Here is a 144,179-nt window from a genome sequence, read left to right as displayed (position 1 = left end):
CAAAACTACTCTGGCACCTCTCCCCAGTGACTCCATTACATTGACCACTGCACTGGTGCTGTGTCCTGCACGTGTGTAAAACTCACTAATTTCATCAGCTTCGCTATTAACTTCCACCCTGCTCTCAAATTCACTTAGACCATTTCCAAAATCTCTCTCTGCTTTCTTGATCTTTCTGTCTCCATCTCAGGAGACAAACTATCCCCACTGTTATTTACTACAAACTCACTGACTCCCACAGCTACCTAGACTATGTCTCCACTCACACAGTCTCTAGTAAGGATGCCATTCCTTCCTCTCAGTCTCTCCGTCTCTGCTGTATTTGTTCTCAAGTTGAATCTTTGAACTCCAGGACATCTGAGGTATCCTCCTTTTTCAGGAAACATGGCTTCCCCCACTGCTTGATGGAGCCCTCACTCCACATGTCCTCCATTTCCCACACTTCTGCTCTCTTCCCACAGGTTATCCTCTGGTATTCCGACCAATATTTATCCCACAGTCCACACTGTGAAAGCAGATTATCTGGTCATTATCACATTGCAGTTTATGTGAGCCTGGGCTGCCCTGAAGTAACTATTATACTTCTGCCCAGTCCAGATGAAGCGTCATGACCTAAAACATCAACTGTCCATTTCCCTCCATAGATGCCACCTGCCCTGCTGCGTTCCTCCAGCATCTTGTGTATTGACCTGAAGTAATGGAAGGTGCTTCAAAAGTCTCAGAGACATAAAAGACTGCAGATGCCAGAATCTGTAGCAAAAAACAAACTGCAGGAGGAACTTGGTAGGTTTATTTTTTGCTGTAAAAGTCTCTCTATTTATCCAAGATAATCAACAAATCAAGGATGACATTCACTTTCACCAACGTTTATATTGTGGAATTGTTATTGCTATTACTTGTTAAAGTATTACGCTCCATCCTAATGATACAGTGCTTGTTCTACCACAACTGATATTTGGATACTTCTCCCTTAACTTCTGAAGGATATTCGAACAGAAAATATTGGAAATATTCCATGTCATTGGTGATAAATTGCCTGTGCATTGTACTTTGACCAAGCCAATCAGATCCCTGGGCATGAATTCACTCTTTAATGTCAATAAACAAATTGAATTTGATGTTAGCCAAGAAGTAGTAGGTTAGAATATACCTCAGTAACATTAAACAGTTTAAAATGATGTTTCCGAAAAATCTTCAGATTGTTAAACTGAGCACCTAGAATGATTATTGCTTTGCTTTGTGGTGTATAGTTGTCAGAAACCAAAGTCATATGATTTCTTCAGTTGGACTCCCATCATTTATCAGGAGTTGATGCAACTAATTTAGCCCGCAATTTATACCTGGAGGAGTGAATTGTTTTGTATCAGCAAAAGCTACCTGATAAATCTAGCCAGTTAAGTTTGAGATTGGAATGCAACAATATATCTCAGACAAGTAAAGGCAAGCACTTGGATCAAGGAACACAATGCAATGCAGTGTTCACCAATTAAACAGTTTTCTGCATTGACATGATGATAAAAGGAATTTAGCAGATTTAAATGAATATTCTGAGGTCTGAATTTACTGCACTGATTTTATATCATTAGTGCCTGATATCATGACAATGTGACGTGCTTGGCTAATTCTCTCTGATTACTTGAGTTCTATAACAATTACATGACACTTCCTTAAGTTGTGAAAACATAATGGCCTATCCATTAGCTATCAATGTTGTCAGCTATTATTGCATCATCAATATTTCATTGTGACAGTAACAATGTCGGATAATGTCTCTGGTATCCTTTATACATTACTGTGGATAGGATGATCCAAGCTACAGTCATCTTGCATGAGTGATAATATGGCTCACAAATTATAGTCTCAAGTTCTTGACATTCTTTAGTGAATGAGAGCACTGATTCACTGCCAATGATGGTTGCAAGGTGACGTTTACTATTGGTTAAATTATCCTTGGCTGTCCAAAGCTTTTGAACTTGAGCCTGAGAATCAATCATCTTTCACTTTGATGGGCCACACACCAGTGATTCGCATTCACAGAATTCATTTCTAGCAAAAAGGATCCAAATTTATCTCAGTGCAGAGAACAAATATTTAATGAAGCATTACAAATCAAATAGCAGCATTAGCTGAGGTCAGTTTGCCTTCAGGATAAAACCTGGATGTGGAAAAGAAATTGCGGATTGGTTATGGAGCAACATAGGTTATTGAAGCACTTAAGGTGGATTCAAGAGTGAACACCCTGCTATTTACAAGTTAAATTAACATCTTTGTATCAACAACTCAAAGCAAAATGGATACATCCATGGAACAGCTGCAAATTAAGAGACTCAGTTGAATCCAAGGAAGAGGAACAAATGACGCAAAGTGGTTGGAGCTTTCCAGCATCCAGAATTATGGGCAGGTGAGCATAGAAGCAGTAAGTACTGCCCATGGAGGAATTTGGAGCATAGAGTTATACAGCACAGAAGGTCCAGCAGCCCACTGTGTTATGTTGGTTATATGGAAAAGGTATCCAGTTAGTGATCTTTTTCCACATTTCTTTGACAAGTACACACCTAATTCTCTGAATAATATCACTGCATCTGCTAATGCTGTTCTTTCAGATCATAACAACTAACAGTCAAACAAAATTCTCCTCAATTTCTACCCATCATCCCCCTTCTTCTACAATACCCACCCTCCAATCCAACCCTCCACTTCAAAATCCTTGCCCTCTGTTTACTGAAGCTTCTGCTGCCGGAAATAGTTCATAGAATTGTTCCCTCCCCAAATGTCAAGCACAATTTGCAGATATGTACTCTGAGGTTGTTATCTGAGGTCCAATAGCCCCACAAAAATAATTTAAAATGACTTGCATTTATATAGCAGCTTTCACAACCTCAGGAGATGCTAATATGCTTTACAACAAAATGCTTCTTGAAGTATGGTCACTGCTCTGTTCAAGAAAACAAACATTACAACAGTGAGTACACCAAAAATATACTTCATTGGTGGTAAAGTGATTTGAGATGTCCTGAAGTAGTTGTGACTTATATGGAAATTCAGGCCTTTCATTCTCAGGTGGAATATTGGATATATAGCATAAATAGTGGAGCAAAATTAAATGGAAGTCTGCTATTGTTGCGGAGTGCTCTGAGAGAAGCTATGAATACTGTGTCCACTCAGAATCAGAATTTATTTCCTGGAGGCAGTGCAGAACACACTGCTGCAGGGTTGATCCTTTGCCTCAGAGCATTGTTAAAAAGGAAATTGGAAGCCTTTTTTTCAAAGCAATTTAGGAAGGAAAGATAAATCTGAAATAATATCTCAGAAAATACAATGAATAAGATGACAGAATTTTGTCCTGGGTGAACTGCCAAAGTATTAAAATAACATTCTATCTCCTACTATAAATAGGGGTGGAAAGGCTAAGACCCTGGAAAATGTGGAAGACTTATCTTGAGAGTGAGCTTTTGGTGTAGGCAGATGTTCATAGAATCATAGAAACGTACAGCACAGAAACAGGCCCTTACAGCCCACCTCGTCCGTGCCAACCATGGTGCCTGGCCGTGCAAATCCCATTTGCCACATTAGTCCCACATCCCTCTCCTCCTTTCCTTTCCAAGCACCTGTCCAAATGCTCTTTAAATTATGTAATTGTATTTGCCTCCACTACCTACTCTGGCAGCTCGTTCCATATAACCACCACACTCTGTGTGAAAAACTTATCCCTCAGATCTCCTTTAAATTTCTCCCCTCTCATCTTAAACCTGTGCCCTCTGGTTCTAGAATCCCCTGCCCTGGGAAAGATTCTGGCTATCTATCCCATCTATGCCCATCATTATTTTGTAAACCTCGATAAGGTCACCACCCCTCAGCCTCCTACGTTCCAGTGAGAATAAATCCAACCTATCCAATCTCTCCCAGAAACTACAGCCCTCCATTCCAGGCAATGTCCTGATGAATCTCTACTGCACTCTTTCTAATGCTACCACAGCCTTCCTGTGGTGTGGCGACAGAACTGTACATAATACTCCAAGCATGGCCGAGTCGGAGTTTTGTATGACTGCAACGTGACATTCTAAATCTTATACTCAATGCCTTGTCCTAAGAAGGTAAGTATAGCACATATCTTTTCTATTACCCTATTGACCTGTGTCACCACTTTCAAGGAGCAATGGACTTGCACCCCAAGGTCTTGCACCAACACTCCTAAGATCCCTGTCATCTATATACCCTCCCAGAAGTTGACTCCCCAAAGCACATAACCTTGCACTTGTCTGGATTAAGCTCCATCTGCCACCACTCTGCCCATCTTTCCAGGTGATCTATGTCCTGCTGTAACTATAAACAACATTCTTCACTATCTGCGACTCCACCAATTTTCGTGTTATCTGCAAACTTGCTAATTATACCCCCTACGTTCTCATCCAAGTCAATTATATATATTACAAAGGCCCTAGCACTGATCCCTGTGGTACACCACATTGCAGATATCCAGTCAGATGTTGACAATGAATTTCACGATTTCCTACCGTGTGCCAATACAGCCTTTGGTTAACTGAGGAAAAGGGTGTTTGAAGTTCAAGACCTCAGACCCTGACACAAAAGCCCAGCAGAAAGAGTACACCACCAACTCACCCAAAAGCACAACAGAAGGAGTACATCACCTCACAAACTATCCACCCACCCCATCAGTTACCTCCTGCCCCATCAGTGGATGAGTCTACTTCACAGACTGACCTCGTCTGTCATCTCAAAGCCCACAGAACTGCAGTGGCAGCGAGTCATCCTCAATCCTACAGGGCTATCTAAGGAGAAGGAGGGTACTCCAGCAAGCATTTTATTCCACTTAACCCCTCATCTAAGTTTGACACCATTCTCCTGAAAAGGCAGGGGAGTAAACTTCCAGTTGAGGTGAGCAAAGCAAAGACGTACCTGAGCACTAGTTGAGATATCCCATAACTGTAAAATCCAGTGGTGAACTAAACAACAAACAAGTCAAGCCGGGTTTGAGGAAGTGCATGTTTATCTTAAGGCTCGACATTCCACAGTCATGACTCAGGCTTTAATGATGTAGAAGCAAACCCAAAGATGTTGGGAATTTTCTTCCACAGTCAAACAACATGCAAAAGATTCACTGATTGCACCTATTTTGAGTCTATAATTCAGAGTAGTCTGTGTTGAGTTAGATAATGCCAGCCAGGCCGGGAGAAGGCTGGACAGAGAGATGCTGAACTGAAAAAATGAGATCGATGTTCTTGTCTGGATCCAGTGAGAAAGGAACATGCATGGATGTTCATTGGGGAGATTCTCAAGCCAGCCCCAAAGCAGGGGCAAGAACACTGTTTATCAGTTTACTGGATTAAAGTTTGAGAAGTAGTTACAAAGGAGCAGTGAAAAGTGAAAAAAACTGCTGATCTGAAACGTTGAATAAAAATAGAAAATATTGGAAGCACTCAGCAGATCAAGCAGCATCTGTGGAAGAAGAGACACTGAGATTTCCATTGTCCTATCCAGCCCTCCCAAATCTCTCTACAATTTAAAACTAACTTGTTTTCTCTCTTTCATGGTTCTGACAAAGAATCTTTGAAAAGTTAATTCTGTTTCTCTTTTTACAGATACTGCTTGACCTGCTGAATGTTTCCAGCACCTTCTGTTCAAAGAGTAGTGTTGTATTCCCTCAAATGTAGAGATGTGTCTGCTGAAAATTCTTCAGTTTATCAACCTTACAGTCTGGAATCCAGCAAAAGGGGACCCAGCATTTTACCATAGAACTATAGAACCACAGAACAATACAGCACAATACAGGCCCTTCGGCCCACCATGTTATGCCGACCTTCAAACCACACCTAAGACTATCTAACCCCTTCCTCCCACATATCCCTCTATCTTAAATTCCTCCATATGCTTATCTAACAATCTCTTGAACTTGACCAACGTATCAGTCTCCACCACCACCCCAGGCAGCGCATTCCATGCACCAACCACTCTCTGGGTAAAAAACCTCCCTCTGACATCTCCCTTGAACTTCCCACCCATTACTTTAAAGCCATGTCCTCTTGTTTTGAGCATTGGTGCCCTGGGAAAGAGGCACTGGCTGTCCACTCTATCTATTCCTCTCAATATCTTGCATACCTCTATCATGTCTCCCCTCATCCTCCTCCTCTCCAATGAGAACAGCCCTAGCTCCTTTAGTCTCTCCTCATAATCCATACTCTCTAATCCAGGCAGCATCCTGGTAAATCTCCTCTGCACCCTTTCCAACGCCTCCACATCCATCCTATAATGAGGCAAACAGAACTGGACACAGTACTCTAAGTGTGGCCTAACCAGAGTTTTGTAAAGCTGCATCTTTACTTCACGGCTCTTAAACTCGATCCCACGACTTATGAAAGCTAACATCCCATAAGCTTTTTTAACTACCCTATCTACCTGTGAGGCGACTTTCAGTGATCTGTGGATATGAACCCCCAGATCCCTCCGCTCCTCTACACTGCCCAAAATCCTGCCATTTACCTTGTACTCTGCCTTGGAGTTTTTCCTTCCAAAGTGTACCACCTCACACTTCTCTGGATTGAACTCCATCTGCCACTTCTCAGCCCAGCTCTGCATCCTATCACAAAAAGTAGAGGTCCCAGAACCGATCCCTGTGGGACACCACTAGTCACAGCCCTCCAATCCGAATACACTCCCTCCACCACAACCCTCTGCTTTCTACAGGCAAGCCAATTCTGAATCCACACTGCCAAGCCTCCCTGGATCCCTTGGCCTCTGACCTTCTGAAGAAGCCTACCATGCGGAACCTTGTCAAACGCCTTACTAAAATCCATGTAGACCACATCCACTGCACCACCCTCATCAATCTTCCTGGTCACCTCCTCAAAGAACCCTATCAGGCTTGTGAGGCAAGATCTTCCCTTCACAAAGCTATGCTGGCTATCCCCAATCAGTCCATGATTCTCTAAATGCTGATAGATCCTATCTCTTAGAATCCTTTCTAACAGCTTACCCACCACAGACGTAAGCCTCACCGGTCTGTAATTCCCTGGACTATCCCTACTACCTTTTTTGAATAAGGGGACAACATTCGCCACCCTCCAATCCTCTGATACCATCCCAGTGGCTAACGAGGACTCAAAGATCCTAACCAATGGTTCAGCAATCTCCTCCATTGCCTCATGAAGCAGCCTGAGGAATATTCCGTCAGGCCCCGGGGACTTATCTGTCTTAATATTTTCTAACAACTCCAATACATCCTCTCTCGATATCTGCATACTCTAGAACATTACCCTTACCAACACTGTCCTCAGCATCATCAAGACCCCTCTCCTTGGTGAATACATTGAGAACCTCACCCACTTCCACAGCTTCCAGGCACATCCTCCCACCTTTGTCTTTAGTCTAGCCATCCTTCTGCTCGTCACGTACGAGAAAAAAGCCTTGGGATTCTCCTTAACCCTATTCGCCAAAGCCTTTTCATGTCCCCTTCTCGCTCTCCTCAGCCCTTTCTTAAGTTCCTTCCTTGCTACTCTATCTTCCTCATGAGCCCTGTCTGATCCTTGCTGCTTACAACTTATGTATGCTGCCTTCTTCTTCCTAACTAGTTGTTCCACTTCTCTCATCACCCACGATTCCTTCACCCTGCCATTCCTTCTCTGCCTCACCGGGACAAATTTATCCCTAACATCCTGCAAAAGATCCCCGAACATCGACCACATCCCCATAGTACATTTCCCTTCAAAAATGTCATCCCAATTTACACTCCCAAGTTCTTGCCTTATAGCCTCATAATTTGCCTTTCCCCAATTAAATATCTTCCCGTCCTCTTTGCTCCTATCCCTGTCCATGACAATTCTAAAGGTTATGGAGAAATGGTCACTGTCCCCCAAATGCTCACCCACTGATAGATCTGTCACCTGTCCCGGTTCATTACCTAAAACTAGATCTAATATGGCATTCCCTCTAGTCGGCTTGTCAACATACTGTGTCAGGAATCCGTCCTGGACACACTTAACAAACTGCGCCCCGTCTAAACCTTTGGCACTAAGTAGGTGCCAATCAATATTTGGAAAGTTGAAGTCTCCCATTATAATAACCCAGTTATTTTCGCATCTTTCCATTTAGCCAAAGGAAGTGTGTGCAGCGACAGTGAGGCTGCAGGAGTCAAGGAATATTGATCAGGAATGAAAGTCCTGAATACATTATCATTCCTCCTAAGCCCCCCCCCCCCCAACACTTTGGCACAGACCTGGGTTTGAACCAAGGACCTTCTGATGTCTTCCAATCAGGGCCATTGGCACAGCAGTTGTCCTTTAGCAACAAAGTATTAACATTGCAACTGAGAACAGATGGATATCTCCATGACTCATTGATATCTGAAATCTTATTAAAGGAACATTTTTATTGAGTGTGGGCGACAGGGGCAAGGCCAGCATTTATTGCCAATCTGTTCTTGAACTGAGCAGCTTGCTGGAATGGTTAAGAGACATTAACTAACAATGTATGATTTTAAAGAAACATATTTGCCATATAAAGTATATGGCAAAGATGGCAATATTCCTTCCTGAAAAGAGATTTGCGAACCAGATGGGTTTTTACATATAATGGTGATACTACCATTTCATTCTGGATACACACACATGCACATATATTATACACACATATAAATGTAAATCCCTCTTGACATCTGATCATTAGCCCAGCTCTCTGCCCAATGCAGTAACATAATGTGCTCCTCTCCTACCTCCCTATTTCGTTTTCATTATGACTTCTCAGCACAAAACAGAATTCACATTCCAAGCAGCCCACATCCAGAAAGATGTTCTTTCTGTTTGTTCAAGATTTTCCCTTGAGTAATTCCAAACCTCTAATCAATTATAAAGCTGTTGAAGCTCCCAGTTTACGCTAACCAAACAATAGCAGCAAGTCACTTCAAACTAAGTTGAGTAAATCAGTGAAAAAACTACCTACTTGCATTTGTCTCCTCTATTTCATAAATCGGAAGCAATTTATCTTCCACAGGACTCCAGTTCCAAAATGAAAATATTTTCTCCTTCAGAATAAACTGTACATTTCTTTTGTAGACCTTCAAAGCAAAGGAATAATTTCACTGCCAGCACCGTGCCAGAGACATGTGTTCAGACAAGATTTAATTGTTAATGTGATTCAAAGTTATGTTGTAATATTTCAGTCTTCTACAAGATACATATAAAACTATTTCATACATTCCAAAGTAGATACAGTCAGGTGAACATAACCACATAGATTTCAAGCTGGAGGTGGAGTAATGTGAAATGTCCTTAAGTTGGGCATCTTTATTGTGGATTACAAGCTTTGCTTTTGATCAAGATCTGAAGCATTATTTTGATATCCTTGGAAAGAATGTGTTGACTGCATCAACTTATATTAAATGTCAAAACTGCCCTGTCATCACCACTGTCAGAACACAATTTTGACCCCTCTATTTTGCTAACCACTGCCTCCTTTCCGTCTCTTTCCTCTAAGAGTCTTGAACATATTGCTGCTTTGATTGTCTCTGCTCATTGCTTCCAACAATTCCTTTTGGATGCCTCCAAACAGGATCCTACTGCTGGTGCAGCATCAGAATGAGCATAACAGGAGTACAAGTGACATCCTCCATTATGGGAACCAACTGTGGTGCATTATCCCTCCATCACATAAATCTCAATGTCTCCTTTGATTGAGTATACCATCTGCCTCTAAAACCCTCCTCCAAACATACAACTATCCCCATTCTTTCTGTCCTTAGCTGGAACATATGTAGCAAAAGATCTTCTTCCCACCCTGTCCCACTGTCTCTGGAGTTACATGAGGATCTATTCCTGCCCATTTACAATATCATCCACAGACACTGGATTCCAAATATGCTTGATGGCCTGTAGGTGTCTGACCTCTTGTCCAACATGTGGAGGATATTGTATGATGCCATTGGTTGGAGAAAGTCAAGAAAAGCAACAGGAGAAAAATACCTAACAAACTAATGAATAAAATAAAACAAAATACTGCCCGTCTGATCTTTGGGCGTATGGCTGGATTTTCTGATCCTTGGCGGAGATTGATGCTGTCTCCTGCTGCCCCAATACTAGCAAATATGTCTTAAACAAACCTGTCAGTTTCTTTGGTACGATCCCAGAATTATTTCTACTACCAGTCATAAAACAATTTTGATGCAGCTCCTGACAATTGCAATTGCACTGGGCAGTGTAAATGTTAATACCACTGCCATAACTGTGTTTCTGATTGACAGATTTACTGAGGCACTAACACCATGGAGAGCTGAGTACCCAGTATTTGGATCTATTTGTAACTCCTGAGAAAATGAAACAAACAATGCCCGCTTGCAGCAAGAAATGGTCTACATTCTGGTTTAGCATAGTAAGCAGTGAGTGATCTTTGTGTCACACAGATGCCAGGAAATGAATATTTCCAACAAAAGAGAGTCTAACTACCAATCTTTGGCATTCAGTTGTATGACCGTCACCAAGGTCCGATCAACCTTCTGGGGACTAACCACTGATAAGAAATTCAACTGGATCATTCACATAAAAGCAGTAGCTACAAGAGCAAGTCAGAACCGGGTGAGTGAGTCAAATTCTATCCACATGGTACATGTCAGTACAAACACTCCTTTGCCTGGATGAGTCCAGTTCCTATTACACTCAAAAAGCTCAGCTCCTTCCACAACAAAGCAACACATCTGTAACTCCCAAATATTTATTGCCCCCACCAGCGCCACACCCTGTACATAATCATCAACAAGCTACTTCAACAGCATCTCCCCAAGCTACAACTTCCACTGTCTAGACGAATAAGGGCAGCAGGAACAAGGGAACACCACTGGCTGCAAGTTCCCCTCTGAATCACCAATCATAATTGTTTGGAAAAATACTAGCAATCCTATATCATCACTGGGTCAAAATCCAAGAACCCTCCACTTCACAATCCTTAAAGCCTCCACAAATTGGGGAAGATGTCAGATTGCCTTTGTTGGGAAGTCAAAAAGTGACTCACCTGATGGGATGGGATGATAGACTAAAGTGGGAGACAGCCAGTATGAATATAAATAAATTCACTGTGATTCTGTGCAATACATTCAGTATGCTTTTACAGCCCTCTGCTAGTTAACAGGTTTTATGTTGGAATAATCCTGTCTGTCCAACAAATCTTACCTGTTGTACATTTACTGAAGCCTTTTCATGCTTTCCAGCTATAATATCTCTTAGCGTATCTCATTCTCTCTTGTAAGCATAGTTACTGGAGAATACTTCAACCAGAATCAATGAATATGGCAAGTTTTGTATAGTTTGTGTCTCAATTCACTTCACTGAGTGAAAGAAAGTGAAATTCAGCCATACCAGACAATAATGCACCCAGTATCAGAAGGATTGTGTATTCTCTGGCTGGATGCAGTTAAAGTAGGTAGCTGATACATGTATGAATTACATCCGTATGTACAGGTTTGTTTTCACGAAATGGGTGATAACATTTAACTTGGGCAACTATAAATCACTATCAAAAACAAAATAGAAATTATCTTTATTAACCTTGTCAACTACTATTTTCTTTGTATTTGATACTTCGTCACTAAGATTCCCACATTAGTTAGAAAGAGATACTTTTGCACGTGTTTCTGCTGAACTCCTCTCGTTGCATCCTCATAAGGTGACTTGATTGGCTCTTCTAGTGAAGCTTGGCCACTGTTACTGATAGGTGGAAGGAGAGTATTTTTTTAGGGTGGTTGTTTTATTGGTGGGAAGCAAGTTTTCTATCTTGGGTTCAGATGAGAATTGAAAGCCTCTGCTACAAGCCCTGAGGCCCTGATTTCTACAGTCCACCATACCTGTGATATTTGGTTGAAGTGTTGCACCCTCAGAGATCTCCATATTGCACCTATAGTAAATGGACTGGAATGTGGAATGTTACATCCATTCTTGGTACAACTAATCTAGCACTTTATGGATTAACTCTCAGCATCGTAGATATTGATGAATTTTATCAGATATCTCTGGAAGAGAGCTGTTGCTACACCTGCATTCAGCTAAATATGGGAGGGAGCGTTAATGGTAACCTTTGGCTAATCAAGGGTTGACTGCCTTCCATAGTTTATGTGAGTTTTTTTCCCAAGCTGGTTAGAGAAGAGCACTTTCAGGCTTGGATTGTGAAAAAGACTCATCCATTTCCCTAAATATCCCCAAAATCGATATGTTATTATTTCTTTTCCAATCTAATCCCTTCAACTTGTTTGTTCTGCAAAAATTTACACCGCTCCTCTGCCCTCAACTACCCCTATCCCTTCCACTTCCCTCCACTCATTGTACCAACCCCCACTGGTGTCCTGAAACACCAGCAACTTCCAGTACACCCGTTCAGAGGCTGCTCTCCAATGTGAGCTCAGGTTGTCTGCATCAATAATCTAAATGACGTTGTATGGTTGGCTCCAAGAAAGCTTTCTGACTGCTTGCATAATCAGGGCCAAATCCAAACCTTATCCACCCTGTGGAATTTCCGGGAGGAGTCATTTAATAACAATGAGCCAGAGGAACATTTTTTGGTTTGCAGAATACGAAAGCTAATTGAAGCACTCCTATTAACATCCTGACAGTGATGTTGCATTCTTTGTCAATGAGTTATCAGAGGCTGATTTTCTTCTACCGTGCCTCTAAGCAATTATCTAAAACTGGGTACACAAGAAAAATAGATAGAAATTTACAATTATTCTGTTCCTGAATGACAATGTTATTAGACTTACTCCATATTGCTTTAAAAGGCCTTTCAAACCATCGATAAGTTTCTTCTGATCACTCACAGTGATCAGGCAAAATCTCTTGAAAACTGAAAGTAATTATTGACACCATTTCTCCAAAGTTGAGGAAGGAATAAAAAGGATAAATTATTTAAGTTCAAAATTATAAACCCAAATATTCAGATTACTGGTTTACCCAACAATATAAGCACCACTCATATTATGAACATACTAAACATACCCTAACACAATCTGTTGGAGTTGATGTCCGTAACATTATTATTACACACACTTCATAAAACTTCCTGACTGGTAACTTTATATGCTACAATAACCAGTACATCAATACAACAACCAATCTGCTGGATGAACTCAACAGATCGAGCAGCATCTGTGGGGGGAAGGAAATGTTGACGTTTTGGGTCAAAACCCTGCTTTGATCTACAGTATGGATAGATGCAACATGGCATGACCAAGGCAACCATTCATTATTCTGCTTTTATTTTCAGAATGGGGCTTCTTTGTGAATGTAAAAAAAAATTCCATGTGAATAATGATTCTTGTAAATAAATCAAACAATACAACACCCCACCCTCCAAAAAAATTCAGAACTTGCACCCCCCAAAAAATTATAAACAATAATTAACATGTACCAATGTTCATATATCATTGGAACATGTGGGTGATTATATTCATGATATTCCATATAACGTAATTATCTATCAGTGGATAATCTTTCTTTACTCTTCCTTTCTCAATAAAGCCATAAGGTTTGTGACTGAGCATTTGTATTTAGTTATACAGAGCAAAGTAATGAAGTTCGCCTCCATATCTCCCTTGCATTCTGGAAGGTGAAGTAAAACACAGGAATCAGCACCCAGATCTATTGACCGTGGAAGAGTGTGCAAGAGATGAAAGAAATTAGACACATTTCAGCTAAAATAAACCATGAAAATCTACCCACAGGAAAAACAGGGCTACAGAACAATTGGTATCAATATCTGCCATTTGTACCCTAAATATTCCCAGAGACAGTTATTGTTAAATCTTAATCCATTTCCTTCACGCTTAGACACTAATGAAGAAGCCTTGCCTGATACTGCCACTTATTTTCCATTTTAACATTTGCTCACGACTCTGGACAAACAAAAGTTGAGTCTGGTTGCCCAGCAAATGTTTGCTTACTGTTTGATTTCCTACTAAACTTAAGAAAAAAGCTATAATTCACTTGGAGTGGCAGTGATGATCTCCAGCTAGATGTAAAGTATATGAAGAGGTAGGAACCAAGTGTATTTACTTGCCTGTTGCCTCACTGCTGAAATCTAGATAGAATGCACAAGTTTCCATGGTAAGCTGTCTCACCCACATGAATCAGGCCAGGTGTGGAGAAGTAAATACCCATTGAAATAAATAGAGATTCCCACCATCGGTTTTAAGGATGATGTGGGACATTCTGCACAGCTTCACCAGTCCAAACAGCTCTGCAAAATCCTCCCCAGCAACATCTGGGGATGTGCCAAAGCTAACAGCTGTCCCATAGAACAGTCAAACAACAGTCATGACAATAGAATCTGTCCCAAGCTTGCCCATCACCATCTCTGGGTAAATCCTGCCCCACTGGCATTAGAAAGCTATCGGAGGTGACAGCACAGTGGTATACAGTCACAAGGAAGCAACACCACAAAACTGGCTCTAGATCCCATAAGACCTCAAACTTGGGGATGGAAACCATCTCTTGCCATCATCCCTCAGCTAATAGTTCTCTTCCATGTTAAAGAACAATTGGAGGAAGCACAGAGAGTATGAAGATGCAGAAACAATATCCATCACAGTGTGGCTTTGCAGCACTATCACCTATCAAGCTGGCCAAGGCTTGAAGGACATGGCTGTTGGACTGGGCTAGCAACAGATGGAAAGAGAAATGCTGGAAGAACTCAGCCAGGCAAGCAGCATTTGAAAGAGAAACCAGTTAATGTTTCAGGTTGATGGAAAGAAACCCAACACAAAGAGAAAATTTACTTGATCTCAGTCTAGTCAACTTATCCAACACAAGTTTATGTACGAAACAACAAAGGTGGAAGTGGCCACTGCACAATCCCTATCCTGTCTTTACCTTGGCCAACCTCTGCCAAAGGGATAGATTAGGAAGGCATCCAAATATACTGAAGGTCATTTACAGCAGCTGGACCGTGTTCTGGACCAGGCTGGGCCCTGTTGGACTGCCACACCCCTCACTCCTCCATCAGCATCAGACTGAACGACCAAGCAATGAAACATGTAAAACAACAGCTTGCATACCTGGTGCCAACCTGGTAAAGTTACAAATGGGGCTGGTCATATATATACTAAACAATGAAAGCAACATGGCAACGTATTAGGATGTGCGAATGTCAGTATGTTTTTGCTACTGTTCTCTGTATTCGATTTCCTGGTGGTTTTATAGAATTGAACCATTTAACCAACCCTGCTTTTATCTATAACACAATAGTGCCATCTTGTGATGAAGAAGATGACAGCAGGCATAATTACACCCCTCACTTTGCAAATGGGCAGGATTTTACAAATAAGAATAAAGGTGAGGCTGGCAATGCTCACTCATACACTGGAGAAGAATTGACAGCAAACTCACATGTACAGTTAAGTGTGGAACTGCAGAAGCTGCTGTCAGAGGTTCCCTCCTCCTCCTCCTCAGGATAGACTGCCACAGTCAGTGCAGGCAGATTTAGTTAAACTGGTTTAGTTAAACGGTATTTGCCCACTTGTTCCTGGGATGAAAAGGTTGTCTCATGGGGAAAGGTGGAATCTAATCTCTGCATGCCCTTTCAAACAGAGACAAGGAAGATCTTCTTTCCTTGAGAGTGTTTTGGATCTTTGGAATTCTCTACCCAAATGTCATTCAGTACGTTCAAGGCCGAGGTAGAAGGATTTTTGGGCAGTCAAGGGCTATGGAAACGGGCAGGAAAAGGGTGTTGATGCCAAGATCAGGTCAGCTAATCTCCAGGGCCTGACCAGGTATATCCAAGAACACTGTGGGAGGCTAGAGAAGAAATTGCAGGAGCCCTTGCTGAGATACTTGCATCATCATTAGCCACTGATGAGGTGCCGGTAGACTGGAGAGTAGCGAATGTCGTGCCTTTATTTAAGAAGGGCAGCAAAGAAAAATCTGGGAACTATAGACCAGTAAGTCTTAACATCTGTGGTAGGTAAGTTACTGGAGAGGATTCTGAGGGATAAGATATGCATACATCTGGAAAGATAAGGGTTGATTAGGGGTAGTCAGCATGGCTTTGTGCATGGAAGATAATGCCTTACCAGAATCAGAATCAGAATCAAGTTTATTATTACTGACATATGTTATGAAATTTGTTAATTTGCAGCAGCAGTACAGTGCAAGACATACAAATTACTATAAATTACAAAAACATATAAATAGTGCAAAAGAGAAATAACGACGTAGAGTTCATGGGTTTATGGACCATTCAGAAATCTGATGGTGGAGGGGAGGAAGCTGTTCCTGAATCATTGAGTGTGGTCTTCAGGTTCCTGCACCTCTTCCCAGATAGTAGTAATGTGAAGAGGGCATGTCCCAGATGGTGAGTGTCCTTAATGATGGATTCTACCTTCTTGAAGCACTATCTCCTGAAGATGTCCTCAATGGCGGGGAAGGTTGTGCCCGTGATGGAGCTGGCTGAGTCTACAACCCTTTGCAGCCTTCTTCGATCCTGTGCATTGGAGCCTCCATACCAGGCTATGATGCAACCAGTCAGAATGTTCACCACCGGACATCTGTAGAAATGGTGACATACTAAATCTCCTCAAACTCTTAATGAAGTAGAGCTACTGGCATGCCTTCTTCATGATTGCATCAATGAGTTGGGCCCAAGATAGATCCTCTGAGATGTTGACACCCAGGAACTTGAAGCTGCTCACCCTTTCCACCGCTGACCCCTCAATGAGGACTGGTGTGTGTTCTCCCGACTTCCGCTTCCTGAAGTCCACAATCAATTCCTTGATCTTGCTGATGTTGAGTGTGAGGTTGTTGTTACGACACCGCTCCACCAGCCAATCTATCTCACTTCTGTACGTCTCTTCATCGCCATCTGAGATTCTGCTAACAACAGTGGTGTCATTGGTGAATTTATAGATGGCGTTTGAGCTGTGCCTAGCCACACAGTCATGAGTGTAAAGATAGTAGAGCAGTGGGCTAAGCACACATCCTTGAGGTGCGCCTGTGTTGATTGTCAGCGAGGAGGAGATGTTACTACCTATCTGCACTGTCTACGCAGCTGTTTACGATCTATGTTGATGATTTAGATGAAGGCATTGTGAATAACATTAGCAAGTTTGCTGATGATACAAAGTTGGGTGGCAGTGCGACATGTGAAGAGGAAGTTAGGAGAATTCAAGGTGATTTGGATAGGTTGGGTAAGTGGGCAGATACTTGGCAGATGAGGTTTAATGTGGATAAGTGTGAGGTTATCCACTTTGGGAGCAGGAACAGGAAGGCGGATTATTATCTGAATGGTGTGGAGTTAGGTAAGGGGGAAATACGAAAGGATCTAGGAGTCCTTGTTCATCAGTCACTGAAAGTGAATGAGCAAGTGCAGCAGGCAGTGATGAAGGCTAATGGAATGTTGGTCTGTATTACAAGAGGAATTGAGTACAAAAGCAAAAAGATTCTTTTGCATTTGTACAGGGCCCTGGTGAGACCACTCCTGGAGTATTGTGTACAGTTTTGGTCTCCAGGATTAAGGAAGGATATCCTGGCTATAGAGGGCGTGCAGCGTAGGTTTACGAGGTTAATTCCGGGGATGTCGGGACTGTCTTATGCTGAGAGGTTGGAGAGACTGGGATTGTACATGCTGGAATTGAGAAGATTGAGAGGGGATCTGATTGAAACATACAGGATTATTAAAGGATTGGACAGGATAGAGACAGGAAATATGTTCCAGATGTTGGGGAAGTCCAGGACCAGGGGGCATGATTTAAGAATAAGGGCTAGGCCATTTAGGACAGAGGGGAGGAAAAACTTATTTTCCCAGGGGGTTGTGAATTTGTGGAATGCACTGCCTCAGAGGGCAGCAGAGGCCAATTCTCTGGGCACTTTCAAGAAGGAGCTAGATAGGTTTCTTATAGATAGGGGAATCAAGGGATATGGGGACAAGGCAGGAACAGGATATTGATTGTTGAGGATCAGCCATGATCTCAAAATGGCGGTGCAGACTCGAAGGGCCGAATGGTCTACTTCTGCTCCTATTGTCTATTGTCTATTGTCTATGGTCTCCTGATAAAGAAGTCGAGGATTCAGTTGCAGAGGGAGGTACAGAGGCCCAGGTTTTGAAGCTTGTTGATTAGTACTGAGGGGATGATGGTGTTGAACACCGAGCTGTAATCGATAAACAGCAGCCTGATGTACGTTTTGCTGTTGTCCAGGTGCTCCAAAGCCGAGTGGAGAGCCAATGAGATTGCTTGATTAAGTTTTTTGATGATGTGACCAAGAAAGTTGATGAGGACAGGGTGGTAGATGTGGTTTATATGGACTTCAGTAAGGCCTTTGATAAGGTTCCACATGGTAGGCTGCTCTGGAGGGTGAGATCGCATGGAATCCAGGGAGAGCTGGCTAATTGGAAACACAATTGGCTTGATGGTAGAAAGCAGAGGGTGATGGTGGAAGGTTGTTTCTCAGACTGGAGGCTGATGACTAGTGGTGTGCCTCAGTGGTCAGTGCTGGGCCATTGTTGTTTGTCATCTATATTAATGATTTGTATAAGAATGTGTACTGCATGTTTAGTAAATTTGCAGATGACACTAAAATAGGTGGTATAGTGAACAATGAAGAAGGTTATCAAAAATTGCAGGGGGATATGGATAGGCTGAGACAGTGGGTCGAGGAATGGTAAATGGAATTCAATTCGGATAAGTGTGAGGTGTTGGATTTTGGAAAGTCAAATCCAGGTAGGACTTTCAGGGTAAACGGCAGGGTGCTGGGGAGTGTTGTAGAACAGAAGGACATTAGAGTACGAGTACATGGTTCACTGAAAGTGGAGCTACAGGGGGGCAGGGTAGTGAAGAAGGCTTTTGGCAAGCTGGCCTTCATAAGTCAGGGCATTGAGTATAAAAGTGGGGAGGTCATGGTGTGGTTGTACAGGACTCCAGTAAGGCTGCACTTGGAGTATTGTGTTCAGTTCTGGTCACCCTGCTATAGTAAAAATGTTATTAAACTGGAAAGAGTGCAGAAAATATTTACAAGGATGCTGCCAGGACTTGAGGGACTAAGTTATAGGGAGAGATTAGACAGGCTAGGACTTTATTTCTTAGACTGTAGGAGACTGAGAGGTGATCTTATAGAGGTGTATAAAATCATGCAGGGCATACATAGGGTGAATGCACTCAGTCTTCTTCCCAGAGTTACGGAATCAAGAATTGGCGGGCATAGGTTTAAGGTGAGAGGGGAAGGATTTAAGAGGAAGTTAAGGGACAACATTTTTACACAAAGGGTGGTAGCTATGTGGAATCAGCTGCCAGAGGAAGTGGGGTTGATGCAGGTACAGTAACAACTTTTAAAAGACAGTTTGACAGATACATGGATTGGAAAGGTTTAGAAGGTTATGGGCCAAATGCTGGCAAATGGGACTAGCTTGGATGGGGCATCTTGGTTGCCATGGACCAGTTGGGCCAAAGAGCCTGTTTCTGTGCTGCATAACTCTATGAGCTATGATCTTACTGGATGGTTGACCAGGGAATAATCCTGCTCCAATCTCCATTGCTCTAGGATACAAATGACTTTTCAGTTTTTAACTGCATAAAAATTGCCTTTACAACTGAACAATCTCTTTATCCATGAAAAATTAATTTTACAAATATGCAGTCTCATTTTCTCAAAAGAAAACATGTCAGAAGTGTAAAAAGATATTGAAATATAGGTAATTGTTTTGACATTTCCCACATATCTCTTTAATCTTTCTTCCATGACTGTTTCTGTTTTTTTCCAATTTTTGATTTGTTTTTGAATACATCATTTCAATCTCATTGTTTTTACTTCCCTATATCCCTGATTCAGATCCGGGTTCAGTAAGGATATTCTTCACTCTAACAGGTCAAAGAGCCGTTCTCACAAGTGTCACATAGGCTCTGGATCTGCTGCAATGAGAGAAAAAAAAAGATGTTGGATTAAAAGAAGTCTCTGCTCCGAATTCTGCTGTAACTCAGAGGATAGATGTCGATGAAGTGAACAACAAGTGCCATTCCTTTTCTGCTGATTGCAAAACCTGGACCAAAATCTCAAAACATCTGAGTCAGCCTTCATTTCCCCGGTGACCTATTTTATAGTGCCTCACCTTGTCACATAGTCAAAGTCATAGTCATAGAGTCATACAGCACCTAAACAGGCCCTTCAGCCCAACTGGTCCATGCCAACCAAGATGCCCTTCCAAGCTCGTCTCATTTGCCCACATTTGGCCTGTATCCTCCTAAGCCTTTCCTACCCACATTCCTGTCTAACTGTCTTTTAAAAGTTGTCAAAGGTATTGTTCTGTGTTTGTCTATGGCAGTAGTCTTCCTCACTGCAGTGGGAATTAAAATGATTCTCCCAAAGGGATGTAGCAATGTACAGAGCAATTTATTCTTAACTAGCATCAATATTCATTGCTCAAGCTTTAATAATGACCTTTGTCAATTGTTATTGTGTATGATAGGTAATCAGATAAGTATACAGATGTTATTTAAAATGGTGCCCAGCCTGAACATTTCCCCACTTGGAGTGCTAGGAAGGATTGGTCATACTCAGTGAATGAGGTTAAAAGGCCTATTCCTTCACTTATCTATACAGACAAGAGGATTTGCAATCTGCCTCAACAGCAGTACTACCTGTGATGTGGTCCCAGAGTAGAAACTCAGATGTCTCAGTTATACAGCAGCTACCGAGCCAGTGCTAATGATGGTGGTTGCAGGAAGGTTCAGGGCCGGTCTTCAGGTTGTTGCAACAACCCCAGGAATTTTCACAAGGGCAGTCCTATCAGGCTTTGTTTTCACACAAGCAGCAATCATGGATCACAGTGTTGTGAAAGAATGGGCCAGATCATCTGACCCATGAACTGGCGGTTACAAGGGTAAGTGCCAGGACTGAGCTTGCTTCCTGCCGGAAGGTGGCCAGATTAGCAGAGTGACTTGCCAATTGCTGAGCTATCCACCTTCTGAGCAGCTGCTTTCCAGTGAGGCCAGCACCTCAATCCATTACTGGGAAGTGGAATCTCCAGCGGGCAGCCTTTGACAAAGACGATCCCGTTTTTATCGGTGCAAATGGACAATTGGACAGAGAGAAGCCTCTGGATGAGTGAGACTTTGTCCTTTCCCAAAATCTCTTGCTCATTCTGGGATGGAGGTGGAGCATCATGGATAGTGTGAGTGGGGGGGACAGAGTGAATTTGGCTAACGTTGCCCAAATAATTGCTTGCCCAAAATACCAGCCAACAAAGCAGTGACAATTAAGTGAAGATGGAAGCTGCCCTAACTTTCCTTTAAATTTTAAATATTTTAAAATCTTTCAAACTCCTGCTTCCTCCCAGATAATTAACATGGAAAGTCTGGTGACATTTCTCAGCTGTTTCATTTTTGGAGCTGGTGGAGCGGGAGTGAGGTCACCTCAATATAGGACACAACCGAGAGAGGTCACCGAGGGTTTGTATTGCCACTGACCTATGAAAGGAAGGAAGTAATGTCATCAGCCTGCACGTAAGTGCTGGTCATTTCACCTCTTCTGCACACCAGTGAATGCCAAGTGGAGTGTGCTATGGGATCACCCTGCTTCACTCAGTGGGGAGATTGGCAGAATCATCAAAGAACATCAAGCAACATGGCTATAAGTAACCAATTGGTGGTTGGCAGATGTGAGGCTAGACTGTCCATCCCCTTAACAGTAAGATTCCCCATTCCAGTGACCTCTGCTGGAAGAGGCATAGGTGTTACTGTCCAATGACGGGAGGATCAAGCTCACCCTTGCAGATCCAGTTCATCCAATAGTCCCCACAGCTCAAGTTCAAGTTTATTGTCATGGGCATACATACCCAGGGTATAAATCCCATGCAAGTTTGCTTTTTGCAGCAGCAGCGCAGTACATAAATTATATAAACTTAAATAAACATAAATTTTATGTAACTTATACAACAAAATAAACAAAAATAGACATAACGACATTAGTGCAAGTTGAGGGAAATATAACACAAAGTGGAATTGGGGTTTTTTCAGGTCAGTTCAAGAACCTGCTGGCAGTGGGGAAGAAGCTGTTGTTGAACCATGAGGTGTGAGTCTTCAGGCTCCTGTACCTCCTGCCTGATGGCAGCAACAAGAAGAGGTGCCGAGATGGTGGGGGTCCTTAATAAGTGATGTTGCCTTCCTGAGACATCGCCTCTTGTAGATGTCCTCAATAGTGGGGCAGCTGTACCCGTGATGGAAACGGCTGAGTCCACCATTCTCTGTCACCTCTCAGGGCAGACATGGTAGTGTAGCGGTTAGTGTAATGTTTTACAGTGCCAGCAACCCGGGTTCAAATTCAGCCACTGTCTGTAAGGAGTTTGTACGTTCTCCCTGTGCCTGCGTGGGTTTCCTCTGGGTGCTCCGGTTTCCTCCCACATTCCAAAGACATACAGGTTAGGAAGTTGTGGGCATGCTTCATTGGCGCCAGAAGCGTGGCGACACTTGCAGGCTGCCCCCCAGAACACTACGCAGAAAGATGTATTTCACTGTGTATTTTGATGTACATGTGTCTAATAAAGATATCTTAATCTTAATTTTGCAATCCTGTTCGTTGGAGCTTCCACACCAGGCCGTGATGTAATCAGTCAGAATGCTTTCCACTGTACATCTGCAGAAGTTTGTTAGAGTCTCCGATGACATGCTGAATCTCCTTCAACTTCTAAGAAAGTAGAGAAGCTGGCGTGCCTTCTTCATGGTTCTTCATGCTGATTGACTTCACAAGAAAGCTTGGGGTCAGAATTGAGAGGGTAGGATCTGAATGGTCCTGATTTTGACAGCATGAGGTGAAGGAGCTTTTAACTCTCAGATTTTATCTGCATGGGCTGGGCAGCTCTCTGCCTGGGTACTTGTGGGCAGCACCATGTTCAGGTGGCATGGCATCACTGCTTGGGAACACACAAACGGTGCCAGCACTCAGGTAAGTTGATGTTCCTCCTCCTGGTCCCACAAGAAAAGCTACAAAGAACATTTTGGCCCTCTCTGCCCCTGAGCCTGCTTCATGTGCAGTGGACCTAGCTAGAAAGCCTCAGCCATTTCTTACAGCTAAAATAGAAGGTGACTCATGATTATCTTATTGGTGTCCAGGCCTAAAGGTGCCCAGTGGGTGTCTCCCTTGCCTGCTTCCTGGAGAAGCCTATGGACTCACTCAGACTGGGAAGCTGGCATCACACCATTTCCACAGGTGAGTAGCCAGGATTAAAATTACCCATCAAATTACATCCAGGAGAATGCAAGTTCCCAGTCACCACATCCACACGTGAAATCTTTGCCTCTAGGAGAAGAGAACAAAGAGAAGATAATTAGGAAAAAGAATCCTGCTGTACTCCCACACCAACTGCACCAACCAGGGGCACATGGAGAATTTAAATTTGACCATTTTTGGAGGGCCAATTTAAACAGATTAGAAACAAATTCCAAAATACTAGTATCCTGAATTGAAGGGATCTCCTTGCTATCTTTCTATTCCATTCCCCATTTCCCACCCCTGCCACGCTCATTGTAGTCAGCTTCAGAAATGCCACAGCTTCTTCCCATTAAAAGTTCTGTTCTGTACAAACTGTGAAAATATTATTTATTTTGATATACTTTCATTCAATGTATAATGATAGCCAGCAACAAGTACAACACATGGGTGATTAGATAAGCAGCCCACCAACAGAAATTCGTGTTGCTACGTGACTTGGTACAACATCATGTTGTTGGATGATTCTGGCATAACACCTCCGAGTAGTTTTTGAGAAGCGTTATGTTAGTGACTAGTTGGCTTATTTACCCACAGTAATGTTAGAAACCAAAAGGAAAATGGTTCACCTGATGTGTCCTGATTCTCTGGAAATCCCACACCCTCCACCATGTTCCTTTAGATTTCAGCATCCGGAAAGATATGACCTTTAAGTAAATTATGTAACCATTATTTCAACACATCTTTTTAGACTTGGTTCATTTATTGAGTTTGGTTTTCAGAATGATTTTAACCTCTATTGCCAGAAGACCTCTTAACTTAAGACTACACTATCATTTGAGATTTACCTGCGCCGCCCCTAATATCATCTACTGCATTCGGTGCTCCAAGTGTGGCCTCCTCTATATTGGCGAAACCAAACGCAGACTAGGTGACAGTTTTGTAGAACACCTGCGCTCTGTCCATAACCACAATCTGCATCTTCCCGTTGCCAGTCGCTTCAACTGCCCCTCCCACTACATCACTGATAAGTCAGTCCTCGGCCTCCTCCACTGCCAGGAGAAGTCCAAACGCAAACTGGAGGAACAGCACCTCATTTTCCATCTTGGGACCTTACAGCCTAATGGCATGAACATTGATTTCTCCCACATTAAGTGACCCCCCCCACCCCACCACTGCTCTCTGGTGTATGTTTTCTGCTCTGTCAAGGACCTTGATTCATTTTCTACACTTAAGTTGTTAATTAATGTAAGTCATTAATGAGAATGTGCTCAGTGATAGATTTCAGTGGAAACGAGGCACCATGACCTAGTTGTTTGATAATGAGCGATTGTGACACACTTGTGCAGTAATGATGTCTCTGATAGTCTCTTTGGTAATGGTGATTGTGATGCAGTATTGATGTGTTGTACAAATCCCTGCCACTTCAATTCATCTGAATACTGATGGGGGAAGAACAGAAATAGCGTTCCTACCAATCCATGCCCTCAAACTCCAATCCATTTAGTAGCAATGGAAAATGGATGATGAAAAATGGTGGAGAATCTCTTTGCGCAGGAACCTGCTGGCTTGTTTTACCACCTGCATGATCCTGGGATGTAGTGGCTTGTTTTTCACTTTCCCGTAAGAAACTCTGAGATTGAATTATACCATGTGGGTAGAACTTATCCAAAAGTGGCTTGACAGCCTATTATAACTATGTTAACCAGGTGCATAAAATTTGAGTTTAAAAATATGTCAAGTTTGTAATCCATGGCGGTAGGGCAGCGTGCTGTCAAAGGCTGTCAGGGCAGTGCTGGGAACGGTCATCAAGTTCTGTGTTATAGAGGGCAGTCATGGAATTTTATGACATAGAAGGAAGTCATTGAGCCCATCACATTCATGTCAGACAAAAAGATTTATTGAGGATGATCCTGTTTCTCAGCTTCACGCATCACTGTTTAAGAAACTTTCCCAGTTCTTCTTGTGATAAGGTAATGTAGTCATGATTCAAAGTTCACAGTAAAATCCTTCTGGTGCAGTAAACCTGTGATTGACCCCTTTTGACTTCTCCATCATCTCCTTAAGCATCAGGGTCAAAATCTTCAAGCAGCTATTCTTAGGGCCGCATTGTACCTCACCAGCAAACTGTTGCTGGGTCACCTTTAACACAGAAGAAAACCTTTAGCATGAGAGGCAAACACAGAAAGGAAAGGAGAATGGTTGAAATGAAGTTGGGAAGTGGCTAGGATTATGGCTGAAAAGGGGACACGGGCTGACATAGTGAAGATTATTAGACCTTCTCTATTCTATAGTAGACCCTACCCTTTCTGTTTCTGCAATAGAAAGGACAGGATAGTCTTACTGATTGGGGACAATCAGTAAGGCTACCCTGTAGAACAAACAGTTTACTGTTTCCAGAATGCTTTCATTTTCCTGAACAAGGATTCTCCTCTGCCTCATTTGACAGGATGGTCCAGTTCCCTGCTTTTGTATACTAATTTTATTCATTCACTGGATATGGATGCCACTGGTAATGCCAGCATTTATTGCCCATCAGTAATTTTCCCCCAAACTGAACAAGCTGCTAGAGTCACTACGGTAGTGGGTTTAGGGTCACAATGGGTCAGATTGGATAAGGATGGAAGATTTCCTTCCTTGAAGGATATTAGTGAACCAGATGGGTTTTTATGAGAATCCAGTAGTTTCATGGTTCATGTTACTGAGACTAGGTTTAATTCTTGGTCTACTTACTTACTTGAATTTAAATTCCCCAGCTGCCATGGTGGGATTTGAACTCATGCTTCTGGGTCAATGGTCCAGAACTATGGTTGCTGGTGCAGTAATTTAACCACATTTTACCTCTTGCACTTTGCAATTTAGTAACTTAGTCTGAGATTTGGTTACTGTCAGAATCAGATTAAAATTTTGAAATTACAAGAGAGTGGAGAGTTTGAGTCATAATCTTTGCTGCCAGGACATTTAAGAACAGTGAAAAGGTCTTTGTGAGCTGTGTGCTGTCAAAGGCTATCAGGGCAGTGCTGGAAATGGGACATCAAGTTCTACTGCCTGAGGTCTGGTTGTCACTTCCATCTTGTGGAAGGGCCACAGAGCAGAGGCCCTCAGGGCAGCCCATCCCATAGGTGTTGCAGTGGGTAAGCAAGACCGCATGTTTGGCACGAGAGCAAGTGTGGGCAGTGGGTCAGATCAACTCAGGACATCTCCTTCTACTGAACAGTTTGGTTGCCCAAAGATTGAATCGATAAGACCCACTTTGTATCTAAAGTTCCCACAGAAGTCAACCCCTCAATGTACAGAAGGTGTGCAATCATATGCAGCAGAAATTCCCCAATATATAGTTGGAAGACATGATGCCTTCATTGTGGCAGGTAATGACTAGACCGTGCTTTGTCTGAGATGGTCATCTCCTCCCAATGTGTCCCTAACTGCAGCCATTGACACAGCCCCCTTCTTTCATCCCACAGTTCATAACAAGATTGTGTGGCCCTGTTCGCTATAGTTTCTTCCCTAAATGTCTCCAGAAGTACTTTTGCTTCTCAAAACTTTCTCAAACTTGATGTTTTTCAACAAGCTTTTGGTCATCCAGTGTGATTTTTTTTTGCCTGTATGGTTTCCATTTAAAGTGTGCACTTTGATTAAGTGCAGGAACTTTATAGATCAGAGATTTTTATTGGTCTCTGGCTACACTAACATTGCAATCCTGCTGTTCTCATCCACCTCTGGTCATCCTGACAAGGCAGTAATTGGCATTTTCTTTGCAGTTTGTGAGGTGATAATAATTCCCACTTTGGTGATGGGTCAATATTAATATACTAATCTGTTTTAAAGGAATTGTAATGGATGTCCAGATGGTGTACAAATGCCTGGAGCTAGAGGATGCTCAGGTTACAAATAATGAAAGCATCATGTGCAATTATAGCATGCCAGGCATTAACAGTTAGCATCCTCTACATGTGGGCACATACCATCTGTTCTTTTTCTTAGGCAGTCCCTCAGGATCAAGGATTACTTGCTTCTACTTTATGGACTCTGAGGTGACCTGAGGTCAATGTGGGAACCACAGACTCTTTCATGGATGGGAAAAGAGGTGCCTGATTGGGCAGGCAGATGGATAGTTTGTGAGTGGCGTGTTCCTTCCTTCACTTATATTAGGCTTCTGTGTAATCTCAGTGCACGGGCTCAAGGTTCTCAATACCGCCCCTGATGCTCCTTCTCTACTTTGTACAGTCATGGGTCAGAAGTTCCCAGAAGGTTGTTGCATTTCTTCAAGGAGGCTTTGAACACATCCTTGAACACAATCTGTCTGATTGATCATGTCTTCCCATGACAGAGCTTGGAATAGAGTGTCTGTTTCAGGACTCTGGTGTCAGGCATATGAATGATAATATACATTAAAGTGTTGAGATCTGGTTTTGTGGGTACTTTCAAAGCATCGGTCATTGAATATTGTGTGACTTGGAGATATCCTCATTTCATTATTGCTGATGACTTTCTTGACTGCAGAGGAGACAAGGGAGGGAGGTGCTGATGAATTAACCAGTGAGTTACAGCAGATACTTCATACTGCCGCTATAGTGCACCAGAAATAGATATGACTCCAGGCTAGGTTGTGAGTGATGTTATGCTTCTTGAGTAATGCTGTGACTCCTCTCATCCTTGTAAATGCTCAAAATTTCATCATGTTCCTAAATGCAGTGCTTTTGTTGGGATGGAGTTTGTATTCTGTCTGAGATCAAAAGTTAAGTATTTTAGAACAGGCACTATTTTGTGCCATACTATTTTAGTTATTAGTTGGTATGATTGGTCCAGTTAAACCAATGGTCAATTTTGATCCAGAGGGTGCTGATGGTGTGGATAAAGAGATCCAGTTGAGGATTAGTAGGAGATAATCATTTTAAACTAAAGAAGGTCCATTCATTATCTGGATCCTAATTATTATCATCATCACAAGTGAACACTGCTAGTAAATGGTCCTACTGCTGACTTTATGCTAGAGGGCAGGTCATTGTTGGAGAAGCTATAGCTATTTGGCCAAAGACACTTCATTGAGGGACCTCACAATATTGCCCTGACCATGAGGTGATTCGATTCTAATAAGTTGGAACATTCCCCTTTGTGTTAGGAATCACATCAACTGCCAGTAGGTTTTCCTATTAGCATCCCATTGACTTTAATCTTATGAGAGATCCTTGATGCATTACTTGGTCAAATGCTTCCTATATTGTCAAGAGTGACTCCTCTTTGAACTACTGTTCTACTCATACATCCATTGCTAATCAGTGTGACAAGACCAGAAGGAAATGGTTGTGACAGAACTCAAATTGAACTGGAAAGATCACCGGTGAACAGGTGTTGCTTGATGGTACCATCAATGGCTCTTTATATCCTTTCACTGGTAACTAAGAGGATGTAGTAATAATTCTTGAAGCTACACACTGTTGATACTACACTTGGTGACTTCTTACTTTAGATGAAGGGAACTGAATTTGTATCTCTCACATTGTTGAGCTTGGGGCGAGGCCAAGTGAGATCATCCACAACACCTGTCCAAAGATAATTGAACAGAAACCAAGTGGGAGAGAAAATGAGATTATGGGTGGAAGTTACAAGAAGAGAAAGATTGCTTAGTTTTTGAGTACTGCCAATGAAAATTATTTTTTCAATAAAACAGCAACATCGATCAGCAGATAACTGAATTGTTATTCAGACGTACATTGTACTTACACATTGTCTTTTCAACTACAGATTTTTAAGTGCATTTTTCTAATGATTGCATCTCTTGTAGCGTACCGGTTAGCATAACACTATTGCAGCGCCAGTGACGGGGGTTCAATTCCAGCTGCTGTCAGTAAGGAGTCTGTATGTTCTCCCCATGACTGCGTGGGTTTCCTCTGGGTGCCCCGGTTTCCTCCCACATTCCAAAGGCATACAGGTTAGGAAATTGTGGGCATGCTATGTTGGCACCGGAAGCATGGTGACACTTGCGGGCTGCCCCCAGAACACTCCACGCAAAAAGATGTATTTCACTGCGTGTTTTGATGTACATAAGATATAAGATATCTTTATTAGTCATATGTACATTGAAACACACAGTGAAATACATCTTTTTGCATAGTGTCCTGGGGGCAGCCCACAAGTGTCGCCACGCTTCCAGAGCCAACATAGCATGCCCACAAGTTCCTAACCTGTATATCTTTGGAATGTGGGAGGAAACCGGAGCACCCAGAGGAAACACACGCAGACATGGGGAGAACGTACAAACTCCTTACAGACAGTGGCATGATTTGTACTGGGTCGTTGGCGCTGTAAAGTGTTACACTAACCGCTACACTACCGTGCCTGTCCTATGACTATTAAAGATAGGACTAATAAAGATATCGTATCTTATCTTTTCCAGTTGTGCTTTCTTGGCGGCTAAAGTTTCCCTGCTGCTCCCAATCATGGCCGGAATCTTGTTCATATTTTGTTTTACAAGTTTCATTATCACCAGTTTCATGGATCCTGGAATCCTACAACAAGGTAACATATCTTTTCACAAACATGAATGAATCTCTCTAATCTTGCTCATTTGGAATGAGATTACTGTTGTAAATTTAAGTCATTAAAATAAATGGTCTCAAAACTGCTCCCATAGCCCATGTTTTTCAGGCACAACATGGCCACTCAAATATCCAAAATGCAAGGATCACAAGATAACACACTTCAACTGTAGGCAAAGCTTCAGTCGCCCTGTTACAGGAGGTAGTACATACCAGCAATATTCAATGTCAAAAATAATTTATTCAGATGTGGGGTGTCTGTTGTGTGCATCATATACTTTGGGAGGCCACATGTTGAACTTGCCCAGCACCAGATGACGTAAGCAAGAAAGACCTTTTTCCAGCAATATTTAAATGTCCTGAACGTAAAGATTAGTTTCTGATTCTAGTTGTAAATTCACTTATTTTTTATGGCTTTGGCCGTCAGTTGTCAGGCTCCTTTTTCTCAGCATAACGAGACGTGTGCCAGCCTCACTTTGCTCTCAGTGGTTGCCTGTTAGGTACATTGCCTGCAGAAATGGTGACATTTTAAGCTGTGTTGCATAAAGGCCTTATTGAGAGCACCAAGGCAGGCACCACCATGCACCATTTCATATTTCCTCATTTTAATTTCTCCTGTCTCAATCTCTGGGAGATCATTGTTAATTTTAGTTTTTACATGTCAATAGAAGCTCTAGCAATCTGTTTTTACTCTTCTATTCTACTTTTTCTTTCTTTATCAATGCATTAGTCTACCTTTGCTGAAGTTTGAAATCTTCCCAGTCCTCTAGCTTATTGTCTTTGGCAATGTTCTGAGCCTTTTGTTTTGATCTAATACTATCAAACTTCTCCCAATAACCATAAATGGACCAATTTTTCTAGTGCACTTTTTGCCGTTATCTATTAATTCTTTAGAAGTGCACCAGTGCTTGTTTGCTGGCATATCTTTTAATGCAGTTTCCCAGCTTACTATCAACACACAACTCATGCCTTTGTAGTTTCCTTTATGGTAGATTCAAGACCCTGGTTTTAGTTTCAACTAAAATCATTCGCCATCTTGTCATAATATTCTACCACTCTTCATTAAATTCCCCATAACTACCAAATCCTCAGTTATTCCTTTCTCATTGCACCATATTAGGTCTAAAATAGTCTGTTCCCTTGCTGGTTCCTCAATTTACTGATCTAGAGAACCCACCTCTTTAACACGTTAGTCCTCCACAATATTGCCGCTAATTTGACTTGCCCAGTTTTTATGCAGATTAAAGTCTCCATGATTCTTGTGTTACCCTTTTTACATACATGTATAATTTCCTGGTTTATTCAATTACCATTACCAATTGGAGAACCAACATACAGTTCCAAACAATGTTTCTACCCCTTGATGTTTCTTGGCTCTATCCAACTGATTCAATTTCTTGTTTTTCTGAGGTAAGATCCTTCTTCACTGCCCTTATCCCATTCTTTAAAATTAGGGCTACTCTTCCTCTTTTTCCATTTTATTTATGTCAAATGTCCTGAAATAATTAATTGCCTGCCGCATCTCTAACGTTCATTAGATCGTATCCATTTATTTATGTCTATTCCATTAATTCAGTTACCTTGTTATGAATGCTACATGCATTCAGATAAAGAGCCTTTAGTTTTGCCTTTCCACCAGTGATCCCCACTCTGACTGTAAGTGGGGGTGTACCAGTATGCATGCATGAACTGTCCCTTCCTGATAGTTTGTAGTCATCCTTCCCAATTTGCAACCCTGCGCTATCATTTTGTCCTTTCTCTTTGACTTTCTAATTTCTGCTCCTACTATTTAGTTTAAAACTTTACCTAGAGCTCTGATTATAAGGTTCACTGAAACCTGCCCTAAAAGAACAGTTCTCTCTTTCCCCAGAACTAGTGCCAGTGCTCTATGGATGGAAACCCATTTCTGCCACACCAATCTTAGATCCGTACATTCAATTCTCCAATCTTATTGACCCATCTCTACCTGCACATGGCTCGAGCAGTAATCCACAGATTATCACCTTTGGGGTTCTGCTTTTTAACTTGGACCCTAGTTACTCATATTCCTTCAGCAGAACTTTCTTATCTCCATCAATGATATTTTTCCAAAATGGACCACCTCAAGTGGATCATTCCCCTCCCACTGCCTCTCCACCTGCACAGAGAGATGTCCTTAACCCTGGACCTGGGCAGGCAACATAATCATCGGGACTCACATTCATCATTGCAGAGAACAGTATCTAGATCCCAAACTATGCTGTCCTTATTACCACTCTATTCTTTTTTGTTCTCCCAGTTTAAATGATCCCTTTACCATGGCACAATGGTCATTTTGTTCATCTTCTCTGCAGTCTGCTCTCATCCACACAGGAACCCACTACCTGTTGGACAAGGGGGTCCTGCAAAGCTGCCTTCTGGATCCATAACTGGGAATGTGATCACTCACAGTCACATTCTCTGTCCTTTTTAACTGATCAGTTCTACTGTACTTAATCCAAATGTTATAACTGCCTCCTGTATACAGGAAACTTTCCCTTCACTGATGCATTGCAGTGTCTGAATCCTGGTCATTAACTCTGAGCCAAAGTTCCTTGAGCTGCAGACACTTCCTGCAGATGTGGTTGTCATGGATAACAACGTTTTCTATCTTCTCCCATATACTGCAGCCACAACACTTCACCTTCTACACCATGCCTAAGTCAGAATATTTATTTAATTCAATCAATTTATTTAATTCTTTTACGCCTGCTCATGGAAGTCCAGACTCTATGGACACTGTGCTAAAAACATGCAGTGCTTTAGGTTGGGATAGTAATTTTATATTCCCAAATGCTAATTCCTTTATGTAACCTGACCTATTAACCATTTCCCTAGCTGGTTACTCAATTACCTGGGAGACTAAAACTACTCGTTTACCTCTTGTTTATCACTGCAATTTAGAACTACAAAGCTTAGGAGAACTTAACTGTAAATTTAAAGTGAACCAATCATTTTTTGAAGTGAAAACGTAATCATCCTCTTACTCAACAAAGAGCACAATGCTATAAACAGGGTTAAACCTCCCTCAAAGTGAATTGATTTGCAACCACAGGCAGTACATCATGCAGTCTTATGCCTGATGTCCCTGCAGCAGAGCTTTTCTGTATTGCCTTCTGTTGAATAGTTTAGCAATTGGTTGACAAAGGCTATACCTTTCAGAACTGTATCCTGACTTTGCACTGGCCAACAACAGAGGCACGGTTACATGAAGAAGCTCATGAAAGAAAGAACAAATGGGGTTCTCTGTCAGCAGTCCCTGTTCTAGCACTGTGTCAGAGGAAGTCTCTGGTTTGCACCAGGTGGCTATCTGCAACATCTTTTACAGCCCCGCCATCTTGAAGGAGCTGCCCTTTCCACAATGTCAACTTGTTTATTCAGGAAGGGGAGTGAGAAGAGTTGGAGGAGGGCAAGAAGAGGAGCAAGAGCAGGAGGCTAGGCCTGAACCAAAAGACCACTAATGAGACCTAATAGGTTGTAAGAAGGAGGCTCAATGAGGAGCCCTTCAGCCAGGTCAGATTTCATATTGCCCATTCACCAACAATGCAACAAATTGATTCTCTTTGCCTTCAATCATCATCATAATGCTGGCTGCTTTACCAAGGCAGTGACAAGTATAGACAGAGTCCATGGAGGGGAGGCTGGTTTCCGTGACATGCTCAGCTGTGTCCACAACTCTCTGTGGTTTCTTGCAGTCATGGGCAGAGTAGTTGCCATACCAAGCCGTGATACATCCATATAGGATGTTTTCTATGGTGCATTGACAAAAATTGGCGAGTGTCAAAGAAGACATGCCAAATTCCTTTAGTCTCCTGAGGAAGTAGAGGCACTGGTGAGCTTTCTTAGCCATGGTGGCTACGTGGTTGGAACAGGACAGACTATTGGTGATGCTCACTCCTTGGAACTTGAAGCACTCAACCATTTCGACCTCAGCACCGTTGATGTAGACAGGAGCATGTGCACTGTCTCCCTTCCTGATGTCAATGACCAGCTCTTGTGTTTTGCTGACATTGAGGGAAAGGTTGTTGACTCTCTATCTCCTTCCTGTACTTCCTGGACTTCCAGTACACTGAACATTTCCTGGATAACATCCATCACCTCCTTCAGTAGCATCCTAAAACGATGATTTTTTCTGAGTCCTCTAAAGTGTGCAATCTCGCTGGGTAATATGTTGGCACTGGTGGCATCCTATCCCCCTGCCCTCCTCCTGTATACTTGTGCCCGATGAGGTGCCACCTGCATCGAACCTCTCACGGCATGCTGTTGGATTTTGCACCTGTTGCCTGTGAGGTTAGAGTAACAGGATCATAGAGGGATACAGCACGGTAACAGGCCCTTTGGCCCACCAAGTCCATGCCAACCATCAACCACCCATTTGCAATAATCCTACATTAACCACAACTTTTAATTTTCCGCACAGTCTCTTCACTCTCCCTAGATTCTACCAGTCACCTATTCACCAGGGGAAATTTACAATGGCCAATTAACTCACCAGCCAGCATGTCTTTGGGATGAGGGAGGAACCTGGAGCACCCAAAGGAAACCCACGCAGTCACCGGGAGAACATGCTAACTCCTCGTTGAGAGCACCTGAGGTCAGGATTGAATCTAGGTCATTGATGTTGTGAGGCAGTGACTCCACTAGCTGGACAACTGTGCTGTCCCAAGTCAAGGTTAGATCAAGTCACAGTGCACTTTCATGGACACTTTCATCTCCTCCTCCATTGCCAATAAGATTTCACATTCTGAGGAGCTATGATGAAAAATTATTAGGCTGTGGTATGAGATGGATGTAGGTGGGAGCCCTGGTCAGTGAATCTGGTTATTGAGTTAAAAGCAGTTTGTTTCATCTCATTTAGTTTCTTGTCTCCCCAATGGAATTTACCTACCCAGGCACAACTCATATATGAACCTATGGGTCAGTCTGTGAATTTCACTGGGAGTCTCCCATTTTACGCCGCCTCTACCTATATCTTCTGAATGTTTGCTTGCTGTTCCAATTTCAAAACCAGTGTCATTCTAAACATTTGCTTTTTTTAATGGTAGGCTCAGATGTATCAATGCACTGGAATCTTGATCCGAAGGTTGTGAAGGTAAACGGCAAGGTATTTTATTTGAAATGGTGCCAAGTGTGTCAGTTCTACCGACCACCCCGCTGTACACACTGCAGATTCTGCAATGTTTGCATAGAGGTGAGTAACTGAAAAATAGATCAACTGTATGGGACAGACAGTTTGAAAATGAGCCCCGGAAAAACATGTTTTATTTGTTCTTTTGCTCAACTCCTTGTTACTCGTTTTTCAATTTTCCTTTCTTTTATTTAAAAAATATATTTTGTCCTTACTGAAAAATCAGCTGAAATTTTCACTTTATAGATATATAATCGTTCTTGACTATTCCAGATAAGAAACTGAACCTCGATTGAATGTCCTTGAGAGAGTCAATGGTTTCTGTGCTGTCACGGCAGGGAATGGACATAAAGACATAAGAGACCAGTCCGTCAGATCTGTTTGGCCACTCAATAAAATCATGGTGCTCTGACGGGTGACTTCAACTCTACTCTTCCACCTGATCCCCATCACTCTTGACTCCCTTGTAATCCGCAACCTGTCAGTATCAGCCTGAAGGTACTTAATGGCACAACATCTGAAGCTCCCTGAAGTTCACAACCTTCTGAGGGGAGAAAAATGCCCTTATCTCAGTCTTGAGTGAACATCCTTTTATGGTGAAACTATGTTCCCCACTAAGGCAAACCACGGCATTCCACCCTGTCAAACCCCTTTAGAATCATATATGTTTGATGAGGTTCATCCAAAGTCTAGAATATAGGCTCAATCTTTCTTCATCCCAGGGTTCTAATGAATGCCCTCTGCACTCCCTGCATGGCCAGTATATCCCTCCTTCAGTAAGGACACCTAAACTGTATGCAGTGCTCCAGATGTGGTCCCATCAAAGTCTTGCTAAGTTATATCAAGACTTCCTTACTTTGGTACTCCATGTCTCTGTACAAGACCTAGACAATATTCAGGCATGGGCTGTTAAGTGTCAAGTAACATACAGGCCACAAAAGTGTCATGCAGTGTCATTTCCAACAAAAGAGAGAATCTAGCCACATACCCTTGACAGTCAATGACATCATTGTTGCTGAGTTGTCCATCATCAATATCCTGAGGGGGGTCACCATTCACCAGAAACTCAGCTGGATCAGTCACATTGATACCGTGGCAACAGAGGTAGGTCAGAAGCTGGGCATCCTCCAGTGAGGGAATCACCTCTTGACACCCTAAGGCCTTTCGACAATTTGCAAGGCACAAGTCAGAAGCCTGATGGAATGCTCTCGACAACTCTCAAGAAACTCAACATCATTCAGGTCACCTGGCTAAACTAGCATCCCATCAACCGTCTAAACATTCATTCCCTCCATCACCAGTGCACAGAGGCTGCAGCGCGTACGATCAACAAAATACACATGCAGGCTCATCCATCAGCACCTCGCAAATCCACTACCATAATCACCAAGAAGGACGTGAGCAGCAAGTGCAAGGGAAAACCATCTGCCATTTTCCCTCCTACTTGCACACCATCCTGATTTGAAAATATATTCTCAGTCCCCATCTTCGCTGGCTGTAAATCCTGGAACTTGCTTCTCAACAGCATTATGCAAGCCCGTTCACCAGAAGAACTACAGCAGCTGAAGAAGATGGCTCACCACTACCTTCACAAGGGCCATTACGGATGGGCAATAAATGCTGGCCTTGCCAGTGGTATACAGATCCCCAAAATGAAAAGGGACCCACATTCCACTTGACTTCCTAAGTTCTTGTTGTGTGTGTGGCGATCTTACTATGTTTCCTGGAAAACTACGGATTTTTTGACTTATTCTTTCTCATCTTCCAGTGTAACTGCGAGTACAGCAGGTCATTGCCTGTGATAAACATTAATTGCAGTGTCCATGGGTGTCATGAATGATTGATGTATGTTGTTAAGTTTTTTCATCCTGTTGTTAGGGAGAAAAAAATTACAGCTGTTCCCACTGCTGGAAGCGGAAACTCTAAAATGTATGAGCAATTTAGCTGCTAAAAACAATGATGATAGTGATAATCATGGAGACTAATTCCAACCCCTGATTTTTCCCTGGTGACACCCTTACAGGTGTACAGGTGTAGGCATTGATCCATGCACAAATAGAGGCATGTGTGATAGCAGCTGTATGCCCAAGACTTACAAGCTACAATCCTTCTTAAAGTAATAGGACAACTATTCTGTATGTGATGTTATATTCTATAAACAACAGGGATAGATTGTTCAAACTCAATAGGACAATTAACTTAAGGAATCGGTAGACTGACCTTGTTACAGACTACCCAATTTTGCTTTTCGTTTAAAGAAAATAAAGGAATGAGCTGCATGAGGTGTAAACTTGTCAAACTAATTAACAGAGTAAACACCCAAGGAAAATGCCTCCCATGGCACAACTGTTCAAACATTGATTAATTGGAGCAGATGGGGTCTCAGCGATGATAGGGGTACAGGCAAAGTACATTAATTTGGCAGTTTTAAACCTCATGCAGCTCCTTTATTTTCTTTAACAAAAAACAAAATTGGGTGGTCTGTTACAAGGTCAGTCTATCCAATCCCCTAAGTTTATAGCCCAAGTGAGTTATAATAGTATAACACAGTTGTTTGTATTTATTAAAATTGACACCATGATCCAGAAGTGTTCACTTTTTGAGATATAGAAAGATTTAATATATGTGAAAAATCCAGTATTTAAACCTAGACGTTTTGGTCTAACTTCCTTATATTGGTTGGCAGAGTGGGGTGTATGGCAATGGACGTTTTTGCCTAGAAGTTAGAACAGGGAAAAGAAATGCACAACCTGACTCGATTTTGATTTTAGTCAAGTAAAATGATAGTAAGTAAATCCAGGAAAAATTGAGTCCATCGCGAAATTGGGCAGGAGTTCTTATGTTCATGGTCTATATCAGCACGTCTGACATTTTCCCAATGTCAGACAAACATCTAGGAATGTCAATTGTGCATCACACATTTCAGTCCCTGGTGACTCCCAAGTCCTGATGACAATGCTTGTTGAACAGTTGAAAAAAAACAAACAATACAATGGGCTTCTTCATTTTGTTGCCATTTACAAAGTAATTGTTGCCATTGGGCCACTTCATAAGGCAACCCCGTAACTCACTAAGACTGTTCACACACATTCCAATGTGCACAGTCAGCACCAAAATGAATTGCCCTTGGTGCGTAGGTGAGTGGTAGAATATCGGGGGAGTTGATGAGAATATGGGGAGAAAAAAATTGGGAATAACGTAGGATTAGTGTAAATGGGTGGTTGATGGTTGGTGTAGATTCAGTAGGCTGAAGGGCCTGTTTCCATGCTGTGTCTCTCTATAATTTTAAATACATATTTGGGAAGGCCCTCTCCCTTACAGGCTCCCTCTCCTTCAGGGCAGCTTGTGTTCTGCTGTTATCTGGCTGCCATGGGGATTGTGGCTTTAAGAGGTGATGATATTTTGCTGAGCACTGTACTGCAAAATTGCATCAGCTGTACTGAATTGAGCCTGGTTTCATCAAGAACCACACAGGTTGGACTTCAAACCATCCTTCTGGGTGTAAAACACCCGAAAGCTGTTGTACACTTTTCGGGATAGGATTTACACACATTTGGAAAAGCATGTACTTATTAGGGATAGTCAGCATACCTTTGTGTGGGGGAGTTCATGTCTTACAAAGGATGACTGAGTTTCGTGAGGAAGTGGTGAAGATGATTGATGAGGGTAGGACAATGGATGTTGTCTACATGAACTTCACTAAGACATTTGACAAAGTCCCTCATGGTAGGCTGAACAAGAAGATTAGGATGCAAGGGATCCATGGTGACTTGGTAGACCAGATTCAAAATTGGCTTGGCTATAGAAGACAGACGATAGTGGTGGAGGGTGGTTGTTCTGACAGGAGGTCTGTGACCAGTGGTGTTCCACAGGGGTCAGTGCTGGGACTTCTGTTGTTTGTGATATATATAAATGAATTGGATAAAAAGGTAGGTGGGCTGATTAGAAAGTCTGCAGTCAACACAAAACTTGGTGGAGTTGTGAGTAATGAAGAAGGTTGTCAAACAAAGCAGCAGGATTTTTTCCTTTACTGTTTTGTGTGACCTATATATAATTTATGATCTTGTGTGTCTCTACTGCCACTGCAAGCGAGTTTTTCATTGTACCTGTATCTCCTGTACTTTTGTATATGACAATAAACTCGACTTAACGTCTTGACATAGATCTGTTGAAAATATGGGCAGAGAAAATGGCACTGGGAGTTTAAAATTTTATTTGTACAGCATGGTAATAGGCCCTTCCAGCCCAACGAGCCTGTGCCGCCCAATTACACCCAATTAACCTACTAACCCATACGTCTTTAGAATGTGGGAGGAAACCAGAGCACCCGGAGGAAACCCACACAGTCACAGGGAGAACGTACAAACTCCTTACAGACAGCAGTGGGAATTGAACCCCAATCACTGGTGCTGTAATAGCTTTACGCTAACCGTTACACTACCATGCTGCCCCACAGTTTAATCCAGACAAATATGAAGTGTTGCACTTTGGCAGGTCAAATATAAGTGGAAAGTATACAGTAAATGGCAGGACCCTTAGAAGCATTTACGTACAGAGGAATCTTGAGGTGCAAGTCCCTAAGTAGACAGGGTGGTAAAGAAGGATATTGTGTGTAAAAGTTGGGAAGTCGTGTTGCAGCTGTACATAACTTTGGTTAGGTTATATTTGGAGTTTTGTGTGCAGTTCTGCTTGTCACATTAGAGGAAGGATGTGGAGGCTTTGGAGAGGTTGTTATCTTGATTACAGAGTGTTAGCTATAAGGAGAGGTTGGGTCAAACTTTGATTGTTTTCTCTGGAGCATCAGAGGCTGGGGGCAGGGGCGGCTTGATAGAAATACATAAAATTATGAATGACATAGATAGGGTAGATAGTCTTTTTCCCAGGGTGGAAATGTCAAATACCAGTGGGCACAGGTTTAAAGTGAGAGGGGAAAAATTTAAAGGAGATTTACAAGGCAAGTTTTTTTACACAGAGAGTGGTAGATGCCTGGAACGCACTGCCAGGGAGGTGGTGGAAGGCAGGCACAGTAGTGTAGCGGTTAGCGTAACGTTATTACAGCACTAGTGACTCGGGTTCAATTCCGGCCGCTGTCTGTAAGGAGTTTGTACCTTCTCCCCATGTCTGTGTGGGTTTCCTCCAGGTGCACCAGTTTCCTCCCACATTAGGAAGTTGCAGGCATGCTACGTTGGCGCCAGAAGCGTGGCGACATTTGCGGGCTGCCTCCAGAACACTCTATGCAAAAGGATGCATTTCACTGTGTGTTTTGATGTACATGTGACTAATAAAGGTATCTTATCTTATCAGCAGTGTGATAGCAACAATTAAGAGGTATTTAGACAGGCACAGCTACAGGCAGGGAATAAAGGGATATAGAGCATGTGCAGGCAGATGGGGTTAGTTTAATTTGGCATCATGGTTGGCATAGACATCGTGGGCCAAAGGGCCTGTTCTTGTTCTGTACTGTTCTATGTTCAGCATGGAACATTGGACAGAAGCACTCCCTCTACTTTAAGGTATCATTTAGTTTCCCCAGATGCAATGAGCTAACTCTGTCCATTTGAGCCTGTGCCACCATTCTACAAGATCACGGCTAATGCAATGAGCTAATTCTGCTTAGATCCGAAAATAGATACCCCAAGTCCCTTCCAAGTATTTCAAACACTGATTGGATGACTAGATTATTATAGATAGTGGTGGATCTTTCTACCTTAATAAGACATATAAAGAAATGTACAGTAATCAAAGTTGAAAGATGCTTTTTCTTATTCCAGGATTTTGACCACCATTGTAAATGGGTGAATAACTGTGTTGGGAGAAGGAATTACCGCTTCTTTTTCTTCTTTGTCTTCTTTCTTGCTGTTTACATGCTGACTATTCTGGGGTCCTGTATCATGTACCTTATAATCAACTACCATGAGCCAATGACGGTGGAGAAGAGTGCTACGTATCCTTTAATTCTGACCCATAACTGGGACTGGCACAGTTTGTTAGTGGGTGTAAAATGAAGGGGAAAGCTCCTGTGATTACCCTTGCACAGTATCATCATCTGCTGGAAGATCAGCATTGCTGAAGAAATCCGCAAATGCTTATTCTAAAAGCCATGTTAGGGAATCCTGTCAGAGTCACACAATGGGCATTTTTAATGCATTGGCTAAGCATAAAATGGATGTAAAGTCACAGCTGCTCATTATAAAAACTGCAAAGATTTCACTGAACTTAGTAAACAAAAGAGTTTAAGAGTTAGAAACAGGAAGAGGCCATCTGGCCTTTTCAGCCGGCTTCACTATTCATCAAGATCATCAATTAATTAAATAAATGTTGAAATTAAGTAAGCCTTAACTCAGTAATAGTAGTTATGGAATATCAAGATTACTTTAAAAACCCATCCTTCAGGGAGGGAAATCTACCATCTTCACCCAGCCTGACCTATGTGTGACTTCAGATCCACCCATGTGGTTGACTGTTCTCTTCAGTTCCAGAGCAACTTGCGATGGATAATAAATGTCAGTTTTGCCAGTGACATCCAGATCTCTGACTGAACAGATAGGATTGATCCACACTCTCACTCCCATCCCCGAGACTGAGGATTAAAAATTTAGCACATGGTCACATTTTGTTTGGGAGAATTTCTAAATTCCAATGCCTCGGTATCAAAACAGTAAGAGAACTATTGGTGCTAGCTGAACTAACTTCACAGAATGCTATTTCAGGTATACAGTGGCTGGTAGACTAATGTTGCTCAATGCTTCAGTACATCAGATGTATGTAGCTCTAAGTTTTGTCCAGCTGTATATTTTCCTTAAACTTAACTCTCAGCTATATTGTTCTGGTTCCGATTGCTTTTGTCCTCTTCCCAGTGCTTTTCCTGTTTGGAGCTCATACTGAATTCATTGCATTGGGAGTAACCATGTCTGAACAGGTAAAACATGAAATAAAAATGCTTTTATTCTTCCAGAGTCGATGGAAACAAAATAATTCCTAAAAAAAAGTGATGAACAGATGATCATAAAGTGATTTTCTGCTTTATTCACTTGGGTTTTTGTTCAAAATCCTGCACTGGGCCTAATTTAGTTATGAGTCTTCCCTCTGAAACACTCATTTACATAAAATGGGCCCTATTTGGGCCTGGAATTTGCTGACAGTCCATGTCCTATAACCAGGCCAGTGCCACATAGGGGACTATAGGAGTTGCAAGTGGGGACTTAGTTACATCAGGAAGAAGCCACCTGGCCCTTCAAACCTGCTCCATCATTCATCAAAACCATGGCTGTATACAAACAATTAAACACATGACGCTCCTGTTGCTTATCTTAGTACCAAGCCTGAGCAATACTGAGCTTGGGTATGTCCCTCCACATGGTGTTAAACTGGGGCTACCTGCCATTGATGGAGGAGGTAGTCTTTACCTCCAAAAAGCTGGATATCTGTCTTTCAACCATAAACATTGCTGATGTTGTAGACTGCATTACATTAGTCACGGCTGTCATATCCGGTTATTTTCGAATCCACAGGTTCTTTCAGGAGTCCAGGAATGAGTTGAAAATAACTTGGTGCTTCACAAAGTTTTATTGGAAAAGTTTAAAACAAAGAAACAGTCACAGAGCACATGGCAGTAGCTTTGTTGAGCCGAGACAAAGGGAACAAAAGATGAGCTCGGGCCGGGGGGAGGAAGAGCAAGAGAGAGATTAACAAAAAGCAACACCTTTTATACCTGAGATAAGAGCTACGCTTTAGCTAACAATAGTCCAATCGGGAAACCTATTAGATACTTGTGGCCAAACCAACCAATGAAAAAACACATATTCACCTGATGGACGAACCAATAAGCTAGTAAGTGGCCATTCCTTGTGCAGCCACTTGAGGTGTATTAAACACTATACATGTTAAAAAGCTAATTAAAACTGTCAAATCCAACACGGCTAAGAAAAAAATCTAATAGAGTTTTAAATTATTAAGTACAGTACTTTGATCAAATGAGCAGGAGTGAGTAATTGTTTTATGTTGAGAAAATGAGCAGTCATCAATTTAAAACTGCCACTAAGTATGGGGAGAAAGGTTAGAAGAAACTTGTTTATGTAGAAGATTGTAGAACTGTAGAATAGTTGGGGTGAACTAGCAGGTCAGTAAATATTTCTCAGTCTTCCATTCCCTTGACTTCAAAGGCTAAACTAATGGAATCAATTCTAAATACCCCACCACCAAAGTAAAATTTTTTGACAGATGTTTTGCCACAAGCAACAGATATGGTGGAAGCCATTGTTTCAATTAAAGGAAAATTAGAAAAAAAACTTGAAAGAACGAAAAATGTAAAACTCTCTTATGGATACAGAATACAGGGGGAGTGTAGGACAGTGCAGTTTTGCAGTACTCTGATACTAAAATCAGAACAGATACTCCTGTACTATAAATATCTATGGGTCCTTTTGCCTGCAATTCAATAATGGTTTCCCATAAATTATATATTAACTTTGTTCTGCCTATTGGGATCTGTATAAATGATACAGGCATTTTAATTGTTCTAGCATTGATGATTGTTAGTGGAATACTTTCTTGGATGATTGGCATAGCTGCTGTGTCCACAAGCATCACTTCCAGTGAAAGATGGTTTGCTAAGGGCAAATGGGCCAATATCTCCTCCACATACCTCCACCACTCACCACAACCCAGTTGACAAAGGCCAAGAAAACTGGAAAATGTCTGCACACCAGTGACCCAGCAAGCCAATGGTTTCAGGAACTTTTTATTGTAAGTGAATTCTACTCATAGAACAATGACATCCCCCCCACCTCTCTGACAGTACAACAAAGCAGAAGATAGAACAAACCCCTTCTCACGTGGTTGGAAAAGAAACTTCTTCATCGCACTTTGTGGTCGCATTGTGCCAAGGTGGGTGGAAGCTAAAGAATGGCTGACTTCTTTTACATTTTCTGTTTCTATGCCAGATCATGTCATCCTGTTTCTATGCAAGAAATATTTTGCAGAAAGATTTTGTTTATGGTTTGGTTACTGGCTCTAAACATAAGTGAGAACGTTGGCCACAATTGCACTTACCTGATGAAACCTTCCACTCTGTTTAAGTAGGAATTGCAAGTAATCATTGTAATTTCAGAAAAGTAATACATTAATCAACATTCAGATTGTGAAGTGGACTAAACATTACTATTCTAAGGTTTCATACTAATTAAAGTAGCCAGAGAAGGTATCTTTAGTCAAATGTTTAGGCCTACCCTTTTCCTGTTTGAACTGGATCTCTCTCTCTTTCTCTCTCTCTCTCTCTCACACTCTCTCTCTCTCCCTCTCTCTTTTACATTCAAATCCTATTCTTCCTGTGTGGATTTAGAAAATGCTTGCACTGGTGCATTCAAACACAATAAACAGTGCTTCTTAATTCATGACCATACAATGCACATCTGAGCAGGAGTCACTAGAAAACAATCAGGAGTTTATTTCATCCAAGGAGCATTGATGATAATTAAAGCAACGTTAAACCTTTAACTGATTAGGACTATCCATTTGTGGAGAGAATGCAGTACATGGTTGATTCAGTATTGTCCATGAGACAAAGTAGTCTGGGTGCTTTCCAGTGATTTATATAAAGAAAGAAACCTTTAAGTAGAAGCTTGGAGCATGGGATGCAAGTTTCAAACCACTTTCCCACCATTGTACAAACTCCCAGGTTTCAGATGCATTTGAGATGAATTTAAAATGATGCATTGTATTCCTTAGGTTCTATAATGTGTCCCTAAGTTTCTACTTTCACTAGTGCAGTGGGATTGACCTTGAAATTCTTCAGAAAATGCTGTATCCAGGATCAGTGCAATGATAACCGTTTATCAGGAGCAGGCAGGCAACCTTAGAACATAAGAATAAATGCAGATAATTTTTTATAACTCTAGACTGGTCCACGTCCAAAGACTCAGCAGTTGGCCTAGATGAGTATGTCATCACTGTCACAGACCTTATCAGCAAGAGTGTTGAGGACTGTTTACCAAAGAGGATAATCCCAAATCCAAAGCCATGGATGAACTGAGAGATCCTCTCCCTAACGAAGTCAAAGCAGGTGACCCTGACCTTTACAAGAAATCGAGATACGACCTCTGCAAAGCTATCAGGGATGCCAAGAGACAATACCAGTCGAAAATCAAGTCCCAGACCAGCCATCAGTTGTGGCAGGGCTTACATGCTGTAACAGGGTACAAAATGAAGTCGGGCAGTATTTCCAACAAAAGCACAACCATTCCCCATGAGCTTAATGCATTCTATGCACGTTTTAAACAGAAGAGGATTGGAATGTCCCCAGCCACCCTGACAGCCTCCAATGTACCTGAACATAGTCACTGTTGATGACATAAGATCAAACTTCCGGAGAGTGAACTCGCAGAAAGCATCTGGTCTGGATGGTGTCCATGGCCATGTCAGATCAGCTGGTGGGGGTATTTGCAGACATATTAAATCTCTCCCTACTTCAATCTGAAGTTCCCACCTACTTTAAGAAGACCATCATCATCCCGGTGCCTAAAAAAAACAAGGTAACCTGTCTTACTGACTACCGACTGATGGCTCTGACATCCACCATCATGAGGTTCTTTAAGAGGCTGGTCATGGCAGCCTCTTAAAGAACCTCCAGCCTCCCAAACAACCTCGACCCACTGCAATTTGCCCACCACCGAAACAGGTCTACGACAAAAGCCATCTCCCTGGCCCTACACTCATCTATGGAAAATCTGGACAGTAAAGACACCTATATTAGACTGTTGTTTATTTGCTACAGCTCTGCCTTCAATACTATAATTCCAAGCAAACTCATCTCCAAACTCTTAGGTCTGGACTTCAGCACTTCCCTTTGCAACTGGATCCTTGACTTCGTGACCAACAGACCGCAATCAGTAAGGATAGGCAGCAACACCTCCGGCATGATTATTCTCAACCCTGGTGCCCCACAAAGCTGCATCCTCAGCGCCCTATTCTACTCCCTATACACTCACAACTGTGTGGACGGATTTTGCCCTAACTCCATCTACAAGTTTGCAGATGATATCTCCATAGTGGGCTGTATCTCAAATAACAATGAGCCAGAGTACAGGAAGGAGATAGAGAGCTTCATGACATGGTGTCATGACAACAACCTTCCCCTCAATATCAGCAAAACAAAAGAGCTGGTCATTGGGGGGAAGTGCACATGCTCCTCAATGGTGCCGAGGTCAAGAGTGTTGAGAACTTCAAGCTCCTAGGAGTGAACATCGCTAATAGCCTGTCCTAGTCCAACCACGTAGATGCCACGGCCAAGAAAGCTCACCAGCGCCTCTACTTCCTCAGGAAGCTAAAGAAATTTGACATGTCCCCTTTGACACTCACCAATTTTTATTAATGCACCATCAAAAGCATCCTATCCAGATGCATCATGGCTTGGTATGGCAACTGCTCTGCTCAGGACTGCAAGAAACTGCAGAGAGTTGTGGACACAGCTCAGCACATCACGGACACCAGCCTCCCCTCCATGGACTCTGTCTACACTTTTCGCTACCTTGGTAAAGCAGCCGGCATAATCAAAGACCCCACCCGCTCCAGACATTCTCTCTTCTTCCCCTTCCTATCAGGCAGAAGATACAAAAGCCTGAAAGCACAGACCACCAGGCTCAAGGACAGCTTCTATCCCACTGTTGTAAGACTATTGAATGGTTCCCTAGTACAATAAGATGCACTCTTGACCTCACAATCTTCCTCGTTATGACCTTGCACCTTATTGTCTACCTGCACTGCACTTTGTCTGTAACTGTAACTCTTTATTCTGCATTCTGTTATTGTTTTCCCTTGTACTACCTCAATGCACTGTTGTAATGAATTGATCTGTATGAACGGTATACAAGACAAGTTTTTCACTGTACCTTTGTACATGTGATAATAATAAACCAATTTACTAATTTCCAACACTTGCCTTAATCCTTTGTATCTATTCTTCTCCTTTAAGAACTTCATGTGCCAAGACTAAATTAATAAGAATGAAAAAAACTGCAGTGGCTGAAAATCTGAAGTAAAAACAAAGTGCTGGAAACACTCAGCAGGTCAGGCAGCATCTGTGGAAAAAGAAACAGTTTCTCTGGTCTGAAACATTAACTGTTGTTTACATTCTATGGATGTTTCCTGCCCTGCTATGTGTTTCCAGAAAATACCAGAGATTCTGTGCTGAATTATCAGCATTTCTCCACAAAATCCAGCCCAATGAATAGTTGATTATTTGTTTGCATTTTTATCCCATAAACTTTCTCCAAATATTAATTCAATCCTGCATATTGAGATAGAGATCAAACATATGCCCAAATATTGTCTGGATTGCATTTGGCCATCGTTTTAGAATTTCCACATGTGAGCTGAAACTATAAAAGCAGAGCCAGTGGGACAAGATTTTACAGGCAACTGGATTTCAGCAGTATATTTTCAATTTATAAAGATTACAAAACATTATAGAACACACTGAAGGTTCCGTAATCCGGTCCAGGAAGCTGCCATTTACTTGGTTCCTGTTTGCTTTCACCCTTCAGGTACCTTGGATCACTCAAGAAACTGGAAACAAAAAGAATTTCAAGGAAGAGAGATTCACAGCAAGTTAGTGAAAACATATACAGTCATTCCGAAAAATTAATATGGACCCACATTTCTATACATTACATTCAAACACGTTCACAAAAAAAAACACAGGTATAATGCATCATATAATTGTCAAAGAGCGAGAAAGCAAACTGGTTGAATAGAAATTTTAGACAATTGATTAATTACTTGCTGACGCTAACTGTTTCTCCATCAAGCCAGGCTTGCTATTGTTGTGCTTCTCATATACACACCCACATTTGCAACTGGGGACACAAGAGATTCTGCAGACGCTGGAAATCTGGAGCAACACACGCAAAATGTTGGAGGAACTCAGGAGGTCAGGAAGCACCTATGGTGGGAAATGAACAGTTGACGTTTCAGGCCGAGACTTTTCATCTGTCCTGATGTACAGTCTCGGCCTGAAATATTTACTGTTCATTTTCCTTCATAGATGCTGCCTGACCTGCTGTTCCTCCACCATTTTGTGTGTGTTGCTCATGTCTGCAAATGTATCCTTTCAAATTTAATACCACATTGATCAGCTTTGCTCCTGTTTCAAACCATTTTTGTGTAATATTGATAAAATATGTAAATAAAATTCCAAAAAAATCTAAAGGAGAGAACAAGATCATTCATGAGATGATAAACAAAAACAACTTTAAGTATCAACTCAAATTTAGCAAAGTTATCCAAGGTGCTTCTTTATCAAGCAAAAGAAATTAACATCAAGCCAGATAAGGTGTTGTCCAAGCTCAACTAAGATCTTTGTCATATAGGCAGATTGTAAGAAGGAAAGAGAGGTGGAAGGGCTGAGAGATCTTGCAAAGGAATTCCAGAGCTTTGGACCTTAACAGCTAAAGACATGACAGCGATGAACTAAATTGGTATTGGTATTGGTATTGGTTTATTATTGTCACTTGTACCGAGGTACGGTGAAAAGCTTGTCTTACAAACCAATCATACTGGTCAATTCATTACACAGTGCAGTTACATTGAGTCAGTACAAAGTGCATTGATGTAGTACAGGTAAAAACAATAACAGTACAGAGTAAAGTGTCACAGCTACAGAGAAAGTGCAATGCAATAAAGCGCAAGGCAGATCGTGAGGTCATAGTCCATCTCATTGTATAAGCGAACTGTTCAATAGTCTTATCACAGTGAGGTAGAAGCTGTCCTTAAGTCTGGTGGTACGTGCCTTCAGGCTCCTGTATCTTCAGAGGCAAGACATAGAGACACATGATATACCAAAAATATTACAGAGATGGAGATTGCAGAGAAAGACTTTCTTGTTTGTGGCTTTTGAATGTGAGAGAGATGTTTGTCATGCTTCTCCAGATACTGAAGCATCATTTAGCCATTGGCCAGAAATGTTGGGAGAAGAGAAAAGAAATGTTTAGGCCAAAAGAGAAAAACAACTTTTTAAAAATCAATTTTAGGGTTCACAGAGACACAGACTTCCATTTCAGATTATAGAAATTAGTATAGTCTATCAATATGTAGGTGCCAACATTATTAGAGACACAAGAGACTGCAGAAGCTGGAATCCGGAACAAATCCTCCAGCAGATTGTTTGTTGCTCCAGATTTTCCTTCCAGCAGATTGTTTGCTTCCAATATTATTAGTTTGGATTAACAGGCAATGTCATGAATTGGCCTTTAAAAAGTTGAAGCAACTTTCCTGTTGCTCCCTGAATAGGCATTGGTGAATGGGTAATTATCATTCTCATTCAATTTATAGGCTAACATGGAAACTGAAAATCTAGTGACAAGTAAGAAGGCAATGAAAAAGAAAACTACCACAAAGATGATTCAAGGTACAGTGGATTTATTTAACACGTTAAAAGTCACACTCTGAACTTATTGCATTATGATTTTTTTCTGTTTTGAACTTTCAGGTCACAATGACCTATTAAGTTACAACACCGCCAACAATAGTTTGGTGTGCAAATTAAAAATAATGACCAAAATGAATAGTTACAGCAATTTATAACTCTTGATTTAAACCGATTTTTATCTTTCTAGGTATTAAAACAGAAAGTTGGCTGCACTGAAGTGATCACTTTGTATTTCTGCTCTGCTCACATTCTGCCGGTCCCTTTTCACCATAAGGTTACTGCACTGTATATGTGACAAGCTCTCTGAAACAACAATGTCTGCCATTTATTGCCTCTCTCAATGCAGGTCACAAGTATGAGATTTCTGTTGTGATTTCTCAGAGTGGGGCTCTGTGACAATGGAAGGAAAATAAAGAGTAGAATTATTTCATTCCTCTCTCTCTCCTGGGTCCATCCTTTGTCATTTTTGGATCATTCTCCACTTCTGTGATGTTGACCAGTTGGGAATCACAGAAGTAACAAAACTACTCTGCCAGGATGGTTAGTGGCAGATACAGGCATTGCCTTGCTTATATATTCATGTTCAAAAAGCATGATGGTGAAGTGTGTGGATGGCAAATTGATCTTTGCTATTAGCTTTCTCCGCACTCCTGAGTTGTCAAGAGTTACCACTTCTAATGAAGCTTTAAAACCTTTTATTTTCCCAAATCAATTCCAGCTACTTTGAGAGAGACCAAAGGCATCTCTAAACTTTGTGAGGCGATGAATGGGATTCAGAATGCATAGGAATTAACCTGATCGTGTGCCTTCAATGGTGGTATTTGTTTTTTCCCACTCTCTGCCACTTGCACCCTCAGAACACAAACAAGTTCCAATTTTTGTAAAAAAATCAGTAACTTGTGAGCGTAATTTATTTTTAAAATATTTCTTAAAAAGAAACTGTAACATCATGCAAACAACTTAGTGGTTCACCAGCCACTTTGAGAGTGGTTCTTTTAATGCTTATAGAAACTACATAGTTTAATGTAAGCTGTGATTAGTCCTGGATACAAGATTGAAAGTAAAAATGCCTTGTATTGCATTACCACTATGTGCTTCTAGGCCACATGTTTACATGCTCCAAATGTTTCCTTGAAGCATCCAATTTGATTTCTTTATGTAAGTAGTATATAACTGAGTTTATGTAAAGCTGACAATCCTTCTATCTCTGAAAAATTGTTTTGGATTATGACATCCTCTCTTCTTCATGTACATTAGTCACTAAAAGAATAAATGTGTTTCTTCAAATATTTTGCAACCAAATTGTTTTGATTTCCATTTTTAGTGACTGTTGAGACTGTAATCAAATGTAAAAGCTACTTCCAATCTGTTAACATTTCCCATGTATTGCATTGTAGTTCTAAAAAATAATATCTCATTAATTTAGTAAACTATTTATTTACATTTGATCCTCACTGCTGAACAATAAAATGTCAATTCCTTATCACTAAACACTCTTATCATTAATAGTTTTGAAATTTATATATATTAATGTATGTGGATTATTGTTAAAATGTAAAGTTGACTATTATTCATTTACCACTGAATGAATGACAGTGTGTAGATATCAGCAGAAATGCTGGCAGTTATTGAATTTTTGTTTTAGTTTAGCTTTTCTTTTTCTGTTAGGGGTTAATGGAGACACTGGGGTACAGCAGCAGAGGGAAGATAGGATGTGGTGAGGAGGAATTGGATTTATTTGCTTGATTATTGGCAGCACAATCAGTTAAGTTGTTCGTAATCAGTGAGACAGAAATGGGCTGCCTTAGCTGCCTCATCACTGTCTTTTCCTCCTCCTTGCCCTCTTTTCCAGTTGCTCCTGGCAAAGGCTGAGCTCTCTGTATTGGGACTTGCAGTAAACCGTAGCCCACCATGAATCTTGAAACCTAGACCTTAAGACAGCTGTGGAATTTAAGTTCAGCTGGTTACCTGGTTCACGTATAAAGGAAATCTGGTGTCTTTACCTGGTGTGGCCTATATGTGACTCCAGACCCACTCATGTGGTTGAAACATAAATACCCTCTGAAATGACCCGGCAGCCACTCAGTTGTGCCATTACCACAACAGAGAAAGAATAAAAATACCCAACATCAACTTGAGCACCAAAGTCAGAGATGGTTCCCAGTCCAGATGACCATGCAAAGATATTTTCACAAACATCTGGGGACTCGTGTCTAAATTAAGAGAGCTGTCTCACAGACTAGTCAACTGACAACCTGACACAACTCTACTCACAGAATCACAGCTTATCAACAATGTGGCATACAAGTGGAAAGGAGCTGCCCTTTGAGTCCTCAACCCATGAAGTCTCACAGTATTGTATCAAATATCCATAAGGAATCTTTCTCCTGGTTACTATCCTCCCTCAACTCCCTCATTGTTGAACAGCACTTGGTGACAAAGCACTGAAAGCAGCAAGAGCACAGAATATACTCGGGATGGGGAACTTTAATGTTCATGGCAACGAGAGGCTGAGTTAGACAAGCTCTGGAGGACCTAGCTACCAATCTGGATCTGCAGCTAGTGGTGAGTGAAGCAATTAGAGAGATAAACCTACTCAGCTTTGCCCTCTCCAATCTTCCTGTGGCAGATGCATCTCTCCATGCCAGCCTTAGTAGAGGTGATTACACAAAGTCTGATCTTCACACTGAGGACACAATTATACTAAATGGGATAGACTTGAAACAGATCTGGAAGCTCAAAAACTGATCTTCCATGAGGATTATTAATAACAACAGAAATGTACATCACCACAATCTGTAATTTTATGGTGTGGCTTATTCCTGAATCCACCATTACTATCAAAACGGGATTAACCCTTGTTCAAAGAGGGGTTCAGAAGGGTATGTCGGAGACAGCACCAGGCATGTCGAAAAATAAAGAAGTGCAAACCTTGTGAAGCTGCAACACAGGACTTCACATGTGCAAAACAGCAAAACGGCATGCAATAGAAGAGCTAAAACATCTCACAAGCAACAAATGGGACTGAAGTTCTGCAGTCCAACTATAGCCGGCATTGAATGGTGATGGACAATTAAACAGCTAATGGGAGGAGGAGAAGCCACCATTGAATATCCCTACCCTCAATGCTAGCAGTGCCTAGCACATGAGTACTAAGAACAAGGCTGAAGCTTTCACAACCATGTTCAGCCAATAGTGCTGAATAAGTTATCTATCTCAGCTTCCCCAGCACCATTGAATCGAGTCTCCAGTCAAATTGATTCACTCCACATGAGATCAAGAAAAGGCTGAGAACACTAGATCCATCAAAGGCTCTGGAACCAAACAACATACTGTACCAATGTACCAAATACATAATTCTGGCCAAGTCTATGAATGCCTGCACTTTGGAAAGCCCACAATATAGACAAATACCCATACCCACCCTGCCCGCCTCTGTTGCTGATCGAAAAGTAGATGAAGTCTCCCCTCTTTGAGTGTAGAGTTTGACTGACCTTCCTAGAGCAGAGTGAGCAACTAACTGTCAGATAGGATAGAGATAAGCTGAAGCAGCCTGGAAAGCTTCTGATGCTAGAAAGCTGAAAGTGAACTCGACCTTGAACTCCAGGGAGAGACAGTCCAGAGGTATCTGTGAACTTGCCAGTAGTGTTACATAATGTCCAGATTTTGCCATCAGTGGTGAATGCGCAATGTGAGTTATTATTTATGTTTGGCAACCTACCACAGATGTTCTGTGGTTTTTTGCCCTGGAGCTAATGGTGATTAGAAATCTATTTTGGCACGGTCATTATCATCCACCTGCCACTGTCTCCCAACTCTACCCCCTTCCCTCCCCTACCTGACACAACCTGCCTGTCATCTTTCACCCCTCCTCAGTCCACCAATCAACTCAAGCTCCTGATCCACTCCCTCTCTCCTCCTTATATTGGCCATCTCCCCTCTCCACTCTCAGTCCTGATGCAGGGTTTTGACCCGAAACTTCGACAATGTCTTTCATACCTCAGATGCTGCTCAACCTGCTGAGTTCCTCCAGCAGATTGTTTTTATGCTCCAGATTCTAGCATCTGCAGTCTCTTATGTCTCTATTTTGTCATGGTGTCCACTACAGGGGAGCTGAGGCATGAATCCCTTTAACTAGTTAGATTGAAGAATCCTCACAAAGGACAACTGTATCTGAACCAGGAAACATTATTTAGAATAATTAATTTAATGCCAAATCATGTGTGGTAGTGCAGTGATTAGGTTACTGGCCTGCATCTTGAGGCTTAGACCATTGAACCAGGGACACGTGTTTCAATCCCACTACAACAGCTGGGCATTTAAGTTCGAGACATTAAATAAATTCGGAACTAAAAAGCTGGTATCAATAATGATAATTATGGAAGTACTAGACTATTGTGAAAGCCATCTGGTTCTCTGATGTCCTTCAGGGAAGGATATCTCCCATGTAACTCCAGACCTATCAATGTGGTTTACTCTTTACTGCTTCAAAAGCTCAGGGACTTAGAAGTGGACTTCATGCTGTTAAATTTTACATACGAATTTTCACTTACGTAGGCATGGACAGACTTTATTTTTCTGGGCTTTTAGAACCTATTCATCATGTAGGTGTGGCATATTCATCCCTTTCTTATTGAGACATCCAGTGAAACACTGTTGAAGAAGAGAAACTCAGGCAACAAATTTAAGATTTCTGCTTTCAACGGTTTATTTATTCTCTAATAATGGTGAGTACTAATGGCCTCACTGCAAAATTCAGCCCCTGCAGTACAAATGGATGACTTAATTGCTATTGGAAACACCAATCACATGGCCACATACAGGATAGTTTTAAAATAAAATTTATCATCAGAAGTCAAGATAAGTAATTTGTAATTGAACAAAATGAACCACATACCATTTTTAATGCAACGTAAATTGAAATAAAATGTAAACATATTTTTGTTCATTACTTATCTACTTTATGAAATGAAATGAATATGATTTGAATCACTGCCATTTAGTTTGTTATTGAAACCTTGTAACAGTTTTATTTTATACAGATAGGCAAGTATCTAGCTATCTCTTGTGCAAATTCTTATAGTGAAGTCAAGGATAGTTCCTGTGAGACAAAATAAGATCCATGCAACTTTCCAAGTATCATACAAGGATGACTTCTTTGTTTTTCTTGCAATAGTGACCCAGAGAACCACAAAGGATTTTACTTCTATAAACCAGTTTAATATCGAGTACTTTTGGGAACATTTTATATGAACCACAGAATTGTATTGTAGGGCTAACCAAGATTACATGCTCAGGTCTCCAGAGTGGGACTTGAATCCATGACTTTGTAGCCAAGTAAGAGAGCTATCTCAGAAGAATCGATGACACCCTACTCAGAAATAATACAGGTGAAAATATATTTAATTAATCTATCGAATGACATTTTTTAATATTTTCAAACTGTGGGAATGAAGTGGCAGAGGATTAAAACAGTATCCAAACGAACATGAAGTTCAATACTACAAACAGTGATGGGATTTTCCTCATCTGTGAATGTTATTTTTAACAAGCAACACTACAACAGCTCAGAGTATAATTCCCTGTTATTGGTGAGGGATAGGGGCATGGACTTCCCACAGATAAGAAAGAAAGGCAGATACCACTCAGGCCCTCTTCCACGTACCCATTGCAAACCACCAAGCATACTATGGTGATGGTGATGGGAGGGAGGTTCTCCCTGCTGAGGTTCTCCCTTGTCTCCACAGCAACCTTCATCCTAATGATCACTGTAAATCAGAAATGTCTCAAGTCCCACAGGCCTGACTCGTACTGGGGAGAAATTGCCACTGCTCTTTTACTTTTGCAGCCAGCAAGACTGGGAGGATTTCCAAGCACTGCAGCTGTCATTCAAGGCTCAGCCTTATCCCACTCCACATAATTAAGTCCCTTCCTAATTAGGGAGAAATGGATACTTGGGCCTGTTTCCCAGGAAGCCTCAGGCAGAATCACTGTTAACACACTGGCACCACAGGATAGGACTCTGGAGTGTGTTGAAAGGACGTACTGGCATGGAGGCTGTCCACAAGAGATTCACTCAGCTACTTCCTGGACTGAGAGAGTTGTCCTGGCATGAGAGGCTAAATAAATTAAATGCATACTCTTTGGAGTTTAGTTGAAAGAGGGGTGGTCTTAGTGAAACATCCAAGATCCTTAGCAGGCATTACAGGGTAAATGTTGAGGTGTTTCCACTAGTGGGAAAATCTCAAAAGAGGAGACATAGTTACAAGATAAGGGGATGATCATTTAAAACTGAGGTGCGCAGGTATTTCCTCACAGACGAAGATGATTTCTGAAATTCTCTTCCCCAAAGATTTGTTGAGGCTAGATCATTGGGAATACTTAGAGGAAGTAGATACATTTTCAAAGATCAGGGAATGGAGGACTATGGGGAACTGGCACAGAAGAGGAGATGAGGCCTGGGGCAGATCATATTGAATGACAGCACAGGTGTGAAAGGCCACGTGCCCTGCTCCTGCACCTATTTTCTTATCTCCTTTCAGTTCTTTTAGTTACTGACATTCCCAGTAATATATGGCCAACCTTGCCAGTTTGCAGATCCACTGATAGCAAATTAGCATATAACAAGGTGTATTTAAGTGTACCAAAATTACAGGGCAAATTTGAAGGCTTGATTCAAACACAGGTAGTGTGTGATTTATGGCAAAATATTGATGCCTTTGTGCAGAAAGTTCATCACATTGCTCTGTACATACTCAGCTGTTCATTCAGGCAATTGCAAGTAATTAGAATGCCAGAATACTTTAACAAAACAAATCGTACCATACAAAAGGATCATGAACTTGAACTTGGCTAGCAGTCTGAAGGACAAACACCAGCTGTTCCACCCCCTAATTTTGTCAATGCTGATTGGATAACCTGTAGTAACTCACATTGCAACTTAAAAGAGGCTAGTTGTATAAACCTTTCCACCTTCCATTTTGAGCTACTCTGATTGCATAATGATTACTCATTCACAAGGCAGTCAAAATGAGGCCAATTGAAACATTGACACATTGAAATCAGTCCAATCTACCAGGGAAACACTGAAGGTAAATTTCCACAGACATTTTCACGCTCAGTTGCTGTAACTTTGAGAGAACAGCAGAAAACCCAGAAAAGCAAAATAAAATTTAAAGTCTTTTCCATGTTCTTTGAGAGAACTGCTGCAAAAAATGATTTCCTAAATATCTCATTACTCATTTGTTGTACTCTCAGCTCTGTGCGGTAAGATTTGCTGCAGGACTTGTTCATGGTACTGTGTTTTAGATGAGATTTTAAACTAACACCCCTTCTGCCTTTTCAGGAGAGTTATGTTATGACACAGTTTGAAGAACAACAGGGAAATTCTCCAGGTACACTGTCCAAAATTACCTTCCAAATTACAGCAGATTAAGTATCATCATATCAATGCTGTTTGATCTGCCCCTGTTAGTTGCAACACTGATCCACTTAACAACAGAGACCGCACTTCAAAAAATCTGAATTATTTTGAACAACTTGAGGATCAGGAGGTTCTATATAAATGAAAGTTTCACTGTTTTTAAGAAAAGGGCAAAGACATATCACAAAATGAAAATGAATAAATCAATATTACAATGCTGGAAAATAATTTCTCCATTCATAGTGCAGGAACCACAAAGGTGACCTTGTTAAATCCTTGCGTACTGTCTCTAAAGGTTCATTAGTTATTGCCTTGGTCTCTGAGCTGCCTGGAATTTCAAAGCTACTGTGTTGCTCCATGGTATTAACTCCATCATTCCCACATAAGGTAAAAACAGAACCATCCCATACTAAGTATAACAAAAGCTAGTTCTGACAAAGGACCTTCAAGCTGAAACATTATCTTTCCATAGATGCTGCCTTACCTACTAAATATTTCCATCATTTTCTGTTTTTATTTCAGATTTCTAGCATCGGCATTCTTTTGAATTCCATGACATACACCAGAATGGGCTGTGCTTCAATTAATGCTATAAAATATTTGTGACAGTTTACATTATAAGGTGGTCCAGTGCTAATTCCTTCATGTTCGGTGTTTCAAAATGGTTGTAGCCAAATAAATTCAGCAAACATATTAATTTCCAATTATCTCAATTCATTAAAATCTAAAAGATAAACTCTTCTTTGATGGGATGGGAAAGACAATAAATGAAGATCAAACCCAGCTTTGTTTTTTGGACACCTGTCAGATTGAGCTGTTTTTCTTCTTCAGAAGTTAAATGGAGTTAAATGCAAACAATGTACCTTCATGATAAATATGACACATGCATCTCATGCTCTCTGCTTTTACCTCTCAGAATAAAAGAATTCCAAAAGATTCATAACATGTCACCTGGACCTGAATTGGTTTTATAAATTGATGCCATTCAAATCAATGGAAAATAAAATCAGACAGTTTGTAGAACAGTCAACAATCCTGTCATGTCAGTTGAAAATCTACTCCATCATTGTGAAATTGGATCGACGGGTATTATGAATGCCAGTCTGGTTGGAGTTCATGAGCAAACTATGACACAGATGTTTAGTCCATTTTGTGCCAAAAGCCACATTGGTGAGGGGGCTAGGACCCAGTACATCCAAACTGGCTATCATCCATGCAGTTACCAACACATTTTCCATTCAGAACTGGTGTGGTGCATCTAGATAGTCTCCTGAAACCCAATCTCCCCCCCCCACCCTACACACATGTGCCATTTAAAGGAATCAGTCATGCCTGTAGATCTCTTGCTGATTGATTTGAAGGACAGTTGTCATGACATGTGAAGGTAAAGGGATGGTACGTCAAAAGCTGGGAATGTATCTTGACCTCTGAGCATTAGCCAACTTCTGTTGTTACAGAAGAGGGGGTTGAGGTTGTTCTTCACAATCCTCAACACAAATGGGGAAACTGAAGAGAGAGTGTATAGAGCAGGGCTACTTGCTGAAGGAGGATAGAGGAGGAAGAGGAGCTACAGGAGAGCTTTCAGTAGGGGAGCTCATTCTCAGATGGTGTTCAGGCCTGCATTGTCCTATGTGCAGTTCAGTCAGGAGCAATGCTTGAGGCAGCACTGCTTCCCCAAGGAAGTACTGACAGAATGATGAAATACGCAGCAGGAACAGAGCAGGGCTGATGGTGACAATGGCTATCAACTTCTATGCCAACAGGTCAACCCAGGTGGGTACAGGAGACATCAGTCATGCTTCATAATTTTTAGTACACTGCTGCAATAAGAAGATCATGGAAGCCTTCTTTGGGAACCAAATTTGCCTCTTCAAAAGACAGTGGCACATCATAAGATTGCATGAACGTGTCAGGATAACAGTCTTCCTGACTGCACATGGGCCAACCTCATATGAGAATCCCAGGACTGTCACAAACCGTTTCAACTCCTGAATGCATAGCTGATCTGTGACCATACTCAGAAGATCGTGATGGCCAATGTCTGATACCAGGGGAGAACTAATGACTCTCCATCTTGCAACAATGTACTCCTCATCTTTCATCTTTGAGCCATCATGATAGATCAAAGAGTGAACTTTTTGCAGAGAAGGACCACTTGGCACCTGCTTCCATTTCAATGCCCACACAAAAGAAAAACTCTTGTATTGCAAGAGCCATGGTGCTCCCACAACCTGACTTAGCCGACCATCACTGTTCTGAACTAGCAAACTCTGCATTTGTCCCACACCAGAGATCAGTTGTATCCTCTGAAATCTGACAAAACTTTGGACTTAGGCCTTACCAGCAGCTGTAGATGAGGATGACGAGGAAGATGAAGAAGAGAAGGCAAAATCAGGGGCTCCTTTCTGGCCAAACAGAGAATAAAAAAATGGACCACTATGTCATTAACCTAAATGCCAATTTTCTTCTTCATTAAGCTTCCCATCATATCCACCTTATGCATCTGATCACTGTGAGTACAATTACAGGATAAAAGACCACTTCAAATGATCATTCCAAAACATATGAGACAAAATCAATACTAACAATAATGATTCATCCTTATGCATTGTCTTAGTTCTCTTGTGTGGAATGCTTCCTCAGGAGCTGCAGCATTGAGCAGGATCTATTTGGGGGTGGCTGCTGAATGCAAAGCAGGAAGCTACAGCTGGCTCCACAGCATGACTTTGAGAGGTGTTGGCCTAGAAAGCCAGGCTTCATTTGCACCCTCATGCCATGACTGGCAGCAATATGTGCTGACTGATCAACAGGCAATAGCAAGGACACTGGAAGCGACTGACAGAGATGGAGTATTAATCTGATGAGTGAGACTTATCTAAGTGAACACCTCTTCTCCCTGTCACTTCAACATCTGCTTGGAGGGCTTTCTGAGCACCTGTGGACAGGGGATCTCTTGGCCCATCCATCCAGTTCTTGGCAACTGATTCAGAAAATCTGGGCGCTCTGTCTCATTTATGTTTGGTTCTGCTTTGCAACAGTACTCGTAGAATGATCACTAGTTGCAGCTACAAGTGACTACCCCCTTTAAGAGGCAAAGGCTGGCCTTCATCGCTACGTGCTAACTCAGAGGCAGAGAGTAAGAGAGGGTTTTGGAGCTATTCAGCACAGAAACAGGTCCCTTAGCCCAACTTATCCATGCCAACCAAGATACGTAATTACGCTAATTCCATTTACCCGCATTATGCCTGTGCCCCTCTTCTCCTTTCCTATCCAAGTACCTGTGTAAATGCCTTTTAAACATTGTAATTGTACATATCTGCCTCTACCACTTCCTCTGGCAGCTTGTTCCATATAACCACCATTCACTTTGTGAAACACTGGCCCCTCAGATCTCCTTTAAATTTCTCCCCCTTCACCGTAAGTCTGTGCCATCTAGTTTTAGACAACCCCTACCTGGGAAAATGACTCTATCTACCCCATCTATGGCCCTTATAATCTTATAAACCTTGATAACTTCATCCTTCATCTTCCTACACTCTAATGATAATAAACGCTGCCTACCCAATTTCTCCTTGTAAATAAAGCCCTCCATTTCAGGTAACATCCTGGTAAAGCTAAAACTTTCCATTCCAGTTGACATCCTGCTAGGTGTGGTGGTACTCAGGAACTGGAATGCTGCGATTATGGGCTTAAACCAGTGATGGCATGGTTAGAGCCAGAGGTTAGCTGAAATCGCACTTTGTGTGTTTCCTGTACAGGATCAAATGAATGCAAGTTAACCACATTTCGTGATCGTAGTACCTGTTTCCCAGGGCTGTCCAAGTTAACTTCCCATGAGTCCTTTCACAGTACTAAAATTTTCGATTTAAGTTTTTCACTTTGTTGCCATAGTAACAGAAAGGCAACTTCAACTGCCAACTTTCAAGCTGTATATTGACCTTCCATAAACAAAGGCAAACATTGGTGATATATCAAGTTTCTGGTGATTCTGTTGTACATTACTGCACAAAGCAAAGCTTAGTCAGTGTGAGGACCAAGAAGTACACTTAAAAGGTAGGTGAAAGGGCTACATGTGCTCTTGCATAATCACACTGAACTCTTGAAAACATTTAAAAGTTCATATTAACATGAACCAGTCTGCTTCTTAGGAAAAGATTAACAATCTAATCTGCGAACAACAGCATTTCATAATGTTTGTACCTGTGTAATGAGTTAGATGCTTGTTTCTGGTATTCAGTTAGTGCAAAATGAGCTTGGCAGTTTCCTGGGTCTCTCTGTTTACTTGTGAGGAATCTGTTGCCTCTGACTTAATAGCTCCTTGTCCATGATCGGTATTCAAGAAAAGTGTTTAAGGTTGTTGTAAGTTAGTCAGGTTCCAAGATCCAGGCTAGTCTTGTAGCTGTTTGGTATTAAACAGTGCAAAAGATTTGCATTGTCCTGTCACTGGGCTATTGGAATACATGGGGACATTACATATGATAAAATTACCTGCCTGCAAGGGAGTCGCCCAATTTATTATTCATTTAAATTAATTTTCAAGACTCTTCCAGCAACTTTTCATTGTGCTGATGGTTTAAGTATGTCTTCAACTAGTAATCACTGATGTCTCTTTTGCCTTGTTTCAAGTAACTTCTTCCTTTTATTTCATAAGCACTTTGTTTTTCTCTATATTGGTCAAGATCCACCATTTTAGACAAGGTGTTCCTGCCTTTTTATGACCTCCTCCTTATAGATTCTTGTTGGAAAAATTGTTACCCTCACTATAAAACATATCCTTGGCTCCCCATCTATATTTTTTTCATCTGTATGCTGCCCCTCAGAGATACATCTAAAAAAGCATGAAGTTTCATATATGCACTGACATGACTCAACTTGCCTCTATATTTCATGACCCCTCCACTGGAGCACAAATTACCATCCAGGACTGAGTGAGCAGAAATTACTTCAGATTAAATATTGGTCCATCTGAAGCAATTGTCATCAGTGTCTAGACTCCCATTCTCTACATTGTCACTATCTCTTTCCCTGGCAGCTGTTTAAAACTGTTGTCTTGGTGACATTGAGATAAGTTTGTGAACACATGTCTGTGCAATCTCTCAAACCATCTAAAACCATCAAATTCCACCCCTGTAAGTCACCCAACTCCAGTTCACCTGCTTTGAAAAATGAATATAATATAAAAGAAAGGAAAGAAAAAGATTTATTATGGATATAAAAGAAAAGAAAGAAAAAAAACCAAATCAATAAGAAAAATTATAAACAATATATCAAACCGAACTAAACTAAACAGAAAAATATCAAAAAAAAAACAAAAGAAAAAAGACTGGACTGAAATTTCTCAGTAGAAACAGAGCAATATTATGTCGTCAACTCCGTTCCTCTAAATTGGAAAGTTATTGAAAGGGGATCTATATCATGTGAAAATATTGAATAAATGGACTCCAAATATTTTCAAATTTAAGCGAAGGAGCAACAGTACCACTCCTAATTTTTTCCAAGTTTAAACATGATATAGTTTGAGAGAACCATTGAAAAGTAGTAGGGGGTATTGGATCCTTCCATTTAAGCAAAATGGATTGTTTGGCCATTAATGTAACAAAGGCAATCATATGGTTCGCGGAAGCAGATAAATGGCCAGACTCTATCTTTGGTAATCCAAAAATTGCAGTGATAGGGTGAGGTTGTAAATCAATCTTCAATACATTTGAAATAATGTTAAAAATGTCTTTCCAATATTTTTCCAAAAGAGGACAGGACCAAAACATATGTGTCAAAGAAGCCACAATGTTCTACTTAGACAGGGATGCTGAATAATAACACAAAGGTTCAGAATAAATTGTTTACATATGTTATATATATTAGAACTGTGCATTTACCTTCTGTTATATTTCAGGAAGAAGAGATGCTGGTACAATGAACTGTGTTGTCTTCCCTGCCTGTTCACCTTACCCAAACTATTTGGCAGTCATGACAGGAAGCCTAAAGGCAACCTGGGTGTGTAATGGGAAAGGTAAAGCTTGTACTTGCAGGGGAATTAAAAAAACAAGATTGATTTGTAGATACAACATTCCACGTCCTACACAAATTCCAACCCTTCCTGACAGGAAATTCCTTCAGTCTTGTTTCTTTGGATGTCCTACTGTGTTTAAAGAAGAACTACAGTCCTTAGGCACACAAAATGGTACAAGTTAAGTAACAAATTAGACAGACTGAAGTAGATCAAAGGTTACCACTTCAGGTTCCCTTACTAATTAAAAAATCTGGAGCTCGTATTCTTGAGTGGAAATGTCTGACCATCTCTTCTCATTGAAGTATTTACTCTTTCTCATACAGTACAAACTTCAGAGAAGTCTGTGCATCAAAAACAAGGTTGAAGGATAACTACAGTAACCCTAAGCCTTTGCATTAATTTTGAATTCTACATGATGAGATTAAATATGTGGCTGGAAATTGAAGACTGTGTGTGGTCTATGGGACATGCGATAAATTTTCATGTTCTTGAGATCTTTATGCAGAGTAAGAAAGCAATGTGCAATGAGGGTCTGTACATTTGGTTTTCCTTTGTTTCGAATGGATTGAATCCAAGATAGAAAGTTGGGCGGAGCATTGGCAGATGGAATTTAATCCCGACAAGTGCAAAGTGGTGCATTTTGAGAAGTAAAATAGGAGTAGGACAGGTACAGTAAATGTAGGGCAGTAAGGAATGTTGATGAACAGAGGGACCCAGGAATTCAAGTCCATAGTTCCTTACAGGTCGCAACGCAGGTAGATAGGGTGGTTAAGAAGGCATATGGCATGCTTGCCTTATCAGGGCATAGAATTTAAATGTGGGATGTTGCAACTTTACAAAATACTGGTTAGACCATGCTTGGACTATTGTGTGCAATTCTTGTCACTATACTACAGAAGGGATGTGGTGGCACTGGACAGATTGCAGAGGAGACGTTGCCTGGATGGGAGGACTTTAGCTATGGGGAAAGATTGGATCACATGAGCTTGTTTTCCCTGGAGAGCATAAGGCTGATGGGTGACCTGAGAGAAATACATAAGATTATGAAATAGATTAGGGTAGGTAGTCCAAATCTTTATCTCATGATATGGGTACAAAAAACAAGAGGTTTTAAGGTGAGATAAAGGAGTTTTAAAGGGGAACTGAGGGATAAGTTTTTATAGATAGAGAGTGGTTGACATCTGGACAGTGCTGCCAGGGGAGGTGATGCAATCAAATACAATTAAAATGTTCAAGAAGTATTTAGACAGGAACTTAAATAGGCGAAGTATGGCAGGATAAGGTCATATTGCAGGCAAATGGGATTAGTGTAGATTGGCAAAAGGGTTGGCATGGACATAGCGGGCTGAAGAGGCCATTTCTGTACTGTACTATTCTATGACTCTATGACAAATGCAGAAACATTTGTAATAAAAAAAGATGAAAATATTATCCCTCTCCACTTTGTAAAGTCTCAGAGCTTAGTTCATTCTGTTATTCTGCAGAAGTAACATTACCTTATTCAATTTCAGTCAATGTTTCACATAGCGTTGAACTCATGAATTCACTTGCATGGAAACCTTTGTCTTACTTTAACCATTTAAACATTTTCTGTTTTCCATTTAATCAAATCACAGATCCTCCCACTTCATCTCTCAGTATTCTCTCTCGATGCCCTTGCTCCATTTCTTTTGAAATCCAGTCTGTATTTTCTCTTGTTCTTTTGAAGGTTATCTTGATCAGAATTGATAACTTTCTTGTTCTCTCCACACATGTTGCCTACATTGCCAAGCATTTCCAATGTTTTTACACCTGTAGATTAATTAGTTACTTCTGGCTCCATGGGGGTAAATGCTGCAATTAATAATATTCTGAAATTTTATTCTTTAGCATTATAATTTGTGATTTATGCAATTAAGATAAATCCAATCAGAATTAAAGAGAAACAGGTCTACGGCAGATGCCATCTCCCTGGCCCTACACTCATCTCTGGAGCATCTAGAGACACCTATGTTAAACTATTGTTTATTGACTACAGCTCCACCTTCAATACTATAATTCCAAGCAAACTCCTCACCGAGCTCTGAGACCTGGGACTCAACAGCTCCCTCTGCAAATGGATCCTTGACTCCCTGACCAACAGACTGCAATCAGTAAAGATAGGCAGCAACACCTCCTGCAAGATTATTCACAACACTGGTGCCCCACAAGGCTGTGTCTTCAGTCCCCTACTCTAATCCGTATACACTCACAACTGCGTGGCCAGATTCTGCTCTAATGCCATCTACAAGTTCGCAGATGATACCACCGTAGTGGGCTGTATCTCAAATAACAATAAGTCGGAATACAGGAAGGAGATAGAGACCTTAGTGACATGGTGTCATGACAACAAGCTTTCCCACAATGTCAGCAAAACAAAAGAGCTGGTCATTGACTTCAGGAAGGGGGGCGGTGCACATGCACCTGTCTACATCAATGGTGCTGACGTCAAGAGGGTTGAGAGCTTCAAGTTCCTAGGAATGAACATCACCAATAGCTTCTCCTGGTCCAACCATGTAGATGCCACGGCCAAGAAAGCTCACCAGCGCCTCTACTTCCTCAGGAGGCTAAAGAAATTTGGCACGTCCCCCTTGACACTCACCAACTTTTATCGATGCACCATAGAAAGCATCCTATCTGGATGCATCATGGCTTAGTACAGCAACTGTCTACCCAGGACTGCAAGAAACTGCAGAGAGTTGTGGACACAGCTCAGCACATCATGGAAACCAGCCTCCCATCCATGGACCCTGTCTATGCTTCTCACTGCCTCAGTAAAGCAGCCAGCATAATCAAAGAACCCATCCACTCGGGACATTCTCTCTTCTCCCCTCTCCCATCGGGCAGAAGATACAAAAGCCTGAAAGCACATACCACCAGGCTCAAGGACAGCTTCTATCCCGCTGTTATAAGTCGATTGAATGGTTCCCTAGTACAATAAGATGGATTCTTGACCTCACAATCTACCTTGTTATGGCCTTGCACTTTATTGTCTACCTGCACTGCATTTTCTCTGTAGCTGTGACACTTTACTCTGCATTCTATATTGTACTACCTTGTACTATCTCAATGCACTGTGTAATGAATTGATCCATATGAACAGTATGCAAGACAAATTTTTCACTGTATGTCGGTACATGTGACAATAATAAACCAATTCCAATTCCAATTCCAAACTAAATTTAGTTGCAGGGAAAGGAACACAATGATTTTATGATGTAGAAATAGATTTTGATCTTCTTTTGATTGTGAACTTCATCAGCAGCTAAAGTTCTTTTGATTGTGTTCATACTGCTTCTGCACTCACCAACACACAATATCCTTTTATAAGAAGGTAAATTTCAGAATGACATTCACAAAAGCCAACCTTCTGCCCCAGTAGTTTGTCCTGATGAAAGATCACAGATATGAGACATGAATTATCTTGCTCTCATCACAGTTGCTGCAAAACAACTGAGTACAAACAGAGGTGCAAAGGGACTTGGGAGTTCTAGTGCAGGATTCCCTAAAGATTAACTTGCACGTTGAGTTGGTAGTAAGAAAGGCAAATGCAATGTTATCATTCATTTCAAGAGGACTAGAATATAAAAGCAAGGATGTAATGTTGTGGCTTTATAAGACATTGGTCAGACTACATTTGGAGTATTGTGAGCAGTTTTGGGCCCCATATCTAAGGAAGGATGTGCTGACATTGGAGAGGGTCCAGAGGAGTTTACGAGAATGATCCTGGGAACGAAAGGGTTAACACGTGAGGAGCATTTGTTGGCTCCGGGCCTGTACTCACTGGAGCTTAAAAGGATGAGGGGGGAACTCATTGAAATTTACCGAATATTGAAAGGCCTGGTAGAGTGGACATAGAGAGGATGTTTCCAATAGTGGGAGAGTCAAGGACCAGAGGGCACAGACTCAGAATAGAAGATCATTGCTTTAGAACTGAGATGAGGGGGAATTTCTTTCGCCATAGGGTGGTGAATCTGTGGAATTCATTGCCTCAGACGGCTGTGGAGGCCAAGTCATTGGGTATATTTCAAGCAGAGGTTGATAAGTTCTTGATTAGTAAGGGCGTCAGAGATTATGGGGAGAAGGCAGGAGAATGGGGTTGAGAGGGAAAAATAAATCGACCATGATCGAATGGTGGAGTGGACTCAATGGGCCGAATGGCCTAATTCTGCTCCTATGTCTTATGGTCTTATGGTCTAAGACCTGTCGAGTATTTCCAGCATTTTCTGTTATATTGTACGTGTATAGATGTATATGCTGTAGTTGCAAAGCAAAATGCTAGCCTAAATAGGTTAAAAGATAAAAAGCCACAAGTTTAATAATAAATAATTCCACACACTGAAAATAAAAGTCAAACTAGCTTGTAAGTTGTTTATATATCTACCCAACCTAAATATGGATAAGCAGGGCCTTTATCTGATTCTTTCTCAAAGACTAAGGACTGAAACTAATGAAGGGTAAACTGCAAAACTGTCTTTTCTACTTTCGGGATCTGACTGGCTCCTAGGTATTTTCAGCATTTCTAATTTTATTTCAAATTTCTACCATTTCCACTTTTTTGTTCTTATTTCAAACGTAAGGGCATTGGCTTGTCGGTGCTTAAGGTCAGGTGAGCTGTGGCGCCAAGGTGATTTCATCACCCTGGACTCAGAGTCTGTTTTCTTTCCAATGCAGTCACTGTCTGCACAAACAAAGCTTTCAGATTACGTTCAGAACATTCTATACAACTTTTATCTACTGGTTGGGGACATTGAACAATATAAACTGCTAATAAAGAAAATTTTATTGAAACTAATAAAAAACTTTTAGGGCTTTTACTGCCCAAAGTTGCATCCGTGATTCATGTTACTGACAAGCAGTCAGCGGAAGGCAAAAGTGACAACCAGAAGGAGGTTCATCCTCTGAATTTCTTGGTTTTCTAATGTAGACGCATTTAATTGTTTCTCAACCTCCTTTTATACCAATGAGGTCTAAACCATGAACTCAGAGGAATTCTGTTACAAACATGGTTTTGTTCTGGGCTTTTCAAAAGAAAACTAATCTATATAATGATTGAGGTTGTATTCCACAAACATTTAAAATTTCTCAGAGAACTGAGAAAACAAAACTCTTTTGTTCTTTCACCAAGCAATGACAGATAGGAACAGGACCAACTGTCAAGAAATGTAAATTATAAACATCTCCATTCTTTACTTTTGACCCTTCAGAAAGAAATGCAAATACAGTGATTAAATAGTCATGTTAACATGCTTTCAAATCATCCAGAAACACTGTCTCATGGGATTAGCCCTGTAGTGCACATTTCCTCCTCATTCTTGCCAGCCACTCTGTGGCTTTGGCATGGTTGATCACACCGTCCTCCTCCAGTATATCTCCCCAATTGTTTAATTCAGTGGGACTGCATCATTTGTTCTCATTCTTACTTATTCGGCCATTGCTAGAATACCTCCATCAACACCTCTGCTTCCTGCTTCCATATTACTATTTCAATGCTTTCCCAAAGACCCATTGTTGGATCCCATCTTTTTTTTTACATGCTGGCCCTCATTGTCATCAAATGGTGCCAGGTCGTTATCAAGATCTATCTTTTTCTCTCCATTGCCTGTCTTGATTCTTTGACTGCCTATGTTAACAACTGCTTGTCTGTTATCCAGTTTTGGATGAACAAATATTTTCTCCAGTTAAACAACTTATGGACCATTATCTTTGAGTAACAAAAAGCTGTCAGTTTTTTGAATGCAGAAAACTGAGTTCCCCTGCAATTAATTAATTTCCTCCCCAACATCAATTTCAGGCTGAAGCAGGCCACATACAGAAAAAAGGGGCCATGAAATATCCTTGGCAAGTAAGATTAAGGAGAATCCCATGATATCAGGAGCAGGAGGGTAACCAGGGAAAGACTAGATCCCCTTAGAGACCAAAGGAGTAATCTATGCAATGTGGGCAAAGTCCTAAATGAATACTTCTGTATTCACCAAGAGAAGGTTATGGAAGATAGTGAGTTCAGAGAGGGGTACATGGATAATCTGGAGCGGGTCAGTATTAAGAAGGAGCAGGTGTTGGATGTTATGGAATGCTTAAGGGTTGATAAATCCCCAGGTCTGGATGAGATCTATCCCAGGTTGCTGTAGGAAGCAAGGGAGGAGACAGCTAGGGTCCTGATGGAGGTTTTTGCATCTTCGTTAGCCACAGCTAATGTGCCAGAAAACTGGAGAATAGCTAATGTTGTTCCTTTATTTAAGAAGGGCAGCAGGGATAAGTCGGGTAACTACAAGCTGGTGAGCCTCATGTCAGTGGTAGGGAGATTACTGGAGAAAATCCTAATCGATAGGACTTATATTCATTTGGAAAGACAGGGCAGATCAGAGATAGCAGAGTTTTGTGCGGCGGAAATCCTAGCTTTATTTTGAGAGGTTATATAGCAGTCATATATAGGCCCCCTAATAGCAGTCAGCAAGTGGACGATAAGTTGCAGTTTGAGATAGAAAAAGCATGCCAGAGTGACAATGTGAAGATAATTATAGGGGATTTTAACATGAAGGTGGACTGGGAAATCCAGAATGGCGGTAGTACTCAGGAGAGGGAGTTTGTGGAATGTCTAAGGGACGTTTTTCTAGAGCAACTTGTTGAAGAGCCCACCAGGGGATCGGCTGTTTTGGATTGGGTGCTGTGTAATGAACCAGAGGTGATTAGGGAACTAAAGGTAAAGGAACCACTGGGAACCAGTGATCACAATATGATTGAGTTCAGTTTCAAGTTCGAGAAGGAGAAACTGGTAACTGGTGTATCGATATTTCAGTGGAACAAAGGAAATTACAATGGTATGAGAGAGGAGTTGGCCCTAATTGATTGGAAGAGTAAGCTGGCTGGAGGGACGGCAGAGGAGAAATGGAGGGAATTTCTACAGGAAATAAGGAAATTTCAGGATAGATATATTCCAAGAAAAAAGGTTTTTAATGGAAAAAAGGCACAAATGTGGATAACGAGAGAGGTGAAGGCTAAAATAAAAGCAAAAGGGGCGGCGTACAAAGAAGCAAAAATTAGTGGCAAAACAGAGGACTGGGAAGCTTTTAAAAACCTGCAGAGAGAAACTAAGAAGGTCATTAGGAAAGAAAAGAGGAATTATGAAAGGAAGTTGGCGGATAACATTCGAAAGGATACTAAGAGTTTTTTTAAATACATAAGGTGTAAAAGAGAGACACGGGTTGATATAGGACCAATTGATAATGGTGCAGGAGCTATTATAATGGACGATAGAGAGATGGCAGAGGAATTGAATGAATATTTTGCATCGGTCTTCACCGTGGAGGACATCAGCAATATGCCGGTTAGTCAGGAGTCTCACGAAATGGAATTGAGTTCAGTTAAGATTACCAGGGAGAAGGTGCTAGGAAAACTAAATGGACTAAAGACTGATAAGTCTCCCGGACCGGATGAGGTGCATCCCCGGGTTCTGAAGGAGGTGGCTTTAGAGATAGCGGAGGCATTGCCGATTATTTTCCAGATTCAGACGTGGTTCCGGAGGACTGGAGGGTCGCAAATGTAGTTCCGTTGTATAAGAAAGGAGGGAGGCAGCATAAAGGAAATTACAGACCTATTAGTCTGATGTCAGTGGTGGGAAAGTTATTGGAATCTATCCTCAAAGACGGGGTTACGGAATACCTAGAGGCGCAGGGCAGGATAGGTCCTAGCCAACATGGTTTTGTGAAGGGAAGATCCTGCCTGACCAACCTATTGGAGTTTTTTGAAGAAATCACAGGCAAGGTGGATAAGGGAGAGGCGGTAGATGTTGTGTATTTAGACTTTCAAAAGGCCTTTGATAAGGTGCCTCACAAGAGACTGATTAATAAGATGAGAGGTCATGGAATTACGGGTAGGATAACAGAATGGGTGGAGCATTGGCTGGTTGACAGGAAGCAAAGAGTGGAAATAAAAGGATCTCGTTTTGGCTGGTTACCGGTTACTAGTGGTGTGCCGCAGGGGTTGTTGTTGGGACCGCTCCTCTTTACCTTGTACATTAACGATTTGGATGATGGAATAAATGGTTTCGTGGCTAAGTTTGCGGATGACACCAAGATAGGGGGAGGAGTAGGGAGTATTGAAGAGATAGGAAGGTTGCAGAGGGACCTAGACAGTTTAGGAGAATGGGCAAGGAAATGGCAGATGAGATTCAATGTAGGGAAATGTGCAGTTGTACACTTTGGAAGCAGAAATAAGCGGGCAGATTATTATCTAGGAGGAGAGAAAATCCAAAGCGCGGAAGTACAAAGGGACTTGGGGGTACTCGTGCAGGATACCTTAAAGGTTAACCACCAGGTCGGATCGGTGGTAAAGGAAGCGAATGCTATGTTGGCATTCATTTCGAGAGGTATGGTGTATAAAAGTAAGGAAGTGTTGATGAGGCTCTACGGGGCACTAGTGAGGCCTCATTTGGAATACTGTGCGCCGTTTTGGGCCCCACATCTTAGGAGGGATGTGTTGATGTTGGAGAGGGTTCAGAGGAGATTTACGAGGATGATTCCAGGAATGAAAGGGCTTAAGTATGAGGAGCGTTTGTCAGCTCTTGGACTGTACTCGCTGGAGTACAGAAGAATGAGAGGGGACCTCATAGCGACATTTAAAATATTGATAGAAAAGGACAGAGTAAATGTGGCTAGGCTGTTTCCCTTGGTGGGTGAGTCCAGGACCAGAGGGCACAATCTTAGAATTAGAGGGTACAGTTTCAAGACAGAGATGAGGAAAAATTTCTTTAGCCAGAGGGTGGTGAATTTGTGGAACTCCTTGCCACGTACAGCAGTGGAAGCCAGATCAGTGGGGGCGGTCAAGGAGGAGATAGATAGATATCTAAATAGTCAGGATATCAAGGGATATGGGGATAAGGCCGGTAATTGGGATTAGAATAGGTTTTTTTTCTTCTTCTTCCCCCATTCCCCATTTCTCATTTCTATTTCCCTTTCCTTGGAGCAGACTCGATGGGCCGAATGGCCTGCTTCTGCTCCCTTGTCTTGTGATCTTGTGATCTTGTGAACTCAGCAGATTGATGAAGGCAGGCTGGTAGATATTGTTAATACAGAGTTTAGTAAGGTATTTGCAAAGTCCTACATGGTAGGCTGGTCCAGAAGGTTAAGGCACATGGAATCCAAGGCAAGCTGGTGAATAGGATCCAAAATTGGCTTGGTGATGGGAGACAGTGGGTGGTGGTGGAAGGATGTTTTTCTGGTTGGAAGTCTGTGACCAGTGGTATACCACAGGGATCTGTGCTGGGTCCCTTGTTGTTTGTGATATATATTAAAAACTTGGATGTGAATGTAGAAGAAATGATGAGTAAATTTTCAGACAATACCAAAATTGGTGGTGTTGTGGATAGTGAGGAAGGTTGTCTGTGACTAAACTAAGATATAGACCAGATGGAAAATTGGGAGCAGTTTTGGCAGATGGAATTTAATCCTGATAAGAGCAAGGTGATACATTTTGGGAATACACAGGGGTAGGACATACACAGTAATTGGTAGGACACTAAGACAGGTTGATAGAGGGGGTTGAAGAGCAAGTGGTGGAATCAGATACAATCACTATATTTAAGAGACACTTAGACAGCCACTTGAGTAGATAAGGCAGAGAATGATATGGATATTTCTCTAATGCAAAGAAATGGGATAAGTCTAGATGAGAAAAAAAGGTTGGCATGGATGCATTGGGCTGAAGAGCCCATTTCTGTGCTGTACAACTCTATGATACTATGATAATCAATTAAGAAGGAAAATGTACTTTGGCCTTTATTACAAAAGAGTTAGAAAGTAAGAAATATGAGCAGAAATAGACCTTCCGGAGGCTGAAATCAATCCTTCTGAGCCACCCAATAATATCATAGGTGATCTGTTCTTGGCCTGAGTTCCACTTCACTGCTCAAAACCACTGACTCCTCTGTCTATCTCAGCCATGGACAGCTTTCAAAGATTCAGCCTGCACAGCATTCTGGGGTCAAAAATTCTGGAGAGTCATAGCTTTCGGAGAGTAGGAATTTTTTTATATCTCTGTCTTAATAAGTAACCCCTTATTCTGAAGCTATGCCCCCTAGTCTAGATTTCCCCACAAAAGGAAACATCTACTCAGTCAAACCTTTCCTCAGAACTTTGTATTACAAAATTAAGAAAGTTTTATCACTTTGGTGCACTACACTTGAAAAAATTGCATCCAAAAGCAAATGGGAAAATTAGAAGCTGGAAATCTGAAACTTACCAATAGGATAAGGGCTATTCTGTAACTTATAGCATCCTCTATTTAGCCCAATTTAGCCTGGCATTGTAATTTTCTATTGTGTTTATCTTTTTGTCCTCATCTTCTCCAAATTTATGTTTCTAGTGCTACTGTTTGAGCACTAATTTCGATTTTTGTATTCCAGTATAACGGATAGTCAGTCAATATTTTAGATTGCTCATATATAACCCTCGGAAGATATGCTATTCTTGCCAATTAACTATTTCAGAGTCTCACATTAAAAATCAGGTCAATGAAAGGATGCAAAGCAAGACACTAATACCTAGTCTAGTTTGTATTAGTTTGTATTATCTGTCATCCAGTTTATATGATGCACGTAATTTTATTTTTCAGCACATTTCCAACTATCCGTGAAAGCCATGTGATGTTCCATCGTTCATAGGAACCAAATTTCTCAAGGGCAGAAAATAATGCCAGAGCTCCATGATACCAGGTTTCCAATGCTGCCCTGGGATGCCTGCAAATTTCTTGGTGGCAAGGCAGCGCAGATCATCTAGGTTTGAAGTAGACAATCTGCCCAGGTGCATTCAGGAGAACGAGTTGTTTATGTGTCATTTTACTATTAGTAGGAAGATAGGATGCCTGCTGCATAGGTTGGTGTTTCTACTTCATATATAGGCCCTGGTAGTTAGTGGCAAATGTCAAGGAGTGAGACCAAGCATTCAAATGATCTATCCTGCCAGTTCAATATGTTAATCCCAGGATAAACATTTAGAACAGTGAACATAGAACAGTACAGCACAAGAACAGGCCCTTCAGTCCATGATGTTATGCTGCACTAATTAAACTGGTAATTAAACGCCTAACTAAACTAATCCTTCTGCCTTCACAATGTCCATATCCCTTCATTCCCTGCACATTCATGTGCCTATCTAAAAGCCTTTTAAATGCCTCTATCAGATCTGCCTTTACTATCAGCCCTGACAATGCATTTCCAGTACCCACTATTCTCTGTGTAAAAAAACTTGCTCCACACATCTCTTTTGAACTTACTCCCTCTCACCTTAAATGTATGCCCTCCAGTATTAGACATTTCGACTCTGGGAAATAAATTTTGAACAGAGACATGGCATTTAAATAAAATAGATATCTGACATGTATCTGTATAACCCAGCTGTCTACCCTATCTCTGTCTTTCATGATCTTATAAACTTCTATCAGATGTCCCCTCAACCTCCGCCACTCCAGAGAAAACAACCTAAGTTAGTCCAACCTCTCCTTAGAGCACATGTCCTCTAATCCAGGCAGCATCCTGGTAAACCTCTTCTGCACCCTCTTCAAAGCCTCCACATCCTTCCTATAATGGGACAACCAGAATTGAATGCAATATAATGGGATGACCAGAATTGAATGCAAAAATATTTATTGTCATCTGAGCAGAGGGAAGCCAATCCAAATTGATGCAGTCAGTACTTTTTGATAAATGTTCTATAATGTTACATTGTATGATAATTATAGATGAAAATGACATTTTGGTTCCCATAATTCATCCAAACAGAGCAACCTTAGATTCCTGCTATTTTGTAGATAGTTTGTAGTTTTCATTTTGCCTCATTCCTTTTAATTTAGTCTTTTTAAATTATAAATGAGGCACCTATTGTTGATATCATGTTAAACAAGCTCAAATAGCAAATGATTATTCATTAGTCTCAACACCAGAAGATTGAGCTAATTTCCGCTACCCACCTTTCTTACCTGGAATATGATGCACAAACTGGTTGTAGAAGGAAAAAGAAATGCTATAAAAATAGAAACAAGAATTTACCAAAAGTCTCTCACCAAACTGGTTCTATAGCCGTTGGGGTTTTTCTATAGATAACGTGTGAGAATGCAACCAGGAAGCCACACAAAAATTTCTTTTAAGTTAGAAACCACCATTTTCAGTTTAGAAGTTGCATTCATGTAACTTATTTCACAATCTTAGGACATCCCAAACTGCATTACAACCAAAGAAATACACTTGATGTGTAGTTGCAGTCATTGTCATAATGCAGATAATTCTGCAATTAGTTTACATACAAGAACTCCTGCAAACAGCAACATGATAGTGACCTAGTATCTGTTTATAATTATCCTGATTGAAGAGTAAATATTACCTAGATCACTGGGGAGAACTTCACTGTTGTTCCTCAAAATAGGCCCAATCAAAGTAGCACTGACCAGATGACCAGATGGACATAACTTAAGGCCTCAGCGCTTACTTTATCACCTGTACCAATTTTAAGTAAATGTTGTTAATTCACTAAGATCAACATTAAAAATACCATTTCACATTAAACCAAAGTTCAAAATATTCAGAGTGCCGCTGTTTTGACCCTTTTGAAGGAACTGATGGGACCTTGTTTTGACATTCCATCCAAAAGACAACAAACTGGAGAGCTCTCTCTGTATTAAATACTCAAATAGGCAAGGTATGGAAGGATATGGTCTTAATGTGGGAAAATGGGATGTGTAGATGGACAAAAGATCAGCATGGATGTGATAAGTTGATGGGCCCACTTCTGTGCTGTACAGCTCTATGACTGTATCTGCTTCAGACTTCCAGCCAGAACAGCTTTTCTGCTATTCCAAAACTGGTCTAACAAGGAAATAATACCTATAATTATTGCTGTAATAGCATTCTTTCTTCTTTTTTATATCCAACATCAGGTTCCTTGAACCATAACACTAAGAGTAATAGGCCAAATTATGCTAAGCTTGGCACTGGTTCACAGTCAACACCCTCCCCCTCAACACCACTGTGCTAGTCTCATGGCTGCATTACTATTTTGCATACATGTGATTCCCCTAAGCTCCTGCTGTTGTCTCTACCTTAGCTGTTTCAGAATTGGAATTGGAATTGGTTTATTATTGTCACATGTACCGAGGTACAGTGCAAAACTTGTCTTATATACCGTTCATACAGATCAATTCAGTATACATTGCAATGCGGTTGTACAAGGTAAAACAGTAACAGAATGCCGAATAAATTGTAACAACTGCAGAGAAACTGCAGTGCAGGTAGACAATAAGGTGCAAGATGAAGGCAGAACAAGAACCAGACCGCACGAAGCAGATTGAAAAGCCCAGGACATGAATTGCCCTGATAGGACTTCGACTGTTTGTGCTTCAGGAAGGATGTTACTGAGAACCTCGGAGTCATGAACCAGGAACACACAGAGGCTTGTATCAGCAGCAGAAGGAGCGTACTACTTCAGAAACTACCCAACATCCACCTCTTGCCCCACTTGTGGGAGAATCTGCAGTTTCAACTCAGCCTTATTAGCCACTTTAGAATCAAAAAGCTGGAAAGGAAAAAGATCATCCTTAATCTTGAGGAACTGCCTAAGAAAGAGAAGGAGTTTATATTCTCAACCATAACCTTCCTTCTGATCATATACCATGATCACGTTGCTTTAATATCCAAGAGGTAAAATTAAGTTTGACACTTTTGTTACGTATTAACCTGTCAGGAAGAATTTTAAACTTCATTGCACCACCACCTGCCATCTCTGTCCCAACTCCCACTGCCTGGCAGGAGCTGCACAGAAAAGTGGTTGAAAGGCAGATGGCTGTTCCCTTTGCATCCTTGGCATGTTTGCTGCTGGCATCACTTAACTGCAGGATTATGTCACAGTTGAGGAACCTATTGTATGCAGGTGGGCATGTCAGTGTCCAATAGGCTGACTGCGAATGCTTGCCAGTGATAGCCATTGATGGAGATACCAGTAAAAGCTGGTTGTAAGCAGTATTATAGCTAGAAGAAGCCCCTGTAAGTTTTCAATTCTCTTTAACAGCTTTCTTGGGGAGCAGGAGGAGCAGATTCTCAATTCACTTAGAGCACAAGTGCAGTCATCAACAAACAAGATTGCTACGTGAAAAGCAGAGGTCTTTAGTTGAACTCAAGGTAAGTGAAAATGAAAAAATGGAATCAGAATCATGAAAGATGCTGGAAATCTGAAACAAAACCAGAAAATGCTGGTAACACTCAGCAAGGTAAGCAGCATTTGTGGAAAGAGAAACACAGTTTATGCTTCAAGTGGACAATCCTTCAACAGAATGAGAGAAGATGAGAAAACAAATTAGATTTAAATTGTGGAGAATACGAGGAGTTGGGAGGGATGGATAGGATAAAAAGAATATCTCTGATAAAGTGAGGTCAGAATTGCCATGAGGAGATCTGGTTGAAGTATTAATGGGGACAGTTAGAAAGAGAGAAAATAAACAAAAGCTTTCAAATGAGGACAGTTAGATAGTGGGAATACAAACAATGGAAATGAGTTGTGAAATGCAGGATTGTAAAACATACCCTGCAAGTCAGACTATGATAATGAAGAGAAAAAAATTTGAGCCAATGTCACAGGTGGATACTTTAAAGCAGAAATGATCATTCTGATATAGACAGAAAGAGCAAGTTAGCTGAAGTTGTAGGATTTGATACTAAGTCTAGAAGGCTGCAAGGAGGCAGAAGGCTCTTTCATAACGAGGCCCGATGTAAGACTGACTCAAGTAAGTGCTGGCTGATTCCCACAAAAGAGAGTTTTAGATTTACCTTATGGCTTCAGATTTCAAACATGCAGAGAGAAAACAAAAGGTCATTTTTAAAGACGTAGAAAACATGAGAGACATCTAACAATGATGGACACACAGAGTAAAACATTATCATTGCAATTGTGTGAATCACTACAGTAACATTATTATCTTCATAAAGTCTTACTGTGGTTGGATGGTGCTGATGTCCCACAGCAATCTTACTTAACAAAGAATAATAAAAATGTCTTAGTTTCCCACCTGATACAAGCCATCTCCCCATTCATGTGAAAAATCAAACATTAAAATGATACAGGGATGGATTGCATCTTTCCCCTGTCCTGATTTTGCTGGTTTTTGCTAAATGATAATTAAAATTTTAACCTCTGTAGCTGTATAATTCATCTCACAGCCACAACACCAGAACACACCTTGGCAGTGATTATCTGTATTTTGATATTTTGATTCATAAGCAGAAATGTTCCTGGTAGAGTTAGCTACAATAAGCAGAAACAATTCAGTCATTTAAAAGCCCATTTGCAGAAAAGTTGTGTTTTCCTCACAAATTCAAAAGACAAAGAGTTTTGAAAATTGTATTGCTGGAAATATATCAATATTTTATAATAATATCCTTATTTCATATTATTTCATAATGTGACCTATTCCTGTGGTGCAGCTAATAGAGCCACTGCCACACAGCTCCAGCAAACTGAGTTCAATCCTGACCCCAGGTGCTGTCTGCATGGAGTTTGCACATTATCCTCGTGACCATGTGGGTCTCCACTAAGTGCTCTGGTTTCCCACATTCCAAAGATGTGTGGATGGCCACTTGATAGTGGGTAAATTGCCCTCAGTATGTAGGTCAGTGGTAAGATCTGCAGGGAATTGATGGGAATGTGGGGAGAATTTAAAAAAAACTGGGATTGGTGTAGGATTATCGTAATTGGACGCTTAGTGTTTAGCATGGACTTGGTGGGCCAAAGGATCTGTTTCTCTGCTGGAGTTGACTCCAGTCATTAAATTAGTTTCAGGAATTAAAACAGTGTTATCCATCAAGTTATGCACACACCCAAAATGCTTTACAAAATTCTGTGAAAGCTAATGATGGCTTTGTTTCCATTTTGACAAGAAATAGCTTCTTGCCAACTGGTTTCACACACCCTGGGTTTGGCATTTCTTGATAATGGGTGAGTGGACAAGTTTATTTTTGCAGAGTCAGAGATGAGGAAATTAATTTTTTTTAAAGTTCAGCAACAGGAGAGTCTCCTTACAGCTCTTAATGCACATAATAAAAATTTATCAGTATCTGAACAACTAGATTGACATTATTACCTTCATAAACCTAATTTTTAAAAAAATTGTGATTGTACCAAACATGCTTCGGACTTTCTACTGTGTAACTGTGTGACTGTCCATGTAAGTGCTGTGAAGTTATGCCTGGGCGCACTTGCCTTTTCAAATGTGTTATGGACAACTTTGCACCATGGACTGGTTTATTCATTTGCTTTTAAGATGCATATCAGATACTTATTTATCTTACCTCTTTCATTTTGTTTAAATGCCATGTCTCTGTTCAAAATTTATTTCTATCTGTTGGCACATTAACTGTTGTGGCTTTGAATCAGGGTTAAATTGTTAAAATAGTGTAAAATGTATTTTGTGCCTTTAATGTAGGTACTGAAATCTGAATCTAGTTTCAACATAGTTTGAGTCAAATTGGACTGTTGCTGTTAATCCTTCTTATGAGCTCTAGCACTAGTCTTATGTGACTGCTGCATTCCACATAACTCTTTATCCTCCTTTTTTTTAATCACCTTCTAAACATCTTCTTAAATGTAATCATGCTTTCTGCATCAGTCACTCACTCTGGTGATATACTCCACAATATCACAGCCCACTTTATCATATTGTCTGCCCTAATTTTCTTCCATTTAATCCTACGTTAATGTTATTGGAAATAGGGAGTAATCTCAATTTTGGATGATAGTTTAAGTAAGCAATATTAGGTCAATCACGCATCTCACCTGATTTTCAACAGAGATGTATAATGGACAGCTGAATTAATGTTGCCTTTGTTATACTTCTGGAATCCAAAGCCAAAATGACTCCACTTTTATTTTTAATCTATTCTTTACAGTCTCTTCAGAACTTTAAATGATCCTACAAAGCTTCTCTACTCCCATCATGTCAATCACAGATAAGGCAATATCTGATCTTCTCCTGAGAGACCCATCCCCTCCATTCACATCTAACTACCCCACCCCACCATCCCAACTTCCTTCCATCAGTCCATCACTTACAATGGTACTTCCAAATTCAAACCATTTGACTTTGGTATCCATTCACTAAATAGTTTCTGCAGATCAGAACACTCAATCACACTGTCAATTCCACTATTATTGCTCTTCTTCCTACTAAAACCATTAGCCTCTTCCTGGTAGGCCATCATCACTATTCCCAAAAAATTCTGGTATGAAAGGATAATCCAGAGCTCCTCTTTTCCACCAAGAACCATCTTCTTAACTTCTTATCTTCTTGAACCCTTGTTTTCCCCTCCTCACCTCCAGTAACTGGGAGGAGCTCATGAAGTTCATTGTTGTGAAGACTGAAACCATCTTGATAAGCAAGGAGGTGAAAGACTACAGGGTTCAGGTGGGGGTAGAAACATAGAACACTACAGCACAGTACAAGCCCTTCGGCCCACAATGTTGTGCCGACATGTTATCCTGCTCTGAGATCTATCTAACCCTTCCCTCCCACATAGTTCCCCATTTCTCTATCATTCATTTGTCTATCCAAGAGTCTCTTAAATGTCCCTAATGTATCTGACCCCACAACCTCTGCAGGTAGTGCATTCCATGCACCCGCCACTCTCTGTGCAAAAAACTTACCCCTGACATCCCCCTTATACCTTCCTCCAATCACCTTAACATTATGTCCCCTCATGTTAGCCATTGTCGCTCTGGGAAAAAGTCTCTGACTATCCACTTGATCTATGCCTCTTATCATCTTGTACACCTCTACCAAGTCACCTCTCATCCTCCTTCTCTCCAAAGAGAAAAGCCCTAGCTCCCTCAACCTATCCTCATAAGCCATGCTCTCCAATCCAGGCAACATCCTGGTAAATCTCCTCTGCACCCTCTCTAAAGCTTCCACATCCTTTCTATAATGAGGCGACCAGAACTGAACACGATACTCCAAGTGTGGTCTGACCAGAGCTCTATACAGCTGCAACATCATCTCATGGCTATTGAACTCAGTACTCCCACTAATGAAGGCCAACACTCCATATGCCTTCTTAACGACCCTATTGACCTGCGTGGCAACCTTGAGGGATCAATGGACGTGGACTCCAAGATCTCTCTGTTCCTCCACACTGCTAAGAGTCCTGCCATTAACCTTGCATTCTGCCTTCAAATTCGATCTCCCGAAGTGTATCACTTCACACTTATCCGGGTTGAACTCCATCTGCCACTTCTCAGCCCAGCTCTGCATTCTATCAATATCCTGCTATAATCTACAACAACCTTCTACGCTATCCACACCACCACCAACCTTTGTATCATCAGCAAACTTACTAACCCACCCTTCCACATCCTCATCCAAGTCATTTATAAAAATCACAAAGAACAGAGGTTCCAGAACAGATCCCTGCGTAACACCACTGGTCACCAACCTCCAGGCAGAATATGCTCCATCTACCACCACCCTCTATCTTCTGTGGGCGAGCCAATTCTGAATCCAAGTTTCCCTGGATCCCATGCCTCCTGACTTTCTGAATAAGCCTTCCATCAGGAACCTTATCAAATGCCTTACTAAAATCCATGTACACCACATCCACTGCTCTGCCTTCATCAATGTGCTTTGTCACATCCTCAAAGAATTCAATCAGGCTCATGAGGCACGACCTGCCCCTCACAAAGCCATGCTGACTGTCCCTCATCAGGAGTTGAGATATCGAGTTAAGATTGCAGTCAGATCAGCAACAATCTTCTTAAATGGCAGAGCATGATCTAGAAGCCAAGTTGCTTGTTCCTGCTCCTTATTTTAATGCTTGTATATATTTATTAATCTGCCTATGCTGCCTCTGTCCCTTCCCACATTATCCTAAGCACTTTATCCCTAAGGCCCATGGACGTGAATTTGCATCTTTTTCCAGTTACACTCGTTACTCCCCTTATGCCATCTTTAAGCTTAACCTGTTTATGAGATCCAAATCCTTCCCTCTTGAATCCTTTCCCAACAAAGTGCTAACCATTTTCCTTTCTAACCCCTTTTAGCAGGACCTGCTTCATTCTTTACATTTTCTGTCATCAACTCCTCCTCAAAAAACGTGTTCTTCACCGCAATGTCCTTGCCATACACTGCTCATATCTGACTTCCCCTCTCCAGGGTCCTTGACCATGTTGTTGTTTTCAAATTCCTTGCCTCAAATCCCACAATTCCATTTGAATAATTTCAATTAGATTATAGGCCCTTCCACAGTAGTAAAGGGTCCTTATTAAAGTTACAATTACAATCTATTTCACTCCAGTCTTGGTAAATTGGCCACTCTTGTTGCAGCTTTTGATTGCACACCATCTTCTTCCAATGCCTCTCCTTTGCCAGGAAGCCTCAATTTTAAAATTCTCATCCTAGTCTATAAAATCCTTATTGGGTTCACCTCTTGCCATCTCTGGTGCTACAACCTTTGAAGTTTCTGCTCTCCTCTAAATCTGAACTCCGGCACATCTCTGATTTTAATTACTCCATCATTAGAGAGCAGGTCTTCATCTGCCTAGGCTCTAAACACTGACATTTTCCCCAAATCTTTTCATCTTTTATGTTTCTTTCTCATTCTGCAGAGCATTCCTCAAAACCTACATCACCTGCCTTAATATCTCTTTTTTTCCATATTTCCTTACGTACACGGAAGGAGGCCATTTGGTCCATCAGCCTCATGGCAAAACCCAATCCCCCAGTAATTTTCCTTATTCTTCTCACACTCTCAGCTATCTACCAACCACATGCACCAGAGGCAATTTAGTGGTCAATTAATCTACCAACCTACATGTCTTGGGATGTGGGAGGACTCTAGAGCACCCCAAGGAAACCCATGCAGGTCACAGGTGGAATGTGCAAAGCCCAAACAGACAGCACCGGAGGTCAGATTTGAACCCAGGCCACTGGAACTGTGAAGCAGCAGCTTCACCAGCTATGTCACAATGCCACCCTGTAACTTTAAATATTATGTACCTTTTTTATGTGCCTCAAGGGAGTGTCAAATTTTTGTTTTGAAATCCTCATCTGATGCGCCCTGGGTTATCCTACTATAATATAAAAATTGCTATAAATGCAAGCTGTTATTCTTGTCTGCAGCTGAATTAAATCATCTGCAAAGTATCTGTTAGTTTAATTATTCAGCAAAAAATTGAATAATATTTAAAAAAACTTTAAGATCTTGGGTAACTTACATTTAGTATTTTTAGTTTAGGGAAGTTCTTTCTTCTTAGGGAAAAGAGAAATATTAGCTCTTGAGCAAAACAACATGATGTAACAAATATGATGTAGCAATTGATATTTGCTTAGGGCCAATTGATAGTAATGATGAACATTTATTGAATTGTGATAAATCACACTATTACAAATTAGCCAAATAATCTTTGAAAAGCAGAATGTCCTCTTCAATAGATAATGAATCAAGGCAAACATTATATAAAATTTCCAGTCATGGATGATGGGATGGATGGATGAATGAATATGATTCTGGCCTCTTGCACTATTCTGATTTTAATCCTTCCACAATTAATGGCTATGCTTTCGGTTGCCTTGATCCAACACTTTGGAATTCTTTGCCTAAGCTTCTCTGCCTCTCTTTTTCTCTCCTTCTTTGAAAACATGCTAATAACTACTACATTGATAAATCTTTGATTATCTACTTGTGGCTCAATTTTAAATGTTATTGATTTTTTTTTGTAATACTCCTGGTAAGTGTCTTATATAAGTGTTTCTTCCCGTACCACAGTAAACAATCCATTTTATTCTCAGCCATTGTCTTCAAATATACTTCAAATACAAGCCATTGAATCAGGAGAAAACACAGACTAATTTTTAATCATTCCTCTGAACTGAGATTACTTAAATAACACAAAACCATAGATCAAACCTGGAGAATTTTATCTGAGATAGATACGGAATGTTACCAGGAATGGAGGGCTTGATTCATAAGGAGATTCTGGATAAGGCTGGGGCTTTTGTCTTACTGGAGCATAGGAGGCTAAGGGATGATCTTATAGAGGCTTATCAAATCATGAGGGGCATAGATAAGGTGAATGGTCACAGCCTTTTTCCCAGGGTAGGGGAGTCTAAAACTAGGTATGTGGAATGAGCTGCCAGAGGAAGTAGTAGAGGCAGGTACAATTATAATGTTTAAAAGACATTTGCACAGGTTCAAGGACAGGAAAGGTTCAGAGGGATATGGGCCAAATGCAGGAAAATGGGACTAGCTCAGGTAGGCAACTTGGTTGGCATGGATGAGTTGGACGGAAGGGCCTGTTTCTGTGCTGTATATTCTACGACTACTTTACTTACCAGTTGAGCTATTAGTGGAATTGATCCAGCACTTGTATCTAATATTTGTTCATCTACCATCATCTTGCTTAGTAGGTATCACTTTCAGTTGAATTGACTGTGACATTATGATAAAGGCTAATGTATGATTCTGTGAGCATAGATAACATTTCTCCTCCAACAGATATAGAATTCTTAGAGTTTGTATCCACCTTTTATAAACAGAATATCACATCAGTCTTTAAAGATTAATAGGCCCTGAGTCATTCTGGCCAAATTCCAGATCAAAGCGTTATGCTTTCTCATGTTCACACCCTTCTTCTATCCAAAAAGTGTTAGTAGAATCTCTCATTTGACAAGGAGAGATATAGAATATAGAACATAGAGTAGTACAGCACAGAACAGGCCCTTCGGCCCACAATGTTGTGCCAACGTAGCTATTCCCTACTACCTACAGAATGCTCATATCCCTCTATTTTCCTCTCATTCATGTGCCCATCCAAGCCCCTCTTAAAAGCCCCCAATCAGTTTGCCTCCACCACCCTTTCAGGCAATGCATTCCAGGCATCCACCACTCTTGCAGTAAAAAACGCATCCCTCATGTCTGTTCGGAACCTACTCATCTCACAAATGCATGCCCTCTGGCATTGGATCGTTCAATAATGGGAAAAAGATATTGCTTGTCCACCCTATCTATGCCCCTCATAATTTTATACACCTCCAACAGATTACCCCTCAGCCTCAGCCGCTCCGGAGAAAAGAGCCCAAGTTTGTCCAGCCTCTCCTGATAGCACATGCCCTCTAATCCAGGCAGCATCCTAGTAAACCTCCTCTGCACCCTCTCTAAAGCCTCAACATCCTTCCTATAGTGAGGTGACCAGAATTACACCCAATACTCTAAATGCGGCCTAATCAGAGTTCTATAGAGATGCGTCATAACTTCTTGACTCCTATACTCAATACCCCGATTAATAAATGCAAGCATTCCATAAGCCTTCTTAACCACCCTGTCTACCTGTGTAGCCACTTTCAATGAGTCATGGACTTGCACCTCAAAGTCTCTTTGCTCTTCAACACTGTTAAGGGTCTTGCCCTTAAGAGTGTACTGCCTCTTTACATTAGTCCTACCAAGGTGCAACACCTCACATTTATCCTGGTTAAGCTCCATCTGCCATTTCTCTGCCACAACATCTGCAGCTGATCTATATCACACTGTATCCATGACCAGTCTTCTATTCTATTCACAACTCCACCAATCTTGGTATCGTCTGCAAACTAACTAACCCATCCATCAACATACTCATCCAGGTCATTTATGTACATCACAAACAGCAGAGGTCCCAGTACAGATCCCTGCAGAACACCACTACTCACAGGCCTCCAGCCCGAATAAGTCCCTTCAACCACCACCCTTCATCTTCTACAGGCAAGCCAGTTCTGGATCCACACAGCCAATTCTCCACTGACCCCATGTGTCTGAACTTTCTTGATTAACCTATTATGTGGGACCTTGTCAAATGCCTTACGGAAGTCCATATAGATGACATCCACAGCTCTACCTTCATCAATCTCTCTCGTCACCCTGTCAAAAAACTCAACCAAGTTAGTAAAATATGTTTTACCTCATGGAATATTTCTTTCCTCCCATTCTTCTTTCACTTGCTCCCCCTCTCACCCCCTAGGAAGGGCTTCTATGGTATTGTAAACCGATCCAAGCTGGGATTTGAAACTATTCTAATTAATATTCCTTTCTACTTTGCAGCACTTCTTCATTTGAAAAACCTAAGGCAAGCATATGGAAATAAATTGCAGTTAAAGTACAGATGGACCTAAACACCAGAATGAGGGGAAACATCATCCATGCTAATCTGTCAAGCCCCATAAAAATTCTGTATGTTTCAATGGGATTCTCTCTCATCCTTCTAAACTCCAGAGAGTATAGGCACAATCTGCTGAAATTCTTCTCCTCAGACAATTGCCAACATCCCAAGAACTGATGAGGATAACACTCCCTTTATTGCAAGTACATCCTTAGGTAGAGAGACCTAAATCTGTACACAATATTCCAGGTGAGGTCTCACCAGGTCCCTTATAATTTCATAAAGACTCTTGTACTCAAATCTTTACAATAAAGGCCAATTTACCATCTGCCTTCCTAATTACTTGACTCTCACCAACAAAGGAGAGACCTATATCACCTACTCCAGTGTGAAAGTCATTCAAGAAGGTTATTGCTGATTTTTTGTCTTTGTGCCACCTTCCATAATAACCTTGATTCCTTTAATGTTCAAAAAATATCAACTTCTGCCTTGAACAACTTCAGTCATTGATCTATCATTGAAAGTTAGTGTGAAAAAAAAACAAACAACTCGTTGAGACTGCACCTGCAGTATTTTATACAGGTCTGGTCTCCCTACATGATGAAGGCTATATCTACGACAGGGAGAGTGCAGTAAGTTTTGGGTAGGGAGGATTATGTTGGAGAAGTGGGGAGCATTTTCTGAGGGGTGGAAGAATTTTTGTTCAGGGGTAGATAGGTTGAAGGGTGTGGAATTAATTTTGAGGATGGGGAGGTCATATTGAGAAATATGGATGTGGATTTTGGCGTGGGAAGATATTTTGTTGAGGAATGAGGAAAGTATGTTGAGGGCTGGGTGCAGAGTTGGATTTTGAGGGCAGGAAGGATTTATTAAAGGTGTATTAAGGATGGGAAATATGTTTTCTAAATGATACATAGTGTGTGTTGAGGGTGGAGAATGAGTTTTTTCATAGTGGAGGGGGAGTGTTGATTGTGTGGGTGGGTCTTAGGGGTTTTGGGAGTTACCAAAGAGAATTGAGATAGGAGAGTTGTGATTTTGCAGAAATTTGTAATGATTTTCGGAGCAATGCAACATTTGCTAAGGAGTAGGAATGGGATTTTAGGGAGTAGGGAGGATGTGTGGAGGGGCGGAGATTGGGGTTTTGGAGAAGAGAGGATGACTTGAGCTGTATTGAGGGTGTGTGAGAAGTGTTTTGCTGTGAGGAGGCTTTGTGCGGGGTGGTATGTTGAGAGGTTTTGGAATTAGAAGGACATGTTTGGGAAAGGCCAGGTCTGTTGAAGGGTGAGGAGAGTGTTTAGGATAGGGACAGATTTTGGGGTGGGAATCTGCATTTTAACTGGGTGGTTGTATTGAGATCTGGCAGGTTATTTTGGGGTAAGGAGCTTGAGGAGTTAAGAGTGGGATTTCAGAGATGGGACAGGTTGAAGGTGGGGTTTGTTGAAGGTTGAGAGGTGGAGATTTGGGATTGGGGAACGTATTGAAGGGTGGGCTTGGATTGAAGAGAAGTGGAGGTATTTTCAGGAATGAAGAGAAGTTGAGGCCTTGAGGTGAAGAAGGCGTGGCCAGGAATGAAGAGGGTGTATTGAGAGGTGTGGATTGGGGTTTTGGGAATGGAGAGGGTATATTCAGTGTGGAAAGTTGTGTTTTGGAGGGGTTTGTCAAGAGGTAGCTGGTGGCATTCAGGTTTTGGCTGGAGAGCGTATATTGAGAGGAGATTTGCACTGAGGAATGAGATTTGGGGTTGAAAGTAGTGGGGTGTGTTGAGGAGTGGGGAATGGGCTTTGTGGGGGGAATGTATCAAGAAGTATAAACTGAGTTTTGAGGAGTGGGTAAGATGTGTTGCGGGGTTGGGATTGAGGACAGTGTATTGTGGGGCAGGGATTGGGGGGTTTGAGATAGATGTTGAGGGTATTTTGGGAAAGGGACAGGTTGAGTGGTAGGGTTGGTGTGTATTTTCATTTTTGGGGATTTGGGTGTCATTTGTAAGGCTAGCAATTATTGCACTCCCCAATTAACCTTGAGAAGGTTGTGAGTTTACAGATTGTTGCAGTGTCCATTTCTGCAGCTGGTGGTCCACAAGCACTTCATGGATGTCCAGTTTTCAATTGCTAGATCTACTCTGAGTCTATGTAGTGGAAGATGTCCTGGGTGTGAAGAAGTTGTTTTGTCTTTACATGGATGGTGTAGTGGTCATTTCTACCATTGCTGTCATGAACTGAAGCATCCCACTGCTAGATCGGTGAGAGATGAGCATAGCTATTGTGCAGCTTCAGCTGTGGCTGAGCATAGGCTTCTTTTTTAAGCAATCCTTCCCGATCGAGGATGACTTGCTGCCACTCCAGTACTGTGGGTTCTGAGGTGACTGATGAGGCCACTGTGGGAACTGCAGGCTCTTCCACAGATGGGGCAGGAGGTGGTGGTGCCAGAAGTGGTAGATGGGCAGTTTGGAGGGTGATCTGCCACTTCTACCTCTTGTGTCCTCCCAAATGCATGGCCTCCAAGTTCTCAATACCATTTGGATGGTTGAGCTGCCACCTCAGCTCCAGCGACCCAGCTAGGATGTTGACCTCCGGCGCCGTCTGCCCGGGAGGTGCGCGTTCTCCCTGTGACCTTGGGTTTCCTCCCACACCCCAAAGGCGTGATGGCTGTGGGGTTGTTGCAAACTGCCCCTCGTGTGCAGGAGAGGGGTTGAATCTGAGGGAGTCGATGGGGATGACACAGCGGGTTGGGGTAGGATTGACGCCCGACGCAATTTGGCGGGCCGCCAAGCAGGTTCGTGCCGTTTCCACGACAACCCCGGATGCTCCTCCTCTGAGGCGTCATATCCGTCACTTTCTTTCCGAAGCACGCTAGCTGCTGAAGGTCGACTTCGAGGAACGGAGTGAGCCTGCGGACGGTAGAGAGCTGCATCCTGGTTTTCGGCTGCTCCCGGGGGGACGGTGGTGTGGGGGCAATGCCGGGCTGGGAGCGTATGCTGCATTGGGATTGGCCGGGGCCAGGCCGTGAGCGCCGGTGGTTGGGCTGAGTTGCAGACCCGTCGGTGTGTTGGGCCTCGGCCCGGGTACCATGCGGTGCCGCAGTGGCGAGAGGGGGGGAGCGGGCGGTGGCAGCCGCATTTGGATACCACTTCGCGTGTGACAGCTGGTCGCTGCTTACCCAGCGGAAGCTCCGTAAAAACCTATTTCACCATTGCTTGCTGGTGCCTAAACTTCCTTTTTGCTTTAACCCTTTCAAGGTTAGGTGACGGACATGGGATTACCGTTCGAGATTTTAATAAATAGTCCCGTGTAATGTGATATTAACGCGTTGATCTGGTGAAGGATGAACGAATTAGAAGCATGCTGATCGATCATATCGTCTGTGTGGAATGATACGAATTTAATAAGATATCTTTATTAGTCACATGTATATTGAAACACACAGTCAAATGCATCTTTTGTATGGTGTTCTGGGGTCAGCCCGCAAGTGTCGCCACGCTTTTGGAGCCAACGTAGCATGCCCACAACTGCCTAACCCCGTACGTCTTTGGAATGTGGGAGGAAATCGGAGCACCCGGAGGAAACCCACGCAGAACGGGGTGGGGGGAGAGAATGTACAAACTCCTTACAGACAGCAACCGGAATTGAACCCAGGCCGGTGGTGCTGTAATAGTGTTACGCTAACCGGTACACAAATAAAATAAGGGTATTGCCTTCTAATGTAATAAATTGATTACATTGTCATGCATAACATTTTGTGTAATAGAACAGAAAATGTTGGGAATACTCAGCATTTTTTTTCTTAAGACTTCCAGCACCTACAATTGTTGCCAATTTGATTAATGGCTAGAGCAGAAGTAACTCCCGAGATCGATTTTACTGATAGCCATGCCTTTCAAATTAAGTAAATTTTAAGACTTTTATATTGATGCTTCATTTGAATATTATATTTGATTTTTCTCAATGTTGGACATTTTTTTGCACATTCTATCAAGCTTAATGCGGTTTCATTACTTTGCGCCTTGTACTTTACCTTATTTCGCATACTGGAGAAGGAAACGACCTTATTTAATCCTAAATTGTATTTTTTGCTAAAATTGGGGAATCTGCTGTGGCAATGCAGTTTTTTGACCTGTATTTTACAGTCGAGATTTTTATTGTTGCAGTGGACTAAACGTGCAGGGAATTTACTGTTTCACATCTTTAGTTTAACACTTTAATTATTCTAAAACCAAGATTATTAAAAACCTTTTCCCTCAAGCCTGACGGATGACAGCGTCAGTTGCTTAAATACCCATTGGTTAACAGAGCGAATTTTTCAGTGCTTGACTTTTATTTTAGTCCTGGTTGACTTGAGAGCTGGATGGGTAAGGACTTTCACTGTAATTATACAGAGTGACTTCTGGAGGCACTCTGGTTTAATATCTTGACCTTTTTTTAGTTTCAGTACCTATTCTGACTTCAAAATAGTTCATGTACTTTTTCAGCTGGCATGGATAGACGGAGAATTTATTTGTCTGTCTTTTAGTAGAGATTTTTTTTGCCCTCCAACCTGGATTGTTAAATGCCTTTTGAGTACAAGCATTCCATTCATTCAAGCAAGGTACACCCGAAAAATTTTCTAGGGTGAGTTGTTTGATTTTTTTTTTGCATGCAGATGAACAAAAGAGTGTGGTTTCAAGACTTAATTTGCAAATAGTTGCTATAGAAGGAATGCAGTGAAGATTTGGAAGGGTCTCAGCCTGAAATGTTGACTGTCTGTTTCCATCCATAGATGCTGACCTGCTGAGTTCCTCCAGCATTTTGTGTGTTTACCTGAGATTGCAGGTCTGTCACATGAGAGGAGATTAAGTGGACAAGACTCCATCCTGTAGGGTTTAAAAGCATGAGAGATGATCTCACTGAAGCATAGAAAATACTTGCAGTGCTCAACAGGGCAGATGTGGAGAGGATGTTTTGCATGGCTGGGAGTCTGGAACAGGAGATCACAGTCTCAGAAAAGGGAGTTGGTCATTTTGGGCTGAGAAAGGGAGAAACTTCTGCACTTTTGAATCCTTGAGCTCCTCAATACTGGGGGCTAGGGAGGCTAAGTCATTGATTGCATTCAAAACAGAGATCAGTAGATTTTTGGATATTAAGGGGATATGGGAGTAGGGCAGGAAAATGGTGTTTGATGAGCCATGATCTTGTTAAATAATGGAGCAAGCTCAAAGAACCAAATGGCCTTCTAACTTAACTAGTGGAACTCCTTTAAAGTGTATAGCAACTGCTGAATACTGTACTTGACTAGTCTGTGGTCTTCCACTATAGGTTATTTTGATGTACATTGAATATTATCCTAATGTCACATCAACTCAGAGGGACACCCCATGCTGAGTCCAAATACTCAGCTCCTAATGTAACAGTGCAAGTACTTAGTATCGTGTAGTATTACATTAGTTTAGTTGGTGATGTTGATCATTTATGAATTATAGAAGATCATATTCAAGTCTACAACAAAACTGAAAGAGTTTGCAATCCAGGTGGGCACTCCTTGCTTTAGTGTTGGCAGTGCCGTCATTTGGTGTAATGTTAAACTGAAATCCAGTCGATGTGCTCCTATGATTTTCTTCCGAATTCCATTGTGGCATGCAATATACTTTCCTTAGCTTAACATACCAGATTTGTTGCTGTTTCTGTGGCCTATGCAACTTTGCTGCTATTTTTTCGATTTCAGAACCATTCTTTGGCCAGAAAATTCCTGTAACCATTCAACACCACCTCGCACTAATTAAGACTGGCCCTTATCAATTTAATCCTTTGCTATTTTATGCAAGGTAGTGGAAGTGTTGAATAGTAACAGCACAATGCCCTCTATGGGGCATTTGGAATCTCAATGAGCATACTATGCAACTTCAGGAGTGCAAGGTCTGACTGAGGAAATGTTTTTAGTTTAGAATCATGATTTTAAATTCACGTGCAGAGATTTTAAAAACTCTTGATCTTCAAAATTATTATGTACTTAATTTTTTTTAAAAAAAAGACTTTGTGGTAAGTGTACTTCATATCTTCAATGCCATCCATGCTGTTCAGTTCTTTAGAAATGGTTGCAGACTTAGAAGTATGTTTTTTTTTTGCAAAATACCACAATTTTCACTTGTCATTTCTTTGGTCCATCAGCTAAAACCTTCAATCAGTGATGTCATTTAGCAGATCTCTGAAAATAAAATGGCCTGAATCAGATATTATTCTAAATAGTGTAATCAATGATTTTTGTGTGGCATTCACATTCCCTCTCTGTATTCCACTAGCTCTGGTAAGCTACAATCCTGTATATAAAATATGAAAGCCTTTCATTCATGTATTGTCTGTGGTGCTCATTCCTCACTACCCTTGATACTTTGAATTGTAGAAGTCTAGAGTGCCGAAAGTGCTTCCATTGCAGGTTGGAAATACCAGGATTTTGGTACAAATTGGGGGAAATGGGTGAAGCATGTTATCTGACCACTTTCTTTGCATGCAAACATAGACTGTTTCGTTATGTGAGGATATGTAAATGGAATTGAACATTCTGCATGTTTCAAGTTCTGACCTTGGGATGGAGGATCATGTCTTCCTGCCCACTTCCTTAAAAATAATAGATAGACTATAATGGGACCAATGTAATATCACACCTCACTTTACAGACTAGTTATTGAAAACTGCTGCTGTAAATAACTAGGTACAGATTTTACCTGTGCCAAAACAGAATTACTGTTTCATTTTAGTTGGCTTAATGTCAAGGACAATTTGCAATACTGTACAATTACTTGATTGTACATCAGGCACAGAAATTTAGCGATTAGCTTAATGCTTTACAGCACCAGTGACCCAGGTTCAATTCCAGCTACTGTCTGTAAGGAGTTTGTACATTCTCCCTGTGTCTGCGTGGGTTTCCTCCGGGTGCTCCAGTTTCCTCCCACATTCCAAAACTGTATGGGTTAGGAAGTTGTGGGCATGCTATGTTGGCGCCAGAGGCGTGGCAACACTTGCGGGTTGTCCCCAGAACACTGTACGCAAAAGATGCATTTCACTGTGTGTTTCAATGTACATGTGACTAATAAAGATATCTTATAGTTTGGAAACTTAAAACATAATTGATTTTAGACTTCAATAATTAATTTGACTCTAAACCATATCTTTGTTTTCTAACATTATTGCATCTTTGGTAGTATGTCTTGAATGTTGCCTTAATTATAATGCCTAGTGAGATTTCTTCAAGCTGCAGGTAAAATATACAATTGGAGAGGGTCAGAGGTTGTGCTTATGCAAAATTCTGAACTTTTAAGAGGAAATCATAATCTAGATTGTGGCTATATGGAAAAGGGGACCATCAGTTTCATGACCACCATTCAACCCATTTCAGCACTTCAGGGACAGTGAGCCAGACATCTGATACCAGGATTGAAATTAGCTGCTGCTGATGCACCAAGGCCTATTTTTAAAAACACATTATTTCAAAGTCTATACTTTTAAGAGTAACATTTGTGTTGACTTGTTTTTCCAGTGCATGGGATATGTTTGGACTTGAGCAGGGCAACTAAGGCACAAGGCTGCCAGTGGCCAGCTTGCCATTTGATTTGGTATGAATTGGTTTGCATTTTTAAGACTGTCCTTCAGTTAGTAATTGGATCCAGTTTGGCAACTAGATGAGAACTGTGAGCACTTTGGCCTGAAAATTCATTCTGGTTTGATGCTGCTAAATGTGCTACATTAGTGGTTCCACCCTTTGCATGGAAGTCCCATTTGTACTCACTTTTTTTTATAAAAAATCATGCCCCTAATAAATATCTGATAACATCATAAGCTGTTATTTTTAAGGAGGTGGGCTGTTTCACAGATTCCTGGGTTGGGAAACACTGTGCTATTATAGCATTGCACAGCATGTTTTACTCTGCTTTGGAAATTCTGTTCCATTAAATTCAATGGAAATTTAGAAGTGTCAAACATGCAGACCCATTACTGCATAGCTGGGCATTGTTATTTTCTTGAAGAAAACTGCTGAGTTACTCTTGCTTTGATAGATTTTCTCCTTTTGGTACCTTTATCTATCCTACAAAACTTACAATTTTTGTTTCAAACCTTGGGTTCTAATTTGGATTCTGATATGATTCATAATTCTAGACACATCAGATAAAACAATAGAAGGTATTGAATCTCAGACTACTGTCATTTATTTGGTAACTTTCATTTTCTTTCAGGTAACTAAATTTCTTCAGATAATCTGAATGGATAGTATTAGAGCGACCATTTCTAATTTTGTAAGTAATTATTTTGGTGCCTGTTTTGCTGTATGGTGATGCAGTTAGTCTCGTACTGTGCTTGAATTTTGACCATTGATTACAATTTTGTAAACAAAAATAGGGTTGGGTAATATGAAGGATATAGTGTTGCTAATTGGATTATATCACCAGGTCATTATGTGAGATCTGAGATCACTAAGATAGTGATATAGTAGAAGAATTGTGAAATTGCAAGAACTTGTATTTGAATTGTGCTCTCTTCTACATGTTACTTTGTCTTGGTGTTTAAGGGTTTTTCTTTTACTACATTATGCAATTGAACTAACCAGTTTTAATTTAAAAAAACACACATGTTTTTTTACATTTCCAAGGATGATTACTGTGGTGAAGGGATTACCCAAAGAAGAAAGGTTAAGGTTACACTTGTACACTGATGTTTAGAAAAAACAAGATGCTGAGGGGCAGCTTCCCATGGCTGGAGAGTCCAGAACTATGGATCAAAATCTCAGGTTACGAGGATGACCATTTAGCACTGGAACGAGCAGCTTTTTGGCTTGGAGGGCTGTGAATGTTTGGGAGTCTTGACCCCAAAGAACTGCAAATTCTTAGTCAAAGGGTATACTTAAAGTTGGGAAGATTTTTGGATATTGAAGCGAATGTGAGGAGATGAGGATTAGGTGGGGAAAGTGAAAAGATAGAGACTTGAGTAACAATAGTAAATGGTAGTGCAATCCTGATTATATGACCTTCTCTTCCCTATTAGTAAGTGATTTAAATTATTTATTCACAAGCTGTTACATTGACAGCATTAACCTTTTAATTTGCTTTTAGTTTGGAGGCGAGTTAAGATCATATACTCGTTTTAGTCTAACACGTCAAGCAGATGGAGATATCAGCAGAGTTGAGATGAAATCAGCAGACGCCGAAAATGATGAGGAAATGGGAGACGGAATGCCAGATGGCATGCAGACTCTCATTCGGAAACCTCACAATAAGTGTAAAGGAATCATGAAAACTTTGATGTTTGCTATTTTCTTTCCTGTAATAGGTAAGAATGGTGTTTTCTATGTGACACTTACTTTCCTCTTCTTCCAACTTGCTTATGTTTGTGATGCACAGTGCTTTTTGTTACTGTTATGTTTGGTCAAAGTTGACCTGTCATTTTATTTGAAATCTGTGATTAGTAATTTCCTGTTAGCAAATTGCAATTACTGATAAATCTTGTGTATTTTGTGTTTTTAAATTGCATTGAAAGGATTATGGCTGCCAAGTTTTTGACTATAATCTGAGTAGTTATTTTCTGAAGTATAGTGGGGAAATATAATCAGAGGAGAGTAGTGGGAGGGAGAATATAGCTAACCTTTGTAGACTCGGCAATGGGTGCCAAAAAATTTCATTGTAGAGTTAAGTTGGTTTATCATTATCACGTGTACCGAGGTACAGTGGAAAAACTTTATTTTGCATGTCATCCGTACAGATCAATTCATTACAACGGTACATTGAGGAAGTACAAGGGAAAACAAAAACAGAATGTAGAATAAAGTGTTACATTTACAGAGAAAGTGCAGTACAGGCAGACAATAAGGTGCAAGGCCATAACAAGGTAGATTGTGAGATCAAGATCCCATCTTATCGTACTAGGGGGCCGTTCAATAGCCTTGTAACAGAGAGATAGAAACTGCTCTTGAGCCTGGTGGCATATGCTTTCCAGCTTTTGTATCTACTGCCCAATGGGAGGGGGGGAGAAGAGAGAACATCTGGGGTGGGTGGGGTCTTTGATTACGTTGGCGGCTTTACTGAGGCAGCAAGAAGTATAGACAGGGTCCATGGAGGGGAGGCAGGTTTCCACAATTTGCTGAGCTGTATTCACAACTCTCTGGTTTCTTGTGGTCATGGGCAGAGCAGTTGCCATACCAAGCCATGATGCATCTGGGATAGAATACTTTTGACAGTGCATTGATTAAAATTGGTGAGTGTCAAATTTTTTAGCCTCCTGAGGAAGTAGAGATGCAGGTGAGCTTTCTTGGCCATAGCATCTACATGGTTGGACTAGGACAGGCTATTGGACACTCCAAGGAACTTGAAGTTTTCAACCCTCTCGACCTCAGCACCATTGAAGTAAAAAGGAGCATGTGCACCACCCCCCTTCCTGAAGTCAATGACCAGCTCTTTTGTTTTGCTGACATTGAGGGAAAGGTTGTTGTCATGACACCATGCCACTAGGCTCTCTATCTCCTTCCTGTACCCCAATTCATTGTTATTTGAGATTCAGCCCACTACGGTGGTATAATCTCCAATCTTGTACATGGAGTTAGAGCAGAATCTGGCCATGCAGTTGTGAGTGTATAGAGAGTAGAGTATGAGGTGAGGATGCAGCCTTGTGGGGCACCAGCATTGAGGATAATCGTGGCGGAGGTGTTGCTGCTTATCCTGAAAAGGAATTATGGTCAACATTATGTAATTGTACAATATCCAAGATAACATTAAGTAAGTTTGAGGGATAAGACCTAGCTTTACTCTTTTTTTTACTTCACACCTTTTGGGATCTAGGCTTCACTGGCAAAGCCAGCATTCATTGCCCTTAAGAGGGTGATGTGCTGCCATTTTAGATTTCACAAGGAAGCCAGGATCATCCACTTGTACTTCAGCAGGACTACAGTGTTACTGGTTAGGATGTTCCAGAATTTAGACTGGACAACGAAGAAGGAATAGTGATACACTACCCAAGCCATGGGTGATATGTAACTTGTAGGTGATGGTGTTTCTGTGTCTGCTACTCTTTTTTTTTTGGTAGAAGTCATGTTTTTGGCAAGAGCTGTTGGAGTGGCCTAGGTGAGTAACTACAATGAACTCTGAAAACATGAAATACCCTGAGGCCCTCTTCATTATTGCAGGTGACTTCAACCAGGCCAACCTCACGAGTGTGTGACCAAAATACCTGCAGCACGTCTTCTGTCCCACCAGGGGCCCAAACACCCTCGATCATTGCTAGACAACCATCAAAGATGCCTGCTGAGCCACCCCCACCCTCACTTTGGTAAATCAGACCACCAGGCTGTGCTCCTTCTCCCTACATACAAACAGAAACTGAAGCGGGAGGATCCAGTACAGAAAGTCATACAGTGCTGGTCTGAGGAAATAGATGAGCTTCTACACAACTGCTTTGAGTCAGTGGACTGGTCCATGTTCAAAGACTCAGTTGCCAGTCCAAATGAGTATGTCACCACCATCACAGACTTTATCAGCAAGTATATTGAGGACTATGTACCAAAGAGGACAATCCGGTGTTCCCAAACCAGACACCATGGATGAACCAGGAGATCCACTCCCTACTGAAGTCGAGGACTGCAGCATTCAAATTGGCTGACCCTGACCTTTACAAGAAATCGAGATATGACCTCCATAAAGCTATCAAAGATGCCAAGAGACAATACCAGTTCAAAATCAAGCCCCAGACCAGCTGTCAGTTGTGGCAGGGCTTGCGTGTTATAACAGGCTACAAAATGAAGTCAGGCAGCTTTACCAACGACAGCACGTCCCTTCCCAATGAGCTTAATGCATTCTATGCACATTTTGAACAGAAGGGGATTAGTTTGTCACCATCCACCCTGGCAGCCTCCAATGCACCTGAACCCATGGTCACCACTGAGGACATAAGATCAGTGTTCTGGAGAGTGAACCTGCAGAAAGCATTGGCCCAGATGGTGTCCCTGGCCGTGTGCTCAGATATTGTGCTGATCAGCGGGCGAGGGTATTTGTAGGCATATTTAATCTCTCCCTGCTTCAATCTGAGGTTCCCACCTGCTTTAAGAAGGCCACTATCATCCCGGTACCTAAGAAAAACAAGGTAACGTGCCTTAATGACCACCAGTCGGTGGTTCTAACATCCACCATCATGAAGTGCTTTGAGAGGCTGGTCATGGCACGCATCAACTCCAGCCTCCCAGAAAACCTCGACCCACTGCTGAAACAGGTCTACAGTGGATGCCATCTCCCTGGCCCTACACTTATCTCTGGAGCATCTGGACAGTAAAGACACCTACGTTAGACTTTTTTTTTTGTTGACTACAGCTCCACCTTCAATACTATAATTCCAAGCAAACTCATCACCAAATTCCGAGGCCTGGGACTCAGCACCTCCCTCTGTAACTGGATCCTTGATTCTTCTGACCAACAGACCGCAATCAGTGAGGATAGGCTGCCACAACTCCAGCACGATTATTCTCAATGCTGTTGCTGGTGCCCCTCACTCTACTCCCTATATACTCATGACTGCATGGCCAGATTCTGCTCTAACTCCATCTACAAGTTTGCAGATGATATCGCCGTAGTGGGCAGTATCTCAAATAAAGATGAGTCGGAGTACAGGAAGGAGAGAGAGAGCTTAGTGACATAGTGTCACGACACCAACCTTTCCCTCAATATCAGCAAAACAAAAGAGCTGGTCATTGACTTCAGGAAAGGGGGCTGTGTGCATCAATGGTGCTGAGGTCGAGAGGGTTGAGAGCTTCAAGTTCCTAGGAGTGAACATCGCCAATAGCCTATTCTGGTCCAACCATGTAGATGCCACGGCCAAGAAAGCTCACTAGCGACTCTACTTCCTCAGGAAGCTAAAGAAATTTGGCATGTCCCCTTTGACACTCACCACCTTTTATCGATGCACCATAGAAAGCATCCTATCTGGATGCATCATGGCTTGGTACGTCAAGTGCTCTGCCCGGGACCGCAAGAAACTGCAAAGAGTTGTGGACACAGCCCAGTACATCACGGAAACCAACCTCCTCTCCATGGACTCTGTCTAAACCTCTTGCTGCCTTGGTGAAGCAGCCAGCATAATTAAAGACCCCACCCACCTGGGTCATTCTCTCTTCTCTCCTCTCCCATCAGGCAGAAGATACATTAGTCTGAGGGCACATACCACCAAGCTCAAGGACAGCTTCTGTCCTGCTGTTATAAGACTATTGAATGGTTCCCTTATAGGATGAGGTGGACTCTTGACCTCACTATCTACCTTGTTATGACCTTGCACCTTATTGTCTACCTGCACTGCACTTCCTCTGTAGCTGTGACACTTTCCTCTGTATTCTGTTATTGTTTTTACCCTGCACTACCTCAATGCACTGTGTAATGAATTGATCCCTATGAACAGTATGCAAGACAAGTTTTTCACTGTACCTTGGTACAAGCGAGAACATACCAATACCATACTATATCTACTGTATAAATGTTTAGTGTGGTAGATGGCATGCCATTTAAGTGGATTGCTTTGTCCTTAATAGTGTCAAACTGCTTAAAATTTGGAGTCACATTTAGTCAACATTCCAAAGGAGAACATTCCATCATATTCCTGACTTGCGATTTCTAAATGGTGGAAATGTTTAATGCTATCAGGAGTTAAGTCTGTTGTCACAGTATTTCCAGCATATGACTTGCTGTTGTCGCCACAATATTCAAGTGGCTAGCCCACTTGAGTTTCTGATCACTGTTGAAACCCAGGATTTTAGTAGTAGGAGACTTAGAATCATAGAAACATGCAGCACAGAAATGGGCCCCACGACCACCTCATCCATGCTGACTGCGATGCCTATCTATGCTAATGCCCTCTGCCCGCATTGCTGCCCAATGGGACTTTCTGTCATTCTTTTAATGATATCCTGAGGAGTGAATCAATCTGGCACTTCTGTGCATGTTCGCGAATGCTTGTCTTTGGTACTCACAAGGAAATAGAAGGGGACTGGGCCATCTGGCCTCCAAAGTTTGCCTCACCCATTCAGTACGATCACGAATGATTTGCTCCAGACTTCAGCGACTCTGTGCCAGAACCTCATAGCCCTCAATCCTCAATTTTTCAAAAAATTTTCTACCTTCTCTTTAAATAATTCCATTGAGCTGGCCTCCACAACTCTGAGGGGCAGAGAATTCCAGAGGTTAAACAACCTCTGCAAGAAGAAATTTCTACATACCTCTGTTTTAAATGACCGCCCCTTATCTTTAAACTATGTCTCCTCATTTAAGAAAGTATCTCGATACCTACTTTGTCATCCCCTTAGGATCTTTGTTTCAATATGATCACACTTCATTCTTCTAAATCCTGTTTAGTTTCTTGACAGGACAATGATCTCATCCCAGGAAATAGTGCAAGAGAGATTCACCAGGCTATCTCCAATACCAGTATATCCACTTTTGCGTAAGGGGAACCAAGATTAGCTGCAGTACTCTAGGTGTGGCCTCGCCAACAGCTGCACAATTGCAACAAAACATCCCTAATTCTAAACTCCAACCCTTTTCAATAAAGGCCAAAATGCCATTTGCACTCAACTATTGCAGAACCTGCCTGTTAACTTCTGTCTTTCATGTGCAAGTACACCAGGATCGCACCTGTTGGTAGTCTTCTTCCATTTAGATAATGTCTTTTGATTTCTCTTACCAAATTGCATGACTTCACACTCGCCCACATTAAACTTCATTTGCCAAGTTTTTGCTTACGTATTCAATCTAGGTGATAGTGTTGTGCAGTCAATAAAGCTGTTGACTCTTGGGTGCAGTACTCCAGGTGTGGCCTCGCCAACAACTGCATAATTGCAACAAAACGTCCCTAATTCTAAACTCCAACCCTTTGCAGCTCTGGGTTGAAGCTCTGCGTTGAGAGCTTCAAGTTCCTGGGAGTGAACATCACCAACAGCCTGTCTTGGTCAAATCACGTAGAAACCACTGCCAAGAAAGCTCACCAGCGCCTCTACTTCCTCAGGAGGCTAAAGAAATTTGGTTTGTCCCCTTTGACTCTCACCAACTTTTACAGATGCACCACAGAAAGCATCCTATCTGAATGTATCATGGCTTGGTACAGCAACTGCTCTGCCCAGGACCGCAAGAAACTGCAGAGAGTTGTGGACGCAGCCCAGCACATTACGGACACCAGCCTCCCCTCCTTGGTCTCTGTCTTTACCTCTCGCTGTCTTGGTGAAGCAGCCATCATAAAAAGACCTCACCCACCTGGGACATTCTCTCTTTTCTCCTCTTCCATCGGGTAGAACATACAGGAGCCTGAAGGCATGTACCACCAGACTTAAGGACAGCTTCTGTTCCACTGTGATAAGACTATTGAACAGTTTCCTTATACAATGAGATGGACTATGATGTCACGATCTACCTTGTTGTGATCTCGCACCTTATTGCACTGCACTTTCTCTGTAGCTGTGACACTACTCTACTGTTATTTTTTACCTGTACTACATCAATGCACTCTGTACTGACTCAATGTAACTGCACTGTGTAATGAATTGACCTGTACAATCGGTTTGTAAGACAAGCTTTTCACTGTACCTTGGTACAAGTGATAATAATAAACCAATACCAATAACTCCACTGTCCTAGGTTCAATCCTGACCTCCAGAGGAGTTTGCACATTCTCCCTGTTACTCTGTGGGTTTCTTCTGGGTGCTCTGGTTTCTTCCAGCATCCCAAAGGTGTAGGTTGATAGGTTAATTGACCACAGTAAATTACCCCTTTAGTATGTGGGTGAATGGTAGAATCTAGGGGCTGTTTCAGGCATGAGATGATTTAAGTAGAAATAGTGCAAATGGGGCTTGATGGATGGTGTGGACTAGGTCCAAAGATCCTATTTCCATGCTGTATGACTCCATTTATATCCTATTGCAGAGTCGTAATACCCCATCACAACTTGCCTTTCCATCTATGTTTCATGTCATCAGCAAATTTTGATATCATGTATTCTGCCCCCTTGTCCAGGTCATCAACATAAGTAGTAAATAACTGTGAGCCAAGAATTGATCCCTGGCATATTCTAATAATTACATCCTAACAATCAGAAAATGACCCATTTATTCCAATTCTATCCTGTATGTGATAACCAATTTTAAAGCCCAGCTAATACACTCTATCCAATACCACAAACACTGCATTTCTGCACTAGTCTATTATGTGGCACCTTCTCAAATCCCTTTTGGAAGTCCAAATACACCACATCTACAGGTTCCCCACTATCTACTCTGCTTGTTACATCCTCAATGAACTAAAGCAAATTTGTCAAACATTTGCCTTTCATGAAACCATGTTCACAAGATCACAAGACAAGGGAGCAGAAGTAGGCCATTCGGCCCATCGAGTCTGCTCCAAAGAAAAGGGAAAAGAGAAATGAGAATTTGGGGGTGGGGGCGAGTCTGCTCCATGAGCAAAAACAAAACTATTCTAACCCCAATTTCTGGCCTTATCCCCATATCCCTTGATACCTTGACTAATTAGATCTTCCAATCTATCTCCTCCTTAAATGCCTCCAATGATCTGGCCTCCACTGCTGTACGTGGCAAGGAATTCTATAAATTCACTACCCTCTGGCTAAAGAAATTTCTCCTCATCTCTGTTTTAAACTGGTACCCTCTAATTCTAAGATTGTACCCTCTGGTCCTAGACTCACCCACCAAGGGAAACTGCTTGGCCACATCTACTCTGTCCAGTCCTTTCAACATTTTAAATGTTTCTATGAGGTCCCCTCTGATTCTTCTGTACTCCGGTGAGTACAGTCCAAGAGCCAACAAATGCTCATCATATGTAAGCCCTTTCATTCCAGGAATCATCCTCGTAAATCTCCTCTGAACCCTCTCCAACATCAGCACATCCTTCCTAAGATATGGAGCCCAAAACTGTACACAGTATTCCAAATGAGACCTCACTAGTGCCCCGTAGAGCCTCATCAACACTTTCTTACTTTTATACACTATACCTCTCGAAATGAATGCCAACATAGTATTCGCTTTCATTACCGCCAATCCAACCTGGAGGTTAACCATTACGGTATACTGCACGAGTACCCCCAAGTTCCTTTGTACTTCTGTACTTTGTATTTTCTCCCCTTCTAGATAATCTGCCCATTTATTTCTGTTTCCAAAGTGTACAACTGCACATTTCTCAACATTGAATCTCATCTGCCATTTCCTTGCCCATTCTCCTAAACTATCTAGGTCTCTCTGCAACCCTCCTGTCTCCTCAATACTCCCTACTCCTCCACCTATCTTGGTGTCATCTGCAAATTTAGCCACAAAACCATTTATTCCATCATCCAAATCGTTAATGTACAGACTAAAAAGAAGCGGCCCCAACACCGTCCCCGCGGAACACCACTAGTAACCGGTAGCCAACCAGAACAGGATCCTTTTATTCCCACCCTTTGCTTTCTGCCAACCAGCCAATGCTCCACCCATTCTGTTATCCTACCTGTAATTCCATGAGCTCTCATCTTAGTAATCAGTCTCTTGTGCGGCACCTTGTCGAAGGCCTTTTGAAAGTCTAAATACACGACATCTACCGCCTCTTCCTTATCCACTCTACCTGAGATTTCCTCAAAAAAACTCCAATAGGTTGGTCAGGCAGGACCTTCCCTTCACAAAACCATGCTGGCTTGGACCTATCTTGCCTTGCACCTCTAGGTATTCCATAACCTCATCCTTGAGGATCGATTCTAATAACTTTCCCACCACTGGTGTCAGACTAATAGGTCTGTAATTTGCTTTATGCTGCCTCCCACCTTTCTTATACAGCACCCAAAAGAAGTGTTTAGAATAGGCTCTTGTGCTGTTAATATATGGGTTTATTATATTCAGAATAATACCATGAGTACTGAGCAGTCATCAGTGAAACATTTGACTGAAAATGCGAATGCGAAGCACCATAGTAAATATTTTGCTTTTTCTTCCAGAAAATGGAGTGGTAAGAGTTCTACCTAACATGCAACCTCACTTGCACTTAATGATATTGTTCTGTTCCTCAGGATTTCTAGTTGGTTATCTGGCATTTCGTGGTCAAACATCAAGAGCATTGACTGCTGTAACAGTACCATCTCCAGAACCAACTGTTGTGTATGATGATGGTGACTATTTAAATATGGACTATGAAGAGGTTTCAGTACTCCATTTCTCTGATCTTCAGAAGATACTACAAAACTCTCTGGCCAGCTCTGATCTGGAGAGTAAAATTCGGTAACCACATATTTTGTTGTAGTAAAATTAAATTATTTACTTAAGCCTGGTTTGAATGCATTGACATTGCCCAGTTTTCAGAATATGCACAAGCAATGCTAATTAATTATATAAAATATTAAATTATGTAAATATAAGGGTTCAGATCTTTTCTAACTCACAGGACTTCTCAAAGTCTGCAGTGGCTGAGAAGGCTGCTCATTTTTTTTTCCAAAAGGCTGTTGGGAATGGATGATAACTGCTAGTCTTGGCAACAATGCCTATGTCCTTGCAAATGAATTTTTAATCCACATTTAGAGTCATAGATAATTGAGTCACAAAACAGGTCCTTTGGCCCATTGTGGCCTTGCCGAATATCCATCTATACAAATCCTGTTTACCAGCTCTTGGTCCATAGCCTACTATTGCCTTGGTGATTCAAGTGCTCATCCAGATGCTTAAAAGTTGTGCGAGTACCTGCCACTACCTCCATCTCTGGCAGTGTATTCCAGATTGCAGTCATCACAAGGGTGAAAATCTTTCTTAATCTGATCCCCTCAAGACTTCTTACTACTCACCTTAAACCTATGCCCTCTGGTTTTGAACACCTCTGTCATGAGGGAAAAGTGTCTTGCTATCTACCCTATCTATGCCTCTCAGTTTTGTATACTTCCTGTCAGCCCCCCCCCCCCCCCAGTATCTCCTTCTTAATCTTGACATGCTCTGGAATTTCATTGTCCCAACTGAAATCTCCAACTACAATGATTTTTCTCCTGGTGAATACAGATGAAAAGTATTCACTTCAGATCTCGCCCACATTCTCTGGCTTCACACACACATTGCCCCCTTGGTCCTAATGGAGCCACACTTTCCTTGTTTACCTCTTGTTCTTGATATAAATGACTTGTGATTGTTTTTCCATAAACTGCCAGTGATATTTCATGGCTCCCCTTTGCCGTTTTTAATTTTTTTGAAGCACCCACTTTAAGGGCCTCCATTTTCAGTGCCCTATATCTATCACATGCTTTCTTTTGTTTTGTTTCTCTATCAAACCCTTGACTTGCTCTCCTTATCCTTCACCCTTATGGGAATGTGTTGGCCCTGACCTTTCCATTATTTCATTTTTAAATTTACCTGTAAGTAATTGTTCCAGTCTGTGTTTACCAGGTCTTGTATAATATTGAAATAAATTCCCCCCCCCCCCCCCCCCGCCTCCTTTTGCCAATTTTTGATAATTGACTTCTGGACTATCCTTGTACCTTTCCACAACTACTTTGAAACTTACTCAGTTATGGTCACTATCCCCAAAGTGCTCACCCAGTGACACTTCATCCACTTGCCTGGCTTCATTTCCCAGGATTAGATCTAGCACTGCCCCATCTCCGATAGGACTATCCATATACTGACACAAAAAGATCTCCTTGGTGCACTTGAAAAGTTCTATGCCATCTAATCCTTTCATACTAAAGCAATTCAATTTAATATTGGGAATTTAAAATTCCCTACAAGTGTAAATCTACTCCTCTTGCACCTCTATGTCATTTGCCTACATATCTGGCTTCATCTCCCACTGACTCCCTTTGTATAATTCCAGCAAGGTGATCGCCCCTTTCTTTTATTCCTAAGCTCTAACCATATGGCCTCATTTGAAAAATCTTCTAAGACATCTTTGCTCATTACTGCACTCCTTGATCAATAATACAGTGCCCCTTGTGCATCCCTCCTGATCACATTTGAAACTTCTTTACCTTGGAACATTGAATTGCTAGTGATGTCCTTTCAACAGTGTCTCTGTGATTGCATTAGAAATCTATTGTAGGAATTCTGATCACATTCTTGTTTTGTCTCCCTTTTCATTGTCAAACCGTCTATATAATATGCCAAATGAAGCCATTAACAGTGGTACCTAACATGTACCTCATTTGTTTTGTCCAACCATTGCTTTCTGAATTTCCATTTATTTTCATACCAATGAGCAATGTAAATGCAAGTTGTTGACAATGGCATCTGTCATTTACAGCAAAATATCTGAAGATGGCGATCATCAAACTGGTTCCAATGGTGATCTGACTAACACTAAATATGTCAGAGAAGAATTCTCGAAGATGCTTCAGCGGGAAAATGTCTGGTTTGACACTCACTATGTCACACTTCAGGTTAACAGGTTAGTGCTATGGAAAAACTACATTGAAAATTGCATTTATTGCATAAGCTGAAGATGATGGTTGATGATTACAAATTTCTTACCATGATGCATTTCCAAATTCCTAATCTTCACCCTTAGTAGTTTAGCTTACTAGTTAGTATGCTTCATTTGCAACCAGTTGTAAACCCAATTATTAAGTTTGTATGAAGGTTCATTATGTACAGTAAAGTTTAGAGAGCTTCTGATAGGGTGCAGCTAATGTTATTTGGAAGGTTTACAGCAGAAATGAGGTTCCAAGAACCTCATTTAGGTGAAAATGAGCTTCAGTTCTCCGCCCCCCCCCCCCCCCACTGGAAATCTTCTTTATCCTTGCACAAGGACTGAAGATTGCACTAACTGGAAAGAAAGCATGAAAATGCCAACTGCTATTTTTAATTTTCTAGTTAACCCTGTATAAAATTATGGAGTGAGGTTAATGTCTTCTGCTATGACTTCAATTATATCATTTAATGTTTTGCTATTGAGCACCATACTAAATTCAAACCAATACTAAATCAAAGTCTATTCTGTTTGATCTGACAATTTGAGCCACCTGTACTGCAAGCATCCAGAGAGGAAGGATAATTCCTATTTCCATTTCCCTGGCTATGGAAGAGCAGTGTCTTTTGGGTGGGGGGGAGGTGGTGGAGAGGGAAAAGTTGATGCAAAGCATACTCCATAAATTTATAACAAAAAGATCTGTTTAATATGGTTGACAGATTTGAGATTTATAATGTAGAAAATGGTTAGCTTTGAAATTGGGCTCAGTAGTTTAGTTTTACAAGTTGATGATTTGAACACTGATAAAACAATTGAACACTGATAAAACAATTGTGTGGATCTTTGTAGTTTAAAAAAATAGGGCCTCTAATTGACTTTAATAGACCTAAAGTTTCTAGGGAGTTGGTAGTCGTCTATTTGCTAAACTTGCACATGAATAAATTCCTCAGCAGAAACTTAAAACATAAAATAGTACAGCATAGGAACAGGCCCTTTGGTCCATGATGTTGTGCCGAACTAATTAAGTTAATGACGCCTAATTCCTTCTGTCTGCTCATGGTCCATATCCCTCCATTCTCTGTATATTCATGACCCTATCTAAGCACCTCTTAAATGTTTCCTGAACTTCCTGAAGAAAACAAATACTGACCTAATCTGTGAGGCCCTGCAGATTCCAAGGGCTCCTATTCATAAATATCACAAAAATGCTTTGACAGCTCGTTAAACTATGCTCCTTAGTTGAACTGGCAGTCAAGCTGTCTAAGTGTTTGAATGGCTGTGACATTCACGCATTATTAGAAATTAAATCTATAATTACATTGTTCATAATAAAAAAGAATTAAAAACTGTTCAAAGAAATTGGGTTATTGAATATGTACTTCAAGTTTAGCAGGCAGATTTTCCAATGTAACTGCTAGAAAACTAGGAAGTTGGTAATCTGTTGCTGAACCCGTGTTCTGTGTCAAATTGGACAAATTGCTATAGAACCTCATAAGTTCAGACTTTTTCTAAGTTTGTGTGGAATTCTTGAATTTGCTGAGTTCTGTTGAAGCAAATAGTTGTATAAGTGCAAGTGTTTCCCAGGAATGGATGACTTGGGCCAAAGGATCTATTTCCATGCTATATAACTACTTGAATCTTTATGGAAATCTGCTCCCTCATGTCTGCAAACTTGTTACAGTTGGCAAAGTCGTAACATTGCTGTGTTAGTTTTGATGGCATACTCCATAAGACAGACGACTTCACTATGAAATGGGACACCTGAACAATGGCACTTTCAACTTAGTTAATGTACTTGTCATCTTCTGATGAATGTATAAAAGCCATCATTTTGAATGGCCAGCATGGTTGGCATCTTTTTATTGCTTAGTATTTACAGTTTCAGCTGAGTACTGAAATCTGGTATTTGATCCCATTACTTTATTTTGGTCCAATATAAAAGTCACTGACCACTGCTCTAAACAGAAATTAATGTTGGCTGATATTTAAAAAAAAATCTTTCTCTCTAGCAAATCTCCGAATAGAGTCTGGATTGTTGATGGTGCAAATGAGAGAGAATTGGAGTTAGAAGAGAAAAATTCAAATGTATATTGTCCATACAGTGCAAATGGTACATTCACGGTAAGTGTTAAACTTTTTCAAATCTTGGTGAGTTATTTAAGTGTATTCCAGTAAACTTATTATAGGCTTTTACTGATCTGTGGGCAGATTAGTCAATTTGAAAATAGTATTTATCTTTTCAAAATGTCTTGAATGAGATTTTGCATATTTTCTTTTGCAAAGTGATGTCCCTTGCTGCTGTAAATGTATACAATACTACTTCAAATTTCCACTTTTACTTGGGAATTGAGCTTAATATCGTTTGGGAGCATAGGTTGGTGTTCTGTGATTTTTATTTTCTCTGAGTTTATGTATTTGCTTCATGTAATATTTGAAAAAAAATCTGATTTGAGCAGTTGAAGGAAAAGTTGTTTTTGATAAAGTCTGCACGATAAATGTGGACTTTTTGTTACTGGTGAATGACTTTTCACGTTATATGCGCAAGGTGTCAATCTTGGCTCAATGTTAGTACTTCTCTGCAAAATCCTAACTCCAAAAGAATTGATTACGTAACCTAAACTGAGATTTGAACTGTACTATGTGAGCTGTGTTGGTTGACCACAAGTTGATGATACCAAAAACAAGGAATCTTCTGCTCAATACTTACTTGGTGGGTCTGTTTGAGAGATGACTAACTGGTATTTTCATTTGCTGTTTGCCACTGTGGTACGCCTATTAATGGTCTATCAAAGCAACAACACCTCGATTAGCAAACTGGCAGTGAAGGTTTTGGGTACATGTTAAATCTTCATGCCATCTTCATTGTTGTACAAATTATTGCCCAAGATTTTTATATGGAAGTTATTTTAATGTTGCTACTTAGTGACAGCACAGGTAGTTGGACAGATTTATAGTTGATGAACTGAGTACAGTATTAGGGGAAAGGGGGTGGTGAATGAGCTGGACAAGGGATGGCACAAGAGTTAAAGTGGGAATAACTACTTGGTTCCAGGCACCAGAGAAACTCCAGAATGCACATCTGTTCATTGATTTTAAATCTACCTAACTGTCTGAATTTAAATCTACCTAACTACCTAAATGTCTGAGCTTTACACCGGACATATTTTCCCACTCTCTATATATAAAAATAAACTCCTTAAAGAGCATACCTGGCATAAAGCGCTCTCAGCTCAATATGATATCGCTCCTCCACTGGACATTGCTGAGATAAATGATAGTGTGAGAATTCAGTTGTACCAATGTGTGCTCCTCTGACATAATGTTTCAATGTGATAGGCAGGAATGAAATGACCAGCAAGGAAGAAGTACCAGGCATTTCTGCTTGGCAGCAAGTGAGCATGATTCAGCCCATTGTTTTTTAACGTTGCAAATCAATGGCATGAGGCATTCTTTCTTGCTATTATCAATACTGAGGTCTGAATTCTTTGCAAAAACATGTTGCAGGAGACAGTGTGGTAGTAAAGCTATATTCTTGGATTAATACATTTCCATATCTTTCTAGGGCAAACTGGTATATGCCAACTATGGAACGGAAGATGACTTTAAAGAATTGCAGAAGCAAGTGAATGTCAATGGCACTGTTGTCATCGTCCGCGTAGGGAAGATCAGTTTTGCTGAGAAGGTTCTGAAAAATAGTCAAACATGAATTAACTTAATGTTCTTACTAGTGCTACCACAGCATGAAAGAATTCATAACAGTTTTTGCATGGTCTGTTCCAATTGTCAGATGAATGTCTTGAAATTGGAGGATTTCCATTGTGATTTTGGTCAATTCATAATCTATAATGTCCCTCCAAGTAGGTTTCCAGTGGGCAGAGTAAATGTGTGTCAATTTATTTACTGTTCTCACCTGAGTGTTGATCAAAACTACGTAGCTGAAATCTTGTTCTCCAAGTGTCAGATTTTCTATTAAACCCCAGGAATGTCTTAGAACATGGAACACTACAGCACAGGAACAGACCCTTTGGCGTACTATGTCTGTGCTGACCATGATGCCAAACTAAACTAATCCCATCTACCTGCATAACGTCCATATCTGTCTATTCCCTGTCTGTTCATATCTCTCATTACGGGGGGTGTTGCGATTTTCCACAGAGTGAACCCACATCATCTGCATCAAGATATAAGAATATGCATGTTTACTTTTCACAAATTCTCTTGGAGTGAATTTTATTCTGTATCTCAGATTTTTGGGTACAGAATTGCGAATTCCTGTTACCCGAACAGCTGTAATGTGGGGGTTGCCTGTAGTTTTCCATGGTTATGTACAGTTTTTAAAAAAAATTTATTGCCTTCATCTGTGGAGGTGAATGCAAAATATGTGGTTAACTCCCACCATTTCCTTTATTATCAAATCTAAAAAGGCTTGTTCCGTGCAGGGTTAACAATGTACTGTTGTAGGAAACACTTAAATGCATTCCATGAGCTAATCCTCAAGACTTCCTTTTAATTTATTTTCCACAATCTGTGTAAAATTCCCCTCTGTTGCATTACTTGCAAGTCTATTATTACTTACTTGAGAGTTTGTCTAACACTTCTGGCTATTGTTTAGAGAGGGGTGCTATAAATAATTCCCCATAATTTCTGTTGTTCCTTGTTTCCTGATCCCTCCACCCAAATTGATTCTGTTCCCTGATCTTAGCCAAGTTCACTTCATGCTTTAATATCATTCTTTATCATCAGAGCTCTCCTCCCACCACTTTTTTTCTAATTCTCCCTTTTTGATATGTTAGCCTGAAACCTGTCTTTTGTAATGGCTTTTAGATCAAATAAATTGAGGCCTGAATCATCTGTTTATAGATGCTTCATCCATTCATGTAAAGAGCCTTGAATTTTGGCATGGCTATTCTCCCTTTTTTGACTTTTTTTTTAACCTATATTGCTGTACTACCCTATCATCTGGTCTTTTTAAATTTTCCATTACATAAACACTCCATGATTTGTAGAACATAGAAAATTAGAAGCCTCTGTATTCTTCCTGTAATGAGGCGACCAGAAATGAACACAATACTCTAAATGTGGCCCAACGAGAACTTTATAAAGCTGTAACATTACTTCCTAACTCTTGAACTCAATTGTCTCGACTAATGAAGGCAAGCATGCAATATGCCTTCTTTGCCACCCTATCAACTTGTGCAGTCACTTTTAGGGGGCTGTGGACTTGGACCCCAAGATCCCTCATTCATCAATGCTGTTAAGGATCCTGTCATTAAGTCACCCCACAGTTGTCCAGATTAAACTCCATCTGCCCATATCTGCAACTGATCTCTATCCCACAGTATCCTTTGGCAATCTTCTATGCAATCCACATCACCACCAATCTTTGTGTTGCCTGCAAATTTATTCATCCAACCTACCACATATATATAAAACGAACAATAGAGGTCCCAGTACAAACCCCTGCAGAACACCACTAGTCACAGACTTCCATCCAGAATAAGACCCATCCACCACTACCCTCTGTCCTTCTATGGGCAAGCCAATTATGGATCCAATCAGCCAACTCACTGCATCCAACTTTTCTGGATGAGCCTACCATGTGGGACTTTGTTGAATGCCTTACAAAAATCGATGTATGCAATATCCACTGCTCTACCTTCATCTATCACCGTCACCTTGAAAACCATTATCAGATTAATCAGGCGTGGCCTGTCTACACAGAGCCATGCTGACTATCCCACTTAGACCATGTTTCTCTAGTTTCGGTGCCACCAACCTGGCTGGTGCTGCTTTGCCCGGGAGAATCATTCCTCCCCACCCCCTCCTTAACAGTATCCAAAGGGATAGACTTGTTGCTGGGGGAATGGCTACAGGATAACTCTGCATTTAAAATGATTAGAAATTTCAAATTAATTAAGGAATTATTTTAAAGAATGTTTTCCATTTTTAGGTTTTTAATGCTGAGAAGATGAAAGCTGGAGGTGTTCTGATCTATCCTGATAGCAGAGATTATCAGCTGGATGGAGATGTGGCTATGTTTGGACATGTAAGTATGGTTGCACTCCAGTTTATTGTGTAATGGAATCTGTACCTCCGCTTTGACTTGCTGAACACAGCCAGTAGTCTTTTTTTTCAAGAATATGTGTGTTTGGAGTAAAAGGGCTACAGAAAGAATGTACTGCAAAATATGTAGCATAGGGGATGTGGATTCATATGATTATTTTCAAAATGCCTATGTGCAGTAAGCAGAATGAATTGAATATTTTTTGGCTTGTCTGTTTTCTGCAGCATTCTTATCTTTATTTACCCTCGCATGTGATTGTCAAGGTTCTAGAAATGGCCACTACGTGCAGTCTCCCAGTTGGCCATGTTGGCATGTTGGAGAAAGCAGCCAGTCATTAATTTTTAGGAGGTGTGAGTGCAGTTGATGTTTGGAGATGAGGGGGTGGTGAGTGAGTTCATTTGTGAGGTCATCCCTCCATCAGTGTCCCTCAGCTACCAGTGTTTGAAGCCTTGTGGGTGAGAAGACGTTTATGAAGTGGGTTGGCAAATGCTAGTGGAATTTCTGGTAGATTTGATCATGTGATGCTTGATCATCATTTCTAAGTGGGCTTGTTTCACAAAGTATGGGAATATTGAAATCATTTTCCTAGGTTGGGTCATGCTGACTGGGATCACCTGGAATGCCACCCATAGGCCAAATAAAGGGCACCAATCTTTCTGAATGATTGAAAAAGGGTGGTGTAATACAGCGGCTCTGCCCCAGAACACTCCTTGCAGCTTGGCTAGCTTAACATCAATGACAACTTTTATAATGTTTAAGAAAATTTTAGAATCTTAAAATTGAAATGGATAAATGAACCAAATATTTTGGTTTGATGTCTTTAATTATTTATAACTTGCCTACCCTTTTGCCTTCGAATTCTTTGTCTTATAATCATCCCTGAAGTCAGTGGAATCTTGCAATCTGCATTGGATCTGGACTGCTGCAAGATCGAATGAGATTACCTCTTTTCCCAAATATCACCTCTACCTGCACTCTTTCCCAACCCCGTGCCCCCCCGCCCCCCCCCCCCAAACACTGATACGTTTAGTCGTAGGATTTCAAATCATCAGTAAAAATAAGAAATTGAATTTAGCATGAATTAAACAATATTTACAAATTAATATATTAATTTTCCTACTAAACAGTATATAGCTTAACATGCATAGAGAAATGTGCTGTGCCTTGTAGTGATTTGATCACTTTGCTAATTGTGCATAGTTAACACGTGATTTATTTTGTTTTCAAAAGGTTCATATGGGCTTGGGTGATCCTCGGACTCCTGGATTTCCATCATTCAACCATACGCAGTTCCCTCCAACCAGATCATCAGGACTTCCTGGGATTTTGGCTCATTCAATCAGTGCCAACGTTGCCTCTCATCTTCTCCAGTTAGTACACCTTCGTTGTTCAGTATACTCCTATAATTGTCTTGAATTTTGGAAGCATTCGAATTTAGAAGGATAATGTTCACAGTATTATTCATAGTATCAATTTTTAAATTTCCTTTATTTCAGTGATTCTTTAAATATGTCAATCACAAGTGAATGGAGCGATCTTTTGATTAATACTGTCAAGGATGCATTAAATGTTTTTCTTTTCACATTCTTTCCTCACCCCCACTTGTTTCAGTTAGTTTCTTCATCTACCATTTTGCTGGGGGTGAAATTTCCATCTTCCAACTTTGCACTTTTGAAGTTCTATCCTGAGCTTTTACCTTCCTGGTCTTCCATTCTTGCGGTGGTGCTGCTCTCCCTCTGGCTGCCCTGAAATTAGGCTTGCCAGTAGTTCCCAGGAATCTGACAGAAATGCATGAGGTCTATGGAGGTTGTGGCTGCAGTTTGGAAGTGGGAACCATATTCCCTCTGCTGATGCTAAGCCCAGAGTCTTCGGATGAGAAATGCAGAAGCTGTCAGTCCTAATGTTGTATTCTGGTCTCAGAGTTCAGAACCGGGTTTATAATCCACCTCTAGATAGAGGATTGCTGTATTGCTGGGCCCAGGTCTGTCACTGTAACATTGGGATACATTACTTCTGGGTGTAGGTCTCTTATTGCCATGTAATTTCAATTTCAAAGAACTCCTTGAAAGAATGGACACAATGGGCTGTAAGATTCTTTGAACTGCCATACCTGCTGTGGCCTTCCTCCCAGACCTTACTCCTTTTAGAGATCGGCATGTGTGCTGAAACAAAGTACAGTGGGTGGGAAGAGAAAGAATCATGTACAGCTCCCCAACTCAAGTAGTGGTAAACATTGGCACTTTGACATGAAGGCTTGAGCAGCTAGATTTTTTTTAAGAAAAGGAAAAGCTTTTGGCTTTTATGTATTTGGATTGACTTGAACAAAATGTGGAAAGGATTTGGGAACATAAATCTGGACTTTGGAAAAAGTGTGCACTGATGCATTATAGTCTCCTGCTGCTCTCCTGCTTGCCTCTTTGCATGATTTCAGAATATTTTCAGCCTCTTCATCTTTGACCATTCTCATCCTGGTTCTGTTACTTAGTACAAATGAGCTTGAGAGCATTATGATGTGTGTGACTCAGAAGTGCATCGCTTGGAAGTTGGGTTTATTAGTGTTAGATTTCTACTGCATGGACATTCAAGTCAAATGGTTTAAAAAATCTGCTCCTTTTTGCTGTATAATTGATATTAGTTTTTTTTTTAAGTTAATATTGATTTCGATTTAGGATTTTTTTTTAGTTCTGAGATTTTAGTAATCTGTAATTCTTCTTTCAGCCAGCTTGGCGGTGCCGATGCTCCAGCTAGTTGGCAGGGTATTGGAACCAAACTTGGACCAGGATTTGCTGCGAATGATGGACAAGTAAAGCTAGAAATAAATAATGTTGAAGAAATGAGAGAGATGCATAATGTATTTGGTGTCATTAAGGGTAACGAAGAAATGGGTAAGATACTAACTTTAACTTGAAGGGCAACTATGATCAGTTCAGATGAAGCCTTAAGCAGGAGAGCAAATACTTGCTAGTATTTATCTCTTTCGTCAGATTGAATAATTGCAAAGTATTTCCTAAAACAAAAATCAATGCTGCTAAATTTGGTGACATTTTGCAATCATGGGATTGGAACTGTTAATGTGTTACAAATAAAATAATAGTGGAGGGGTGGTGTGTGTGGGAATGAAGGTAGTGGGAAATGTAGAGCTGGATACTTATCCTGCTCCAAACTGAAATTATTGACTATTTACAAAGCAGTGTCTTTGTGCTCAATGTTTGTTGCTCATTATGAAAAATAGTGACTTTGGAAGGCTGTACCACAGCAGATTTCAAGTTGATCAGAATCTTGCAACAAACATTGCAGGTGTTAATGTATCTATATGAAAAATCTGGGGATGGCTGGTTTTTCATTGTGTATTCAGATCAATGTAACTACCATTTTAAAAACATTCACTTTTTCCTTTTAGATCATTATGTTGTGATTGGTGCTCAGCGTGACTCCTATGGCCCTGGTGCAGCAGAATCTGGAGTTGGAACTGCTTTACTGTTGGAGTTGGCAAGAGTCTTTTCCAAGATGGTTGAAGGTGAAAGCACAGATCATACTTGGCTTGTGTGAAGGAATTCCATTGGATCTGATTAGTACAAACTATACTGAAGAGTGGAAGAGTCCATGAATGTGGAGAGAATGGTTAAAAAGAACAGGGATCGAGCAGCCATTATTATAAAGAGAGGGAGAGTCTGTGAGAATGGAGAGAAAGGTGCTCACACAGCATAAAAAGAACAGGGATCAAGATGCTGTAAATGTAAAGAGCAGGAGAGTTTGATGAGAGGGAAGAGAGAACTATAAAGAGTAGGGATTGAGATTATAAAGAACAGGAGAGACAGAGCAATTTGAAGGTTACAACAAGAAAAAATCTGCAGTATGACACCACAAGGCAGGTAAGTGAGTGTGATAACAACATAGGTCAGACTAAGAGAACTTGAGCAGCTAGTGACTAAATTAAAAAGCAGAATTACAAAGGTTGTAAACTGGGTTATTACCTGAGCTGTGAACTAACTAGAATTGTGGAGATAAATGCATGCACAGTTAGGTGTGGGAGAAATGGGTTTCAATTTTTGGGCATTGGTATCAGTACTGTGAACAGAGAGCTGTTCCAGTGGTTCAGACTAAATCTGAACTGTGCTGTTCACCTTGGGGGAAGAGGGGTTCTTTATGAGACCACACCAGGAGTAGTGTGTGCAATTTTGGTCTGGTCTCCTTATCTCAGAGGTTGTACTTGCTCTGGAGGGAGTGCAGCAAAAATATTTCAGTCTGATTCCTAGGATACCAGGACTCTCAGCTGAAGTTGGTTTGGGTGGGTTTGTATTCACTGAAGGTTGGAAGAATGAGGGGGGATCTCACTGAAATGTACAAAATTCTGGCAAGTCTTGACAAACTGGGTATAGGGTGGATGTTTCCACTGGCTGGAGAAGGGGCATCTGAATGAGGAGTCACAGTTTCAGGGTATGAGACAAGGCATTTAGGATGTCAACTGATGGCATTTTTCCTTATCTGAGCGTGGTGAATCTGTGGAATTTTCTGGCATGGAAGGTGGGAGAGGCCAAATCACTGCGTGTGTTTAAGGAGGAGATGGATTGATTTCTAGAGACAAGGCATCAAGGGGTATAGAGAGAACACGAATATGCTCTTGAGATAGAGGATCAGCCATATATCATGCTCCTATTTTCTATCTTTGTACAAGAAAAAGGGTAACAATAATCAAATCTAGTCAAACAGTAACAGCAAACTTATATCTGCTTATTATAATTGTGCTTGAAGATTAAAATGCAAATCCACTTTGAGGTTTAAAATGAAAATGCTGGAAAAATGCTCTGGTCCCTCTCCACAGGTATTGCCTAACCTGCTGTGTATTTTAAGTATTTTCTGTTTCATTTTATATTTCCAGCATGTGCAGTATACTGCTTTTGCATATGTTTAGGCTTAGCTTTGCAGATCAAAACTAATATCTTGCATGCTTTAATACATGTATTGTGAAATTATTTGGGCTTTTGGGGAATTTAAAGACCTGTCAAACTTAAAATGTGTAAATTGCTTGTATGCCTGTTTTTTTTTAGATGGATTCAGACCTAGACGAAGTATAGTTTTTGCAAGCTGGAGCGGTGGTGATTTTGGAGCAATTGGAGCAACGGAATGGCTGGAGGTAACAACAATTGAAGAGTTGTGAAAACTGCCTGACTATATAGATTTTTGAATTTACAATATTTTGGATAGATATTAGCTTCTGAACACTTTGGTGTTTTTAAACAATATTTTTTTGTGTACTTAAGTTGTATTAGGTCAATTTTTCCACATTTTTAAGGGGCACAGTTTCCAGCATATTGTTTGATGGTGAAGCAAATTACTTCTTAAGACCAAGACTGTTATGGATTGAAGCCTTGCCTGTGTCTCCTGCAACCCAAGAGCAAATAACAAGACGTAACCTTCAAATTTGAAAGTCTTGTGTATGAAAAACACTATCAAATTGTATCAGTTGTGACTAATGGTATTCTGGTTTTCATTGAGTCCCCAACTGTAAACCACAAGTCCACAAGTGTGCGCCCTGTACATTTGAAGCTGCCAAATATCCTCTGAAAGTTCATCTGTATGAGACACAATTTTAAATTGGGCTGCATTAGTACGTTATCTTTGAAAGACAATAGCAATGCTGCCAGAGTTCATGTACCTTGAGGAGCATATTGGTAAGTCATCATTGCAAGGGTGTGGCCTTTTATTATTTGAGAAAATGGAAATCTTCTTGCCCTTTTTGTTGTTATAAAAGCCTTATTGTAATCTTGTGAGATCACTAATTGATAGGCAGGTACTTCTGTACTATATTAAAATAGTCCTAAAGAATTGGTTACATTGAAACTTACTCCTGCAGATTTAAACTGGTATCTTGCATGTTTTCGGTTCTTTGTATTATGAATTGATCCAACCAAGTATTGTTTTGAAAATATCAAATATGATGTTAACAGGGATTGAAATAATTTAATCTGCCAAAGGTTAATATTTTTCCACTGATTTTTGTGCAATCTGCTTTCCTTGGTGACAATGAACTTATGAAATCTGAAATTTTCATCAATGCTTTCATGTGGTTAGCCAGTGGAAGATTTATGGCACTTTTCTAATTTAATGGTCCAATTAGTCACCATAAACAACTTTTTATTTAAACCAATCCATGCCACTTCCAATCTGCTTTTTTTGGCTTTAACCAGTAGATCAAACTTGAGCTCTTGAACACCTCTTGGAAGGAGTGGTGAGAATCAATTGGTTAGCCCTGTCTAAAGAAATAGTAAGATAATTACCATTTGACAGTGTTGTTTTCTAAAGTAATGTTAAGGTGATTTATTTTTTATATACTATACATCTAGAGAGTAGGTGAAAAGAGGGATATTGTCTAGAAAAAAAGTAGTTTGAAAAAAACAGGACGTGGAACTAATTTTAACTGATCTTGCTTCTCAGGGATACATGTCTGTGTTGCATTTGAAGATTTGTGCCTACATTAGTCTTGACAAGGCAGTGTCTGGTAGGTCCATAATGATGTTTATCTGTACTTGTGGAAGTAAATATTGGGCATGTGTGGGCAAAATTGGTTTATAAGCATTTGAAACTGATTTCCATTCATTGGTGAGCAGGGCTATTTAATGCACTGAAGCTAGATTAGAAGAAATTTTAGAATGTTGCAACCCATTGGGTTAATCCTGAAGCAGATACTTGGCACTGAATTGTTCAGGAACCTCAGAAGGGAAGAATTTTTACAGTGACTGGCTGCATAGACAGAACACTGGCAACTTTTGACCATAATGTTTTTGTTTTCTCCCCCACACCACCACCACCCTTCCACCCACCCACCACCTCCCCCCCCCCCCCCCCCCCCCCCCCCACCCCCACTCCACCACCACCATCCCAAGGTCATATATTCTTATGAACTGTTGTCATTGCAAATTTAATCAAGAGTAGGATGCAGTTATTCTAGCATATTGATCATAAATCCAATAATATGCTGAGTTTGCCAGCTTGGCCTATTCTTGCTATTTAAGATCCACTATGGATCCTTTATACCTTCTTGGCGGTGCCTTTGAACTGATTTTTGTTTTGCGGGAAGAAGGGAATCTTATTCACATAGATCTGAGCATGGATAGAAACATTTTCTTGGTGGACTAATTGTGGCTTATGTTCTGTCCCAGGAGGAAATGACTTTAAAATGTTTGGCAGTTCCATGATGCACGCTGTAATCCGAGACTCTATTGCTATGGTAAGAATTCAGTATAATAAATCTAAACTGATCAGCATTTTAAACTTATTTTGCATTCCACCGGTAGTTTTTGGTGACCAGTTGAGACTCCTTGAAATTGTAAACATATTGAATTTTGTTATTGCCAGAGGGCAATTTGGAAGAGAGGCAAGGGACTTGTGTGCCACTTATTGCTGGCTGAATATTTGGACCACTGAGCCTACCATGCACTAGGTGTGTTCTTGATAAAAGGCAACTGCTGATTTTGTATAATTTTTTTCTTAAGGTTGTGTATTTCTCAACAGGTAAAGAGCCCCTTATTTTCAGAGACCATTTTGAAAAAAGCTCAAGCAAGTAATAGAATTTGGGAGGAAGCAGTGTAAGTTTTCTTGAATCATCTGTTCAATTTAATAACATTTTCTGGATTAACTAGTCCGGTAAACCTATTTACAGTTTGGGTGGTCTGTTTGCTTCTAGTGTTATCATTACTCCATCTTGATATTCATTTGTTAAGGAGATATCAGTACAATTTCAAATAATACATTTTTTTTTCCAGAAAAATAAATCCAGTGTGTGTTTAACATGCTTTCTAAGTACCATCTTGAATGAACCTCCGTTTCATTTTTATTTACTCTGCTGCAAAAAATAAAGCTTGTATTTGAATAATGCTAATTTCAAGCATTTTAAATGCACATGAAGTACAATTATCAATTTGAAGGCAGGTACCAGAATTCCGTAAGCTGTTTAAATTTCAGATGGGAGATACTTCAGCAAAAAAAACCCTTCAATATAAGAGCCAGATTAACTGCTAAATTAACACACTGTATGCCAATATGCAGTAATTATTGTGCCACCGGAACATGCAGTCTTGCATGTGTGCAAGCCCTTGCCCACTCTCCCTCCACCCTTCTCACTCATTTTCCCTTTAATGCTGCACATCTCCTGTCCACCCTATCCCTGAATCCCTCTCCTTTCGAACTTCCCACAGACCCCTCCTTGCAGCTCACCTTTCCTTTTTGTGCACTCCTTGCTGCATTCCTGTCTGGCCCCTGCAGGAGCTGCACTCGGGGTCACTGGCACCGGTAGCAGCCCAAAGCCTAGTGGTGCGGATTTGCTGCTCGGCTGATCTGTCCACCAAAAGTGGAAGGGAGCCAGACAGGGTTCTTTGGGGTTTATTTTCTTTCCTCTAGTCCATGTCCAGCATTCTACATGTGACTGGGCCAGGCAAGTGTTGTGCATTGTATGAACTGAATTAAGCATACAAACAAACAAACACACACACACACACACACTTGTGGCCTTTACGATTAATTATTTTTAATCATGTCAATGTTGTAGATCTTAGTCAGTGCTTCCAAAAATATCTAATTGCACAAGGAAAACGTCATCTGGGCTTTGGAGCTCAACCTGAAAGAAGATGGATTTGATCAGAAACCAAGTTACAAAAAGCAGATGTAGTAAAAAATCTGCTTTTGATTTTATTTTTTTAAACACATTGTCCTTTCTTACAGTTTGACACCAATTCCTGTGGATTCCAGTGTTTATGCATTCTTGGCAATTGGTGGAATCCCAACTGTTGGACTCAGTTTTGTCAAGGTAAGGTAACCCTAAGATTCCCAAAGGGCCCATGAGAGGGAAATTTGTAGTTGACCCATCTTTCCTTTCTATCTCTAGCCCAGTCCAAAGTGCTGAAAATCTGTTAAGTTAAATATTTCGGGTAGACCCCTTTACTGGTACTTGTGAATTGTTATAATACTGAGAGCCCAAGAAGACTTCAATTTCAAAAAAGACGCAGTGCTTCAACCAGTTTTGCTTTTCATGTTGATCTCTTTATCAGTTGCGTAGCCAGTAATCAAATGATGTTTCAAATTTGTATTGTATATGGAAAAAAAAGTCTTCAGGCTTGGGCTGACCCTACAAAATGCACTTACTTCCATCATTTAACTTAATTACAAAATGTTGATCCTTTAATTTGAAATAAAACGCCAATTAATAAAACACGGTGGAGTAGAATCAGCAATCTGCTGCCTGCCCTCATTTTCTCTCCTACTGGATTGGGAAGATCCCTTGCAACCAAGCTTGATTTAGACACAGGATCTCCTTTACACTATCTGCCTCAACCCCTGGTTTACTGGGTCAATGAGTGGTGCTGAATGATCAAGTCAGTGCCTATTACGTGTTGGCCAAGGTAGGGTCTCTGGGGCACGGCGAAGTTGGCAAGGTGTCAGGGATTCTGAGTGCATGGCTGGAAGCTCTAAAACAAAAACAGAAAATACTGGAAACACACAGCATGTCAGGCCATACCTGTGGGAAGAGGAAAAGAATCAACGTTTCAGGTCAGAGACCCTTTGTCAGATCTATAGGGACCAAAAGGGTCTCTGACCTGAAGCGTTGACTCTTTCTCTAAGCACAGATAGCGCCTGACCTGCTGAGTATTTCTAGTACTTTTTTTTTAATGAGCTCTGTATCTGTTCTGCTTCCTATTGGTGGATGGCTGGCCTGTGCTCCAAAATCATCCCTTCAGGTTGTCCTCTGCACTTGTTACCTTGGCCAAACCAGAGCTTCCCTGGAAATTGAGGAGCCTCTGCAGTGTGCAGCCTAGCGGGCACTGCGGGATATCTTCTGCCACGTTCTTAAATGGCGGAGCAGGGTTGAGAAGCGAGTGGCTGTTGCTACTCCAAATCTGGATGTTCCTATGAAAGAAACGTGCATGTACATCAGAACTGAATTCACCACAATGGGTGAGAAAAGGGAAAAGCAGCAATGGCACAGTATGTTGCAATTATAGTACAGAATTGCAGTTAAAGCATTTTGTTAGCTTCTACCAAAATTCACTTGCACTATGTAAAATATGTTGAAAAAAGATAAACTATTAAATAATCAAATATAGTTTAAAGTTATTATTTTCATGCACTGCTTACCCTGGCTGTACATCACAGGTGGAAGGTTGTACCACAGAAGCAGTGGTGAAACCAGACAAGTAAATTATGTCCTTGGGTTAGCCTTTGTGCATGAATGACTCCTTTTGCAGCTTCTTCAGCTTGATCTATTTTAAAATTTTCTTTAGATGGTTCCTTGAGACATGCCGAGATAGAAATTTCAGTCAGCTTTTGTTTGCCGTGAATTAAATGCATTCATTTAATAGTAAATAATATAAACAGAAATCTCTTGAAACACTCAGCAGGTCAGGCAGCATATGTGGAAAGAGAAGCGATTAATGTTTCAGGTCCCGGACCCTTTATATGGTGTCCTTTATATAAATTCTATCAAGTTTTCAACTTGCCACACTCCATTTGGCCACCTGCTGCCCCAATTGTTTAAGAAATTTCTGAGACCAGGAAACAGGGGGCTGATAGACTGCTGTTCAATTCCAGTTGCTAGGCAGCCCAGTGTTGTTGGTAGGTACAACTGGAGGCTGGTCTGACCCAAGCCTGACATGATTCTATTCAGGGGTCTTTTATCAAAAATAATTAAGTTCTTGGGAGTTGGGTCTGGTTGGTTGACAAATGGTCAGATTGGGTTTTAATTTTGTACTGAGCAGACTGCTTGTAGTCAGGGCTGATTTCTATTGAGCTTTTAATCTTTCTCGCAGCCCAAGCAAGGCTAGGACAGAGTATCCGGCTGCCAGTGTTGTTTAGGGCATAAGTAAGGCAGTGTGTTTTGGAATCAGGGCTATGGGGAAGCAGGCAATGTAGCAGAGGCCAGATTCAAATCAGCCACAGCTAAACTGAATGCAAATCAGGATTGAGGGCTAACTTGGCCTACTTCTTGTGTTTTTCTTCACTTGCACGTTGTAAAGTTTTTCTTTTGCTGATTTGTTGGGCTTGTTAAATATCCAACAAGTTACTGTAAGGTGTGGAGAAAAATTCCAGTTGTTCAGTATTCTTCCCCACCCCCACCACCCCAAAATGTCTGCTCTGTAAAAGCTTTACCCTTTTTCCCCCTAGAATTTTGAGACTATAGATTTTTTTCTGTACCCGTTGATTGTAGTTGTAGCAATTTTCAATTTTTTTCCCCTGGTGAGTAAAGCAAGCAGAAGACATACCCAAGGGAGATTTTTTTTGGAGCTGACTGTAGCACTGCAGTTGTACACGTACAATTTCAAAACCTTGGCAATAAACTGGCATATCCTTAAGGTTTGCATCCAGACTTAGATGTTGGGGAGTTGCAAGAAGATGGAAAGATTTCATTTAATTTGTAGATTGCTGGAGGTTTGAATTAAAAACAGAAAATGGTTTTGGTTTTGATCAATGTCCTTTCCACATCTTAGTAGATATTGTCTAACCTGCTTGAGTAAATGCAGCCATTTTGTTTTTATTTCATGGTCATTCAGTGTTTATTATATCCTGAAATTTTTTAATCTCTAAATTAGTGATGAACTCAGTTGACAGTTATTTTTGGATTTATTGTAGAAATATTATTGTATATTCAACATTTTTTGCTGATCTTGTCATTTTCAGAACGATAATTATCCATACAATACAGACGTGGATACAGTGGATACCCTCTTGAAGTTCACTGACAATAAACTAGAGGCTGTAGGTCGTGCCATGGCTGAAGTAGTTGGAATTACAGTAATTAAATTAATTATTCACCATCACCTTCCACTTGATTACTCTAAATATGCTAATGAGATGGTTGACCACATCAATAAAATTCGAAACTACGCATCATTACTGGAGGTAAACAAAATGTAGACTTTTTAGTGTCTAGTTAAGTGGGAGGGAACATAAATTGAACATTTGTGACATTGATAATTGGGGAACAAATATGAGCTGATAGCATTGCTATGAATTTATTAGAATTACTTGCTTATGAATCATAGATGCTAATAACTAAGAGAAGGTAAATGGCCAGTGTGCACCTTCTGAAATCTGGAGGTGATCTCTACACCTGAAAGGACAAAGCAGGTGTATGGGAAAGCTGCATCTAAGTCAGGATTTGGAGGTTTTTTTTGGAAGTAGTTCTTCATTACTGCTGGATCTAAATTCTGCAAGTTGCCACCCATCAACACTTTGGGAGTATATTCACCAGAAGGACTGCAGCAGTTCAAGGAGGTGGCTCACCACCTTCTTCAAGGGTGATCAGAGATGGGAAATAAATTCAGATCTTGCAGTGATGGCAACATCTTGAAAATTTTGTGTGTCCAGAATTGGGTTTCCTTTGTGTCAATGTGTTTGATTATAAAATTCTGGCTGAAGCTAGAAGGTACAAGCCATATTGCAGCACATCATTTATACTGTACTTCTGTCTAGTTACTAAGAGTGCAGTGCCTTGTCAGAAATGTAGTCCTTCTGATAATTCTCAATAAATCCCTCCTCTTCAATTTGAGTGGGAAATGGAGCTGCTCCATGTTATAGCTGGAAAAATTACAAGGTAGCTATCCTGTCCAATATTTAATTTAAATAACAACCTAAAGTAGCTTGTCCAGTCACTTATTTGGCAGTTATGGAACCTTGCCATACAGATTGGCTGCCATGTTTACTTGTGTCAACTAACTGATTTTGGGATAAGTGGGAAGCTTTAGTCTTTGGGCAGTAGCTGTTCTTTGAATGTGTGTCACTACTTTTGCCAATTGCACTTCATTGCTATTTTTGGTTTGCATCAGTGGTTGGTGTAATATCATGTTGTAGGACAGACTTTTTAAATTTTGTATGTTTCTAAATTCTCTTGGGATGACAACATTTTGTTTGCTGGGAAGATGCAATTTCCACTTGACTTAAACCAACAAAAAGTCAAATTTTCGCTGATTGTTTAATGTAACAATAGGTATCACCTTCCCCAACCTCAAATGACCTTAACTAGCTGTATTTGATATGCTAAATGTCTCCCTCTATTGCACTGGAACAATGGAGTCAGAAATGAAAAAGACCTTGTCTGTCCAATGTGTTTATGCACTACCCATCAGCTCACCTTTGAGAGCTAATTTAGAACCTGTTATGGGATGGTTCATCTTGACGGCTCCTTTTTATTTATGTGCACAGGAAATTTTGTACTGTCCTGTGCCGATATGGCCTGTTTCCTGTCCATATTCTTCCGCTTTGGTCCATGTGCCGTCATTGTTTTTTTGTAAGAAATCTATATTTGGAGAATAGATATCCAGATAAACATTATATTCAGTTGAAAGCAATGTCATGCTTTAACAGAAGATTGGTTATACCCTGCAGATGTAATGTGAAATGGATTTAATTCATCCCTTTACAGGAACGTGGATTGACTACGCAGTGGCTGTTTTCAGCACGTGGGGCCTACTACCGTGCTGCGCATTCTCTGTCTTCTGAAATCGATAGTTCTGATCTGAATGATGTTTTGCTCTGCAGAGCCTACAACAATCGGATTATGAGGGTAAATTTGTGAGCTCTTCTACTCCTTTGGTTTAGGTTTTACAAATGTGACTTTCATTTGTTGCTTTGTAATTTGAAAACTTGATGAACATCAGGATGTACTTAGGTGTAGATCAAACTTGTAATATACAGCCAGATATTGCTTTTTGGATCTTACTGATATTCTTCTGGTCATCATGGTTTCTTTTGAGGAAACATTTGCCTTTTTATTAGAAACAAAAAGCATACTTGGGCATGATTGTGCTTCAATTTCTGCTAGCAATTTACACTAATTATGAAAAAGTAACAGCTATGTTGCTAGAATATTACTGGATATTTTTACTTTAAGTCTTGATCAAACAATCAAAATGATAGGTTTAGGTTCTAGTGTTAAATGTGGGCAATGGGGAAGACATTGTTCCTTCTGCACCTTTTAAATGTAATGAAGCTCCTCACTTCAGGCAAAGAGTTTCTGAAAATGTCTACTATACGTAAAAGGAGTAGCAACATTATGTAATTGATCTCAGCTTGCTTCATTGGTACAGCGCTCTAGAGACAAATTGGTTGAGCTGAAAACATTTACAAAAGTGGATGTATACTTAACCAATCATGTTTTCATTTTTTTTTGAAAAGTAATTATTCTGCTTGCTCCAACAGGTGGAGTACCACTTCCTTTCTCCTTATGTGTCTATAACTAGTTGCCCATATAGACACCTGCTTTATGGCAGAGGACACCACACTCTTAGTGGTATTCTGGATCAGCTGATGCTTCTGGAGAAGATGCCAGACCTTGTTGATTTCAATGTGACTCGTAACGACTTGGCATATGCTACCTGGACAATCCAGGGAGCAGCTAATGCACTTGCTGGAGAAGTATGGACAAGCAGCAATGACTACTGATCTGTGACTTCAAAGGCATTTATGATGGTTTGTCTGTAGGCATAACATTCACTCAGATGCTGAGACATTATTGCCTTTGATACTTGTGGAATTTATAAAATAAGTATTGATTAGAAACAAAATGCAGGATACTCTCAGCAGATTAGGTAGTAAATATGGAAAAAGAACTACCAACATTTTAGTTTAAGGACCCTCATCAAATTCATTTAATTTTCATTGATTAGAAACATTTTGTTATGCAAAATTGGAGCTGCAAAAGGTATTTTTTATTAGAGGCAAAAGTATAAAGTTGAAGAGCAAACTTTCTGCAGTACAAGTGAAGAGGCAATAATAACTCAGCTTTGTTGTTTGTAACCTCCCACACTTGCTTTACACCTGCTGTAAGCCATTTTCACATTAGCCTTTAGAGGGATGCTTGCATTGTGAACAGACCTTGTACTTGCATCACTTTCTCAACACTTATAAATTACAAGGGCAATAGACTGAATGCTTGGAACATGGTCTCTCACCAGATCTTTCTAGCAGCTAGTGTTGGCAAATTTACAACTTACATTGGTGTGTTGCAAGAACTGCACCTTGGGAATCCAGTGAAGCAAGTACTACTTGGGCTAATGAAAAAGTAGCTTTGCAGTATATCCCTCTAAGTGGCTGATTTGGTGCTGATTTTCCATTGTGTAGTGATGAGCAAAGGAATACTTAAAAATTGAAGCAAATTATTGGCAATGCTTGATAGAATGGTTTGTGGGGAGTTTAATGAATGGTTAACCATTCATGATGGAAAAAAAAGACAAAAAATGAGTTGAGGCATGTAAATTGCATGGGTTGGATTGGAGATACGGTGGAGGTGGTGAAAACAATTTGAGATAAGGGCATATTACCAGCCAAACTAGGGATTTACTTCTGTAGTGTTGCACTATAGTGTGATAAAACTGTTCCTCGAGGCTAATTGCAAATTGAGTCATTCGATGCAGGATATCATTGAAGCTAATGAAAAACAAAAACTGCAGATGCTGGAATCTGAAACTAAAACAGAAATGCTAGAAGAACCCAGCCAGTGAATGTAACTTCTTTCACCATTGGAGCACAGAAGCTGCAAGAATTGATACGGGCTTTTTCAGATTAATTTACCGTGGTACAGAAAATGCATTAGCTGTGCATCAGGCAATTTCCATAATGTTTCCTAAGGGGTGCAGATTTGTTTGCAGCAGTGGAGGATTAGAGGGGAAATGAAGCAAGGAGTGAGAATTGGTAGATTGAATAAGTGCTAAGAGTTGGTGGCATTGGGGGGTGGATGTAAACTACTATTAATGATAAGATGCTTCTGACATTGGAAATTTGGAAAAAGAAGAGTAATGTAGCTTTAAAAACATGCAATCTATTAGGACAGTACTTAAAATCTACTGGAGAGTATTTTCTCTAACTGCTTCATTGATAAAATTAATAAATTGGATTATTCATACAGTGCGGATGTTTATGTAGTGAAAGTAACTGGGAAACTTGATAAAGAGATTAGCAATGTTACTGAGTGATTGGGAGGACTGAAATGAGTGAAGAAAAAATGCATCACCAGATCCTGATGATGGAAATTTAATTTCTAATATTGTATTGTTAAGAGTCAAACACATCAAATTTGAACAGTAATTGTATATAATATTGCACTTGGAAGTGCTTGGGTGAATGAAAAATAACATTTATTGGGAAGGGGTTGAGGTAATTGTTTTTTGCTTCTGGGATTAAATGTGAGGAGCAATCATTGTTAAGATTGGAATCTTGAGTTTGTCACAATTAACGTGTCACTCTTAACGAGAACACGTGCAGTGATCGCCCCAACTCCTCTGTAGTTGGCTTTTCTAATCTAGAGTTTTTATATTACACTCCAAAAATGTATATGCCTTTTAATTCTGTAACTATGGTACGATTCAATAGTTTTTGCAGCTATTGGATATTTAGGTGAGGGGCTACATACCTGATTTAGTTGTGCATCTCCTGACCCAATTGAGAATTGTTTAATCTAGCCCAAGAATTTTGAATTGCCAAGAACAGAACCTCAATTTCCTTGTTTATTAGCTTGGACTTCAAAATTATACTCAAAATACAATTGATGGAACTTGTTTTCTGACTAGAATTTGTTTTAGAAATTTTGTCAAGTTTACATTGATTTTAAGCTGTTAACAAATTGTTTGACATTAGTTACAGTACACCAGCAGTCCTTATTTTTATCACAATTTCCAAATGATGGGTAAACCTTTGTTCATCACTTCTTTTCCATTGTTAATTGTTAAAATGTGCTGTGAAAGGTGTTGTAAAATGGATTAAGACTTCTGTCCCATGCAAAAATACATTCTATTCTCAAATTTTAGAGGATACTTTGGGTCATTTACTGTAGCAAGATACTAGATATAAAGGATAATTTGTCAAAGTACAACATTTGTTGAAGAGCTTAAATGCATTTTAATTGGTACAGTTAGTTTACCTCTTGAGAGTCTGAATTTTGTATGGGGCTTGCTGATGTCTTCAAAACACAGAACTTTGGTGTGGGGAAAAAAATGTCAAACTTGGCCTAGTTATCTTAATCCATTTAACACCTATTTGGGTATTTCACTGTTGCCTGTCTATCAAAGTAGACTTTTGACCAAAGTGACGGGGCTCGGTGCTTGTAGTTATAACTTTTTCAAAATGATACATCTAAGATACATCCCCAGTTAGGGGAGAGAAAATCTTAGATGATAAAATTGGCAGTAAAGTGGCCATGTAACCATCAGCCATTTATTACACAGGTTCTAGATGTCTGGCACTTGAAGTAACCGCTGAACCCAATTGTAATGTCATTTTATTTCCACCAGTCAGCACTGAGATGTTTATTTTATTTATCAGTGACAGAGTTCACTATAAATAGTGTGTTTTATCTTTTTTAAAATAAGATAATTATCGGAAGCAGTGCCTTCCATAATTATGACGGTTATACTGTCGTCAACCAGAAAGCAGCATCTGCTACTAAGAAATGAAAGCCTATGACATTTCTACAAGTTTTAAAACCTCATTATCGGGAGCAGTGTCTTCCATAATGTCATAAAATAAGGTAGTTTTTGCCTACCAAGGTGTATATCGGAAGCAGTGTCTTCCATATGTTTCACTAAGGTGTATAAGAATTATAGGGAAATGAGATTCCCGTAATTTAACTTTTATTTGAATAGTGGTAGGGGCCATTGTGTGCTTTTGATCAATTGCAATATGTTTTATTTGCTTATGTGTATTGTAGCTTGTGGTTTGTGTGCTTGTATCAGGGTCCTCAGTGCCTTGAGAATATTTTAAAACATGTAGCCCCCTTTCTAATTTTCACTTGGATAAATGGAAGCGAGAAAAGAAATGTAGTGATCAGTAAGTGGGCAATAGAAAATATAATTGAAATCTTTATAAATGACTGCTACTTCATTTGATTCATTATTTGTTGTGAAAACACTAGCAACTGGAAGAGTCATTTTTGAAGTTCCGCACTGAATAACTGGGATTCAAACCCAAACTTGTGTCAGGTGACTATTGAAGATGAGTGAGTGGGATATTATAGTTCAATTTGCTTCCAGTGTTGAAAGTTTTGAACCAAGTCAACCTTCTATAGTTGGCTCTGTAACTCAATACTTGAATAGTATAGGTCTGTCTTCAATAATGGGAAATGCTCGGCAGGTCAGGCAACATCTCCAAGAAAAATGGATATTTTGGGTTGATGACCTTTCATTGGGATCTGCAGTAGGTTGATCCACCATTTAGTTGATTGACCAAATGGTTTACAAATGTGGCTTGAATGTTGACCAGTCTCTAGAAACCCATTCTTTTCTATATCGCACTGTGAGCTGTGTCCTAATAAATAATCCTGGACGATAAAGCAATAGAAAACTTACCTTTTTGATCCACACTGAAACTGCGTTTTAGATGCCTAAACCCTCACAGTGTCACTGCACACACTTGGTATTCCACAAATTTGGGTCTGATAATCTGTACCTAAATACTTGTGCTTTGGCAAGCATTGGTGTGTTTGGTGTAGATGTAGACTGAATAGCCTCCTATGACATGGAAGTCTGGACATGGTGACATAGCCTTTCTAGAGTATGTACACACACCTCTTGGAGGCGCTATTGCACTTTATCAACATAATGGTTGGACATAACATCTGGTCCAGTTTCTCCCATTCTTCTGGGATAACAACAGTCTGTTCAGCTGCCAAAAAAAGTTTTATGTCAATAAAACTTTAATCATTGTTTAGAGATTGCCCATTTACTGAGATTTGAAATCCATTTATTATTGGAGTTTGGGTGTCTGTTATCTTTCAAATTTCTTTATATAAATGAATTTCTGAAATAGGGTTGGAGGTTCTCTGATTGTTAAGTCCAGCAAACAGTGTTTCGTGAAAAATATTTGAAATATTCATTTGTTCTTTTTTTCCCTAATTTGAATCTGTACCTAGAACAGGAAAGGGGATGTTTTGATTTATCAAGCAAGTCTAAAACATTGAATAAATGATTCCTGAGGATGTACGTTTAAAAGACTAAAGAGAAAATCTCCACTCATAAATTTGATATTTCTTTAGCTTCAGTAATGTTTATCCAAAAGCACAGATAAATGATTTTCCAGTGATCTTAGTAATGTTAATTAATCTGTGGGCTATTTTGTTTGTATTGCCTTTTTCCACCAAGCCACCTGATACTGGATAGGCCTGGCTTTAATTATGCTCTTATTGCACTGTAGTCTGAAAACTTAATTGTCTCTTGCTCTTTTTATGCATGGCACTTGTATTTTACGCAAAGTCACTTGCATTGTCTTTTCCCAGAGATTGCCTAGATTTAAAATTTATCTGCTTTGTGAATGTTTCAAATAAATCTTAAAAGTATTATTTTGGATTCCATTGTATTTACTGTATAGAAACTGGTCAATTCACCCATGAAGTACAGTTGGTGTTCATGTTCCACTTAATCTTACTCCCTGCCTTCTAAATTTGTTAACATTCTTTGTAGCACACTATGTTTCTAAGCTAACTAGATGGTGTATTTTTAAAAACTTATCAGTTAAGTAGTCTCCTAGTTGTTTTTCTAAGGCTACAACCCCTCTTCTGGGTTAAAACTACTCAACAGTTAACATGGAGCACAAGATAAGGTGCCGTAAGGGGAGGGGGGAGAAATCCTTTTATTAGGAAGAAGATGCTGTAGTTTCCCTTGTAAATAGGTGACCCTTGACACCTCTTGTATTAAATCCTGAATCTATCTGGGTGGGGTAAAATTGATCGAGGTTCAGAACAATACAACACACAAGATGCTGGAGGAACTCAGCAGGTCAAGCAGCATTTATGGAGGGAAATGAACAGTCAACGTTTCTGGCCGAGACCATCAGGAATGGCTTCATCAGAACGATACAACTCAATGGTTTGTAGTACAAGTACTCTACAAACTAATATGCTGTTTCCTTACATGTGCATATATCCCTAATATGCTGTGATTACTTAGACCAGTCTGTTCCTGTGATTATATAGGCAATCATTCCTTTCCACAGTGCAAGTTTCCTGAACAATCCCGTGATAATTTGATGGATGCAACCCGCACTTTAACTGTATCGTATTTTTTCTTAAATCTTTATCTGGAAGTCTGAATTAGTTCATTGTCTTAAATGTCATCATAAGATTCATACAGCAACGGAAATGGAACCTTTGGCCCATCGAGTCCATGCTGACCATCCGTAATACCATTTTTATTCTCCGCACATTCTCATCAGCTCCCCACCGATTCTGCCACCCACCTAAGTAGGAGCAACTTGCATTGGCCAATTAACCTACCAACAAGCACGTCCTTAGGATGTGGAAGAAAACCACAGTTATGGAGAATGTGCAAATTCCACAAAGATTGAGCTGGAGGTCGGGACTGGATGGTGTTGGTGGAGTTGAGGCAGCAGTTCTACTAGTTGTGCTGCTGTCATCATGGCAAAGTGTTTTAGTGGGAAAAGTTCTGAGTTTATAAGCATTTTGAAAGACTAGTGAATGGATCTGACTTCAGCAACAATGCTTGCATTAACATTTCCAAAGGCGTTTAGCAATTGAATCCACACTGCATTGTGTGGCCTGATTAACTCAAGGAAATGGAGCAAAATCCATTGTCTTTGTGTCTTGGTATGAATGACTTCTTTTGGTACTACTTTCATCTGACAGCCTGTTATTAAAAGTTCATTCAAAAGTCCTGTTGGTTCTTGCTGGCATACTGTGATATGAAGCAGTGTGCTTTTGTCACAAAATTGCCTTTACAGTATAGTAACCTTTTACAGTTGAGTTTCTTAGATTTAAATGCATTCTTGCTGCAGACCTGTCTGTGCCTTCACAAGTTCTTTGACTTGGTTTGCCCTGTTGACAGTTTGCTGAAGACCGGATGTACATTGTCTGGCTTTCAACTTACTGCTCTTGCTGCAGACCTGTCTGTGCCTTCACAAGTTCTTTGACTTGGTTTGCCCTGTTGACAGTTTGCTGAAGACCGGATGTACATTGTCTGGCTTTCAACTTACTGGCTGACGCTTATCTAGACACTAACAGAACAAATATTGTCAAGTTTAACATCTTTTCACTATAATGTTTCAGCCAAGTGAATGCAGCTTGGTATGAAGGATTATTTTCATCATCTCTGGCTTCAAACTAGATAATTGTAACACTCAAGCAATGCCTATTTGGATTTGCTGCAATCCTTGAGTTAACTGTGCAGTTGTCACTGTCTTATCTAAACTCTATTTGTCTCATCTGTTGAGGATGGGTTACATAATCACTGTGTAACTGATTCTCTGAAACATCCTAGTTATCTGAATTAGAGCCCCCTCTTATCGAAATTGGGTCCCAAACTTCAATTAGGAAGTACAGACCCAAAAAATCTTGTTCAAATTATGCAGCACTTAAATCTACAAATGCATCCGCACTTGTTTGAAGTGCTGCAATTTGTCCCTCTAGACACTTCAGCCATGAGTCTGGTCCACCTGATTTTTGCAGGTTATTATTGAGCAAATACAATTTTCTCCACTCATTGTACAAATTTCACAGAATTTTTATTGTGCTCATCCCCAATTTTAAGTGGGATAACCTTAGCATGAAAGGCACAATAGATACAGAATTTTTAATTTGTGTACAGGACAGCTTTTTCAGCTAGAGCATGGATAGTCCTATTACTGAAGGGGCAGTACCAAGAACTAATCTTTGGAAACGTTGCCAGGCAAATGGTGGGATTGTCAGTAGGAGAGCATTTGGGGATAGCAACCATAACAAGTTTGAAGCTAGTTATGGAGAAGGATAGATGGACTAGAACTTAAGATTTGGGGGAAGGCCAATTTCAATTTGATAAGACTGGTCCTGGTGAAAGTTGACCAGTAGCAGCTTCTTGCAAGTAGGTCAACAGGTGACCAGTAGGAGTCATTTAAAAAATGAAATTTCAGAAGCGATATGTTCACCTAGAAGAGCAAAGAGGGGAGGGCAAGATTAAGAAAATCCCAAAATATTTTGTAGGTATATTAAAGGCAAGAGAGTGACCAGGAAAACTAATAGTTAAGAAAGTATAAAGGATACTTGCATTCAATAGCAAGAGTATGGAATATAAGAGAAGGGAAGTTATGGAGCAACTATATAAAACATTAGTTAGGCCACAGTGGAGACTGCATACATTTCTGGTTTAAACGAGGGAGAGTGTGCATAGGTTACCTGTGATGCATTTCAACTCTGAGGAGAGACTGACTTGAATGAAGTATGCACAATAATAATGGACATAGATAACGGGAAGATTTCCCACTAAGCAGAGATGCATAGAGCATAGGTTTAACTCAAGGAGTAGGAGATCCAGAGAGGAATTGAGCATGATTTTTCTTTTCACCAGAGATGCAATTTGTTGAAATCTGGAACACACTGAAGGGCTGGAGAGGCAGGGACTCTCACAACATTTAAGAAGTTTCCAGATAAGCACTTGAATCACCAAGGCATCGTAGGCTTTGGGTCAAGTGCTGGAAAGTAGGATTAGTACAGTTAGGTGCTTGTTGGCTGGCAGGGGCACGGTGGGCTTAAGGGCCTGTTTCCATGCTGTGTGATTCTAAAAATCAATCAGTGAATGAAATATTAATTGGGGCAACCTTCCATAGAACAGTCACACCATTCCATACATGTGAATTCAACTGAGGCTAATTATCAAACTTCTGGACATCTTTCAACAATGCAGTAATGAAATAGCCTATTGGGTGAGTATGCATTTGAAACCCTGCCTGAAATCAACTTGAAATCAACCATCCTTGACTTGAATCAAGTGTGAGAAACATTTCTTTTCCCGTGCCTGTTCTGATCATCTCACTTCCCCTAAACACATTACACTTGTGGGCGTCGTCAATCTCTTTCTTTCCTGTCTGATTTGTCAGAAGTGCCTTCAGCTAATAGGTAACACCGTTTTCATATCCTAAAGCTACTTTGCAACTAGGAAGTGCATTTATATTGGCAGTAGCATTTTGCGTGCAGGCCAATGACTGGTTGCTATGTTTATGGTGAAGGAGGAATGGTCAGAAAACCTGCCAACTTCTCAAATATCAGCATTGGCTCTTTTATATTGATCCATCTGTGTCTCAACTAAATGACAACGTTCAACAATGCACAGCCCCTCAGTATTGCAACAAAGTACCAACTCACATGTAATACGTGCTCCTGGGGTAAAGACTGAATGTGTGGCCTGGATTTGCTCAGTCGGTCCCGCTACCCAGATTTGCTACTTCAGTTTCCCATGGGCCTGTATTTCCCTCATTCAGATCTTTAAATCTGAACGTTGGCTAAGGTAGCATTGACTCAATCAGTGAGGCCCTGTGCTATACCAGGGTCCCACTTAATATAAATGGATCACATGGTTGGGCCAGAACAAGACACAGAACAGTTCGGGTAACATTTCCATGAAAAAGCCACATGCCTACTTCTGGAGACAAAAGTGACTGCAGAGGATGGAATCTGGAGCAAGAAGCAGAACACCAGAAGAACTCAGCGAGTCAAGCAGCACCTCTGGAGCCAAAAGATGCATATTTCCTCTTCCCTCTCAGTCCTGATACAGGGTTCCGATCCGAAACGTCAGCTCACATCATCTGCAGCATTGCCAACAACAGCGCATCCCTTCCCGATGAACTTAATGCATTCTATGCGCGTTTTGAACAGAAGGGGATTGATATGTCACCACCCACCCCAGCAGCCTCCAATGAACCCGAACCCATAGTCACCATTGAGGACGTAAGATCAGTCTTCCAAAGAGTGAACCTGCGGAAAGCATCTGGCCCGGATGGTGTCCCTGCCCGTGTCCTTAGATCCTATGCAGATCAGCTGGTGGGGTTATTTGCAGACATTTTGAAACCTCTCCCTGCTTCAGTCTGAGGTTCCCATCTGCTTTAAGAAAACCACTACTATCCCAGTACCTAAGATCCCACAAGGTTGCATCCTCAGGCCCATACTCTACTCCCTACACACTAATGACTGCGTGGCCAGATTCTGCTCTAACTCCATCTGCAAGTTTGCAGATGATACCACCCTAGTGGACTGTATCTCAAATAATGATGAGTCGGAGTACAGGAAGGAGATAGAGAGCTTAGTGACATGGTGTCATGGCAACAATCTTTCCTTCAATGTCAACAAAATGAAAAAGCTGGTCATTGACTTGTGGTGCACCTGCTCCTGTTTACATCAATGGTGCTGAGGTCGAGAGGGTTGAGAGCTTCAAGTTCCTAGGAGTGAACATCACTAATAGGCTATCCTAGTCCAACCACATAGATGCCACGGCCAAGAAAGCTCACCAGCACCTCCACTTCCTCAGGAGGCTAAAGAAATTTGGCATGTCCCTTTTGACCCTCACCAATTTTTATTGGTGATTCATAGAAAGCATCCTATCTGGATGCATCACGGCTTGATATGGCATCTGCTTCTGCCGTGACCGCAAGAAACTGCAGAGAGTTATGGACACAGCTCAGCACATCATGGAAACCAGCCTCTCCTCCATGGATTCTGTCTATACTTCTTGCTGCCTCAGTAAAACAAGCCTACTTTTGGCATCTGTCAATGTTGTCAAGGTTATGGAATGCCTCTGAATGTCCATCATCTTCAGGAGCATTCAAAAACTATTAAAATTAAATTAGCAAAGCTAATTTTATGAATATTGTTTTACAAGTTTTGAGTAAAGCCATTAATTCACTCTGGTGCAATAATATATGTATGCAAGTTGTGGGCACAGTAGAAAGAGTAACTTTTTAAATCGCACCTCTTTTGCAGTTGCAAAATTTCAGTTGAAATAAATGATCCAACAGTGCTTTTTATTTTTGATACGAATCTGAGCATGAACGCGTTCAGCTTTTACACTGAGGCCGTGCCTGAATTTCCTTGAATTTATGGGGTAAATGCTGACGGATTGCCACAGGACTGCAACATTTGCTTGTAACATTCAGCCCCAAGACTTTATTCAACTAAATTTTCTGTCAAGTGGGACTAACTTATGCATGCTACTTCCCACCCTCCCAGTCTGCAATCTATGTTTTACTGAAAGACACTGATGCCGCGCATTTACTTCCATTCCATACCCTTCAGTTAATCTCACAATCAAAGCACAAAGATGACACTGGTCAAAACTGCAGCGTGCAAGAAAATGTGCATTGCTGTACATGGGTTTGACCACTAGATGGTGGAAGAAGGCTGTACAACAAGGTATGGTATGAATTTCCTGGTGTATTACTTTATTCATAAGATTTGTTTTTCATTAAGCTGAGTTTTGATATCACAATTGAATTTTAGGTGTATTTATAGCAGCAGGATGAACTTTGAGATCCAACAGAAATTAATTATTTACAAGAATTTCAGGGGGTTCTACTATTCGTTTATTAAAATTTTAATCTCAATTATCAAAAATGTTGAATAAGTTATTCCGAACGGGGCAATCAGAGAGTTCTATAAGTTACACGTTACTATTGTATTAGCATTTACCCTTTATGTAAACATCATGATGAGTGAATTATGTCTTAGTAACTCTTGTCGACCTGAAACTTTGACTGTTTATCTTCCCACAGATGCGGCCTAACCAGCTGAGTATTTCCAGCATTTACTGATTTTGTTTTAGATTTCCAGCATCTGCAGTTTTTTTGATTGTCTATTGACTCTTGATGGAAAAGGTTGATGCAACTTCCCAACTTCCACTTGTTCAGTGTAATTTATGCTTCATCTAAGGATTAATAATAAAGTAGAATGTTTCTTTGTCCCATGCATAGCTCAGTAAGAAAACAACTTAGAAATTGAAAATTTTGCATGTGATTTAGGTTTAGCATAAGGATGTGCACTTTTTTAATCCCCTCCATAGCCCAAAGGGGACCTAATTTTAATTTTCTCCATTGAAAGTTGATGAGATTGTGTTCAGATCTATTTTTCAGGTACTAGGTATTTGGGTGAACTGATCCAAGTACTTTTGGTCTACCTGAACCACAAAGAGAAACTGAGAATTTGTGCACCGAGTTTCTGCAGGAAACTAGCTACAATTTAGACAAATATATCTGAGAGTGAAATATTACAATTTTAGTGAAATACCGAAGAAATGTCTTGTGCACAATCAGAGGCTGCTCACTGTGACCAAGGTATCATATTATTTGGATGCTTCTGGTGGAATAGGAAAAACTTTCCTGATTGATCTACTTTTGGCGAAAGTTCAAAGACAAAACATAATTGCTCTCGCCATGGCATCATCAGGCATTGCTTCAACACTTCTGACAGGGACAAAATTGTATATTTGGCTTTTAAACTCACTTTAAATTTGACAGGTGTGGAGATAACTGCAAAGGAAAAAAAATCTAAGAGATTGTAAGGTGATTATCTGGGATAATTGAACGATGCCTAACAAAGCAGCCATTGAAGCATTAGATCACATGTTGCAATATCTTAGACACAATAATAAATTAATGGGAGGTGTTACTTTAGTGATAGCTGGAGATTTTTGTCAAATGCTCCCTGCAATTCCACAAGGTACGGAAGAAGATGAATTGAAAGCCTGTATTAAAGCATCACATATTTGGGGAAAATGTTAAACAATTACACTTGAAAACCAATATGGGAGTGCATTTCAGAATCAGATTTATTATCACTGACATATGGTGTGAAATTTGTTGTTTTGCACCAGGAGTACAGTGCAAAGACAAAATATCTATAAATTACAAAAATAAATAAATATTGCAAAAAAAGGGAACAATGAGGTAGTGTTCATGGGTTCACGGTTCATTCAGAAATCTGATGGCAGAAGGGAAGAAGCTGTTCCTGAATCGTTGAGTGTTTTCAGGCTTCAGGTTGAGTGTTTACCAGGATCTTCAGGCCCCTGTACCTCCTCCCTGATGGTAGTAATGAGAAGATGGCATGTCCCAGATGGCGAGGGTCCTTAATGATAGATGCCGCCTTTTTGAGACACCATCTCTTGAAGACGTCTTCAATGGTGGGGAGGGTTGTGTCCACGATGGAGCTGGCTGAGTCTATAACCTTCTGCAGCCTCTTGCAATCCTGTGCATTGGAGGGTCCTCACCAGGCGGTGATGCAACCAATCAGGATGCTCTCCACTGTACTTCTATAGAGTCTTTGGTGACATACCAAATCTCCTGAAACTCCTAACAAAGTAAAGCTGCTGGCGTGCCTTCTTCGTGGTTGCATCAATGTGTTGGGCCCAAGATAGATCCTCTGAGATGTTGATGCCAGGAACCTGAAGCTGCTCACCCTTTTCACCGCTGACTGATCCATCTGTGAGAGAGTTTGCTTCGAGTACACTCAAATTAGAAAATGGAGAAATTAAATACATATACAGATTGAAATGTTGATTCAGTATTTCTGTCCACCTGATCTGCTGAGTGTTTGCACCATTTTCTGTTTTTGTTTCAGATTCAAGCATCCGCAGTTTTACATTTAAATAGCAGTTATTGACAATCAATTTCGTGGTTAAACTTATTCAACATCAGGTTCTTACATTCTTGCCAACCAAAAATTCATTTTGGCAAACTGGGTATAATTTAACTGCCAACAGTGATGGATTTATTGTTGTCAATTGACTGGTTATGGTGGTGTCAGCTGTGTCCTGTTGATCACACAGTTGTGAGAAATATGAGCACAAATCTTGGCTGATGTAGTGTGGAAGAGCTGCTGCACTAAGGTGCCATCTTTCATATGGAACACTAAATCAAGGCCTTGTCTTCATTATCAGCTGTGGCAGTTTCTAAGAATAGCAGGGGAGTTCACAGTTACATCCTGGCCAGCAATTATCCTCAACCAACATCACTGTTATCTTTTCATTAACATACTAATTTTTTGGAGGGGGGGGACCTCTCAGCGTGTAATTAGACTGCTGTATTCTCTACCTTTCAAAGGTACTTAATTGGCCATAATGTGCATTGGGACATCTTTCCTTCGCTTTTTTTTCTTGGCTGCATGGGTTTACAAGAACCATTTGGAATGACATATGGTTGTGCTTCCACATTAACCTCCAAATGGACCATGCCCTGGATATGAATGCAAGCACCCACAGAGCACAGTGACTCTTGACAACCTTGACTGGTTGGCCCTCAGGCCTCATTTGATTATAACCAGTGAGTGCCAGAGGTAGCAGGGTCTCAAAGGAGGTTTGGCAACAAGCCAGTCTGAGGCTTTTAATCACCACTCCAGCTCCTGGTTCTGCATTCTTCAACTGGCTGAGCTGCATGTAGACCCTTGGTAATCTTGAACATAGCTGGCCTTAAACCACGTTCAAGTTGATGCCAGGTTTGTATCAGCCTATTTACAAGGCCTTGCAGCTGTTCACAAGCGTGAAGAGTCTCTTTGAAGGCCCTTAATCCTGGTCCTGGGCATGTTGCTGACCATATTTGGTTGTGCAGGTTTGGCCTCCTGAAGTGAACCATTTCCTATAAGGAGATGGGAAAGCTTGAGCTGATTTCCAGACCCTGAAATGTAATCAAGCGGTATCTTCCTCTTCTGAGTCTACCGAATTTGTGACAGGGAAATAATGTTTTAAAAATTGGCTATAGTTCTTTAAGGATGTGACAAACGGGACATTAGTAGATGTAGAGGACTTGTATTTCCACAAGGCGTTCATTGTAGTGTCACGTAAAAAGTCATTGCACAAAATAAGAGTGCAGTGAATTGGGGATACTATATTGACGGCTAACCAACAGAAAACAGAGGTTTGGATAAATGGGACATTTTTGGATTGGCCATTCAACATGCTGCATTTAATTCTCATTGCTGTCTTCTCCATCTTGTGGTTTACTGAGATCAACCGTATCTCTTTAGAGTTTCTTAGTGCAAAGTAACTATGTGATATAGAACACTATGATGCTGGAGGAACTCAGCAGGCCGGGCAGCATCAGCGGAAAAAAGCAGGCGGTCAATGTTTCGGGACAGGACCATGCTTCTCTCCATGGATGCTGCCCGGCCTGCTGAGTTCCTCCGGACATCATCGTGTTTTTCATGTAGATTCCAGCATCTGCAGTCCTTTGTTTCTCTGTGATATAGAATGTGCTTAACTTCTTTTCCTTTGTGTGTCCCTCTGATCCAGGTCACTCCAGATGTGGCATTTTACCCCCTCTACGTGCATTGGTATGACATTGCTTTGTTTTCAAGATATTTTTCCTTTAAATGCCCATCTTCTCTCTGGTTCCAGGGAAGAACCTTTTGGAGTCACCTGTGTATGTTGATGATACTTTGTGTTCCCATTTCCAGTGTCAGTGCAGTTGACAATTGAGAGTTTCTTTCTCCCATTTTTTTCGTGATCTGGATGGGTTTATAGATTTTAGTTCCCTGGGAAACTGTTTACTTACAGCCACTCTATGCAGACATATGGTTCTGGTGTCTGGTGTGACCTCAAACACTGCCACCTTCCATGGTATGGATGTTCTGATTTTGCTTCTTTTACATTGGTCCTTTTTCTTTTCCTTTACCATTTCCTCTATATGTTTTCACTTTCGATTTGCACATCTTCTCCCAGTTGTTGATCTTGCCCGAGAATCTGCAGTTTGATTCATAGGACTTTATTTTAGCAGACTCATGGTTGTCCAAAGTGCTCTAGAGCTTTCTTTCAGTCTGATTTTCACCCGTTTGTTGCTGTGGTCTAACTGCATTAATCTTGCTTTCTTTCCCAGGTTGATCTGGAGGTTGAAACACAAGAGACTAGACGGTAGAATCTGGAGAAACAAACAATCTGCTGGATGAACTTAGTGGGTCAATCAGGACCTGATTGCAGGGTTTTGACCCGAGACGCTGACAGTTCCTTTTCCTCCAACAGATGCTACTCAACCTGCTGTCTTTCCTCCAGCAGATTGATCTGGAGGTTGCCTGCTTGAGTCATTGACAACATCTTCATCTGATTACTTGTTGTTTTCTGTGTGCTGGCTGTATCTATAGCTCTTAGTGAACTCATCCTTATGAACATAGAACAAGGTTGGCCCACGATATCAAATTGGCCAACCTTGATGCCAATTAAACTGCACATGGTCTATATCCTTCTATTCCCTGCCTGTTCATATGCCTGTCTAAATGCCTCTTAAAGATTGCTATCTGCTTCCATGTCCTCCACTGGCAGCACATTCCAGGTACCTCCCACCCTCCCTATAAAAAATCTTGCCTTGCAACGGTTTATATGGGCATCTTGATCGGCATGGATGTTGGGCTGAAGGGCCTGTTTCCATGCCGTATTACGCTATGACTCTATGACATCTCCTTTAAACTTTCCCCCTCTTGCCTTAAAGCTATGCCCATGACTACTTGACATTCCCAATGCTCTCTAATATTTGAATCAAGGTAATCTGCACATCTGGGTTTGTTGTGTGCCAAATGAGTTGATCAACTAATGTTACATTGATTTACTTGAATTTGCATTTATTTAAGACTTGTAAGGAAATCACTAAAAGCTCAGTTCCTGCTTTGGGCTTTGAATCTCATTTTTGTGTGTCTGATTACTTGATTTTGGATTGAGGAGTTTGCTGAATTGTTCAAAGATCTTATCAGGACTTTTTTTTCTTTGGCTCACTTATTTTCCAGCTGTCGAAAAGATCCAATCATTTCTCTCCTATTTACAAAATAACATGGCGACCTGTTCTTTGTCATTCATGCCTTTCAGAAAACTGCTGAATGTCACTGCTGGATACACTTCACTTTAAATTTTCTGAATGACTCCACAAAATTGTCAGCGTCCCTGTTCGTTGTGGACTAGAACTGTACAGTTACTGCAGCTATCTTTTACACATTCCATGCATGCAATCACCATAGATTAGTGCTGATTTTTTGGAAAGAAACAAATGGTATGGTATTTTAGTCAGTACACTACTGCCACCATGTTATGTTTTATTCCAAGATGTCTGTTTCTAAATTATAGTTTTTAACTCAAATTTGTGCTTCACATTGTGTTTGTTCTCGATGTGCTGCTGAAAGTTGCAATGTGTGATTTTTACACAGAATATACCACGCTTGCTGGCGGTGTGGTATAATAAGTATAAATAGTAAAGGCACACCTAGAACAATATAAATCCCTACTCATTCTTGCAAGAATATAATAGCTACAATGCCCTAATTGTTGTGGGACTGGACCAGCAACAAAAGAACAGGTCCAAATCCTGCCATGGCGCTATCTGAGACACAAGAAATTCTGCAGATGCTGGAATCTGCAGCAATACACAAATGCTGGAGGAACTCAGCAGGTCAGGCAGCATCTATGGAGGGAAATAAACAGTCGACGTTTCAGGTCGAGACCCTTGATCAGGACTGGAAAGGAAGAGGGCAGAAGCTAGAATAAGAAGGTGGGGGAGGGGAGGAGCACACACAGGTAGGTGACAGGGCGAGTCCAGGTGAGAGGGGGAAGGTAGGTGGATGGGGGAGGGGGGAAGATGTATAAGCCGAGAGGTGATAGGTAGAAGAGGCGAGGGGCTGAAAAAGAAGGAATCCGGTAGGAGAGGGCAGTAGACCATGGAATAAAGGATGGAGGAGGGGAGGGAGGAGAGGAGATGGGCATGTCATCAAGGCAGGGGAAGGGAGCCACAGGAATAAGTGAAGACAAAGGGTGGGGGGGGGCAAAGAAAAAGAAGGGGTGGGGTTACTGGAAGTTAGAGAAATTGATGTTGTGGCCAACCTGATGGCCTCCAACCTGGTGGTTGGACCTGCTGAGTTCCTCCAGCACTTTTTGTGTAATGGTGCTATCTCACAAGATCACAAGACAAGGAAGCAGAAGTAGGCCATTCGGCCCATCAGGTCTGCTCAAAGAAAAGGGGAAAAAGATAAAGAAATGAGAAATTGGGGGGGGGGGGGGTGGAAGTCTGCTCCATGAGAAAAAAAACTATTCTAACCCCAATTTCCGGCCTTATCCCCATATCCCTTGATTCCTTGA

The 144,179-nt window shown here is 40.8% G+C and overlaps 2 protein-coding genes and 1 long non-coding RNA gene across 11 annotated transcripts in view; 1 reads left to right on the top strand and 2 right to left on the bottom strand.

The window, feature by feature from the left end:
- The window catches only part of vwa5b2 (von Willebrand factor A domain containing 5B2), a 154,532-nt gene extending 91,896 nt beyond the window's left edge, over positions 1–62,636 (bottom strand). For 4 of the 7 annotated variants that reach the window (XM_052017998.1, XM_052017992.1, XM_052017997.1 and 1 more), the window contains exon 1: positions 8,953–9,092. The gene's annotated coding sequence lies outside the window, so the exon portion shown is untranslated. Of the gene's footprint in view, positions 1–4,917; positions 4,971–8,725; positions 8,810–8,952; positions 9,093–62,583 lie in introns of those variants that run through there. The other 3 variants (XM_052017995.1, XM_052017996.1, XM_052017993.1) reach the window with 3 other exon arrangements.
- A 26,070-nt stretch (positions 62,637–88,706) lies between these two features.
- On the top strand, positions 88,707–131,665 carry LOC127571133 (transferrin receptor protein 1-like). Of its 3 annotated transcripts, XM_052017219.1 has the most exons (20): positions 88,731–88,787; positions 93,395–93,470; positions 94,089–94,148; positions 94,962–95,178; positions 103,915–104,122; positions 106,122–106,265; positions 108,296–108,407; positions 109,849–109,968; positions 112,237–112,332; positions 113,581–113,720; positions 115,069–115,235; positions 115,751–115,867; positions 117,399–117,484; positions 118,786–118,849; positions 119,511–119,578; positions 119,863–119,936; positions 121,069–121,153; positions 124,018–124,239; positions 125,762–125,902; positions 126,538–131,665. In XM_052017219.1, the coding sequence occupies exons 3-20, from the start codon at positions 94,116–94,118 to the stop codon at positions 126,778–126,780; spliced, it is 2,337 nt and encodes a 778-aa protein (XP_051873179.1). In that variant the 5' UTR covers positions 88,731–88,787; positions 93,395–93,470; positions 94,089–94,115; the 3' UTR covers positions 126,781–131,665. The 3 variants fall into 3 exon arrangements, with proteins under 3 accessions (XP_051873178.1, XP_051873179.1, XP_051873180.1); XM_052017218.1 differs by lacking the exon at positions 93,395–93,470 and having other exon boundaries at positions 88,707–88,787; XM_052017220.1 differs by lacking the exons at positions 88,731–88,787; positions 93,395–93,470 and adding an exon at positions 88,814–88,931.
- On the bottom strand, positions 121,762–125,516 carry LOC127571134 (uncharacterized). Its single transcript, XR_007956448.1, has 3 exons — positions 125,471–125,516; positions 122,479–122,631; positions 121,762–122,250 (listed from the first exon to the last, which is right to left on the bottom strand). It is a non-coding gene; the product is annotated as an uncharacterized LOC127571134 (long non-coding RNA).
- Positions 131,666–144,179: the final 12,514 nt, after the last annotated feature.

Source organism: Pristis pectinata, chromosome 6 (assembly GCF_009764475.1).
Source record: "Pristis pectinata isolate sPriPec2 chromosome 6, sPriPec2.1.pri, whole genome shotgun sequence".
NCBI lineage: Eukaryota > Metazoa > Chordata > Chondrichthyes > Rhinopristiformes > Pristidae > Pristis > Pristis pectinata.
Note: the sequence above shows the minus strand (reverse complement) of the source record. Positions and strands in the feature narration are given on the sequence as shown.

Coding starts and splice junctions, on each gene's coding strand:
- LOC127571133 (XM_052017218.1), top strand. CDS start 94,116: ATGGATAGTATTAGAGCGACCATTTCTAATTTT. Junction 117,485..118,785: donor GAGCAACGGAATGGCTGGAG/GTAACAACAATT, acceptor CTTGCTTCTCAG/GGATACATGTCTGTGTTGCA. Junction 121,154..124,017: donor TTGGACTCAGTTTTGTCAAG/GTAAGGTAACCC, acceptor TGTCATTTTCAG/AACGATAATTATCCATACAA.